Source organism: Conger conger, chromosome 5 (assembly GCF_963514075.1).
Source record: "Conger conger chromosome 5, fConCon1.1, whole genome shotgun sequence".
NCBI classification, from domain to species: domain Eukaryota; kingdom Metazoa; phylum Chordata; class Actinopteri; order Anguilliformes; family Congridae; genus Conger; species Conger conger.
The window spans coordinates 39134059-39278237 of NC_083764.1; the positions used below are offsets into that span (position 1 = coordinate 39134059).

The window sequence follows — 144179 nt, forward strand, 5'->3', positions numbered from 1 at the left end:
AATGGATTGAGGATAGTGCCTGAGATGGCTATTGCAGAACATTGCTTCTGTTGTCACAGAACCCTTTCTGTCTGGATTTTGAGATATGCTGTGGGTCATTGACTTGCTGGGAATCCCACCTACAGCCAAGCCTCAGCCTTGTGATGGGGCAACCGGATTGTCAGTCAAAGTTTCCTGATACTTGGTGGAATCCATTATACCATCGACTGGAATTAAAACTGCCCCGAATCATCACTGACCCTCTCCTTTTATGCATCTCTGTTTCAACGCCAAACACGCCAATGCTGTATCTCACCAAAACATTCCATTTCGGTCTCGTTTGGTCATTTAATGTATGATTGGAATAACGTACAGTGGTCAGATGAGACCAAATTGAATACCTCAATTTATCTTGGTAATCATATTGTTAATTTTTTGCATTGTATCATTTATGCATTTCCAGTTAGGGGTGCCACTAATTCTGTAGCCCACTGTATATGTTTATTATGTGTTGCTTCACAATTTCTATTTAATAGGAGGTTGGGTACAAGGTTCACTGCTGGTATCAAGAGACAGTAGCCTACTTGAAAATGCCTGCCATTTTTTTTCTCTTCCAGGGAGAATACTCGAGTTGAACGAGGATGCATAAGCTTAAAACCTTTCCTGTATAGCAACCAGTTTCTTTGACCTCAGGAGCATCTGGACATTCTACAGGAAACTAGGTCATTCTTCTTGACCTATTGTCACGGTGATCAAGGACAGACAAATCTCTACACATATGTTTTTATAACAAGCCTTGATTTTTTGGGTTTGAACATTAGGCAATGAAGGATATTCACATTAAAACAATCAGGGCAGCTTGTATTTTATTGACCTACCTTTGGGTAATTGAACTTGATTAGATGAGTAACAGCCCATTTTTTTGGTATTGTCTGATATATTTTTTACTTAGGGTACAATAGGTACGATTTTTGTGTTAAAACATTGTTACAAGACCATTGTAAATCCCTTCCTATTATTGAAAAAGGCTCAGTGACATGTTGACTCACCCTCTGCCTGTGTTTATAGTCCTTAAATTCGGGTTTCAAAATATACAGTTGACGGGCCAACACAAAACATTGTATAATTGCACAATAATTCATGCTCATTGGTTGAAAATTGGTTCTAATTGCCACAGCCAATGGCGTGTTTGCAGAGAAGGGGGAGGGATAAACAGTGTTGTGGTTTGCAGGTGTTTGTTGCTGCTATTCCTCTCTGTTAGACTGTTAGATGTCCGAAATTGTACCTTTAAGATTAATACATTATTGGTAATCCCTATCTGACATTTCAAATTCTGAAGAGATGATGCAGTCATCCAGATCACATCTAGAAACAAGTGTTGATTTCAAGAATAAGAGTTTTCCAGCATTCTTTACCAGTGCCCATCCCCCTATCCCAGCTGAAATCTGTGTGGTTGTATTATGTTCTCTCATTTTGCTCATATTTCATTATGAACATTCTGTTCCACACTCATTATGTCAGATTCCCAAACATGAGTGCACCTCTCTTAGGATATTGTGGGTAGCTTGAAAGTAGCAGTGTAATATACAAACCAATGATGATGTCAGCTTGTTATTGACTTTCCCAGTCTGAATGACTGAGCAAAGGATAGGGGGTGGGGTGGAATCAATCTATTGCAGGCAGTGCCCTGCCACGCAAAAATGAGTTCACAAGCCAGCATGGGGGATGGGTGGGATCCTGCGGTGACTAGTATCGGCAGACATAATCTCTTTTAACAGCTGCGTAGCTTTACAGTATTTCATAAAATACTGAGCTGAGCTGAGCCCAATTTGAGAGTTACTAATGAGCAGAATCTGCCATTATCAACACGCATCACCGTTTTTGTGATCATATAACTCTAGACCAAGCTGATGAAGGATTTATCTACATAAAAATCCTCAAGATTATCGAGGCAGCAAATCAGGCTGAATTTCTTCTCTTTCTTTCCTGATCATGCAAGGCACAGGATTAGAAAGAGAACTACATTTCAAAATTGCACATTACGTAAGGGCGGCCTACAGGAAATGCCTTTCCGTTGTTGCCAAAACCCCAGCCCTGACTCAGACAGTAGAATGAGCAGTGGAAGGGGCTCCAGGGGTTTTACCCCTCTCCCCTGTCTAAGCATACTGATGGTACTTATTAAAGTCAGCACAGTGAGACTCCCTCCCTCCCTCCCTCTCTCTCTCCCTCTCTCTCTCCAGTCCATTCCATTCCCCTCCCCCTCTCCCCACTCTCCATTGGCCAGACATACCAGTCAGTGTGCAGCGAATTGTGTTCATCTCCCTGGCAACTACATGTGTTAGTGATGTTACATAAAGGGGCTTGTTTTTTTCAGGAAAGGAGTTGCTTATTATAACACAGCATACTTTCCTTATCGCCTCTTTTTTCTCCAGTCCAAAACTCAATTATGCTTTATTTAGATATACAGTAGACTCTGCACACTGTTTTCCTTGATGTCCCCTAACTCTTACAATTAGTCTCCTTAGTAAAATGCAGTCGTGATCATCTACTGTAAAATACCTTTTTTCACACTATTCTGTTACAGCTCCTCCACACGCAAAACACAGTGAAATAATATTATTATAATTTTTAGTAGTGGTAGTTTATGAAGTATTTTATAAAAATAGTTTATAAAAATATTTTGAATTTTAAACCAGGTTATATAATACACTCCCTGAGCACTTTATTAGGTAGCCCTATACACCTGTTTTTAATGCAAATATTGCATGCAACCATGTGGCAGCAACTAAAGGCATACAAACATGCATATATGGTCAAGAGATTAAGCTGTTTTTCAGACCAAATGTCAGAATGGGGAAGAAATGTGATCTTAGTGACTTTGACTGTGGAATGATTGTTGGTGGTGTAACTTAGAAAATGCTGATCTCCTGGGATTTTCACGCATGGCAAAAAACGGCTTGTTAATGAGAGGTCAGTGGAGAAGAGCCAGACTGGTCAAAGCTGACAGGAAGGTGACAGTAACACAACTAACCACACATTACAACCATGGTATGCAGAAGAGCACAACGCGTCAATCCTCTTAACAGGATCGGCTACAGCAGCAGAAGACCAATTAGTCTAAAAAATAAGTCTAATAAATACCTAATAAAGTGCTCACTGAGTGTATATAACCCCATATGTGCAGCGTGTTTTGTATCCTCCTGTGAAAGGTAGAATAGAAAGGAAATGTAGAAAATGTTCAGTACTATCTCTTTAAAATGTTAAGTGTTATCTCTATACCATAGACATACAGTCGTCTCCTCCCTCCTGCCTCTGTGGGAAATAGGCTTTTTCTGTTACCCACTCAGACTCCTGCACTGGGAGATAACAATGACTGCCATTCTTGACAACACTCTAAGGCAGAGAGGAACTGTAAGTCTCCTAAGCCAAGAAAATGCAATTTTATTTTCTGAGAATTTGCAAATGAGGGCATTGCAAGCGTGCCTGTTACAATATCACAGCTTAGTACTGTCAATTGGAATCAGAGCTGAAATACCATGCAATGTTGAAAACCAGGTGAAGTAGTAAGTGTCATTGGCAAGATCAATGCTATGAATATTTAGCGTCTTTCTAATTTTGTCTAACTTTGTGTTTTTTGTCCTTTTTCACTGAACATCACTTTGGCTGTGCTATGCAAAATTGGTTATATTCCCCTCCCCAAAATAGCTTGAACCAATAAGATTTCAGGATGTATTATGTAAATCAGTGTCTTGCTGCATAAATATAATATTAGATAAAGGGAACCGGAGTATACACAAACACACATTTTATGTAAACACAAAACACAGTTCATGACTCCACAATAAGAAAGATATTGAGCAAAATGGGATTCATGGGAACATAGTGCGGTGGAAACCACTGCTAACCAAATGTCATTGCTTGTGTCACATTTGGTCTAAATGATCCCCAAGATTTTTTGGATAATGTTACATGGACAGATGAGTTAAATGTTTTTGGGTGGGTTCCCATTTTGTCTGGTGTAAAAACAAACATATCATTTCACAATAAGACCGACATACCAAACATGGTAGTGTAATGGTGTGGGGATGCTTTGTTGTTTTGGGACCTCGACGACCATGACTGAAGGAACCATGAATTCTGCTCTCTACCAGGAAATTCTTAAGGAGAATGTCTGATCACTTGTCTGTGAGCTGAAGCTGAAGTGTAATTGGGTTATGCAACAAGAAAAAGTTAAAAACACAATGGCAAGTCCACATCCGAATGGCTGAAAAGATACAGAATTAAGGTTTTGGAGTGGTCCAGTCATAGTCTTGACTTGAACTCTGCTGTGGTAGGACCTGGAATGAGTAGTAGTTCAAAAACCCACCAATTTGTCTGAATTCAATCAGTTCTGCAAATAATAGTGGGCAAAAATATCCATCCATCCATTATCTTAACCCACTTATCCTGAACAGGGTCGCAGGGGGGCTGGAGCCGATCCCAGCATACATTGGGCGAAAGGCAGGAATACACCCTGGACAGGTCGCCAGTCCATCACAGGGCACACACACACCATTCACTCACACACTCATACCTATGGGCAATTTAGACTCTCCAATCAGCCCAACCTGCATGTCTTTGGACTGTGGGAGGAAACCGGAGTACCCGGAGGAAACCCACGAAGACACGGGCAGAACATGCAAAATCCGCACAGAGAGGCCCCAGCCGACGGGGATTCGAACCCAGGACCTCCTTGCTGTGAGGCAGCAGTGCTACCCACTGCACCATCCGTGCCGCCGGGGCTAAAAAAAAAGACTGATAAATTTACAATAAGTGTTTGGTTGCAGTTATAGCTGTCAAAGGTGGTGCAACCAATTAACTTTAAGGTGGCAATTACTTTTTCACAGGGGTGATTTTTTTTCATTACACAAATGAAATAGTCATTTAATGTGTTTTGTGTTTACTTACATTCCCTTTGTCTAATATAACATTTTAATAAAAATCTGAAACTATTCAATGACAAATATGTAATAATAGAGGAAATCAGGAAGGGCCCAAATTCTTTTTCACAGCACTGTAACTTCCCTTTGCAGAATTCAAGAGATTCTAGCAATTGCCTGCTTTTTATGTAACTCAATATGGACTCTGTACTACACAGTAAAGATCCATTAGTTATGTTAATGCTGTTAAAGTTGTATGAACAGAAAATAGGTGTTTTTTTTTTTACAACATGTATGTTCAGTGGAAACCTATTGTTTCAAAATCCTTATTATGGGGCCCTTGACTTGCACAATATTTTCACTTGTTTCAAGCTGACACAAACAATACACGGTTCTCAGTAAAGTAAAGAAAAAAACGAATACTTCCTATTTCACAATAAATTGGAACTTGGCCAAACCATTTTGCAGAAGGACTGAATTAGGCCTCAAACGGCCCCTTTCCCTACTTATATGCACGACATAGAATTTAACTCACTAGGACAGAAATGTTGAAGTTACAATATATAGCATTTACATAAATGACCAGAGCTATAAATGTACATGTAAGCTGTTGGGAGGTTTTTGGAGAAATTGCAAGCCCAACCAGTAATATCACAGCATGCACAATTTTCCTTTAACACGGCAATATACTGGAGATCCACTTTAAAACCCCATTGACCACCCAAATGTCCGTGTTAAAATGGGAAAATTGTTTGTGTATGCGGGTGTGCCTGCGTTGTGTGTCATCTATGTAGTCACATCACTCAGTTTTACGCATTCTCTGAGAAGAAATCTTGGCTGGTCTTCATTGGGTGTGGCTCTTTCTGATGCACAAGTATAACAATAGTGATTGCACAAGAATGATTACCCTTTAAAAATACATATGCAGATAGCATTCTATTACATAACCAAGCATGGCAGGGATTTAATGATAAGCCCCCTCTGCTAAAATAGCTAAAATAAAAAATAAAAACAACAACAACAAATTGGTCAGTTAGACCGATTTGTACTAACACTGGGTTTTAGCAAATAGCATCAAAAATCACATCAAAATGGGGCTCATACATTTTCCATACTGTATGAAGGTCAAATTAATGTGGGTCTTTGAATGACCAAAATATATACATTCAGCTACAACCATTAATTAGATCTGTAAACATGTTTTTACTTCATTTTATGTAAAATAGTGTCTTTAAGCATCTATTAATGTGTGGTTTCTCTTTTCGTGTCTTGCAATCAACATATTGTGTGAGAATTATGGTTTTTAAAGATTTCTACTCCTGCTCAGAGCAAGTAATAACCCCTGGTAATGAAACGAACAGAGTGGTAAATGCATGTGTCCTTTCTGCATTGAATGTGTAAACAGCTGCAGAAGCAATACGTTGCTAAGCTTGCCTCATTTTTGCTTGGAAGGTCACTTCTTCTGTGTTTGAGTGTCTGAAGCCGTTGGCTGCTCCTGAACGGTTTGGCTCTTTTCTCTGCTGACAGCCTTACAATGTTCCTCAATTTCTCTTCAGTATCAGTATTTTCTAGCTCTTATTAAATAAATATAATTGTCTGATCATAACGAGACGCTTGTCTGGGAACTTAACTACCTATCGGTCGCCTTCATTTGGGGCTATAACGCCTTATTACTACCATATTGAGAAAAAAAAAAACACTTGGGAGGAAATTCCACACAAGCGACACCAGCACAGAAGGCACCTCTTGTGTGATCTGGATTTTAAAGTAAGCGCTCTCTTCCTATCGCTTTTTAAGGTGTTTTGCAAAACTGCACGCAAAGACAACGTCATACATTTGTTAAATTGTATCTAACGTGTGATCATTGTGTAATTATAGTCAATATATCCTCTTACTGACAAGGATGTGTGGAGAATAACGTTACAGTATCAGTGACCGAGGAGGGGGATGGGCAGTGTGTGTTTTTCTGAATGCAGAAGTCTTATGTGTAGGCTGGCCTGTGTTAGCTACCTAAGTAGCTAGCTACATTAGTTCCATAAATTCCAACAGCTTAATTACCGATATCCACGTGAAAATAAGGAGTCGGTGTTCTTCGTGAAATTAACTAAGATAGTATGGTGGCCAACATGCAGACTGGGACCAACCTTAGAATCATGTTTTCAAACAGAAAATATGGTCATATTTTTATGAGAGGGAGGTTTATTGACAATTCAATAATGGGACCTATTTTATAAGTCAAATGGGACCGCACTGTGGGGATTTTAGGCCGTTTTAGAAAAGAAAAACGGTGGCATATGACAGCAATGTGGTCCAACTCATGGCGAGTGGGGGAGGGGATGTCACAGTCAAAGCCAAGGCATCTAACTCACTGACACTAGACTTCAGCTGAAAACACACAAATATCAAACAAAATACAAAAATGAGTTATATTTAGATGTACATTAAGATTACCATATAGTTTTTGTTTATTTAACATATATCCACAATTCCACATTTAACTAGCTACATATTTCCAGAAACATCTGATGTTAGCTAGCTGCATCCAACTAAACAAACACAAGCATTTATCATGACTCATATATATTTATGACTCTATATATATGACTCATTTATCATATATATATATATATATATATATATATATATATATATATATATATATACATACATATATACACACACACACATACATTTTCTTTTTTCTTTTTTTTCTTTTTGGTGTCATCTGAGGTGATATGTTACAAGTTGCATTTGTAATTTTGTATTTAAACAGTCGTCCTTTACACTCAGGTGACCATAACATTGTATGGTTCTAAATAAGTATGGAACAGACTTTGAAAATTAAATTGAAACTTGTTGCTAATCAGGTGTAGCCGAAGGTAGTAGCAGAAACCCTCATTTACATAATCTAGCTATTTAGACTGTGGGGAATATTTTCCTTCCAATATGCTAAATTTGTCTGGTGACGTAGACTACATGGGGTAAATTTGAGTTGCTTTACATTACACTACATCACTTAAAAGTGCCTGTATCCAGTTCCAGTTAAACCCTTAATGTCTTAATGGTATTTTCCTGCTGTGTTGGTTGAGGTGATTATTTTCTATTTCATAGAGGAAACTGTCTTGGTACTAAATGATAGATGTTAGTGCTCTACACACACTGAAATTACAGTAGGTACAGTTATGTAATTCTGCTGCTAGATAGCTCAGGGAAGGAAATGATGGGGGAGGGGAAGCCTCTATTTTAGCTGTGGCAATGTCTGATAAACTGAAGGTGGCTGTTCTACTATTGCTTGAATTTTATTCGTCATAGTAGGCCTACTTCTCATGTCTCAATAGAATGCTCAATTTAAAACATATTGAACCATTTCTGGTTAAGCGCCTCTTAAAAGATTGAAATGTTGTTTTTTGGTTTGTTGTCATTTGACCCAGTTAGAAGAGGAAAGCATTTGAATGTAGATATTAATGTTGGAGGGTGATGTGTTGTTTGATGGAAATATTGTTATCTTGGGTATGGGGGGTTGAATGAATTATACCTGCATTTGAAAAAAGAAATCCGTCATGTAGGCCTATGGTATTTTACGCAATGAGAGAACATCACAACAGTGTTTGTGTAAATGCATAGCAGATGTGAACTTATGATGTTAAAAAGCACAAAATTAGTACATCTTTGATCTAATAAAAAAAATCAACAGCATTTCACTCCAAATACTGACAAAGTAGGGAACAAAAGATTAAAACGGCAGCTTACAGCATTCACTATCCATATGCTAACATGGAACTCTTAAGATATCATATCATTATGAAAAGACATTGCAGCATTTCAGCTAGGTTATTGACATAACACAGTAGATAGATCCATTTCTACAAGCTAGTGCTTGGTATGATTTGAAGATAGCTAGCTATGTGCTACGATCAAAAGTCAAAGCGCTTAACTTACATCTGCAGTACGTATATTTTTCTCAAAACAATAATATCCGGTTTTAATTCTTGTTCTGTTCTGCCGAAGATCACTTTCTTTTTAGGCAGACTGTTCTTTTACTTTTCTTCACCAAACAATTCTTCACAAAATCGAGTAAGCTAGTAATTTGCTACACCCTGCAATCTGCTGCCATCTTCCATATTAGAGCTGCCAGACATCATAGATTTGATTAGAGATATGTCTGGTGCTAACATTAGCCATAATGCTCATAAAAATGAATTTAAAAATGAAATGAAAGCAACAGTTAACAAATGTTACAATGGGTTATATGTAACTCTGGTGTTGCACTGAAAAACACCACTTCCTGTGCAGCTTCACTTTTGGCAGGAATGTAGGTGAACTTCAGCAGCCTATCCCAGAGGCTCAAAATAGCTAATACAGAGATTTTTATAAGGTAATTATAATTATAAAGGTTTTTTTAAATTGTTTTTTGTTTTAAATCACGTTTATATTTGCCTTGCTTGTATGCCTGTGCTTGTTTTGCCCTGGCGTCTGACTCTGAGGCTGCATCCTGGAAGGCTTCACCATCACATTTTTTGTTCTCATCATCACAATCCATTGTAAATAAGACCTAGCCTTGTCCAAAGACCAGAATTGTTTGGCCCAAAAATCTCAAACTAACTTTTCCCCTCAGGTAGAACATTTCCTTCCTGTTTACTATTAGTGAAAATTATAGAAGTTATTGAGATAACTGACTTCCTTTATTATTACATTTATTTATTATTTTCTTGCTTTGGACCACAAAACCAAATGCGCCCCTGTAGCCATTGTAACGATGGCAAGTCATCAAAAACATGTAAATTCCTACAATATCATTCATTGCGCACAAAAATTGTTAGGGGTGACAAAGTGACAAAGTGAACTATACCTTTAAAGGTACAATGGGTAATTTCAGACTTCTAATGGTCAGGAGAGGAATTGCAGCAACAAACACCCCAAACCACACTGTTAATCCCTCCCCCTTTTCTGTGAACGTGCTGACGTTGAAACCCCCTCCACGCCATTGGCTGTGGCAATTAGAATCTATTTTCAACCAATGACCTTGAATTATTGTTAAGCTAGCCTATACAATGTTTTGGTACAGAGTGTCGGTCCATCAACTGTGGATTTTGAAAGCCGAATTTAAGTATCAGTGACCTGCATTTACAGTAAGTGGATGTGAGGCTCCCCACAATGTTTGACAGTATAAAATATATTTCATTGTTTGACCTAATGTGGTCCTGACACATTTTATAATTTAGGGTCCATATTCGAATTTATTCAGCTATTGTAAAAAAAAATAAAATAAAAATAAAAAAAATAAAAATACAGATCACGCCATGCACAAAATGTGTACGAACAAATTTGATCATTAACTGTGCTTACGAACGTTTCCACAAATATTCATCATTTTCTTCGCTGATCTGAATTTGTTCTTTCATAAGATCAAAAACAAGTGTTTGAATGCCTAAATGTACACAGAAGATGTTTCTATTTAGAATGCTTTCTTATTCATACTGTCATTTTAAGTAGGCACAGGCCTCATGTTAACAAGTGTTTAGCTATACAATTATTAATATAATAATATATTCATATTAAATATGCTATTTATTTGAACTACATTGACTATCCTGAATAACCATCTGAATAACCTAGAATTTTTCACTAGCTAGCCTATTGATTTCAATCTGAGTTTAGCTTTATTTCGTTTTAAGAGCACGTTTGGTAGTTTTGGTTTAGTCAAACCCTATTTCAGTTGCGATAATGTTTTTTTAAAACATATTTTATATGTATGACAAACTTTTTGGGAACCCATGTAATTGATTTTGTTTATTCATAAAAAATGATTCATGATGATTGATAATGATATATAAAGACCCACAAATGTGCAGCCAAACACCACATTGACATATTTGTTGCTTTTGGATTACTTGGCTAATAATGCCGTGGGGAGTGAGCATGCCTTCAGGGACCACGCATATGTGCCACAGATACGTTTGCTGAGAGAGATGAATGGCTGATGTTTGCACATAAACCTATAGGTGGCATGCCTTTTTATGAGATTGCCAGGGTGTTTTCTTATGCAAATCGACATGGAGAGGCATGTGTATTGAACTGACAAACAATTGGCATTCATCTTCTGATACACCTGGGATACACGCAAAATCATGAATACCAAGTTTGTTTTTTGTTAGAACTTTTATTAAGAAGTAGGAATAATTGAGGAAAAGTTCATTAACTCCTATTGTGTGACGCTCATTTCTGGTGCAGGTGTCTTAGTTTAAAAATGACATTATCTTCTTGCCTCAATATTATTGAGGGAATGCGGGGTGTAGTAGTATTTGATTTTATTTATCTTGGGCAGAGGTCCATTGAACTAACATTAGACTGGCTATGTTTTTGTCTTTGTATTTTAGAATCACCTTAAAAGTCTGTCAGCTGTTTTGATCCCATTGATGCTTCAATAATAGGTTATTGTATTTACTTTCAGTTTTGAATAGTGAATGTTGTTGCACTGCGTCAAGGTTTGTGGCCCATTGGAGACACCCGAATGCCACCTATAGACCAGTCAGTACTAATCTTCAGAATTCTGTGAATCAAGCAAAAATCTCAAATACTCTCAAATTAAGATACTGTGACATATTTTTCCTCATTAAAATGTCGTAATTTTATGTTTTTTTTCATTTGCTCATAACAATGTGCAGTAACAATGTGCTACTAACACCCAGTGGTGTAAAGTTTTAAAATTGTATTTGAACCACATTATTCAATTTTGGGACAAAAACAAGATTTTTCTGAAAATGTACACAAATTTCTATGCTTAGCCTTTTTCTGTAGGTTTCTCCTTAAACCAAATGGGATCTTTTTTTGAAGGTACGGTCCATTTTTTTGTCATTAAGCAATTACACTAATTACGAAATGAAATGTGTATTTCTCCCGTACTGCTACATGTTATTCTTCAGGGGTATCAAGCAAGCAAATTGTGATCCTTTTTAATCACAGGAGATACTCAAACCACCCTGTCTGGCACCGATAATCAGTCCACGGTCAAAGTTACCTAGATCACATTTCTTCCCCATTCTGACCTTAGGCCTGAATAACAGCTGAACCAACACTGACTGATTATGCATTTTAGCATTCAGCATAGCTACTAGCTAGATGGTACTAGATGGAACTATTTTCAGTACCGTGAAAAACCTGCCCCCTTCCTACTTTTGTCTATGATTGTAGGCTATATTTGTCATACTGAATGGTTTCAGATCTTTAGACAAAATGTAGTATTAGACAATGGGAACACGAGTAAGGTTAAAAAACACTTCAAAAACATTTCTGCTAGGTTATTGACATAACACAGTAATAGATCCATTTCTACAAGCTAGTGCTTGGTATGATTTGAAGATAGCTAGCTATGTGCTACGATCAAAAGCCGAAGTGCTTAACTTACATCTGCAGTACGTATATTTTTCTCAAAACAATAATATCTGGTTTTAATTCTTGTTTTAATTAATTTAATGAATAAATAAATCCCATATAATAACTGGTTGCACCACCTATTATTTGATATCAGTTTTCACATCGCTGTGGATAATTTTTTGCCAACTTTTCTTTGAAGAACTGCTTTATTTCATACAAATGAGTAGGCTAGGTTTTTGAGCATTAACTGCTCGTTTCAGGTCCTGCCACAGCATCTTTATTGGGTTTGTGGTTCGCTACATCTTTGGTACAGCAGACATTTTTTGAACATAAACATGTTTTTAATTTATTCTGAAAATGTAAACACTGGCTAACAAGGCGCATTAACACTAAGTCATTGAATTGAAATTCTGTGCAAAAAAAAGTTCATGACATGAAGTAAGCAGTGATACGTTTCTGATTAGATGCCCGTTGGTACTTACAGGTGATGCGGGCTATTATTTTCCTTACCCAGTGTCACAAGTGAGGGAACTGAGTTCCGTTCTCTGGGGAGAACCCTGTACAACTATTAATTCAGTTAAAGATGGGTCCATTTTATGTATTTTTGAATTACAATTTGCCCGTCATTATCAAGATCAACCCAACAGTATTTTTCTGTCTGACCCGACGTTAATTTATTAAATCTTTTCCTGAATATTTGATATCAACAGCACTGAAGATTTAATCGTGATGTAGGCCTATTGAAATGAACATTTTCGTCCTGTTGATATACGTAGGTCACCTTTTAGCCTAATGCTGGTATTCTCGACCACAGCTGCGTAGGTTTGTGAGAAGTGCTTTGATTGTCTTTGGTGCTTTGATTACTGAGACGGCCGGTCACATGTTCGGTGTTCAGGCTAACGCAGCATTTGTACATTATCAGCAGCAATCAGCAGTCCCTGGAGATACTCCCATAAGTGTACATTACTACACTCCCCATCTTTCATCCTGCAGCTTCTCTCATAGCAGTTCTTATATAGGGCAGTTTGTAGGCTTTAAGTATGCTCCCCTTAACATCCCATCCCAGTAGCACCCAAACACTGAAACATAAAAGCATGCTTGAAAACCTCAACTGGGTATCTAATGCGAATAACTTACCGCCCACTCCCATGTTTGGCGGGAATTTATATAGCCTAGTTTAATTTTATTTGTGAGCAAGACCTAATTATTAAAACCGTTAAATCTGTTTGAGGTGTTTTTCTACACGTCTTCACAGTTTGGCTTTGTGATTCATGCCATTTGCAATTTCTTGCTATTTCATGGAGCGAATAGCCAATCTATTTTCCATTTAATTCAAAGAAATGTGTGGAACAGTCGTTTTTGCCGGCTGATACGTGAGGCAAAAAAATGCTTTTGGAAATAGATGACATCCACTTACTGTAAATGCAGGTCTAATGGTGTTGTGCTCTGATGAGTATTTTCATGCTTTCTTACTTCATGTGCCATTTTTTGATACATGTGGCAGATATTGCTGTACATTATTTATGAGTTCCCATACATTTGTGGTGGTATGCAGCCCATCACATTAATAATTCAATTTATGCATGTAATCCACACACCTCTCTGACTATATCTTATTATATTTAGCCTTATTTAATTGTAGAATAGCCTATATGAATAATCCTTTTACCTTAAGACGTGTTAGAAGATATCCTTTTGCTATTAGCTAAGTTTGAACTGCAGAAAGGAGATATTTGCACGACAGCGTATTTAGACAGGTCTAAATTTGGTTTCCTTTGGCAATATTCAAGTAGTTCACCCTGCCCAGACGCTACTTTCTGGTATTTGGAGAAACACGTTTTGCAAGGTTATTTAAGTGAGTTTTGACAACAGTGCAAAACTTGTTGGCTTGACCTTGAGGAAATGCTTATGTAATTCACGGTGGATGATGGCCAAAAACATTTGTTAAATGTTGTTGAAATGGAGAAAAGCCTGTTATTCTGGCTATTATCATGATTTTCATTCTTTTTACCACAGAGCAAAAGTATGTGGCGTTGGCCTGCTTGCACTCAAAACCTCCCCTCCCCCTTCAGTCGTGTCTGTTTTTTTCGAGGGAACTCCTTTCTTTCTTTTCTTTTTTTTTTTTCAACATGCTGGTAGAGAGCAGGCCATATATTCTGAGAAGAGCCAGGGGGTTGCAGTTTTTCCTAGTGAGCAAATTGTGAGAAATGCCTCTCCAGCTATAGACGTGGTTAAAGCCCGAGAGCAGCTTCCTTTTTGGTCTGTTTCACGGATAGCGCTGGGCAGTACTTTTTGCCGTGACGTGTCTATCTTAGCAACTGTTAACCCAGCACAAAAGGGTTCCATGGTCACTGCTGTGAGGCTTAGTGACAATGGCTTAGTGCTAGCTAGAAAACCAGCTGCAGCTCATGTTTTCAGCCTCAACATTCAGGGCTGTTTAAAGCAGTTTCAAGTACTGTGTATTACTTTATATTACTATGATGTTACTTTAATTTATTTATGTCACTTTGCCTAGAAATATTTAACCCATGTGTTATTATTGGTATAGACAGAGGGTTTTACATTAGTTTTATCTGATGTGGACAAATGCTTTGAGTACATTTTGTTGCATATTGATATGGGCAGTGACATCACGATTCTTTTGACAGGGACACTTAATTTAAGCAATATTTTGTTAGCTGTCAGAATGCAACATCTGTCTGTACAACCATAATAAACTGCACGTTGAAATTACCTGTTGAAGGCCAGAGATAGGCAGTGGATAGGAAAGGAGGATCACCAGCCAAGATCACCAGAACTAGCTGTCCAATTCCGGGTCATCCATTGACACAGTGTTTCCCCACAGTGTTCCCTGAGCATGAGGCTGCAATGAATAGAAGGTGTTATTGGCTGAAAGAGGTAAAGTTGGGTAGTTCAGAAAGGAAAAGCCAATGAAGAGACATGCCATTAGGGGTACTTGAGAATTCGGCCGTGATGTAACCACCAGGAATTCAGAAGGAGAAGAAGGAAAATTCAGGAGACCAGGAAGATGGAAGTTTAAAAATGTTCAAAGTGTCTTCTTCCAGCAATGTTGTATGGCCATATAATGCTATTAGGCCTATATGAATTTTGAGAGTCTACACAGGAGCAGAGGGCATTGAAGTAAATTAAAAATTAACCATGCTTCCCCTCACATTGCAAAAGACACTGCAGGCTGAGTATGTAGACAGGAAGCACAATTAGGCGTTCAGATGTCTGAGGAAATATCTCTTTAAGGGGAAAAAGAGAGGAATGCTTTGTGGTTTCCATAAATAGAGTGTGCTGAGAGGAGGAGGGGAGGAAGTAGGAAACGTAAAATTGGCACAAACCGTGAATTCCATCAAAGCAGGCTCAGCAGCTCGTATTGGGCCAGTGCTGCTGGGTCCCCAGGGCCGAAAAGCTGGAGACTGCAAAGCATTCCATTGTTCCCTTTGAATCTAAAGTCAGCTGTGTTCTAGCACCAGCGCGGCCCCCAGTAACACAGTATCCATTTTTTATTATTTTTTTGCATCAGTTGAATTCTAACCGCCAGCCTTAAGAAGGTCTGTATCTCGCCGTGTGCTTACTTTGGCGTCCTTTGACCTGATTTTTCAAGGTCTAATGCGGAAAATGCCACGCCGGTGTGTAAAGCGAATGCTAAAGAGCAAGATCTGTATGAAAATGCAGTCATGTTACACAGCTTACTTGACTGTAGGCTCTCTTAGAGCATATCTTTAGAGAAAATCTTGTCCATGTCCATTTTTTGTTATTGTGAATTTTTTTTTTTTTTCCCACAAACTTGTTGTTTGGCAATATGTAGTAAATGTCTCATAACATTTGATGCATTAAGTTGATGCATAAACCCATGTGACTACGCCATAAGGTTGAGTTTGAAAATGGAATAACAGTATTATTTATTTACTGGAGAACATTTTGTGCACTGCCCCAAGGAATGTGAAACAGTCAGAGGTTTCATTCTCTGTTTGCTACTGAAGTGTTACCAAGGTGTGATTCTGCTGTTCAAAATGTTTCTTTATTGCAGCCAGTATCTTCATTATGCTTAGTTATTATGTCATAGGTTGCAGGCTGCCAAATTAACGATGGCAATCTGGAATGAGGTACCTCTGGAAGGGCATGATGAAGACATATATTTCTGTTCTGTTCATTGTTTGGGCTGATTCAATGCTTGAGACAATTAATTAGTCTATACCACCCATTCTAATGCAGTAAACACTGGTCAGGGAACCCACAGTGTGGGTTTGATTTGGTTGCTAGTTGATTTCTTTATCACAGTTATTGCAGTTATTTGATTGTTGAAAGCAGTAGTTTACTGTTTCAGTTACAGATTACAGTAACCAGTGCATTGTGGGGGCGGACATCTTGAACTGCGAGCAGGTGTTCTGACAAACAAACCCATCTTCACAGGATACTCCGTCTGACACTCAATCAGGCTAGTCTGAAAAGCAGTTCTACCCTTCATATTGTGCTGCCTGCTCTTAAATGAAATATGCACGGCAGAATAATGTGATGTGATGTGTCATATGAAATATGCAATGCTGAAAAATTATGATTGAAAACATTTGCATAACCATTAAAATGTGTATTTTGTATTACTTTACAAAGATATATTTTAAACGTGAAGATGCCATGCAGGTTTTTTTTTTTTGGTTTTTTTTTCACATTATGCTTTTTTGTATAACCAAGTCCAAATCCGAAACAAAAGAGCCCTGCCTTATGGGAAGCTAATGGAAAGATACCTGACTTTATCTAGCTAGCTAGCTCTGCAGATTTTGTGTCTTATGTAAACTAGCTCAGAATTGTGAGCGGGAGTGCACTCTCAGCTTGTGTAAGTAGGTCATCCTGAGGGATAGGCTATAGCTTGTCAGAACACCGGATCTGCAAATACGGAAACCAGTAGCCTGTTATCAGCTCTATAAACTCACAGGCAGACCCATTCATTCAAGTGAATTGAATGTAAGGAAGGAACTCTGATTTGACAAGGGAGCCTTTTGCTTAATTATAGCGTATTAATAGTGTGTTGTTTTATAGCTGGCCATTCATATTTTGGAAGACATTCTACACACCACCTGGCTTTAGACCGTTTTGGCCATCCATCAGTGTACTGATGTTAACATGCAGCCTACATTTGATGATGGAATCTGTGCTTTAGCTATTTTTTTATACTGATTTAACTATTTTCATGGAGTTGGACAACACGGGCAAGATCTGTGAAGTGCGTGTGGGCAATACGTTTACTGTCTATTTGATTGTCCATTCATTTAGAAAAACACAGTGTTCAGAAATTAGGCCAATGCTTATCACATTTACTCATTTTGAAGGCAGGGCCCTTGGGAGGAAAAAAAAATCATAGGGCACCAAGGCTAAAACGTGATCATCAAGGCCAAAAACAACATTGTAAAAGCACCATATGACTTGGGTCATATACTGTACGCAATTGTTTTGGATTCAAATACTTTTCTATGCTTTACTGAGCTTGTCTGGTGTATTGGAACATATGAAGTACTCTAAAAAAACTAAGAAGTGCAAACCCCACCTTCTGGTCCTCTTGGTTGGCACAATTGCACCGGGCAAGATTGAGCAGAGAAAAGTGTTTGAATCCAAAACTATGACATATTTGACCCAGGTCTGAAAAGCACTTAACTCTGTCTCTTGTGAATTTTGAAAATGTATGTGTACCCCTGTTGTGAGTTGTGAGTTGGTTAGATATCCAGTCATATACAGCATTGCCTTTTCCATGAAGGCTTGTTTACAGGTTGATAAAGGCATTCTCCTGAACATAGCAAGAATCCAAGTGAACATTGACTAATTTTGCTGTCACAAAACACACACCACTGCTATTCTTTTTCATTATTTCAACCATCAGCCTATGGACCGTTCTTTGATTGTCCATACAACTCCATGGGCCAGATGCACATATGATGCATTCTGGCCAGGAAACATGCGTCATATGCATCAAACTGGTGCATAGAGGCTAGAACCGCAGTGCGCGTGTGAGTCATCGCAAGATGCGCTTCTGTCCTTAATGCATATGCATTCAAGGGTGGATCACATTAATAAATGGCAGAGATATTATAAGTGTGGCTGATTATGTTTCCTGTTGAATTTACTAAAGTTCACGCAATTAACGAGGGTCGAATTGTGCATGTAATTTCTACTCCTCTAAAGAGCAGGCGTAAATCGAGGCGCAAGACAGAGACACAGGTCAATGCTTCGAAGATGCACTGAAATAATCTTTGCAACTGGAATCACACTATTTCAACCCACAGAGCAAGAAATCAGTAAATATTAATTAATGATTGCAGCCAAGCAATAATTAAGGCTGGATGTTTGTGTTTCTTCAATTGACCAATATCTCATGAGTAGCAGTGGGAAGTAGCTGAAATAACGTGCTCAATCGTAGTGATAGTAACAGAAGTTTAAAAAAAAATGTGTTGCTGCTAGTAAAAAAAATATATATATTAGTAGGCTAAATACATTGATATGTTTTTAATTGCTTTTGTCCATTGTGGACAGAGCGTGTGTTTGTTTTGATTAGTTATCCTCCAGTACAATCACAGAAAATAAATGTGGAATTAAAGGGACTGCCAAAAAATTTAAAATCACCTGCGAGCTCTGAAAAACACCCAGCCATACAAATAATTACGCTTCTGGGAGTAATAAAAGATATACTGGAACCTCCCACACCATGTTCCCATTCTATCCCGGTAGTAGTCAAGCTCATTGCAACGTTGCATCTCACATTTGGATTCATTCAAACGACGATTGCCGCCACAGCTGGAATATCAACCAATTTTGTCCTGCACTGGATATGATTTTACATGGCACCAGAATCATCGGGGAGAGAGACAAGTCATTCTTTCGTTGGCCAAAAATTATTACCCATCAGGGAGAATAAACACAAAGGTTGTCAACAGAAAGAATGGCAGTGTGGATTTGAAATATAAGTAGGCGAGATCTTACACCAGAAAAAATTGAGTTTGTTCAAGTCACTTTGTCACTGGTACTTTTAATGTATTCTATAATATAGCTAACGTCCTCATATTCAAGCTAGCATGTGCGAGGATGTTGCACAGGCGCATATGTTGAGCGCATGCGGGCTACGTTGTTCCAGCTTGTTTGAAGCTTCACTGACCTGCAGTCTCCTTTCAGCCTCCTTGCCATCCTAGTTTTCCATGTTGCAGCAGATGCAGGCTCTGGGCATGGCTTGACACGCTCCTTAGATAAGATCCAAGAATTGAGGCAAGATGTTGGAAGCACCGTGTTTGAGCTTGTTTCTGTTAATGGGGTCAGTCTCAGGCTTTCTTGCTCTCAGGGGAAAGGAATAGACGTGACTAGCAGTGTTAAGAAAGCAATGAATTCACTTTGGGGGGCTACCTATCAATAACTGCAGACTTGCAGTCTTTGAAAGACTGTACACACTCACACTTTGGCTATGTATTTATTGAGCATAATAAAACCAAGTTGTTGTAGTTCCTTATCCTTCTTGAATATTCCTGCATATATATATATGTCTGTCCATTGTCTATCTGTTTCCTGTCCAGGTTTACCTCATTTTGTAGCCAGCTTCATGTAAAGTGTTATGGGGTACCTTGTAGATGTCATGCTGGTTTGGCGGTGGGGGGTGGTAGGTATTTTTGTGATGGACTAACTGGATTTACCAAAATTTCTGCTACCACTATTTCTGCATTTGGCAATTCTAATGATTCAATTATGATTTGTTAGAAAATACCCATAAATACTCATATACATTTTTATTGGCCTAACTTTTAACTCCCATTATGATATCATTGCAGATGTACCCCTACTGTCTCCACATTTGTGGGGTAGGCCTTGCGGCAGACACCATGTTGTGACCTCAAAATAATCTTGCTTTTATAGAACAACCCTGCATCCACTAATCGTATGAAAGGAACAGGGCCATTTCCTCACAAGGACATCCTGTTCAACATGCAGGGGAGATTCTACCTCACTGTTATTGGAATGCTTTAAGCCTCATTCGTTTAGTGTATAAGCCATAGAAAGTCCATCTTGAATGGGGCCTTGCAAATATTTTATAATCATGTGATTTATCTGTGCTCTCTGTAGCGTTCTATCACCACATATGCTTCAAACTGTAAATAAACAGTTTCCATGTGGCTGAATGATTGGAGGTGCATTGGTGCATTTTGTGTAAATCCAGCAGAAGTTTAGCCTGAGGCAAGCAAATGATGTGGCATTGTCAGCCATTGGAATTCTAGCATTTTGCTGAATTGGAAACACTTCTGAATACTTGTTTTGCCATCACTTTGTTTGCAAAACTCATGGTCAAATTGCATTAAAGTATGTAGGTAGCATTGTTTGCTGTAATTTGGTTTTATGTTGGCCTAAATCATTTGATATGTGATCAATTTCAGGAAGGGTATTGACATGTATCGACAACAATGTGCTTTGTGTAGGTAGCTTGCCATTTTTACATTTAATATTGGCTAAATGCTGGTTAAAGTTTGAGGAAAGATGTAACAAAAAACCCCGAACAACCTTTAAATTTCCAGTCCTCTATTTATACTTGCATATTTGTTTGCTTTGTTTTTCAATAATATTCAGCTTCCTTGCCTTATTTCCCTTTGGCTTTTATGAAGAACAATATGGAAATATTGGAATTGTATGCACAAAAATTTTGAATGACAGAACAGACGTGCAATTGTTTTTGCCTTGAAGAAATTTGCTTTGCTTCATCGCACCTAATTTTTTCTCCTATCTGCTAATTGAAAGTAAAGGTGCTGGTCAAGATTCTAAGTGACCCAGTAAATGTGAAATTAAATACAAAACCCCCGCTAATTAGCTCTCACAACAATGCCTTGGGAACGCATCCAGCTGTCTGTCTCTGTCAAGTATGGAGAGGTTGCACATCTGTCAACACTGATATGATACCTCTCTAGACCTGCTTTGTATAAAATAGCTTGATGGGGTAATCGGCAATGATTCAGTGATGGAGATGCATTTGAATATTTTCACTTTGTGGACAATATGCAAGAGATTTATGCATGCTTCCAATGAATGTATATCTGTAAAATGTGTGTTTCTGGCACCGTAAATTAAAAATTCATTTTGAGACCATGAATATTTTGATGAATATGGTTAATCAAAATAATAGGTTACATTTGATCAATTAGTTATTTGATGAATATCAATTATTTGATTTGGTTTGGCTTCAGTACGTACAAAATTCTGAACATTCTGGCTCGATAAAATTTTTTTGTCAAGCAAGCTAGGAAAACAAGTTTTTCATAATGAAGGATAGAACAGCTTGTCGTACCTTCATTCTGGATGGATCCAGTAGCTTTCAGAGGAATTAATTTACAGGAATTTACCGTAATTTAGTTATTTGTATGTGTAACATGGCCGTTGATGTCTGGTTTACATCATGGCCAATCAAGAGCACAGCTGTCACTCCTCCCTCTTGGCCAGAAAGAAGCATGCTCGCTGTCTCCTTTGTGAAGGATCATTTTTGCTAGGGGCCTCTCTTTATTTTTTAAGGTTAGAAAAACTATGGTTATTTTAATGCACAGTTCTCATTATTGTGCGCGTTCCTTCATCTGCCAGCAGAAGCTGTTTGCACATATTACTAACAAATTGGGGATTACCAGCACGCGTAAAAATATTGAAAGGTTGAAAGCTTGTCTGTAAAGCTATAGGCTGAAAAAGTGATACACTTTGAACTAGACTCTCGTGGATAAGGAAAACTGCATCGGTTGTCTGCTGATATCGTGGCAATCGATGGCAATGCCATTGGTGTGTCATATAATGTGATGGAGTCTTTTAATTTATGGTAGAAACCTTAGTAGCAGCGGAGTTGAATGTCGCTGTAAGGGAATGATGAATGGCATTAGGAGAGAGGGACCAGGGAACATGATTACATTGCAAAACACACCAGCTGTTTATTTGTTTATGACAGAAGTGTGATCCATAGGGAGGATGAACCGGAAAGTAGCTGATTCATTTCACACCAGGGAGTAACGCAATCCGCCGTCCTTTATGAGCTATACGGAGAGTCAAAACCAAGGTCTACAGTAGTACATTTGTAGGAAATGCTTCCAAACGATTAAGTTATTAAAAATAAACTTTCACCAAAACTTCCCAATTCCCCGGGTGTAAGTTTATTGGGGGGCCAAGCATTGAAAGTGTGAAGGCACCCTATTGTTTTTGTTGGTTTCAGTATTATTATTATTATTTTATTCTGCAATGGGAGTCTATGGTAGCACCTATAACCGACTAGTTGCTTTTTATGAAACTTTGCACCAAGGTAGAGGGTAATGACAATGAATTTTACATTGACTGGCCAAAAGGAGCGCTATAGCAATTGATTGAGATTTCTAACTTTAAACAGTCCCGTTTCACCTACAGTCATGACATTGTGTGTGCATACTGAGCACTTTATTAGGCCTCCCTTTGCTCTCAAAACAGTCTCAATTCTTTGTGGCATGGATTCCACACGATGTTGAAAACATTCCTTTGAGGTTCTGTTCCATGTTGACATGATTGCATCACACTATTTCTACAGATTTGTCATCTGCACATTCATGCTGCAAATCTCCCGTTCTACCACATCCCAAAGGTCTTCTATTTGATTCAGATCCGGTGACTGGGAAGGCCACTGAAGAACATTAAACTCATTGTCATGTTCATGAAACCAGTTTGAGACAACTTTTGCTTTGTGACATGGTGCATTATCATGCTGGAAGTAGCCATTAGAAGATGCACATGGTCAGCAACAATACTCAAATATGATGTGGCATTCAAGCAGTGATTGATTGGTATTAACGGGCCTAAAGTGTGAAAACATTCTCCGCACCATTACACTAGCGCCACCAGCCTGGTTGGGTCTATAGATTGGCTGGTTGGGTCTATAGATTCATGCTGTTGGCGCCCAAAGTCTGACCATACCAAAGTATGCCTCAGCAGAAATCGAGATTCATCAGAGCCGGCACCTATTAGTTGATTTTGACTAAACTTTGCACAGTGATTGAAGGTAGTTCAAATGTAGCAATGGTGTGTTGGCTTGCTGCTTGACCCCCAGGATTTCTGCTTGCAGCTATATTTCTTATTTGTTTTTGCTTTTCTAGAGTATTTATACATTTTCACTGCAACAAATGTACCGCCATGCTGTCATATGTGAAATTGGTTTGGAATGCACAGAGAATTCTGGTCCCAGTTGGCGTATCTGCTCAGAAGCTCCAGTAATCTGTGACCTTGAGGTCAAGTTTGATTTGAGGCTCTGCTTAAGAGTAGTCTGCAAACTGCTCCCTGGTGCAGACAATTGAAGCACTATTCAGACACCATGATTTGCTAGTGAGTTTCTATTTAATGTAAAGTGCTTCGTGCAAACCTAAAGAAACACTGCTTACTCTGGGAAGGCTGAGAATATTTTAAATATATTATTTAAAACAATTTGTATGACAATTCCGCAATAGAAATTGCTAACATTTGAAATGGAAGTTTCTGGAGAAATGTAGGCTTTCATTACTGCCAGTTTCCAAATAGCCAAACTTTTAACCTACTTTCTACCCTATTCTGATCTACCACTCGACAAAGTACAATTTTTGGTGATGACTAGCTATTAGCTATTTGAAACCACTACATTTGTACTTAACATTTTTACATTATACTTATGATAAAACTTATTTTTGGCTGTGTTTCAATTGTTTTCTACTAGTCACAACATAAAGTCTTCAAAGTCACGACAGTGCTAGCTACTAGTCAGTTCCATTCCCCTGCCCCCCCTCCCCTTTAAAAAAAATGAAAATGAAATTCAAACGTGAAAGCTTCAGGACTCAGTTGACAAAGCTCTGATGTTCTTTTTCAGAATGTGTATTAATCTCTATGGAACAGAAATTCTGCTATGTCCCACATGAGCTTTTATCCTAATGAAACAATTTGACTAGCTAATTCTACCATTCACAAAATAGACTTGCCAGACTGCTTGTGCATTTATTTTTAAGGTTGGGACTTGCATTCATTATCATAACTGCTGTAAAGTAGAATTAATGAGATTTGAAGGGAAAAGCAGATGGGATTGGTAGGTTTTTGGAACGGTGTTGGTAGTGTGTTGCTGGGGAAACCAGCTGGCAACTAGGATACTATTCAGGTTTAAAGTACTCGAAGGCAGCTCAGTGCCACCTCTCGTACCAATGGGAGTGGTTGAGGTGGCATAAATGAGGTGTGTTTACAAGGCCTCTGCTATTGCAGGATATTCCCTTAGTGTATGTGGCTCTTGCCTGCAATCCCCCTCCCCCATACTCCTCACCCACACTCTAGAGGATTTTGGTGGTGTGTGCTGAAGCGATATTAACAGGAATGAAATAGTACTCTTAAGGAACAGGGGCTGCCAATACAGAGTGGTTACGGTTACCAGTCTGCGTCAGTGTAGTTGGAATGCCTAAGAGTAGGTCTATATAACTGACTAATAACAAAACATTTTTATCCTTAAGAAAAAGAAGAATAATGACTGTGATTATTACATTGTTTTGTGCTTGGAGAAAGCACAGACGAGAGACTTCTAGTAAGTAAACTTCTGCTTATGTAAGTAACCCACTATTTGCAGGGGATGCTCACCATGGAAACATACTAAGGCCTCTCTAAGTGTTGCAATGTTCTTTTCCATCTACCGCAGCTTATGAGTACAGACCAGCTGGGAAGCAGTAACAGTACATCAGGCTTGCAAGTGCAGGCTCAGGGTTTTCAGGGTCTTAACTCTAAGGGTGCTGATACTTGCCCATAGACAGTGACAATCGGATCCAAACACTTGAGCATTTCAACCCAAGATGTATATTTTCAGTGCTTTGAGATCCATTCATCCCTTTCTTTCTTTAAATTTTGCTAGTTGTGTGATGACTTGGAAGGTAGTTCACTTCTTGGGGGTTTTGGTATTATTTTATATTTTTTACATTGATATTATCACAGGCTTTTTGGCAGAGACAGGTTCATACATAGAAGAAACTTCCTTACAGTGGCTGGTTTAGGGGAATTGGGGGTTTGCATTCTTAATCAAGGAAGTGGGTCAAGCAACTCCAAAGCAGTGTGTGCACCACTTGCACCAGCTAACAGGCTTTCAGGAACTAAAATATCCTTCATTGCACACAAGAACTGTTTGCCAATTGAAACCATACAATAATACTGATATATAATGGCCACAGAATGTCAAGTTTTAAAATGACGCCATCTAGTCAAACAGGTAGTATTCAGAGGGGTGAGGGGTGTTTTCCAAACTGTTGACTCTGGTGTGTTGTACTACTGACACACACCATGCATCTGCCTGCGGGAAATGACAAATGTCTTAAAATGTGTGGTTTGTTGTGCATGCCAAATTACCATAGTTTCATTTCCCGTTAAATGCACACTTTTCTGCGAATCTCATTTTCAAGATTTCTTCAGAATATCTTTGCTCAACATCAGGAAGAAAAGCGATCAGAATAAAACATATTAACTGCATATTTCCAAATACTGTATTTGAGGTTCGATTTACTTTCAGTATGTATTCATTTACTAGAGCGTGGGTTTGTTACCCATGCAGTTTCAGCTTCATTCCCATCCGCATCACAGCCTATAAACACTTTATGGATCTGGATCTATTAATGTACAATGGTGGTATATTTATCATTGTTATTAGGGGCCAAGCACCAATGGTAATTGCTCGTTTTTTCATGATTATTGTTTCTGCAAAGGGAGTCTATGGCAGTCCATGGAACTGCTTGGTGGATTTCTGTGAAATTTGGCACATTGATAGAGGACAGTCGAAACTATACAAACACCACATTTGGGGTCAGTCCATCCACCCCTCTAGCGCCACCATCTGGCCAAATTTCACATTTTCACAACTGTTTGAACTGTTTGGCCTGATTCCTTCTTTCCTCATGATCCTTGGGTCAAGTGAAGCACATACAAAAGCAAAAGACCTGCTTTTGTGAATTAGTAGTATTTTGCAAACTATGCCGTTTGACTGTTCGCCACAAAATTTATCATGTGTCATCCTGAGAGTACATTGAGCTAAAGTTTTTTAGGTGATGGGTCAAACAAAATGGGTGCTGTACACAACCACATTTGAAGCAGAAGGTGCCAAACAGGCATTCTGAAACCCCTATTGTATTGACTTTTCTTCATCAGGGGGCCTAAGGGGTGTGCAGCAAGTTGCATGAAATTGGGCCACTATTATAGTTGAAAAGTTAAGGATGTGGTGCTGTTCATATATGTATTAGGCCTAGTCTGTGGCCTTTGGCCCCTTCATTGCAGCTTTCCATTTTCTCTTATTGTTTTTTGCATCTCATTAAATGAAATGATTTATGGGGATCTAATGTTATTGTTTCACAGGCTATTGTTTTAACTAACTCAAAAGATTAGGATGTGGTGCAGTTCATATACGAGTCTACAGAGCATGTTGTCAAGAGTAATGAAAGTATACTGCATGAAAAATTATTGACAATGAATAGGGCCATTTGGGCAATTTTAGTCAGGAAGACAATGCTGCCAAGTCAGTATTCTGACTATAACTCATGGTATCACAATAATAGGGCAAAGGGAATGGAAAAGAAGAATGACTTTCTTGATCGTGGAAAGTCTGACTGCAATAACTAAGATTGCAGTGTCATTTCCCCAGCCCTGTGACAGAGCTCACGGCACATTCTCTTACCTATGCACTTGCATACACACACAGACACGCGCACACACACACACACACACACTGTAGGCACACACACCCACACACACACACACACTGTAGGCACACACACCCACACACACACACACACACACACACACACACACACATACTGTAGGCACACACACCACACAGACATGCACACACCCACACACACACACACCACACACACAGACCCACACACATGCACGCACACACCCACACACACACACACAGAACCACACACACACAGACCCGCACAGACCCACACACACACATACCTGCACACATACTGTAGGCACACACACACACACACACACACACACACACACATACTGTAGGCACACACACCACACAGACACACACACATGCTCACAAGCTCATGAATGCATAAATACAGACACACTTGAGTACATTGTCCCTCACACACACGCACACACACACACACATACACACATACACTCACACAGCAGCGCATGCACGCACATTCTCTGACGGATGTGCACACAATCATGGGTTGTAAGAATTTCTTAATACTGCACACACTCACACACACAGTCTGCTTCTCATGCATACACCGGTCATGCACAGGCACACACACACACACACACACACACACATTCATGCAGAGGGCATGGAACAGCTCTGTGCATGGGGGTTGGGGAGGCTCTGCTGGCACAGATTTACACACCCTGCTCCACAGGGCAGTGCCTGTGAAAGGCAACCATTCCGGCTCCTGCGCAGGCCTTCAGCGGGTTATCTGCCATCACTTTCCATTATCCAGCACCCAAAAGAACAAAATAATACTTTATTGTATTAATGTCCAGAGCCGAGCACTGTCTGTTCAGCGAGACGTCGTTATATGACTGATACCCACTCTAAAAGCATTCGATCTCCTTTGATTTCGAGACGAGAAGCACGCAGTAATAAAAGGATCAGCTGAAGGCCCCATCACCCAGATGCATCTCTGTTACCCAACCAGCGTGCAGGAAATTTGATGCGGTGAACAGGCCTGCCGCATAAATTGATGGTGAAAAGAAAATCCTGCTCAGACATCAAGTGCTGACAACGATGAAGAAAAAATAAGAAGAAGCTTGGACTAAAAGAGGCAGCTGTTTTCTGATTTAAACTGCAGACAGCAGGAAAGGAAGCGTTAGGCTGCAGTGAAGATGAAAAAAAAAAAAGTTTAATAAGATGAAGCAGTTTTGCATTGAAGGTCATGTTTACTATGTTTTAGGGTGACTGTGTTTCGTGTGGTAAAATCGTTAAATGTGTCATTCGCTGCTTTTGTGGACACCTACGGTTTCACCACCATTGCACTCCCAGCCTGCTCACCAAATGGGAGCTAAAAAAATTACTAACACTGTTCAATGCAATCCATAGCTAATTATAGAAAATTGTTTTGCCTCTTGAAAACACCCCAAATATGTCTGAATGAATTATTCTAGACAATTCTCCACAAGTCAACTGAACTGGATTTCCATGTGTGAACACAAGCAGATTTAATGGACAAAAAAACATTGATTTCAGAAGATGGTATTGATTCCAGCATTGTGTCATTTTCAACATAGATGTAAGTGTTCATCAGTTGTCCCCATTCAGGTTTGAACAGAAATGTTTTAAAGTATAAGAGAGGAAAAAAACATGCATCGCATTAAAACCCAACGTTTGCTCTGCGCTTGTGACACGAGCAATCCTCAACATATCACGCAACACAAACTGTACAAATAACCTATGCATTTTTCGTGCCGTGTTGTCGTTGGTGGTTTCCTGGGCGCTTGTAGTAAAACCACCACAGGCTGTGGAACTGCAGAACTGCTGACCCAGTTTCGGTGCGAGATAGCACCGCCTCCTGACACCCTTCTAGGCGGCCCGCTCACACTTAACACTTTCCGCTCCCCGCCCCGGCCTACCTGCAGGAACAGGGCCTGCAGCTGCCAACCTGCCCTGCTCGGAATTCCTCCCTTCATTTGTATCAAAGTCCAACCTGCGTAAGCGTTTCCTCTCATTTTCTTCAGCTAGCAGTTGATAGGCTAATTTATCACCGCGGCGTTTGGGCTGACTACTTGGGTTTTGAAGAAACTTGTGATTTAAATGCAAGGAATAAGCTAATTATATAGGGTTGAAATTGTTATTTTTCTTGTATGGTTTTAATTCCCGTGTGCATACATTTGTGGGTGTATTGCAGGCGTAGGCTGTTATTGGGAGCTAAAGGAATTGTGTTGATTTTGTAGGCCTGGGTTTTGAATTGGCTCCAGAACACCTTTTTCTAAAAAGGAGAGATGGAAGCTTGGATGGAAGCAGGCGGCATTTGAAGATTTATGTAATATTCTGGGGACATATTTGGATACAATGACCCCCCAATGTTCAAATGTGTATCTTAACTGCAGTCCTCATGAGTTTTTCTGAAGTTGCATCATACCATAAACCTTACTAGAATTAACAGATGGATTAAAATATTGTGAATAGATATACTTGTTATGGGTTTCAGCTATTGGTTTCATCCAGACTTGCATGTAGTTAGTTAATCCATCAGAATGAAAACAGGTACGCCAGTATTTTCATTTATGTTCACATGTTGTAGCACTTCAGTTGAGCACTAGACTGTTTCCTTGAGCCACTATGTATTGCCTAAAATGGTCGCCAAGTCTGAATATTTGTTCATTACTGGGTGTCCTTAGATGGTCCCTTTTCCAATATAAATTACTCAGTAATGGAGGTTCATAATCAAACCTAAGCTACTTTCAAAAGGCATTTCCCTACCTAAAAAAGATGTGATTTTCTTCATTCTGTTTTTTTTGTTGTTGTTAATAGCAATGCATAGTTTGAGCCGAGGAATTATATAACGGCCTAGTAAAAATAAAACTGCCTTCATTTTCTAGATCTAAAGTAGCTTACTCTGAAAGTTCCAACTGAAATGGCTTATTAGCTGTATCTTCATTGGAAATTGATATTACCGCACAGTGAACATCTGGATATAAGGTTATTTGTAACTAACAAGTAAAATGTCACTTTCTGTTGGCATTTTCTGTTCATGGTCAGGACTACTTTCAGTACCTTCTTCTCTGAAACCAGGGTAGCGTCAGTTGGAGCCAAGTACTTGCTGACGCAGTACATCTCGATTGCTATCCCATTTTATTGCCCGTAACCAGAGCTGTTGCGCATGACGTCATGCCAAACGTTGGCATCTGCCCAGTTTGACATGCCTGGACTTTGTCTGCAGTCCAATGCTGAGGTTATCCTGAGAGAAATGAAAGGAACTACATATCATATCAGGATCTGGTTGTGTGCTGAGGTGCCACATTGCTTTCTCCCTCCCTCAGACATTTTTATAGCCATTCAGCTTAGCAGTTCTGTCCGCAGCTTGCTCTAAGTTCCAGCGCTCGTAACACTAGCAGGCTAAGCTGGCAGGAGTCCTCAGGGGGCGAGAATTAAAATGGAAAGATAATGGAAAACCTGAAATAAGGCAGCCGTTCTGGTGCCAGTTGTGAAATGGAAAAATAGAGAAATGAATGCCCACAACCAGGGTGCATTCTCTACCTGTGATGGAGAAAAGGTAGAGTGCAACTTTAGATTTGAGGTAAGGAAATGTAATGAAGAGTCGGGAGTCAGAGCAGGTAACGGTGCCAGAGTAAATCCTCTTACAGACGACCGTAACCCTCGGGAAGGATTAGTTCTGAAACCGAAAAGACGAATAGAGTTAATTAATTAAAAAACATCTCAAATTCACGGCCTTTTCTCAGTTCAAACGAGGAGGTAGCCTATATGTGGCAGGGAGCCAATGCATTTAATGTGCCACTTATGGTGTAAATTAAGTGAAAAAGACCTGCTCAAAAGTAGTCTAATCATTGTTATCTGTTGCTTTTATTCAGAATCTTTTTTTAATGAATCACTTACTAGCCATGTTCACAAGCAAAGCTATACAGGGACGAGACTCAATAGACTAATGATCTCTGCTTTGTACTGAAGTAAGCAAGTTGAAATATTTACTGTTGTGTTGACGCCTGTGCTCATCTGCTCCTCCCATCAGTGTGTGCTCTTGGTTGAAGCTTGCATTTGTGTTACCATGACATAAAAATAGGTTCCAGCCAAACCTGGGTCAAATACGTAATTGTTTTTGATTCAAATGCTTTTCTATCGGTACCTATGAAATACTCTCAAAAGGACCGTCTGGCCCTCTTGGTTGGCTTAGTTGCACCAGGCAAGATCAATCAAGCACAGAAACGTATTAGTCCAAAACAATGACGTATTTCTGGTATCAGTGCTGGCCAATACTGACAGTCTAATAATATTGGTTAGTTCCATATTATAAAACCATAATTTCATCACTTTATTGATTCAATCTCCTCTGTATTTTGTGGCCTGCAGCTGGCAATCCAACTGCCAAAGCTCAAGAGGTGTGCTTTTCGCCTCACTGTGTCCCACAGAATGCATCATAGCTTCCCTTCTTGTGTTGTTATAAGCCTTGTGCTTGCCTGACAGCTCAGCGGTCAGGGTTCAGTCACCTTCTTCAGCAGTTTTACTGAAACCTGGCTGCAGTTCTTCTGTCTAGCTTCAAATAGTTTTTTTCTTTTTTTGTCAAGCCACATGAGGACTACCCAGGACCATATCGCATTAGAATTTAACATTATTTTATAGGTGTAATTACAGTCAGACCACAGTTAGTGTAGAAAGCTACATATTGTTATAGCATTAATGAGTGGTGAATCAGTGGGGAAAGAGTAAATAAGAACTTTCAGCGAATAATTCTGTAAGATGTAGCTGGCTGTTCAAATTGCTTGGTTACGCAAAATAAATGTAGTGAATGATTGCAATAACTAGGTACAGCTAACCAGATATATGTATGTTTCTGATACCTAGCTAATATTTATTTTGGCTCAGGTGTTCAGGGCTATGAAATTATGAATATATATTATATATATTTTTTTTTTTTCTTGAGAATTGATACCCACTCAGCTTTTTAAAAAATTATTATGATTTTTATATAGTATATACATATATATATATATATATATATATATATATATATATATATATATATATATAGCTATTCCTGAACATCACCTTGTCATATCAGCATCATCAACCTTGAATATACACAGAATTCAGTATTTTGCCTTGCTACTTTTATTTGTAGTCATTTCTTCCATGTGGCTTGTATCTTGGCTCATCGTCTCTCCACATCTTCAACTAAGACACTGGCTACAACAGCCTGTGCTGAAACCTGGAATAGGGAGACTAATTGAATCACTGAGCATGACTCACGGGATAGCTTTTCCCACTTACAGTCTGACTGCAACATGCTCCGAATGTATAGTAAGCCTTGAGACAAAGCTGGCTGTTATTTTGCATGCCAAAATGATATGGATTATTAGATGAGAGGTTTCTATTTTAAAAGCCACTAAGAATGTAGGAGGAACAAAATAACATTAAGCTATGCCTCTTACCGACTAGTCAAGCCTTTTCCACTTACCTGATTTGAAGCCGCATTTAATTAGATTGCAACCAGGTGTGTAATTGGCTGTGCCAATCAGATCTTCCTGTTACCTCAAACAATGACATCACCAAGGCAATTAGCTTGTCTAAGGAGGACTTGACAATATGGTATACTGCTAGCTGATACAACGTTTGTTTTTTGACAATATTTTAAGAGTACTCCATTTAATGGCAATTATTTTGTCCTCTTGGTGAAAGTGAAACAGGCCTCTGCGTAAGCTGTAATGTCTATTTTTTCTTTGCCCTAATTAGAAACCGTGGTGAGACAAACAAATGCGTCCAATGCAAGTACATTACCTGCTGTAAGACACTTTTACCAACATTTAGTGGCTGTGTGAATGTAAATATCTACAACAAAGCACTCTCTCTTCCCTCCCTTCAAATTTGTGTCAGTTCAAGCACGGCAGCCAGAGTACTGAATTAGCTCCTGGTAGGCTTCTTGGGGGCATGGCATGATTCCATCTGTGGAAAAGGTGTACAGTTAACTGTATTTTTTTTATTTATTTTTTTATTTAATACATTTTTTTTTAAACCTGCCCCTACAGCTTTAGAGATAAAATCAAGTGTTAATAATGAAAGGTAAATGTGCTCTCAGGAATTCGGGTGCAGCCGTACATTAATTCTGGTTTTCCGTTGAGACAACAGGACTTGGTTTGATTTTCAGTCAAGCTTTATGGCTGCTGCCTCTTGAGGAGGTGATTGTGTGCTGGGATTTTTTTGGCTCGGACTTCTGCCAGAGGGAGCAAGCTGCAAATATCAGGCCTACTTGCTTTATTCATTATGTCATTGTTCAGGTTCAGTTTCTGTAAAATGGATTGACTTAATTGTGTTAATAGAGTGGAAGAAACATATCAGAGACAAGTGCCATTAAGCTTAATGAAGACGCATTTTCTGCTGAGCTCTGCTGCATGAGTTTGGCGTTTTAGTAACGGAGATAGCCTACTTTCTTCTTTTTATTATGGCCTGCGAGTTGTGCAAGGATACATCTTTCATTTTAGAAGTACCTAGTGTGGTGTACGATATGACTCATCTTTGGAGTCTACACTGTGATATTCCATTTTGTGTTCTGTATGCCATTGACATTGAGGTATGAATGTACTTGGTTTATTATTGATCTTATTGTTTGGTATTTATTCATTCAGATATTATATTATTACTGAATTATTACAAAATTAGTATTAGGCCTTCATATTTAGATTCTACTACTTTCTCGTGATAAATATGATGATTGTGTGGATGTGTTGCATTATATGATGCTGCAACGACAGATTACAACTATCATTTATGCTGTTTTGACAAATTACAAATTGTAATTGTAAAAATAGGCTATGAATAAAAAGTGCAGAAATGTCTGCATAGTGAAACCAAAATATAGCCTATGAAAATACCCTTTAATAAAAGTTGAGAATCTGAACTTCAATCGCATACAAATTGTTTGATTACAATTTTAGAGGCAAATCAAGAAAAAATATTTGTCACGAATATTACGGAACACACTGTGGCCGTCTGTAGCTCAGCTTAAACATCTACAAACTGTAACAAAGATCTAAAAAGATGTTTATTTCCTTGTTCAGTACTTCGATGTTTTTAAGAGAAGTTTTTCTTAAAAATTATCTGTCAATCAGTTCTCCCAAAATTAAAAATGTTTTCTTCAATACGATCAAAGGGGATAATATCAACTACACCAGGTAAACAATCGGTTTTCCCGAATATAGCTGGCTGGTTGACTGCACTACTGCTCGAAATCAGCAATCTCGCAGTGTAAGGCGAGATCGCTATTCATGGGGAACTCCATGCCACAGAATGATACGGACAGCTTGATACGCATGTCCCACGATGCAGAGGATATCACGTTGATGACTTGGGACCAGTATTTCAAATGTTTTTTGGATAGGATTTCAGTAATCGGATAGGATTAAATCTCAAAATTGGCTGTTTGAAAACTAGAAGCTGTGATCCTGAGCTTACAAATTGGCATAATGATTTTGTATCCTATTCTAGGATTCTAATCCTACCCAGAATCGAGGTGAAATGTTGGTTTTGGGTATTTCAAAATTGTAAGGTGAAGATTTGGATTGTTTTCAGGATAATCTTGATCCCACTGAAAGGGTTGATTCAGGATGGATTCAAGGTTGATGTAGGGACATGCGGGACACAGTTGTTTTATCCAGTGATTGCGCATTAATTACCACAAACCCTTCCAAAACTATATCTATTCTAAACAGACAATAAAATGTTTTCAAGAACAACCCACAACAATAAAAGTGGTCTATAGAAAGCCTGAAAAATTGTGAATGCTTTGGGATGTTATTTGAAAATATATTATGTTATCTATTCTAAAATAATCACCTCATGGGTAGGTGCAAAGACAAGAATATTTTAGTTCTTCCTCAGAAAATGTTATGCCAGAATCCAGATTTCTAAAGTCAGAGACACACTATTTTTAACTAAAAAAAAGTATTTTAACTAGGGTTGATTGATCAGTAAGAACATTATGCTCTCAAAACTGTTTTGGGACAGTGTTTGGAAGTTATTTTTTATTTGTTTTTAAATTAAAGTGTCTTGCATTATTTTTATTATTCAGTGGGACATTGGATTTTGAAATTAGAATTACTTTGGACCATGTATTGTGTACTAAAGCAGATGAATAGGACTAATATGCAAATTGAATTACACATTTTCCAACATATTTGGAAAAATGTTTATCTTAATGAGATATTGCATTATTTTGACCTTTAGATTCATACACATATCCATATCCAAAGACTGCAAATCTAAATTCTGTAATTCTGGTCTTGTCCTGAATGATCTTATCTCAAGATTCTTTAAAAAACCGGGACAAATCCTACAGGATTTATTTCATCTGGCATAGCAAAAAAAAGGGATTTCAAAATCCGGATAATTCTAGATTAGATTAAAAGTTTTGAAATACCAGGTCTCTAATCCTATTGCACTTATCACTTCGAGTTCAAGTGCAGTAGGAATATTTTTATGTTCGCACAGTACATTTTTAATAGCAAATGTGACAATATTGGCATACTTTACATCCCTTCTGAGTCTAAGGTTTTATTGATTTTTCTTGTGAACCCAATGCAATGCCTCTGCTATTAATGTCTGGGGGAAGCCATGGAATATAAATATCTTTCAGTCTTGTGGTTCAACAAAATTCACACTTCCATTTTAGGTATTTAGTGGATTCAGCTTATCCAGAGTGACTTACAATTGGTACACCCGGAGAATTATTAATTTCACATGCTTCCTAGTTTTTCTTTTTTGTACTAAATACCTAACTGGTACGCCTTCGAAGGCTGTGAACAACTTAATGTGGTGTTTCACTTTAAATTAACTTGCAGTTGTGAAATGTGCAAAGTGCAGTCTGGTTTTAGTAGTTTTAAAATAGAGCCAGACATTAAAGGACTCTGCTGTTCCTCTTGGCATTAGTGCAAGTTAAGTGTGTGTGTGTGTGTGTGTGTGTGTGTGTAGGCAGACCCTCACTGTATTTGCTTAGTCAGCATTCGTAGTGCCGCAGTGCATGCTTTGCTTCCACTATGAGGGCACTGGCTAAGGTGAAACCTGAGTCCCAGCGCCAGACCAAGACGATAACAAGCTTTTGCTTGCATTATTTTTACTTTTAGGCCTATGCCGCTGACTATTCTTGACTACACGTTTAGTTGTCGGTGAACATGGTGAACTTTGTCCCCTGGGTTGAGACAGGGTTTTGAACTCATTATAAAAAGTAGACTTAAAAGTAAAATAGGTAAGATTTTTGGGTTAAAACATTGTTACAAGACATGATGACTCCCCCTCTGCCTGTGCTTATAGTCCTTAAATTCGGGTCTCAAATATGCAGTTGACGGACTGACACTCTGTACCAAAACATTGTATAGCTGTACGATAATTCAAGCTCATTGATTGAAAATTGGTTCTAATTGCCACAGCCAATGGCGTGGAGGGGTTTCAACCCCAGCGCGATGTGGTTTGAGGGTGCTTGTTGCTGCAATTCCTTGTTGCTCTTGACCGTTAGAAGTACAAAATTACCTATTGTACCTTTAAATCTCCTGACAAGTATTTTCTTTTTTCTTTTTTCTTTTTTTGGAAAGAGTGGCAAAATGTAAAAATGTATGGAGCAGTGTGTCACGGGATTGCTGGCTCTCTGGTTCAGTCTCCCTTTTTGAAGGGGCAGTTGACTGTTCCCAGTATCCGTGGGTGTGGTTTTAACAGTCACTGATTTGACTTTAAACCAAGGCATTCAGTTGCATGCAAATACATTGATGCAAATCAGGGAATGTGGAAACACAGATTATTTTGCACGTTGATAAAGTATTGCCAGTTGCTCTTAAGGCCCGCTATTGTAAAGAAGAGCACGTGCACTCTACAATCAGGACATATTATATCAGTAGACAGAAGGTTCCAGGGAATGTATTCCTTTCGCACACTGAGAATTTGACTATTCTGAATGAGTTCATTTCCATTTTATTGAATGAAATTTTTTTCATAAATTATATAAATAGATCCATGGCAGGGCAATGAAGTAACTGACAAATGTACTGGGCAAATATGCACTATTTTTCTGTGCAATTTTCAATTCTATTCTTTCGGGTGTGTAGAATGGTGTTAAATTGTTGCCACACATTAAGCGGCCAATCCACATCCTAAGAAGGGACTATAGTAACCTCATAGTTCTTGGAGGAGGGATCTGCAGGTCACAAAACAGTCGGTCATTTTTCTTAATCTTATTTTAAAGGATTGTAGATCCTGCCATTTTTTTGTCCAGGACATGACCGATGTATCCATGAAGAACGTCAGGAGAGAAACAAAATGTGGTAATTTATTTGTTCATTCGTACAAATAAATTTGTACGCTCATTTGCCCCCCAGTAAGCTGTCTCCACTAGCTATTCGTTGTTACAATCTGGTTCACGTGCAGCTCATAACACATTTCATCCACATCTTAATTATTAGAAATCATACCGCATTAACTTGCTGCTTGGAAAGTGTGTAGCTTATTTGCATTTTTTATTTATTTTATTTTATCTTATTTTAACTGTTCCTGGCTGTTTCCTGAGGCAAGCACTGATCGGACAGGCTCACAGACCGAGAAGGACCATAATCGATTGGCCGTCGTCTCACAAGATGACAACGGCGGAAAAAACAGGGTTTTTCCAGGGGCAGCGAGACCAGGGCCGGCCCCAAGCGCTCTGCCCCTGGGATTCACGCTAGTAAAGACAGGGTCTGTTATGTCTGCTCGCGTGAAAACGCACAAACGTGATGCAAATTCTCTGTGACAGGTGCTGTTTTGAGAAGGCTTTAGCGCACCGCCGCCCCATCCCCCCCCAAACCCCCATCCGATCTTTGTTTTGTCTCCCGGCTCTGGGTGAGGCGGTCGGACAGGGTCCTCCACTGATTGTGCTAAACTCGTACTCACTCTTCTCAGTTCAAAACCCATCCGTCTCTTCGGTACATGGAATCTAATGAGACAGGCAGAGCGATGGTCTTGTCACATTTCCTGCGCTCTGAGGTCTTCCCAAACCTGCCTGCGTGTAATGAAAAGCAGATCGCGGCTGTAACCTTTCAGATGAAATTAAATAAAGCACCCCCTCGGTGCTAGCCGATTAAAGAGCTGAATGCAGTCCAAAAAAAAAACTAAACAAAATTGTCCGACCAATCACGTGGCGGGATTTTAGGGGGAACCCTAAACTGTAACTTCCCTTTCCAGACGCTCTGGAGATATGGGGGTTGAGACTTGAATTCCAGCCGTGGGTGGAATTCAAGAGGACGAATGAAAAAGCTCACTCGGCCCTTGTAGGGTTAATGAAACGCTGGCCCCGTGTCTGCGCTGTGCAGGCAGGGTGTTGGTGCCATTACGGCTCACATGAGCGGTGGTGTGACACGGCCGTCTGTTTACTGTTGCATCCTCTCTAAAAGCCACTGACCGTATCATCCTTGAGCAGCAGGGAATTAAGCTGTATACGGTGACATAATTTGTTTTACAAAGTCACAAGAACATTTTGTGAAGGTACTAAAAATATAAATTAAGTGTGTTTGTTGTGTGTGAATGTGCATACACATACACATTGGCATATTGGTGAATCAGCTTGGTGTTCTGTTACAGAAACAGGCTTCTAAGATGGTCTGCTTTAGTTTGATTTTCATGGTATATTTTGACCAGCGTCTAACCTTTTTTTTCTTCTTTTCTCCATAGACTGAAGAAGGGTACAGTTTCATACTGTGAGATTGTCAATGAACATCTGAAAACCTGGTCACATGGTAAGTGTCAGCTTTTGCACAGTCTAATTGGAGGACAATCGTAGGAGGCCGAGGAATTTAGGCCGAGGCCTGAAAGCTTCATAATTTCTCAGGGGGCATTAGCATTGTATCGTTAGCATTGTGTGGATCTTTGTGTGGTTCAGAGTTGGAGTCGTGTGCAAATTGGTCAAATTTTTCAGCATTTCAAATGATTGCCTTAAGAGGGTGGCCAATCCAAGATGGCTGACTCCCTAGGATCGCACTTGTAGTTATTGACAGTGTACACCAGTAAATAAGTTTGTAACCTCTGCAATTGGAAGAATATTTTAAGTGTTTTTCAGAAAATAGTAGTGGATAGGTTTAATTAAATCTGCCTCCCCAACCCTGAAACCACTGAAAGGCAATTAGACTTAGACTGAATGAATGGCATGTTGTGCAACAAGGAGAGTCGTTCCTACGAACTGTGCAGGCCTTCTAGGAATGTCCTAAGCACCTTTACAGTGGTTTCCTGTTTTATTTGACGTTTTGCCTCTGCGGCAAGAATGCCCCCGGCTGGGAAAAAAATATTTGCGAGGTTCCAACAGTAGGGGGCAGCTGCGTTGTATTTCAGCCTGTAACAGACAGATCAATCATTTGTAACAAGATTACCCATAATCCATAGTGGTTTAGGGTTTGTTTTTTGCACTACCGACACCAGGTGGCAAAGTGAGCACTCTGCTCCCTTGCCAGCAATTATGTGGAATGTACAAGTATGATATTGTTCTCGTCTGTCCTTGGTAACATTGTTTGTGCATTTGTGTTTCACTTCCTCCACATTTCTCTGTAACTGAGTCATTCTAATGTTTTGCACTGAAGAACTCATAATTAGTCTCTAATTGTCCTAGCCTTGGCTTTGCTGATTATTTCTGTGGGTCCCAGTAATAAAAATAATTTTATTTTTTCTGCTGTGGTTTTTGCTATCATAAGATGATAATAAATATATCATAAGATGATGATAAATCATAAAAAAAACCCCACAAAAAAACCCCTTGAAGAATATAGGAGATGGTAATTACCCGTCGTTATGGATTTTTTTAGCAAGCAGTGATGGATTCATGCATAATTTATATTTCTCCCAGAAACTCATCTAAAGGGAATGCATCACTGAGAAGAATGCCAGCTTTTAGCTAAAGTGTAAAAAACCCAAACACACAAGAGAGACAAATCACAACTGTCGTGAAAATCTCCTCTTCCTGAATGTCATTATTGGTATCTTTTAATTGAGAAAAAATATTTTGCTGCTGTGCTGTAGGTTAACTTTTCATTGACTGTGTGTTTAAGTGATTCAAGCGATTCAAGTGAGTCATCTGTCACTCTAGCCTGCCTAGTACCAGTGAATAACAGTGAAGGAAGCAGGTCAGATCTTGTAATTTAGGCTACCACTAATGCTGTTACTGATCCTGCTAGCAACAAAGACCCAGCTGTGTGTGTGTGTGTGTGTGTGTGTGTTTGTTTTTGTGCGTGTGCTTGTGCTTGTGTGTGCATACATGTCTTGTAAGTACACATCTTACAGTACATGTATTATTCTGTAGAGAGAGAGAGAGAGAGAGAGAGAGAGAGAGGGACTCGGATCCCTGGGCAGTGAATGAAAGTGAATGTCACACACTCTGTCAGCCCAGGTGACCTCCCAGGAGGCAGAAGCGATAAATCACAGACGCTCAATTCACACTGCAGCCAATGCTATCTTATCTGTCACAGCTGCCTTAACTTTAGTGTGAAGGCCTCTAGCCTACATCTGCCACTTTTTGAAACTGAGGCAGGTGTCTTCTTCAAATCTGAAAGTGCATCCTTTTGCTAGCAGGCTTGTCGTCATGTACATTAAGCTGATTTCTCAAGTTCTATTTTCAACCTGAGATTATCTCTAGATCACTTGGAATGGGAAGTTACTGTACAGATTGAACTGTACAGGCTGACATTGCATTGGCTTGGTTCGATCCTGCCCTGGGTGTCAAAGTGTCCCTGAGCAGGACACCTAACCCCCAAAAGTGAGAAGATTCAATTGTACAGGGCTTTGGATAAAGGTGCCATATAAATGTCAATCTTTTACCATTTACCATTGAGAAATTGGTTCATGCATTTAATGGTTTGAATCACCACCACCAAAGTAAAATAAAGGACAAAGCACATTGCACTTGCCTTGAAGGTACAATAGGTATTTTCAGACTAACGGTCACGAGATGAATCGCAGCAACAAACACCTTCAAACCACAACACTGTTTATCCACACACACACACACACACACACACACACACACACACACACACACACACACACACACACACACACCATTGGCTGTGGCAGTTAGAACCAATTTTCAACCAATGAGCTTGAATAATATCGTACAGCTATACAATGTTTTGGTACAGTCTGTCTGTCCGTCAAGGGTATATTTTTAAACCCAAATTTAACTATAAAGGGTGAGTCAACATGTCAGTGAGCCTATTTCAATGATAGGAAGGGATTTACAATGGTCTTGTAACAATGTTTTAACACAAAAATCTTACCTATTGTACCTTTGAATTTGGCCCAGGCCATTGAAAGCTCCAAGGTAATGAGGTAATGGGGATTCGAGCTGGAAAGACAGCTCAAAGAGGTCTAGCATTGTTCTCTTCACATCTTTGCCCTTTCAGTGACTGATGTAAATGGCTCTTGTGCAATGTCACTGGGAGATGTCCTTCGGAAGGAGTATTGTTGAGAATATCATGGGATGCTCACCTTTCAGGCAAAATTCAGTAACAGAATGTCTTCATCCGGTTTTGTGTTTTTGAAGGTATTCATTTTGAATAGTTTTTAAATAACCTTTCATGCTTTCTAACAGAGGTTAGGCAGTTCAGAGGTCTCTGTGAATAATGTATGTAGAGGAATCCTGTAGGCTAACAAAGAACTTGTCATAAATGTGTACCATTGCTGAGATATGTTTGTTTTTTAAATGGAAATAATGAAAAAAAAAAAAAAATGTCAGAGGGATATCTAGTTTTTGATATATGTTCCATTGTATGTCGAATAGAGAAAGGGAAGCTGCCATTCCGTGCAATTGGATATCGTTGCGATTGTAATACAAACCCATTTTTTGGCATGATGTTGTGTCGGCCATTAGGTAGCTGACCTGCTCTCTCAGGGGGCTTCACAATGGTTATGCAACCAGCACTTGTCCTTTTTCTCTCCTAGCATGACGGTCACCTTTCATCAATGCCAGTGCTGAGCCTCCCCGTCTTTCTTCTCTGGCATATCAGCTCCTCTCATCTCCCCCCGGCTCAGACTCGCTGAAAGAGGATGCCTTGTGTTTTGTAACAGCCTTTTTTTTTTCCTAAAGGTGACATGAGCCAGCTCACCTTTTAAAATCTTTTCTCTACCGGGAAGGGTAAAGTGTTTACCGTCTGTACCATAGCAAACATTGTTTGCTTATTTCACAAATTTGGTTTGAGTTTGGTTTAAAGGTAAGGTCAGGTTTTTGTGAAATGCGCTCTTGGAGTTTTTTAGAGTCAAAGGAATTGGCTGCCTGACTGAAGAGGAAGTTTTGTCCTTTTAAAAAGAATTAGTTGGCAAGCCTACATCCTACAGTTTTAAGACCCACGCAAGAAATTTTATGTCCATATACTTCTGTATGCCTATAACTATAAAGCTTTTGTTTCAAGTCTCCAAAGACTTAACATAAGTGTCCTGCTTCAGTTTAAACTAAGCTCTCTACAATGATAAGTGAGAATTTGGGCTGTAAGCCTTATGAATGAACATGGTGTACAGATATTTCTTAGTAGCTAGCTAACATTAATACATTTGACACATTGGTTTAAGTGCTGCATTAGATATGTAAATAATAGTATTGCAGGAAATAAAACGTAAACACGTAGGGGAGAGCAGGGTCTTGGGGCAAAATGTAATCCAAACTCCTTAGGTGGTTGAACATGCAGCATTATCTTTTCTTACCTTCTCTTCCAAGAAATGGCGGGAGATTTAAATCTATAAATCTATAAATATTTTTAGAGATATTGCCAAAAGTAGCCAAAAATATTGCCAAAAGTAGCCAATACAGTAGCCAAAAGTTTCTTTTTGGCTACTGTATCGTATGTGTTTCAAGGAATCCAAATGTATGCAATTGTCAACAAATTGTATAGTTAGCTTAATTGTATGCTAGCTTGCTGAGATTGCTACACAGTCAAAAGTGCAGACCCCCCAGACTGGTTAAACCTAACAGTGTTTCATGTATGCCGCCAATGATAGTACTAGTAGTAGCGGTACTTGCAAGTGGTACTTGCATGCCGCCTATGACAGAATGTAGTTGGCCTATACTAGAGAGTTTTTAATAGACAGGGAGGTCTTTGTTGGAAAAAAATCAACAATTGATTCACCTGTTGATTGATTTGTTCAGCTCATACCTCATATTCGTAAATATAGCCTGCTTAACTCAATTTAACATCAATGAAAAATAGCTTAGCTTGTCTTTATGTAGTGACGTGACATTGACTGATAATAGCTGTTTGGATATTGGATATATTCACTGGGAGCTGGGGAATGAGGTAGGCCTACAGTTTTCCACATAGATTTTCACATATGCAGTTAGGATATGAAAAACAAATAAATGTAATCAATAAATGAACTAGACTGCGCTTGTACCATATGACATTGGATTGTTTTGAATTACCTTACTTTGTGTGAACTTTCAGAACTATTAAGACTGTTACGTCTACCCCTGCCATGTTAAATGCAACGTTTCACTCCTGGTACTTTCGGGCCAGATTGTTAATGAGCAGTATGTCCCAGAAATTTCTTTATGGAATATAATCAGAGAGGCGAGGGATGTAGAGGTTTTATTCAAAATGCAGGCATCCACTCTCTGAAGGTCCAGGAGTCTCCAGGAATTTGTCACCACCTGATACCTGCAAGTGGTCATAAATCTCTTGCAAATCAGCAGTCTGAAGTTTAGAAACTGGGATGGGATGTCTGAAAATGATTAATCCAGCTCTAATAATAGCTTCGTAATTTTGTAAATACGAAAAATGGCAGTTTTTCCCCCGATCTCCTAAAGCTTCTATAAAATCTATGATTTTTGTGTGTGCAATTCAATGTTTTGTATAGTTCCTCCAAACATCATCAGAGCCTTACTGATGGCAAACCGTAATTAAACTTAGTTGCCTACAGTTCATTCGTCAAAGTTTTTAACTATGATTATCTTTAGTTCAATTTTAGAAGTAGGGAGGGCTTAGCATGTTGTTGGAAGCAAATTGTTGCATTTCACAAGTGTGCAAAATGATTTTACAGTATTACATTAATTATCGGGTTTTATTCAAAATTTCTATCACACTCATGGCAGAGTAGCAAAAGCTGAATATGTGAGTTCATACATGAATGGGTGTCAATTGTCTAATTTGTCAAATATCATTGAAATGTGCGCTTTTCTGGCTTCGAATGGAACAAATGATTCTATTGGCACCCTTGTGAATTTCGTCACCGGTAACTGCCACCCCATATTGCATATGCAAATAGACATGAAGTTCTTTGTTTTTGCCTTGCTCTGATGTCCAGATGATGGGTTTAATTTGGGTGAAAGTTGGAGGTCGCTCCATCTGATGCATTACCAGCCATAGGCTTCAAAGAGATCTTTGTCCTTGCGGTCAGGTCAGGGGAAGTCTGACACAGCAGGTGCTGTGGCGGTTGTAAAATGAACCCCTCCCCCCTTCCTTGTAGAAGGAAGAGAGGCCAGTTCCTTTTTGTTGTAGACCCTGTTTTCAAAATAACAATAGAGTAAGAACACTTTTGGGAAAAGGGTTTATTGAAACTTCAAGCTTTTTTTGCTTCTGCCATGACCAGGAGTCCCTGGAAGAAGAGATATTGTATCTCAGTGGAACCTTCCAGGCTAAATAAGGGATATGGATATTCAATCAAGCATAATTTTCATCTGTAGCCCTTGGTCTAATTTGAGCAATACTATGGACAGGTCTAAAAGTCAAAGGAAAAAGCTTTTTTTTTTCTTGTTCATTGTTGTTTTACAGACAGAATAAGTGCTTGAGATGTCTTATTAGTATCTGATTTGAGTTAACAAGGGAGAAGTCCTTCCCAATGAAAGTCCCAGGAGCAGGGCTTACATCTTTTGTGTAATTAAAATGAAGATATAAATACAATCTACGAAATATATTTTTATGATAGAAATTATGCTTTACGGTACAATATGTAGCGATATGTACTGCGATACGCTTGTTTAATGATAATTAGTAGTCATATACTTGTTTATTCATATTATTTCACTGTGGAATTTCTCTTGTATGTATTTACAGTGAGGGATGGAACTCACAAAAATTAAATGATAAAAATAGAGTTGATAAATTATGAAAAAAGAGTAATTGAATTATGTTTGTTTTTCAATTTGAACTGGTTTTAATAAAGATTTATTAAAAACACTCGATTTGATAAAACTGGCTTGATTTGGTAATTATCTTTATTGTTCATCACCACTCCATTTATCATTCAATGTGTTTACTCATGTTGTGAGCTTTTATCGTTTAACATGTGCACTGACCAATGTGTCAATCGAAACTAATACACATAGCTGTCTACGGGAAAATTTTTACATTTGAGAAACATATAGTATATAGCATAGTATATATCTTAAAAATAAAAAAATTATGTCATTCTTCAGTTTCAAGACTAGGCTTGGGCTATATGACCAATATGACAAATATTCATCAAAACTATGCAAGATTAAGAATGCCAGAATTAAGTTCAATACACACAATTATATGCAGTGTACATTGATGCATTTTTCACAATGATGGCTATATTTCTTTTCCTTCTTGAGAGCAATGCTTTTCTATTATTTTTTTAATCACACATTGAATTAGAATCCACATCTTGGAAGCAATACATAGGTTTATTGTGTTACCATCTCATTAGGTGGTGCATTCAGTGTGACCAATCTATTGTATTTCTAACCAGTCCGACTTCAATTGGCATTGATTAATGCAATGAAATTCAGTCCACAGGGTGGGCTGAGAAGCAAGGCTGAGTCACAGTTAGCCCATCTATATACAATGTCCATTTAAGACTGTCAAAGTCAGGCAAACTTTATTCATAAACACACCAATAATTTATTCAGACTTGGTTTCATTGTGAGCCAAACTAAGTCATTTGAGCGTGGTATGCACTATACCGCTTTCTGTTTGTGATCTAATTTCTATGAAGGTAAATGTGACGGAATTTTAATAATGGGTATGCATATTTAATGCACTGCCTGTTTTGACCCTGTGATGTGCCTATTTGATAACAGCACATCTAGGTGCGAAGAGGTAGTGATCAATGGCAAGGAACATACTCTCTTGTAGTGAGGCAGCAAAACTCCTTTTTAATGGCAAAACAGCAGGTACCTGTGTATCTGTGCCACTGAAACACTTACCAGAGTTTTTAGCACAGCAGGGAAAGTTTTCGTTCCTTTACAGTCACACATTAAGCTGTAGAAAGTGGTTTAGACTATTTATGGAAACCTTTAGTTATGCGCAAGTGAGAAATGTGTGGCAGAAGTGAGAAGCGTGTGTGTGTGGGTGTGTGCGTGTGTTCGGGGTAGATTCAAACCTGAATGCCCTTTTCTAACATGCACAGATGATGTATTGTGTAGCCTACAGGTTTTTCTTTCCCCCAGAATTTGACTGATAGTAGGCAAATCTGAAAACTTTTTCTTTGTGGTAAATCATGAAAATTCCCATGTTAGCCAAGAATGAGTGGTAGCAAGGTAGCAAGAACACAATACCGTTTCTTTCTTAGTTAGCAGTGGACTCTGAACTAGGGATGTGGCAAATCATCAGTGCTGATAAATAGCTACCATCCAATTTTGAAAACTGTTTACCATGTAACCGATACTGCTTATGACTGCTAATCGCCAAATTACGGATTTACACTTACATTGACATCGTGCTCACAGATGACCAGCATTCTGTAGTTCATGCCGCTTAGGCTATGTGCAGGCCTAAAATACATAGGTTAAAGTTATAATTCTTCGTGTTCTCGTCCCTCTTCCCTATGGATTCTGCCCGGCAGACTTGATTGGCATGATATGTGCCCAATCTGCTGCTATTGAAAACTTTGTTACAGACAGGGTTGTGGACTCAAAATTCTGTGGTCACATTCAGGCCCAATATTTACGTGATATACAGTAACATGATAACACCGTATCGTGGTGGCTACACAATAAATCAAGTCTATTTTAGGCAGGGAATCCGACTGAAACGGTGTAAATATAAAAATGAGATTTTGTACAGATACGTTTGGGACAAATGGCTTTCCAGGTGTTTCTGATTAGTCGGGTATGATCATTTCTTCCTTAGTGCAGGTATAAGAATGCTTTCAGTATCTCATCTTGATTCTGGGATTTGGTTGCCTTTGGAGTCGGTTATTGCCATTTGTCAACATGAGGATCAGTGCTGTACCAATAAAAGTCCAGGAAGACATTGTGAAGCTGAGAAATAAGAGGGGAAAACAGTCAGAGATATAGGCCCGACCCTTAGGCTTCCCAAAATAAACTATTTGGAACCTCACGAAGAGGAATGTGAGGCCTGGTGAGCACAGTAATCGCAATAATGAAGAGAAGCCCCCAGACACCTGTCTTACAGATGAAAAAGACTCTTCAGGAGGCAAGCATGGATGTGCCAGTCACTACTGTCCACAGAAGGACATTACTACAGGGGTTAAAAGAGCCTGGAGAGTTCTGGAAAAAAATGACAAATGAGACCAAGATTCACTTGTATCAGAGTGATTGCAAGAGCAAAGTATAGAGCCCCCCCCCCCCCCCCCCCACCTCATCTGAGAAACATGGTGGTGGGAATGTTATGGATTTGGCATGTTTGACTGCTACAGGTACTCAAGGCTCATTTGTCTTCATTGATGGTGCCAGCAGAATGCATTGATAGCAGCAGAATGAATTCTGAAGTGTGCAGAAGCATCATACCTGCTCAAGTTCAAGTAAACACATTGGATGGCGAGTCATTCTAGAAATACATGAAAGCTAGAAATGAGATAACTAGAAAGATAATGATCTCTAACTTATTGCTAAAGCAACAAAAAGTTGAAGAAGCTTCAGAGCTAAAAATGTGATATGCTCAAGGGAGAACCTAAGGCAGTTAGCCCCAAAAACTAGCAGAAACTGAAGATGGGTACAGAACAGGAGATTAGCGCTAAACCTGACTACTGCAATTTACATAACATTAATATGCCCCAAATAATATAGTGCACTGAAATGGCTCTGCACAAAATGCACAAAAATACCTAAAAGCTGAGTATTCTGTCTAGTTTTACTTAAGTATATGGTGCAATATCCCTCTACTTTATAGTCAAAGACTAGTGCTGGCAAGGTAGAGTTCTCATTTCTCATCCACGCAGATGCAAGATTTTGGTCAGGAAAGAATTTCCAATCGCCCCGGACATCCGGGCCAGAAATGTCTTGGCCAACTTCAAGAATAAGGTGGAAGAAAACAAATCAGTACATAGAAATCTGAGTCAATGTGTTTAATTCTGTCCAAAACGGATACTAGCAATGATACCCACCAAGCAGGTGCAGTCTCACAAAAGCCTTCTTAGATCGGGTAGGAGAGACTCCGTTTGTGAAAGAAGTGGCTGGAGTCCCAGGAGCCGATTTACATACCGCACAAAACAAGAGGCCACTGAGGCTAGCTGTACCCTTGGGATGTTTTTCAGCCAGTTCACTTCGCTTTTACCGTTTTTGTGCCAATGTACAGTTGAGCATATGATGAGTACAGTGCACTGACTGAGATGATATGAATGCCCTCAATTTTGGATTGAGTATGATATAACAACAATGGCCTCTTGTCCCAAAAACATGTCTCTTTCCGTTTGTTCATCTGAAATATTGAAATTAAGATATGCTTTTGGATTGTCAATACCGTCAATTCCAAACTGGCATTGATGGTCTCTGAAAAGATGCATCAGGGCATCACATTAATTGGGACGTCTGTCCTTTTAGCTAACACTTTTGGACGTTTGTCCTTTTAGCATTTATTTTACAGCATTCTAGTAAGTTGCTGAAGTTATAAAAACACTATTTGGTAATGTTATTGTTCTAAATGCATCACAGTCCCTCATTGACAGTCTCAACAGTCTTGTGAATCTTAATAGGTTCTAACTTTCTGGAATCTGAACTCGGAATAATGATTTTTTTCCTCTCTCTCTCTTTCTCTATTTGGTCTTTGCAGGTGCTCAGACTCTGGGGCAGTACTCTTGTAAAACCTTTTTGTTGTGGAAACCTCAGAGTTAATACTGTGGTAAGTCTTACTACGTTTCAAAAAATTGTCGACGAAGTAATAGACACGTAGAAGTAAATGAATAAATTATTCTTTCAGGTCTTATTCTTCTATTCTTTTTTTTATATATTTTGGACAAATATTGCTCAAAGTACCTGTTTTAAGACAGGTTTTAAGCTTGAACATGTTAAGCAAATTCCCTGCTTCAGGAAATCTGTTTTGGTAGATGAGGAGTGTTAGTAGCTAAGGAATATGTTCAGGGTATAGACCATGTAATTCTTTGTAGGTAGTTTTTCAAATCTTACATTTTTGTGAAAAGCGATTTCTCAAAGGAACAATATCCAGTTTAAGCCGATCGGAGAGATGTAACACGTTTCCTCTTTGTTTTATTTGAGTCTTCAAAGAAAATATTAGGATTGTTCAGAATACGATATTCAAATTTCTTCAGTAATATTTGTTTTCGGAAGCCTATCAATATAGCTACAATCGTGAGGAAAAAATAGTTTGTTAACTTGTTGACAGCTATATCAAGACTGAATAAACAGAATTGACTCAATCGAGACGCATTGTGGAGCTATGCACCAAATATCTTAAAATATTAAAATATTCACTTAAAATAGCTATTTTTCAGATTTCAAACCTGCTTGAGTAACTATTTGCCACATCAGGGATTGCATTTATCGTCATTAACCTTTATTTAACCAGATAGTCTCATTGAGATCCGGAATCTCTTTTTCAAGAGAGACCTGACCAAGCTAGCAGCTGACAGTGTCAGTATAAAACAATAGGATACATATAACACATAAAACGTACAGTAAAAAAAACATGAATAAAAAATGACAAAATAAATGTACTTGTATATATTCATGCAAAGAGTGCTTCATTATTCAGTCATTATGTATGTGTGAGAAGGGCAAAAGGGCAAGTCTCCGATGTCATTCTGAGGGCCAAACATCAGCCTGCTAACGAGGAGACGTGTTCTTCCCTGATGGGCTCTGACTGCTGGGGATTAAAACAAATTTATTATTGATCCCTCTGTCAGAGCGTTGGCCAGCAAGGCCTCATTACTTCCCATCCAGTCGCCACCCCCGTTTGTCACATACAGTTTTTAACCTTCAGCTCACTGCTTACCAAAATCTGTAACGGCTAATGTCTGATGACATCAAATCTATAGCCATGCCGTGGTCTGCTGATTCCTTCCAGGGCGTCAAGTTTTGTTTGATAGCCCTCTTTGTAATTTTTTGCAACAAATCTTTGTCCAGGTACGGTTGACGCGTGCCGTGTTTGTATTTTCCTTTTCGGAGTGCTTTTCCGCTTGTTTTGGGTAAAGAGCTTTTGTTTTGTGGTGGTGCGTTTCATTTGCGCTGACCCAGTAGGCGTAGTATTGAGCTGAAGCAGTCAAAAGAACTATAACTATTTATACAATTAAAGACTAATTGAAGAGCTTGTTGTGGAAAGTGTGTAAGTGTCTAAACCAGGGGTGTCAGAAAAGGGATGATGGGGTTGCATGTTTTCCAAAAAAATTTAATCACCTGATTATTTAATCAACCTACCATTGACTGAATTATACCTTTAGGGAGAAAACAAATGAAAATAGTTTTAGTTTTAGTCTTAGGGCTGATGAAGGTTCATTGCTGTAGCATTGCTGCATGTGTTTGTGTTGACATCAACATAAAATTATTTATGTAGCCTTTTTAACATTATAATTGTTTTCCATTGCATCAATCAATACTCTCTGCCAACCCACCCTGTATAAATTAATGATCACAGGCATTGAGTTTCTGGCCACTGTGGCCACAGGCATGGTCCAGATTCAAAACCTGCCTGAGGAGCCTGCCTGAGTAGCCTGCCCGCAGATTAGAACAGCAGCTCAGCAGAACGAGCAATCCAGCGACTCCTGTGTTTATCCATTTTAACCCAGCTTGATAGTGCCGCGATACTAGCTTAGCATTTCGCAGACACGCACAGAAGGGCACAGCTCAGACGTGGAAACAGGGGGGGACATGCTTCACGTCATGAGAGGAGATGAGAGGAGAACAAAGCCACCCACGGCTATGATACATGCCGCATCCTGCATACATACTGCCCAGGCACCACGACACATAAAGGCAGGGGCCACGGTGCAGTGCAAGCTCACGAATACTGGACAATCCCAATGCTTTCTCATTCGCCAGCCCTCACCACAAGGGACCAATTGCAGACTCTGCTCAGTGACATTTACAAACCCTCACTCCCTCCTGAGGCCCTTCTGGTTTTGTTCCTCGTTCTGTCAAAGTGCCATTCCCTACACTGACATTGTATAATTGGGTCATTCAGAGGATTAATAAGTGAGACAGATATCAGATGTGCTGCACGTTATGGTGCGTATGTGTGTGTGCATGTATCTAGGGTTTGTCCTTGCACGTGGCCTGGCGTTCACCTCATTTGAATTTGAGATCAGAAACACAATTCAAAGAACAGGTCAATATTTGAGTCTTTGTATTGGAAAGTGGCCAGTGTTTTGCTCATTAATGCACCTACTACCTTTTAAAATTTGTGTTAAACATTTTAAAATACACGTGCATTTTAGGCTGCATAGTGTATCATTCATTAAACTGGATGACTCTTAGGAGTTTATTTAATTTACTGACACATTGCTCAGGGACAAAAGAGTTTAATTTGCCAAAATATTCTCCACCTCATTGCACAACAGCGACCCCTCTGGACGATTGGGTGCCTGCGGGCTGTTGGCTCAATCGGCTAGAGATTACCAGTAAAACAACCAGTATCTGGCTGCAGTAATGTCAGTGTACGCTAGTCTGTGCCATCCCCATAAGAAAAGGATGCTGCAGCTGTGGAAAAGGCTTACTGTTGCTATGGGGCGTTCCAAACCACAGGAAAAACCAACACTGTTTACGCCAGGCATGGCGCCACCCTATAACATTTTGAGTCTGGGCTCTGGCCCAGTTATTTTCCTATTGGCCCAGTTTTTTTTTTACCTTGAAAAACATAAAAACATACGCTCTGTGAAAACATAAGATGTGAGTCATGTATTTAAAATTCGTAACTAATTAGTATTCACCAAAAAAACGACAGCAAAAAACATATTGACCAAACAAAAGCTGCTGGATCATTTGAATTTGCCAATTGCTGCTCACTCCTGCAGTGTGCACATTTTTCTGATCTTATTAATGATTTTGGTCAATTGTAGTCCGCACACGCAATGGCTAAACAAATGTTTTTTCTTAAATTGATACATGATCCACCAGCTGAAGCATTTGATTTGGATTAGCCGCAGGTAGGCTTCTAATAACATTGCTATCTCCTATAGTTTGCTAGGTGGAGATAACATTTGCCAGCAAATTAGTTAGCAGGTAGCCTTGCAGCAAGCTTGCAAAGGCAATGTTAGCTAGTTCTGTCCGCTATCTAACAAAGATTGCTAGATAGGTTGCTAAACTGGCAGCTCTGTTGAAGGCATAGTTGAGTAGTAATACTGGTTCAGTTAAACTTAATAAGCTATATTTCTTGCCTTGGAATTCTTCTACTTCTAAGTAATGGGTGAGTCACAATACAAATTATTTACTGGCTCACAGCCAATCTTGCTCTTTTTCAACTGATTTGTACTGTGACAGTAGATCATGCAGGTCTGGTTAATAATATGCTCCTTTTCGGATTTACCTTGGCGTGGTGTCAGTAGCCTAGCACGATGACCAATCACACGTGGCTACTGGGCTGTGCCGATGTCTTTTGTGTATCGGGTTATTTGGCCAGCTGATTGAGCTTGGTCTCAAGCGGTGACTGTGTAGAGCAGTGAAATCAGAGAGAAATGTGCTCTTAAATCACGGCATTTATTGGACTGCAGTGGGTGTGTGGCAACTTGGGCTATTCAAAATTGAATACAGAATTGTTCTCGAGGACAATTTCCTGGTCTGTTTGCCTTCGGAGATCTGTGAAATGGGTTAGCATTCGGTTAGGCACATACCTAGCCAGAACCTACAGCACACTGAGGGAATAAACAAAACTTGCCTTTCCTCCAGACCCCACTACTGTCGCTACTGGCTCATTTTGAAGTGAAACCGGCTCTATACTGTATTTTAACATTCGATCGTGACAGGTAATTAATGGTGGTTTTTCAAAATGTATATTAAATGGGCCCACCAAAAAAATCGCAGGCTTATAAATATTGAAATTCTGGTGCTGATACTGCCTTCCCATCCAAAAAACTGAGAGACATCTTGAGTGATGCAGGGTGAAATCAGTGAAGGGAGTCTTCTGGAGCTAAAGACTGCGAGGCATAAATCAAACCAGCGATCATTAGTCTAATCTTATCTGATCTCTCTCTCTCTCCCTTGGCCCATTCACTTCCTGTAGAATTTTATTTTAACAGCACACACATTAAGTCTTTTTTAATTACAGTGCATACCGTATGACTGAACAGTCTGAATGTTTAGTGTACAGTATAGGTTAATTGTTAGTGTGCATGTGTGCAAGTACTGTATTTCTTGGATTGTCTTTGTATCTAATAATGCAAGAAAGGCATTACATTTTGTGTTGCTACATTATATGCCACATAAAGAATATTGTTTGCATGTACCATGTGTTGTGTTGTCAAGTAGAAGCCATTAAAATCCAGCAGTTTGTCAATAGAAAAACCTGGGAATTGATTGTCCTACGCTGCCAGGCAGGTCGTTTTGGGATAAGGGCCCCCACATAGCAGTTCATTGCCTGTAAAATGCGAACACTGCTATTAACAGACACATGGTACCAGGATTGCTTTTGCCTCGACTTCTGCTGATGGGAGGAAATGACAGGGTTTGGACTGGGGGTACCAGGCATTTTGATTTGTAGCACGCAAGATCTACATTGGGTGAGCACTTTAGAGTGACTTCTTTTTTTTAGACTTAATGGTCTCTGCTACTGTAGCCTATCCACTTAGAAGTTTGACACATTGTGTGCTCTGAGACGCTCTTCTGCATACCGCTGTTGTAATGCGTGGTTATTTGCGTTATTGTCACCTTCCTGTCCGCTTTGACCAGTCTGGCCCTTTTCCACTGACACCTCTCATTAACAAGGCGTTTCCGCCTGCAGAACTGCTGCTCACTGGATGCAAACTCTAGAGACTGTTGTGCTTGGAAATACCAGGAGATCAGCAGTTTCTGAGATAATCAAACCACCCTGTCTGGCACCAACAATCATTCTATCACTTAGATCACATTTCTTCCCCATTCTGACATTTGGTCTAAAAAACATCTGAACCTCTTGACCACATCTGCATGCTTTGATGCATTTAGTTGCTGCCACATGATTGACTGCTTAAATATTTGCAATAACAAATACAGGTCTCCCTAATAAAGTGATCACAGAGAGTATAAACATGCTATTATAGATGTGACAAACTTCTCAGTGCGGTTTTTTTTGGACTGCTTTTAAAATTGACTGAAGGCTTAATGGGAACATGAACAGGCGACTTCTATGCAGTATTGATACATCATGGTGTATAGCACTCTGAAATGAATTTACTCTCAGTCAGCACTGAATCAAAGGATCCATTCTCTGGTGCCATTAATTTTCAGTTGAGTGCCTCTTATTTAAAAATCCATTTTGTTCGGTCTGGATTTTATTTGGAGTATGGTCCGCTAAAAAGCCACCATTAGAAAAGCTGTCTCTTACATTTATTTTGAATCGTCTTTTCACAAGAAGCACCGCACAAAGAAGCATATTGTGCATCAGGCCTGTTCATTTTTTGTTTTCACAGAAAGTGGCAGGCTTCATTTTTGAGGGTTCTCTAATGTGGACTTGAGGCTCATGATAGAATCCAGCAGTATGAATTTCATCTTTGGTGGGTCTATGAGCAAATACGCCTGGCCCTGTGTAAACATTTAGTTGGATGTGCCAAGCTCCCCATAACCTGGGAAATGTGGAATTAATGTCACAGTGTACAAAGACATTTGGGTCAGCGACGTGACACTTAAACATTGTGTCCAAGTTCATTATTTTGTTCAAAAAAGAACAATTATGACATAAGTATTGTTATGTAACTGTCCTCATTTATTGAATCGCAAAAGTGTTTGTGGCAACACATTATAAATTCATGGACTTTTACCATTTTAAGTGCTGTTTAACTGTCCCAAGATGGAAACGAATAACAAAAGTGTTACTGTTCAGTATATTTTTTTGTGGATTGGTAGTATAGGAGCCAATTTTTTAGTTTGAGACCTCAAACACCTCACACATTTGTGCTACTTTTGAGAGGTAAAATAATCATCAGTTTTCCCAACCATAAAAGCCTCCCCTTCTCAATCTCCTATTAATAATTAATGCAGCTGGTTCCTTGATTATTTGCAGTGGGCTCCAGAATTATTGGCGCCTTTGATAAATATGCACAAAAATGTTGTAAAGAAAATAATAATGCAGTTATTGACAAAAGCTTTATTTTATAACGTGTGACGTACTGCACTTTCTTAACGATTCAGTGGAATCAATCAAGATGTCTCTCAGTTGGAAACTGAGATGGCCATTTCAGAACATGGTTGTTGTTTTAACTAAACCATATCTGTATGGATTTTATATATATGCATTGTCCTGCTGGACAATCTACCTATGACCAAGACTCAGCTTCCTAGCAGAGGCAACCAGATTTTCTGGCAAGATTTCCTAGTGCTTTGTAGAATTCATTGTGCCCTTCATTTTAAATCTTGCCACTGGCAGCAAAACATCAATGACCCACCACCATATTTGGCAATAGGTATGAGGTGCTTCTCCTTGCATTCCATTTTGCCACCAAGCTTTTTGACTGTGTGTATGGCCAAAATGTTCCATTTTGGTCTCATCTGACCATAGCACTATTGTCCAGTCATAATTCCTATGAGGTTTGGCAAACTGAAGATGCTTTATTTTGAACTCCCTTCCATGTCCTTTACCTTGCTACTGACCCATAAGTCTCCTGAAACACAATAGCCTTTTTGAGCATAATGTGATGAAACCTTATATTAAAAAAACAGGTTGCTATGAGCTGGGTGACTTTTACATCATTTACATGCAAAGTTATTCTCTGAGATGAAAGTTTGATGGGCTTAGCAACTGTAACTAAGGCCTATGGGGGGGGGGTGCTTGGCAATGAGTCAGGTAGAGGTAGCGCTTCATCTCAAAAGACAAGGAAATCCACTTAGAACTAAAACTCATTGATTTCTGGCCAACCTAATCAGATTCAAACATTTTCAAAAACTGTAATTTCAAGAGCATCTTCGGATAGGGCTAGGTGCAATAATAAGGTGCACAGCCTGCAGTGCCATTTAGTGAATTTGGCGGTGGCCTCAGGGTGATTTCTGAAGTGCTTTCTGCCCAGTCGATGCATTGTAATTTATTTGCGAGTGCGTGTACTCTATGTATGGATGTTCTTTTTCTAAAATGCAGAAGTGGACTGGAATTATTTCACACGGTGTGATTCAGTCCAGATGGCGCTGCTACAGCGGATTATTTATGCATTCAGAAACAGAGATAAAAGCAGCAGGCTGCAATGTTCCCATTAAAACCAATTCAGTATTCACCCCCTAAGATAACAGCGCTCTTAAGACCAAAGACAAAGAGACCTGTGCACGCTCCTGTTAAAGTCACGTTTCACTACTTCCCTTAAATCAGATTCTATCGTCAATGACTTTTCAGCATTATTTCTGTCACTGAGATGTTTGTTGATTGGGTTCCATTAGCTTTCCAATCAGTACTAGGGGGAGGGGGGGGGGTTACTGTGCATCACTACACATTAATTTAAAAACCTTCCTGCCCGGACGCTAAGCAACACAGCTCTCATTGTGTTGTCTACAGGAGCCGTAAACCCACATGATTAAGACAGCATCTGTTGTAGAGCGCCGACTTGCTTTTCCAAGAGCATTCCGAAAAGGCTTTCCTGTCCTTTAAGGAATTAGGATGGATACAGTCTCCAGGTGGAGGTGAAATTGATGGGCGGCCATCTTGTATTCCGCTGGATTTAGAGGCTGCTGATTTGTGTCCCAGGATTCCTGTGAGAACCTAAATTTATTTTTCAGAGTTCCTTCAACAAATATCCAGCGGAATAAATTGCCAAAAAAATAGCTTGAAGGGATGCTGGATAAGTGCATCTGCTTAGCATACATAACTAAATAAAATAAAAAATACAATGCTTTAAATAAGCAAATGGTAGCTGTTGCTCTGTAGCCTACATAGCATTTGCTCGAAGGACACAAACATCTAAGTATTTTCAGGGAATCACAGATGCCCATCTTAGAAGACCTACTGGTATGCGCTATTTCAGTGCCTGTGATGCATCCATTTAAGATATATCGCTGTTATTTCTGATAAATCACACCATGGTGCTGTTTATACACAGTTTGGATCAGAAGTTAGAGGAGATTTTGTGACTGAGGTAAAAGCTTCTAACTTTGTAAGGGCAGGGAACCATGCATCTGGCTCTCTGCAGGAATGTTCCTTGCCATGTATGGAAGGTCTCATCAGCTCCAAGCCATCGCTGAGTTTGTATAAGGGACTTCATATCCTGATAGTAGCTGTGTTTCGCTTTCAGGAGCGTTCACACAGCCTTCACGCACATTAACTTCTGCCTCACTCGAAACAAGTTCCCGAAAGTGGCTTTCTGATCCATGATCTAAGCCTTGAGTAAAATGGCTGTTTCCTAGAAGTCCCTATAATTATTTCCAGTTTTAAAGGGTGGGGATCTGTTGGCCCACTGAGAGCCAGTGGGGGATTTGAAAATGAACCCAGAGAGGGAGGGGGGAGGCACACTCTCCTGCTGCCGAAATGTTCCCTCTGTCGTGATTTTCGCATCAATGCATGCAGGCTCAAAATAGGTTGAGCAAGGTTATGCATTAATTATACTCTGCAGGTACATCACAACACAGATAATTCACGTTTAGGATACCACTTTCAACAGAGATAAAAAAACACGTTCTTGTGTTACTTTTGGATATTCTTTAGTATTCAACCAGATTTTAGCTTTGATAACCCTTCTCAATGCATTTAACTGTGAGGTGTAAAATGGATTTTTTAAATCCAATGCGATGGCTAGGCCCAAGGCTAAGCACTGTGAAAAGCCTTCCCCTTGTCACCAACTTATGTTCAAACGTCCTTTTTTCTCCTTTGGGAATTAGACAAATAAGCTTTGTCTGCCTGTCACAGCGCAACAGAAAAGTGTCGTTTGCTCACACGCTAGTGGCTAACGCACACACTCGACAGCAATTCCTGTCATTTTAGCCTCCTGCCCTAAATATTTATCACGTACGACCGAGCCAACTAAGAAACGAGCAGAGGCGAAATGGCATGTCCTCCCCTTCATCTTAAACACCCGATTCACAGCAGGTCCCTTGGGAGTACCCCTTAGGTTTAAATTAAAAAACGGTCGTCTGTCGATGCTCTGCACTTGCTGTAAAATGGCTCTTGAGCTGAGACGAGGCAAGCGGTGCTGTGTGGGGTGTTACGCAATCACAGGTTTGTTTCACTGAAGATCAGTGCATCCGGTATGACATCTATTTTTGCAGCACCTTGTCAGTAGTGTTTGTTCTCCCCAGAGGATTTGCAGTGCGCAGTAAACCGGCTGATACCATGCTGGCTGATTAAAGGAGCTTGTGTTGTGTGGTGTATATGTGTGTGTTGTGTGTGTGTTTGTGTGTGTGTGTGTAGAGGTTTTGCAGTGCTGATACCATGCTGGCTGATTAAAGGTGGAGCTCGTGTTTGTGTGTTTGTGTGTTTGTGTGTGTGTGTGTGTGTGTGTGTGTGTGTGTGTAGAGGTTTGGCAATGCACTTTGCAGTAAACCGGATGATACCACATTGGCTGATTAAAGGTGTAGCTCGTGTTGTGTGTGTTGTGTGGTGTGTGTTGTGTGTGTGTGTGCGTGTGTATGTAGAGGTTTGGCACTGCGCAGTAAACTGGATGATACCACATTGGCTGATTAAAGTTGTAGCTCGTGTTGTGTGTGTGTGTGTGTGTGTGTGTGTGTGTGTGTAGAGGTTTTGCAGTGTGCTGCGCATTAAACCTGATGATACCACCTTCTAATAAATAAATGTAAAAAAAAAAAAACAACTGGTTTTGTTTGAATTCTATGTGTAGTTAAATTGGCTACATGCTTTTGATGAAGTCTGAGGGATTTATTGGCTACCAAACATTACAACATGTCTGGTAGCTCATTAACGTCTCTATAGATTTGTTCTGGAAGCAGTTGACACGTATATAAAATTCTGGTCCCTTGATTCTCTGTAGACTACTTTGCTTTTTTTTTTTTAGATGAAGGGCACACACCTCATAATTATCACCAGTATATTCCATGGGTAATTTGGAAATGGAAGTCCATTTACATTTTTAATTAGTCACGGCTCAGAATGCTTTTTCACAATACTTGGTGAAATGTATGTCACGCTGATGAGAAGTGGCTTGTTTTGCTGCCATGGTTGTGCTCTCAAAATAGAAGCAACCATCAACACTGACTAATAAAAACGAAACAGAAATGAGATTGGCTCTCACTGTGGATATCAGCACCTGGGATGCTACGAACAGAGTTATCACAAGGCAGCCTGTTTATACGCCGCCCGATGACGAGCACAATCCCAGCGAAAACGTTCTCACAATGTTGCCGCAACGTATCGGCTACGTTCTAACATTGACAAAACGTCCACGTAACGTTGTGAGTACATTTTTTTGGTTTTAGCGGGCATGGGCCGCAAGGGTGGAAAAGGGGGAAGAGAATGCATTTGTCACACCGTGTTGTGCCAAGGGGGGTGGGGACAATACATCAAAGATGGAATTTTGAACTTGGGCTGAAAACTATGATTCCCAGAATCATTTCTCTATGTCCCGTGGACGGGGTAATTACTCCTGCCCTTTGAGAGCCACAGGGTGGCTGGCTTTTCATTTTAAACCTTAACATCAGCAGCCAGTTCAGACCCTAGAGCCCAGGTGAGTTCAGTTAACGGAGTGAACCACTGCTTTCCTCAGTGGATAAACTGCTGCAGCAACTGCCGCCAGAGTAAATGCCTACATTCGATGCGGCCTCCTTATTTTTCGGCTTCCAACGTGTAATTGAAGACGTAATCGTTTTGGATTCGAATACTTTTCTGTGCCCGTCTGATCTTGCCTGGTGCAATTGAGCCAACCAACAGGACCAGGAGGCGGGGTTTGTACTTTTTGAGAATATTTCATAGGTTCCAACACACCACACAACCTCAGAAAAGCGTAGAAAAATATTTGAATCCAAAACAATTCAACAGCAGGTCTGGTACAATTTAAAACGGCTTTTGGTGAGTCCCGTACGTTTAGCTACCCATCAGCATCACCCCGGCGTAAACCGACCTCTTCTAGCGGAAACCGTTTTGGAAAACTTGGGACGCACGTTCGCTGGGCTCCCCCGTAAACGCGCAGACTTCAACTGTACACTCGCCCCCTTTTCAAAGCTGCGCGTGGCCCGTCGTGTTTTAGTGCTTTTTCCGCGTAGCCGCGCTGCGGTTATGCAATGTTTTGACAGGGGTGGAAAAAGCGCTCCACAGTGGCGCATTGTGTTGCCTTCCAGCTGCACACGCTTTACTGGGCAGCTTTACGGCGCGGGCCCAAACCAGCACAGCGAGGTTGGCAGAGGGAGCCTGGGTGGGATGGGGCTTTAAGGGCAAATTAAAGGCTGTGCGGTTTGGGTTATGCCGGGGAGCAGGCAGCAGGGTTGGTAAAGAATTTTTTTTTTTGTCTCGTAGGGCTGGTCTGCCTTTCTGGGCCGAAATCTCCCTTGTCTGTTCTCCAACACGATGGAGTCATTTTTTCCTGGCTTTTTGCAGCAAATTAGATTTCGCGTTTCTTTCGAAAATGTGTGTAATTGAATTAGTATTTTTTTTGGTGGTGGTGGTGGGGGGGGATTGTTAGAGAGTGAACTGTTTGATTACATGATTACAGTAACTATTAAACTGAAACGAATGAGAATCTGTGGTCGTTTTGTAATTTCTCTGGGAGACCCTGAAAACTGCCCTACCTTGGCAGATTATATATCGGGCGTCCAAGATTATGTTCTGCAAGTAAACAAATGGATTCTCTCAATATAAAATATAATATTATATAAACTTCAGTTGTCTGTCTATGTGTCATCTTCATATCCATAGTTTTATGTACCGCAGCAGTCATAGCGGTATTTTACAATGTGATAAAAAATGATATGTCATAAAAAATATTTGGTTATTATTTCATGTTTTTCCGTCCTACACCACCAAGGGGTAGATGTAATCTCAGTTTTAAGTTATGAGTCAAATACTAATTTAATGAACCGCAACAGCCGTCTCAGTTAAACATTCAATTAGCGCTTAATCAGGTGCATGAGAATAATGGCTAATGCAAATGTTCGTCGACAGTAGTGTGAGGCAATGTACCAATACATTAGAATGTCCATGAGAAATGTATTCTCAGCCATATCCCAGAATTGATCCAAAGACTCCATGGTAGTTTCCATAACATGCCGTTTGTAGTTCAGAGTGGTGGTCCCCTTCAAGAGTGGGAGGTTTTCTGCTACCAGACTGGTAGGACTCTCGGATGCCTGGATGAGGTCATTCTCACTCTTCAAGTGCTGCGCAAGGAGAGTGAGCTTTTCCTGGAAGTGTTTTACCATGTCAGAACAATAAATATCAATAATCTACTGCATGAACATTTTTCCATGCCTTCATTTGTAGTGGATATTTTGTAAAGGCCAAAATCTATGTTACTTTCATTGTTAGATGTGATCTAGCAGAGGTTTGACGTGTTGCAGATGCTCTTCTGCATTCCACCGTTATAATGCGTGGTTATTTGACTTGCTGTCCGCTTGAAGCAGTCTGACCATCCTCCTCTGACCTATCTCATTAACGTGTTCACCCAGAGAACTGCCACTCACTGGATATTTTTTTGTTTTTCACACCATTCTCTGTGTGTGCATGAAAAACCCAGCAGATCAGCAGCTTGTGAGATACTCAAACTACCCCATATCGCACCAATAATCATTCCACGGTCACACTCTGTTACATTTTTTCCCCATTCTGATGTTTGGTTTGAACAACAGCTGAACCTCTTGACTATGCATTATGCAGTGAGTTGCTGCCACATGATTGGCTGATTAGATATTTGCATTAATGAGCTGGAGTACAGGTCTACCTAATAAAGTGGTCACTGATTGTATACAGTTTACATAGTAAGGAATTGATAAAAATCAAGGTTATCTTTGCATACATTTTATTTCTGTACCACTTTAAAATCCCAGTAATGTCCTTAGTTCAGTCACATGTGCTAACAAGTAAACAGATTAAGTGGTGGTCTGTTTTGGTCTTTGTCTGAACCTGTGGTCGAAAGGAAATATGCAAGATGTGCAAAATAGATTAAATATGTTAGTATGCAGTGTTCCTGTAGGATACGGTTTTAATCTGTCGCTGTTCTCGACATTGTTTGTGCCCTAGCATTACACTTCCTTCACACTTATCCATAACAGCATCTTTTTATTGTTTGCACTGATGAGCGGCTCTTAATTAGTCCCTAATTGTAAAATTAGTCATGTCTCTGTGCTTATTGCCAAACGGTTGCTCCTGCACAGATACCCGGAAGAAAGCCAGTGAAATTCAGATTGTTGGCTCAGATGGTCACACGCTTGATTTTCTCTAGGCCACAATTATAATGCAGCCATTTCTAAATATAACATCACCTATTTTAAACGGTAAGTTAAAAAACAGGGATTATCAGTTTGGGGCTGTGTCTGTATGGAAGTTCAAATTGACGGGCAGGCTTTACCAACCTCAGTAGTAGGCTAAATGCGAACCAAAGGCTCTTCATAGAAAATGAGAATCCATGGCCTCTCTTCTCCAAACAAAGAACAAGTTCTTTTGAGTGATGTACGGCATGCTCTAGAATCAAACCTTGGTGTTATTGTGGTGAGAAAGTCCCCCAGGGGACAAGGCATGACTGGACGTAGTGTCACCTCGGAGGGAGTCCATTTCTGAAGCCCACGGGGGCGTTCCCACCTCACCTCGCATTCGTGACTCATATGTTCTCTTCCCCGAGAACCGGAACGTACCATCCCAGTAACCCCCCACAAGCCATCCTTCTTCATTACAGCAGATCAGGCACTCCCATAAGCTAAGTCCTGAACTGTGTTCCTGGACTGTCAGGCCTTAATTGCCGGAGAGAATCGTAAGTCTGTATTAGTGCGCGAACGGGGCATGTAACGTCCACTAAGAGCAGCCGGGCTCGGAGGGAGGGAAGGCAGAGCCGTGGAGCGTCCGGTGGCGCAACGCTGCCGCGGTGGACGTCAGCGGTACTGCGGCTTGTTTTTTGATTCGGTGCCTGAGAAAGAGGGCTATTGTTGTCCACTGTTAAGCGCTGGCAGCACAGAGCACGCCCACAGTTCTCCCGGCAGAGGATACCGGTGCCCCGATGTGAACTGCCGCCGAGGAGCGGGAAACACATGCCGCGCACAGCAATGGCCTTCAAGTGCCGGAGTTTCTCCCGAAAGAATGAACCTGCACCCCGGCCCTCCGTCGATCGATGAGCCCCGCCGTAGAAGCGTTTTCATCATTCGGCTCTGCCGTGTGTCAGTCCAGTGCTATAGCCCTTTCATACCTGGGGCAAAATATGTCATTGTTTTGTTTCTGTGCTCGATTGATACCTGGTGCTTTTTGAGAGTGTTTCGTTGTTTCCAAATCACCGAACAAGCTCAGCATAGGATAGGAAAGTATTTGAATCCAGAACAATTAGGAATTTGACCCAGGTCTGAGCCCTGAACCAGGATCCGCAAGCGTCAACGTACTAACGTGCTAAGCCCCCCCCTTTCCTCCTACCCCTCTCCCTGCAGGCTTCTGACCCGTGTGCTGACCTCATGGTGTAACCAAGAATAAAGATGAGCATAAGCAGCGATGAAGTCAACTTCTTGGTATACAGATACCTGCAAGAGTCAGGTAGGTTCCACGTCACCTACGGAAAAACACAGTTTTCAGCCACCCTTCCGTTCACATCCCTGCCTTTGTGTGAAGGAATAAATAGCACTCGGTGACCAGATCCGCAGAAATGCTCCCGGAGTCCGGATGTCGGTACGGGCGCGGGGGTTGCGACCCGTGTCGCACACCGTGACGTGGGCTTCGATTCTCGGTCGTTTGACGGCTGGCGTGTGCGGTGTGTGTCTGTAGGGTTCTCCCACTCGGCCTTCACTTTCGGCATAGAGAGCCACATCAGCCAGTCCAACATCAACGGTGCCCTGGTGCCCCCTGCTGCTCTCATCTCCATCATCCAGAAGGGCCTGCAGTATGTGGAGGCTGAAGTCAGCATCAACGAGGTGAGCCGCACGCTGAGGCCCCTGTGTGTCATTAATAATAATTATAACAACATCATTATTATAGTAATTATGATAATAATAATAATTATGTGTGCGCATGCGCATGTGTGCATGTGTACGTGTGCGTGTATGCATGTGTATGTGTGCAGGTGTGCATGCCCACTGCTTCTAATGACTAGGAAGGGTACAAATGCAGAGGACAAATTACCCTATGGGGTTCAATAAAAAAGTATATATATGTGTATGTATATGTATGCTTGTATGTGTGTGCGTGCATGTCTGCGTGTGCGTCTGTGTCTGTGTGTGCATATGTCCTGTTTGTGTGTGTGTCTGTGTGATGTAAGGGACGTTGTAAAGTGATAAATCAAAAGAGGCAGGAGTAGTAGGAGATAAAACCTGAATGAGCAGGGCTCCTGTTTAAGGGCTAATAATGACAGTCATACTGGAGTCCATGAGAGTAGACACATCCCTGCTTTGTGGGAACTTTTGCCAGGAAAAGCCTGAATCTAGCCTTAGACATTAGCCAGGAAAAGCCTGACATTAGCCCAGGGGTGCACAAGGTCCAATCCGTTTCAGGATTTTGTGCTAACTTTTGGTCCCAATTATTTAATTGACTCAATAATATGTTATCTGACATGTGTTTAAGTACCAGCTACAGCTGCAGACTGCAGACAGATACCTGCAGATATGATCCTAATGATTTTACTGTGCCCAAGTACAGGCTTGAACCACGGTAATTTATAGAGCTGTCAGCAAATTAAAAACAGGGCAATTGGTTGGAACACCAGTATGCAGACCGGCCCTCGAAGGACCGGAGTTGTGCACCCCTGCATTAGCCTAAGATGTTAGCCAGAAAAAGCCTGAGGTTAGCCAGAGATATTAGCCTGGAAAAACCAGATGTTTGCCTGAGACGCTAGTCAGGAGAAGCTTGACATTAGCCTGAGATATTAGCCTGGAAAAGCCTGACATTAGCCTGAGAAACTAGTGAGGAACAGCTTTACTTTAGCCTGAGAAATTAGCCCGGTAAAGCCTGACATTAGCCTGAGAAATTAGCCCGGTAAAGCCTGACGTTAGCCTGAGACATTAGCCAGGTAAAGCCTGACGTTAGCCTGTGACATTAGCCAGGTAAAGCCTGACCCCGCATCTCATGCCCGCAGGACGGCACGCTGTTCGACGGGCGGCCGATCGAGTCCCTGTCGCTGATCGACGCGGTGATGCCGGACGTGGTGCAGACACGGCAGCAGGCCTACCGCGACAAGCTGGCCCAGCAGCAAGCAGCCGCCGCAGCGGCGGCCCCCGTCGCTGCGAGCAACATACCGGGCAACGCCAAGAACGGAGAGAACACTGCCAACGGAGAGGAGAACGGAGCGCACGCCTTAGCCAGTGAGCGCCTCCTTCCGGCCCAACACTGGGGATGCGGGACATGCATTTAAACATTTTAACACTTTCGGTCCGAAGCCCAATATTAACTGGCTCTACCCAGCTATGGTTGAGGAAGTTGAGAAAATGGCTTTATAGCTTTTACGGTAGTTTCTGTTTTACATTTTAGTTTGGAAAAAAACAATTCCCCTGCAAGAAATTAGTGTTTTCTATGCATTTCATCCAAACATCACCCCCTATATCCAAAAACATTTCAGATTACCCAAACTTCCCCTTTTGTCCCTCCTTCCATATTTCTTCCCACTCTTTAGACAAGGAAAGCAGAGAGAGTTGCAGATAATGATGGAATCACAGTACAGAAAGTGTCAAGGCCAGGAATCAATCGGATTGATTCCAGTTTTAGCCTCGTAGCTCAGGTGACTGACTAGATTCAGGCCCCTGCGTGCAGCTGTTGGACCCTTCAGCAAGGCTCTTAACCCCATATTGGTCCAGGGGGATTAGCCCCTGCTTAGTCCCTGTAATATAACACACTGCCCAGTATGTGGCAGTGAAAGGTGATCAGGACCCACGTAATAGCGGGAGACGTCGTGTCGCTTATCACAGCTGTCCCCCCTGTCCTCCACAGACAACCACACGGACATGATGGAGGTTGACGGAGACGTGGAGATCCCCCCAAACAAAGCTATGGTGCTGCGCGGCCATGAGTCGGAGGTGTTCATCTGCGCCTGGAACCCCGTCAGCGACCTCCTCGCCTCGGGGTGAGTCTCCGCTCGCGCTGGCAACCCGGCGCACCCCCGCCGGGAAACTGTTAGCAGGGCCGCAGCTGTGAATTCTCAGAACCGGGACAAAATACTTTGGGAGGGCCCCCATTCTGAAATATATGGTAGAAAATGTGTAATGCACCCCATATCCTGGGGCCCCCTGTGTCCCAGTTGTCCCCCCCTATTTGTGGTCCTGAGGGTCAGTGTACAGGTGCTAACAACAATAATGACATATACCACATTTCACAATCTCAAAGTGATTAACAGATCTGGGCATGTTGATCTGTGCTCAGTTGATCTTGATTGTTGCTATTGAGCCAACCAAGAGGGCCAGAAGGTGGGCACTTTTTGAGAGTGTTTCATAGATTTCGAAAACCAGACTAGCTCAGTAAAGCGTAGGAAAGTATTTGAATCCAGGACAATTACATAATTGAGCCAGGTCTGACCGGGTGGGAAAAGTCATGTTATCCACCTGCGACATACGTATACAATTTTGGACATATATGACTTGTGTGGCCTTAACACTACAAAAAAGAAACTGATGCCTGCATGTGAAAACTACTGAAAACATGTGTAGAATGTCGGTGAATGCAAAGCTACGGAGTAATACTTGCACAGTGCTGTTAGTGCTCCCTGGTTTTTTACTTATTAAAGTGAGCAAGACAATATTTTTGACTAGTTTGGTATCCGTCAGGTCAACGTCGGTGAAACCCACGGTTTGTCCATATATCATGTAGAAAAGCAGTGAGCAAACGACCAATAAATCACCAATAGTCATTCATTCAACGTTATACTTATACTTATCTCTGTAACCTTTTTGTATTTTTGAGCAGTAATAACATAAACCCTTCCTAAGGACTGCTGTCCCAGGTGGTTCTCGTATTCACCCCAGAGCCAAGACTCAATCAACATTTTTGAAGGATATCTATTTTCAATTTAAATTGAAGTCTATTCCTTATTACCAGTGGTTTGACTAATTCTGAGCAATTAGCTAAAACGCTCGTCAACTGAGGTTACCGAACTGCACTGGCAAAGATGACTTAATGCTTGCGTTAATTAAGATTGACATATCAATTAAGGGAGAGAATTTGGGCCAGTATCACACAATGTGAAGAGGAATCCTTAGACAGTACGTTGACTGTGGGAAAAGCACCGAGGGATTTCGGGCGTGGTGTGTTGACCCCCTCCCCCCTTTCGTCGACAGGTCCGGGGACTCGACGGCGCGTATCTGGAACCTGAGCGAGAACAGCACCAGCAGCTCCACGCAGCTCGTCCTACGCCACTGTATACGAGAGGGGGGGCAGGACGTCCCCAGCAACAAAGATGTCACCTCGTTAGACTGGAACGTGAGTGCCAGCGTTGCCATTTTAGATGTGATTTTCAACAGATAACTCTTCAAATATCACCCACCTACAATTGACTCCCAAACAGATTTATGCAACTCCCACCCACCCACCATACCAATCAAGATTTACGGTTAGAGATAATATAAATGCCTCTGTTGAAATGAACGTTGTGGCTTTCTGTGACAGAGTGAAGGTACACTACTAGCAACAGGTTCCTATGATGGATTTGCAAGAATATGGACTAAAGATGGTAAGCTTCATTATTTCATCTTCTGCTTTTTAAGCACACCATGACTAATAAAACTGAAAACCGTTATTGTTTGCTGTAATATTTCTTTTAAATAAAACTGATCCTATTTGTAGGTAACCTTGCCAGCACCTTGGGTCAGCACAAAGGTCCTATTTTTGCTTTAAAATGGAATAAAAAAGGAAATTTCATCCTCAGTGCTGGAGTTGATAAGGTAGGCTAATTATAGAATATGCTGTAACACGCACAGCAAATGTTTGTTTTGTATTTATCGGTTCTGAACCATCAATTGTGTTTTGTTGTTGTTTGGTTCATTTTGATTTCTTTTGCTCTTGTACGTTCCTCAAGTTCTAGCAAATTGGTCTCTTATACAACCCTACCCGAGAACGAGAATAGAATAAAACTATTCAGTGTGGATTTTGCGAGAAATCTTTCTCAGTGAGACGCATACAGTGAATATTAATGCAGAAAATAATTTCCTCTTCCATTCAGACTACAATCATTTGGGATGCGCATACAGGAGAGGCCAAACAGCAATTCCCTTTCCACTCAGGTGAGTTGGAGATAAAACGGCTGTGTCATTCGTATTAGGGGTGCAGCGGTATACCGATTTCGCGGTAATCATGGTATTTAAGAAATGAAAACGGTCATACCATGTAAATAATCCAGCCACACTATACCATATTTAAGCATAATAGCAGCTTTACAAAAGTTTCTTTAGTAAACTGTTGGCGAGTTGCTTTTAAAAAGAAAATAACATCCATCAGGCTTTCGCTTTCATGTCTTCCTCTCCTGAAATCACATCAGAAGTCTCACATTTGGCTACAGCCAAACAAACACACAGAAAGTTAGTGTGGGAGAGACCGCAAGTGCCAGGGGCCTTACTTACTATGTAGAACACATCAGTCGTGGGCAGGATTCTTTATCCCCCTTCTAAAAAAGTAGCCACAGTGTGGGATTCTTTTGCTTTCGCAAGAGGGATAGAGTCATTGTTGATAGTCCAGTGTGCAGAGAATGTGGTGCTACAGTATTTGCCATAGGAAAGAGAACTTTCTACGCATGTTTGCCTTCATCATCCCATACAATTTGCTAATGTTACCGTAGAGAGAGTAAGTTCTGCCCTCAGTTGAGTTAACTTGCATGTTAGCGTAGCTTTCAGTTCTGTGAAAAAGTCATTGTCATAAGTTGTTTTTAAAGTGAAAAACAAACATTCAGGACCAAATACATTTAAAACCAAATGCTGGTAACTTGTCTACCAGATGTTTCAAAACATAGCTTGAGCTGATCAAACCAAGCTGGTATGAACAAGCTGCCAGGATATTAGTACTAGACATTTACACAACACTGAATGAAAATGAAAAGAATAAAAATAACTGAATGTGAGATGAACTTGGATGGAGATGAACTTGGAAGACTGACTTTCTTTTACCCCGTCCCCAGCTCCTGCGCTCGACGTCGACTGGCAGAGCAACAACACGTTTGCCTCCTGCAGCACGGACATGTGCATCCACGTGTGCAAGCTGGGTCAGGACCGGCCCGTCAAGACATTCCAGGGGCACACGGTAAGCCCCTGTCCCCTGTCCCTGGCCCCTGTCCCTGTCCCTGTCCGTCTCCCTGTCCCTGTCCGTCTCCCTGTCCGTCTCCCTGTCCCTGTCCCTGTCCGTCTCCCTGTCCCTGTCCCTGTCCGTCTCCCTGTCCCTGTCCCTGTCCGTCTCCCTGTCCCTGTCCCTCTCCGTCTCCCTGTCCCTGTCCGTCTCCCTGTCCCTGTCCCTCTCCGTCTCCCTGTCCCTGTCCCTGTCCGTCTCCCTGTCCCTGTCGCTGTCCGTCTCCCTGTCCCTGTCCCTGTCCCTGTTCGTCTCCCTGTCCCTGTCCCTGTCCGTCTCCCTGTCCCTGTCCCTGTCCGTCTCCCTGTCCCTGTCCCTGTCCCTGTCCGTCTCCCTGTCCCTGGCCCCTGCCCCTGTCCCTGGCCCCTGCCCCTGTCCCTGCGAGCCACTCTGAAGCTGGCCCTCCTTCCTCCGCTCATGCTCTCCTCCTCTCCTTCGGCAGAATGAAGTGAACGCAATCAAATGGGACCCGACGGGCAACCTGCTGGCCTCCTGCTCCGATGACATGACTCTGAAGGTCGGTCCGAGGCTCTTTCCGCTGTACAAGTGATCACATTAAACCAAGCCCTTTCCCAGACACGCGAGGGATAACTTGGGATAGTAGTGTAGTGTAGCTGGAGTTTTGGAATTATAATAATAATCTTTTGTTATTTGGCTGACACTTTTATCCAGTGCGACTTAGTTGATTAGATGAAGCAGGGGACGATCCCCCCTGGAGCAATGTGGGGTTAAGGGCCTTGCTCAAGGGCCCAGCAGCTGTGTGGATATTATTGTGGCTACACTGGGGATTGAACCACCAACCTTTAAGTCTCAGTTATGTACCTTAGCCATGAGGCTACAGGCTGTTTTGTGTTAAATCTTTTCTTAGGCAATTCAAGCATACCCCGGTTTCCGATTAGCAAAGAAACTACTCTGTGATTTAGCATCATACGGTTGTGAACGAAAAGACTGAATGATACCAAGAAACCCCCAAAAAAGTTTTGGTTTTGTCCACTTCTGGTTCAACAACAACAACAGATAACTATAACAGACTTTTTATTATCAGTGCTTTACAGTAAAAGGAAATTCACTTGAACTATCAACAGTTGCAGCCAAAGTACCAAAATAATTTCCCCCTTGAAAATAACAAAGACAAAATAGTCAAAAGAAATGGTCCCACACCATTATGCTAAGTACCGAAAAGATGTTTAATATGCACATCTTTCACTATTGTTGCATATCTTCTGAAATAATATTTGGTTTCTTGGCAGATCTGGAGTATGAAACAAGACACCTGTGTTCACGACTTGCAAGCGCACAGCAAAGAAATCTACACCATCAAGTGGAGCCCGACTGGGCCTGGAACCAACAACCCCAATGCCAATCTCATGCTGGCAAGGTAAGGGCGGTCCTGCCGTACACACACACGGCTAGTGAAAGAAACATTAAACCACGATGTCTTGTCAAGCTTCCTGACAGGAGACCACGTGTGGCGCTCAAGTGACAACACATCTGTTCATAAATTTCTTCTCTGACGTTCAGCATTTTACTTAACATTCGCATATTTTTATGGCTAATGACACCAAGTGTAAACACATAGGATAATTGCAAGTACTGATCAGACTTGTCGAGCATAAGTGCTTGCCTAAAAACTACTCAGAATTGCTAACTGAGCCGACAGAACTTATCGGGTGCCTACTGCAGCGTTTTGCTCGTATCGCATACAGTTTCAAGCTTGTACTGTGGCCACATGCAAACGCCCTATAACTACATTTTTTCCATATATTTACAACTAACTGCAACTTAATCTGTTTTAGCGGAATTCCTTTGGATTCAAATACCTATCTACACTTAACTGAGCTTGTCTGGTCTATTGGTGGATTGGTGTATGTAATACTCTCCAAAAGTGCAAACCCCGCCTTATGGTCTTGTTGGTTGGCTCAGTTACCAGGCAAGATCAATCGAGCGCATAAAAGTATTTGAATCCAAAACAAAGACGACCCAGCTAAGCATTGAGAACTGTGGCGTTCTCTCACCGTCCCTGCTCTCCGCAGCGCTTCGTTCGACTCCACCGTGCGGCTATGGGACGTGGACCGAGGAATCTGCATCCACACGCTAACCAAACACCAAGAGCCCGTGTACAGCGTGGCCTTCAGCCCCGACGGCCGATACCTGTCCAGCGGCTCCTTCGACAAATGCGTCCACATCTGGAACACGCAGGTATGGCAGAGGAAGGCAGCGAAGACCATTTTAAACCGGTGCTAACCGACCCAACAAATGGTCTTCCGACCAACTTGTAGGTTTTCACTCCAACCCTAACAAAGCACACCTCATTCAACAGCTAACTATTAGCTGCTAAATAGTAGTCAGGTGTGCCAAATTAGGGTTAATATGAAATCCTACAGTACATAGGTAGAGCTCCAGGAACATTGTTGGTTACCACTGGTTTAAACTAAGGGGATCTAAAACATTTTGATCCCAAGAGCCACATAATGGGTGAGCATACTCTCTGTGATCAGCCCGTTATGAAAGGGCCTGTCTTAAGGGCCTAGATTCAGTCAACATTGACTGGCATATTAATGCATGCATTATTGTTTCTTCACACATGCATTTCTGGCAGTTATTTTTGGCGGTACTAAAACTTACCATTTTGATTGACAAATGATGATCGAATCAAAGCCAAGGTCAAATGAGGAATTACAAAGCATGTTTTGAAAATATATATTACAAATGTTTTAAAATATATATTTTTTATATTGCAATAAGAAATGCAGTGCGTGGTAATGCATTAGTTCAACTCTTCAGTTAACTGCTGTGTATTCAGTAATTACTTAATTTATCTCCCAACCCATCTCACTGGGAGCCACCATTTTAGATCCATTCTGTTACACAAGATTTGATTTTGGATCGTAAACGGAGAAGGCGGATTATGAATCGCACTGCAGGGTGCTAATCTTCCCCTTCTACTTCTTTGATGAGTTGCCTTTGTCCTGTGCTTACAGACAGGAACTTTAGTCCATAGCTACAGGGGAACGGGAGGCATCTTTGAAGTATGCTGGAATGCAGCAGGTGACAAAGTGGGAGCGAGCGCATCAGATGGATCTGTAAGTTTCAAAGAGCTACTTCTTTGGTTCCCCGGTGCCTGGTTTTAGCCCTCTTGTTTGATCAATTACAGCTCCCCTTGTTTCTGCAGCCATACAACCCTATACTCTTGGGCCACACACGGAAAATCAGAAACACATCCGTTTCTGATTTTCAGGCCAACTTTTGGTCTTATTTCCTTAATTAGCCCTAACATTTGCACCAAAACAAAGGCTGCTGTTGTGTCCCTATATGAAACTTGTTACTGTGATCTAATTAACCAGTGATGACGTATATAGCCAATTAGCTAATTTATTGGTGTAATTAATAACTGGCTTACACACCGCCCCTCCAGGACTGGAATTGCATTTGAATTTTTATTTTATCACATGAAACTAAAGTACAGATGCACAGCTACGCAACGAGGTGTCACTTACCAAGATTCACCACATACTTTGGCCGGAATGTTAAATAGAATATTTAGAATACATTCTCAGCGCAAAATCCTTTAAAAAAGGAATCGGTGCTTTAAAATGATACATTTTGGATGCTACAAAATCCCTCAGGTCATCAGTCCAAATTGATCTACCTGGCTAACGAAAGTTAGCATTTGATTTGCTAATATTTAAAACAAAACGATTTCAGGTCACAAGCTAAGTGCACATATGTATTATGCCAGAATACTTCATGAAACTTTATCAAACGTCTTGTGTTTTTTCAGGTTTGTGTACTAGATCTGCGGAAATAACACTGCTAGTTGGAAGCCATGGACCGACTATGAATGTGTACATAGCCAAAATGACTGTCCCTGCCCCGCATACTGCTACAGTCCCTTGTGAAACCCATGGCCAGCCACTACAGCCAAACCAAGCATCCTGAAAGCAGTGAAGGAGAGCACAGACCCAGGGCCCCGGTCTGGATCCTCCCAGAGACTCCCGGACGTGAAACGGGAGAAACCGAGAAAAAAAAAAAACAGACTAGACAAAGGACCCGTACGCGTACCAAAATTTTACGAGTTTTTCTTTCTGTTCTTAAAACCAGAATCAACATTTAAAGAAAAGAAAAAAAAAAAGATTTTTATGTTTGTTGGTAGATCAGTTTGTGTGTGCAGACATATCGGCTTCCTTAACCCAGCGGCAGATATTTGTTGTCGTCCCCCCCCCCCCCCCCACTCCCCCCGTTTATAAATGTTTAACAGATACCTTAGGTTTCGGCTGCATGAAGCAGAGGAGCCAGTCGACTTGAACTGTTGCTTTTATACCTGGACAGAAATGCATTCTGGGGGGAAAAAAAATGTCTTTGGTACTGTATGTTTTGTGGTTCAAAAAAATGCATTGCGGGGGACCGTGTTTAAATTTTCTTTTTTACAATTTCAGTTTCACTTTTCTGCATTCTTCAGTTGTAGTTTTGATGCTATGGTTTTACTGGTGATCAAAATGCAGTAGTTTTTTCCTCTCGAAGTGGATGTTGATTCTGCGGAATTTTAAGGATTACGATTGTAAGCTGGGCACAAAAATAAGAAACGATGCACCACGCATCATTTTGCTTTAAAACCATAATTATGGTTGTATTGTGCACTATTGACGGAGAAACATTAGTAATACGACATTTTGATTCATAAAACTTTCTGGACAATGGTTAACTGCTGTAGCTGTTACAAGAAACAACATTCTTTAGTAAACTGCAGATGGACTTTTTAGCCAACAAAATAACTAGGCTCCAGTATTAATGACTGATACTCTTTGTAGCTTCTCAAAAATGTCCATAGGACAAAGTTAAGTCAATGTAATTCTACCATGAAACAGACTGACGTCCCTTGTGAATAAATCACTCATTAAAGTCAAGACTTGCTTTAATTTCCTTTTTTTTTTTTTTAACCAACATGTGCATTTCATACCAGTGTTGGGAGTTTGTTTTTCAGGTCTGGGTTTGTGTAACATATTTATTTTTCCTCTGAAATTTTTTTTTTTGGCAAATTTTAAGCGTGGAAATGTATACTAAAAGGTGATCTAGAATGTAAATGCTAGTTGACTCTTTGGCACAGAAGTGTTTCTCACTTCTTTTCCTGGTCAGTCCCCCCTGAATCAAATCCTTTCCGAATCAGAAATTAATTGACGGCCATGTAATGCAAGGTGTTGCTGTTCTATTATTAAGAAACTGAAGCTAAAGCAAGTCCGGGTGTTGGGCAGGGAAAGGAAAAGGTGAATTGTTAAATATGAAAAGGTGTAACATTGTAACTATATATGTCTGTGTTAACACAGAGAATTATTTTATATACTACTCATATGCAAGGGTAGTTTTTAATTAAATCCATTTTAGCTTTTAAAACGCACTTGACTGCGCGATATAATTATGCATTGTATGAACAGGTTTTATTTTTACTTTTTGTTTATCATGCAATGGCATCCTCCTTTATAAAATACCATTAGACAGTCATACAGTAGCAAAAAAAGCCTCTGTTTTATTTAGGAAATTCAGCAGTTCTCCAGTGATATTAATGCCCGTATTTGTCTATGAAACAGACCAGTGAATTGTTATTGGGAGAGCAGCTGAGCAGATTGACATTCCAAGTAGTATAGCATAGTTTAATCAATACAGTTTAACTAAAGAAAATACACCTCACTTCATGCTGTCTTACAGTAGACTTTTTTCCAAATGAATCACTTAATTTACCACCTTTTATATCAAGTGTAGTATTTTGAATTGTGCTTACCGGTAAATCATCTACTAAACAAACCCCCCTGGAAGCTATTTATTGTGTAGTATATGACAGTGGAATGGTATTTTATAATGTCTTTGTTTTTAAAGAAACATGCTTTTTACACTGCAAATTTAGTCAGTTTCCTGCTGGTCCCTAGTCTAATTCCTTATCTTACCCAAACACCCTTGTGTGGCCCTTGAACGTTTTTGTACTCTTTGAAAATTTTTATAATTCTGATTTTTATTTGTAGCTGTTAAAAGCAAGAGGAGCAAACATAAATTGGATGTAATATAACATCATGGACCATGTAAATACCACAGATTAAAAATTTGGGTTCAGCATTGTTTTGTCATTGCCCACACTCACCCTTAATTTTCTCAACTAAGTCTTTTTTGTTGCAGATGCCCTTTGCATTGTATTGATCTGACTGTTGTAATTTGATTCAGATCTGAAAAAGAAGTCCAGAATAAAATATATTTTGATATTAGTTGCGTGTCCTTCTTTTGATTGTCAAAATCATGCGGCTCATTTACAACCCTTTTCACTGAAAATGAGTTGTGATTCTCATTAATGTATTATTAGGGAACCATTTGTCTATAACCAGTTCGGTCATATTCATTTCTTTTACATTATTACAATACGAATGTAAATCTTTTGGAAAAAAATAGAATATATGACTATATTTTTAATAACTTTACAGTGGCACACCGAGTAACCAACAGTACAGCTTAACTAGCTGCTGTCCATAGCCTCTATAGATGAGGTGACATCATAAAAGCTGAACGGACAGTTTTTAGATGGAAGAAAAGGAACAACACACCAATATAAATTGCCTTTCAGATTTAATACACTAGTGTGCTCATCCTATGGAAAAGGCACAACTTGCCATGGATGTGCCCAAGTACGATGCCCATTTAATTCTTTCATTTGTTAGCACACTGTTTGGCTGAGTGCCAAAATTTTTGTGTGTCTAAAAACATAAAATCTGAGTGGTAATTTGTACTGGTGTCTGCCCCTTTCATTCTGTCTAGTTTACCATTCTTCGGGGATTTAACATCCCTGAATCAGAGTTTATGGGAGTGTTTGTTACATTCCCTATTAATCCACCATCCTCCATTTTGATGTATGGGGGCTTACGTGGGCCACAGCCACTATATTTGCCTTTTCACTACCCGTCTGAATTCCATTTGCTCAAGTGCCTTTGCAATCCGCAAATGACTTGGCGGAATCGTATTCCGTTTCTCTGAAGCAGCTTTACGGGAAAGACACGAGGGCACTTCAACATGGGAGAGTGCCCGTGCAATACCAGCACGACGAGCTCATTCCTTGTGGATTTAGGATTACCACCGAGCACTGTAGTGATTCCCTCGGTACCAACGAGCACCTGGCGGTTGAGCTGCACATTCACGCCTGTTTTCTGTTCTAGTTCCTCAGTGGTGGACTTGAACAGAAAACAGGCGTGAACGTGTACCTTAGTCCTCCCTCCTGATTCCTCCTGGCACCCCCCCCTTTCTGATATCCCTCTTGTCTAACCCAAAAAAACAAATGATGACTATTTTTTGTTTAGAACAGCACTTAATGTGTATTTTACTAGTTATGGATGTGATGCTTTAACTTGTGGAAGAACCTATGCACGTGTAAGTCACTTTGGAGCGTCTGCCAAATGACTAAAATGTAAAATGTAACCAAGGGACTCTGGAACTGGAGAACGGCAAACGGCAGAGACAGCTATGCGACACGAGTACCATCGTCAGCACTGTGGGTGGTCTGCTAAGGAATCCCTGTAGCCTAGCGGCTAAGGTACATGACTGGGACCTGGAAGGTTGGTTTTTCAAGCCCCAGGTGGAGCCACAATAGGATCCGCCCAGCTGCTGGGCCCTTGAGCAAGGCCCTTATCCCCGCATTACTCCAGGGGGCTTTTTCCCCACTTAAGCCTGATTTATACTTCTGTGTCGAGTAGCCTCCGCGTAGCCCCCTACGCCGTTGAGAGCCTTTATACTTGTGCGTTGGGGTGTCTGCGTCACCCTGCAATTACACCGCCAAAACACTAGTTTTTGTTGTCATTATATCCCATAATCATTTGCGATTAACTGTATGGATCTTACGTCCATTAAATTAATGGCGGCTGAAAACAGCGAGTTCACAAAGAGCTGTAAAAGAGCTTGTCCACAAGTGCAAGTACACAAGGAGCTCGACATTTTGTTTTAGTTATACTTTATAAACAACTTTTTAATTGCTTAACACAAATAGCGGATGTAACGTTTTAAGCCTCCGTGAGCTAGCCAGCTAAATTGCTTGTAATTACGCATCACATAATCACTTAACTTTCACTCTGACAACTTTCTGCCTTCAAAGTGCGTCTCAACCACGTGCTGCGAACACACCTCCGAAGTCGCCTTTTTTTGAAGGACAGATTACTAATCGGGCAACGAGGCATCAGGTCAACTGGTTTCGGTTTCGGACACAGCACAGGCAACTGAAACTGATCAATGGCGGAGCTGCTGGAAATGCATAATGCAATGCTACCAAGCGGACCAATCACAGTGCTTACGGCCCGTGTAGCCGCAACGCGTAGTTACATTTCTGGGAATGCAGAAGTATAAATCAAGCTTTACTCTTATCAACTGTAAGCTGTTTTGGATAATAGTGTCAGCTAAATAACAAATTATTATTACTCCATCACTGTTGTGTGGTCGGAGAACAGGACCAGTGCCAAGTTCCCTTTGATAAGCCATCACGTTAGCGCCTACTCCTCAATCCCAAAAGTGGCTGGCTCCCTGGTGGGTGGATCCAGCAGTGCCTGGCGAGCATCTCCCTCCAAGCCAGACATCCGGTTGGATGGCTCGGTGGCCTCTGGCCACCCACGGGTTGAGGCCTCCAGCCACAGCTGGGCGTGGAAGGCCACCAGCTGCTAGTATTGAGGTACCGACCTGGCCTGGGGACCCTCTTTGATGGAGGAGTCTCTCCCACCCTCTGTCCCTGGTGGCTGTAGCCCATGCCATCTGGTTTTGGGGCTGGCAGAGAGAGGGTGGTTTTGTCCTGCCAGGCACTGTTGTCTGGGTCGTTTCCTCTCCTTCCCTCTGTCACATCTCGCCAAGCCCATCTGCCATCCACTGGTCTGGCCTCCTTCTGTGGGCAGCTCTGTCTGCAACCAAACCTGCTGGATTCACACAATCCAGCCCACCCTACGTCTCGCATACAACACTGGAAAACTCACTAGGGACGCAACAGTCATTCTGAAGTAAAGTATTCTGTTATATTCTCTTAGGTGATGGATTGTTTGGCCTTTTTTGGGAGCTTTTTGGCATGTCCACCAGCACCAAGACTGCATTCATTAAGAAGGTGACATGTATGATCTGATTGGCCATTCTATAATCAACCCCCTCGTCCACCCACTGATAATAAGCTACTAATTCACAATTGCACTACCACTCTCCCCACCATAGAAATGGCTACATGCAATTTTGACCTGAGGTAGAATAATAGCAAGTGTTTTTGTTTAGCTCACTTTGTGAAAAAGCATTTGGCATTAATTAAAACATTTAAAGAAAATTAAGTTAAATACTAAAATAAAGAACAACAAAAAAATGGCATTTATAATGAATCACACACACCATTAAAATATATTGGAAAATGTATACATTTATACATGCACTCACTGAGCACTGAGCTATTTTTTAGACTTATTGGTCTTCTGCTGTGTGTTCAGCGATGCTCTTCTGCACTGTTGTAATGTGTGGTTATTTGCATTGTTGTCACCTTCCTGTCAGCTTTGACCAGTCTGGCTCTTCTCCTCTGACCTCTCTCATTAACAAGGCGTTTCTGTCTGCAGAACTGCTGCTCACTGAAGTTTTTTGTTTCTCGCACCATTCTCTGCAAACTCAAAAACTGTCTGGTAGCAACAATCATTCCATGGTCAGTCAGATCATATTCCCTCCCTATTCTGAAAAACAGCTGAACCTCTTGACCACATCGGTATGCTTTTATGCATTTAGTTGCTGCCATATGATTGATGATTAAATATTTGCATTAACAAGCTGGTGTACAGATCTACCTAATAAAGTGGTCACTGAGTGTATATAGGACATACTGTATACACTGAACCTGTACCACCTGATAAAAACTGGAGAATAAAATTGCAAAATGATCAGCCAAAGCCCTGTATCTTGTTTCTCATACAAGCTGGGAAGGGATATCAAGACATTTTTGAAAATGTAATGCTAGTGTTTGGGTTCACAAGCAGTGGGGGACTGACTGAAAAATAACCAGAATAGCATAATGTGCCGAAAGATACAACTGTTTTCTCTAAGCTGTTAATGCTTCCCAAGGAACCACAGCAGAAAGCCAAAAAGTAGTGGAAGTAAGGCATATACAGGAGTGCCAATACAGACAAAAAAAACTGACAGAAGGTGATGTATTTATCGAGCGGTTGGAATGGAATGAGGTTTTTATTCTATCCACAAAATGCCTGAGCAGCTACAAACAACCGAAGCAAGGTTGGTGGAGACAAAGACCTGGGCAGCCCTATAGAAACAGGTGAATTTGTGCCCACGGGGGAAGGGGGGGGGGGGGTATATTTTTTATAGAGCGAACTGCTGCCCATATTGTACATTCAAATTCAATGCTACGTGTCAGTCAAGCCTTTATAATAGATACCTAGTTTCTGTGTGGGTCTTATCACCAGAAATTCAAAAGTTCAGGCACGTGGGTGTTTTCATTGAGTACCCTCCACAAGAATAGCTGAATAGAATAACTGTTGAGTACAGATTTCATTGACCTCCGAACAAATGTTTTGTTGCTTAATGTTTTGTTTGGATGCACCGGGTGAAGGACTTGGTGATTGTTAATTCAATGAAAAGTGTAATAAATTAGATGCATTATTATTTTTCTTTTTTAATTATTTTATTATTATTATAAAGGGAGAGACAAAAAGTGCTTTGCCCTCTGCTTTATCCTGGCACAATTGTGTTTAGCCTAATACCATGTGTATTTGTGGTCTGTGGTTTATGAACTTTTGCACATCTGTGCTTAATGTGGTAATAATACAGATTTAAAGTGGGGAACGTAAAATAAATTGCTGCTACTTTGGTGACTATTTGGGGACTATTTGTTTTCTTCTGCAATATGTACGCCGATTCACAGGATACGCAGTTATTAGTTATGATGTAGGAGCTACTAAAATCTAGCCAGTCTGAAGAGGATCTGCAGACTGCAGGTACAGGAATCCTATGGTGATGGCTGCTCAGCTATCTGCAGAAATCCTCGGTTGTCTGCAGCAGATTAGCCATCGTAAAATCCCCCTGCTGGGGCTCCAGGTTTACTAACACAGATAACCTGTGGAGTTTGACTCTTTTTTGTTGTTATTCTTGGCTTGCTTTTCTGGGGGGTTTTGCCTGAGGTGTGCTGTGATGCAATGTGTTCATTTATATAAGCTAATTTTAAGAAGCTTCATTTGAGGTTTCAGCCATCAAATTAGCCTTCCTGATGTACAGTAAATGACCTGCAGTATATGAATTTCTATCCGTTCATAATATATTTATGCCTTAGTTTACATATAGCACTATGTTTTGACTTAGTGGTGTGAACACAAAGCAAGTGGTACTTTAGCAGTTTTTGCATCTCGATTCCTGGAACTGATCAATTTCTAGTGAATTACTTTTATTAAATTAACTGGTTATTGGTTATTGAAGTTGCCTACACACACCATTTGTCATTTTAAACCTGAAAATAAATCCTGAACTGACTTTGGGGAAACCTGGATGGACATTAGACCAAATAGATATGACTTTAAATCAAAAGATGTGGAACTGTTTACTCTTTCCTGTAATGTAAAATGTTAACCACCGGAGGGCACTCAAGATCTTTCATAGCTCAAGTTATACACAGGTTTGATGTGTTGTGTGTTCAGAGATACACACCACTGTTGTAATGTGTGGTTATTTGCGTTACTATCACCTTCCAGTCAGCTTCAGACTGGCCCTTCTCTGATCTCTCTCATAAACAAGGCATTTTTGCCCACAGAACTGCTGCTCACTGGGTGTTTTTTTAACCATTTTCTGCAAACTCTAGAGACTGTTGCGCAGGAAAATTCAAGGTGATCAACAGTTTACCGGTCAGAGAAGCTTGTACGTGGGCTCATTGTGTTCCAGAGAACCAATTCAAAACATAACGTTCTGCAGGAAGGAATGGTCAAAAATCTCTCCAAATGTGTTCTCTAACCTTATCACAAATTATCGGAAAAGACTTGTGGCTGTCATCTTTGCCAGGGGTGTTTGCATGAAGCATTAAACCAGGGATGCCAATAATTGTGGAACCTGTTTTTTGGGGAATTTCTTTTTTTTAATTGAAAAATGTAAGTCATTAGTTGATTCCATTGAATCATTAATAGAGAGCACTACGCATTTTGGAAAATAAAGCTTATGTCAATAACTGTGTTATTTTTATGCCAATAATTCTGGAGCCCACTGTTAACGGCAAGGGATCAAATACATACAATATAAACAAAGAACATAATAAAATAAATAAATATGAATGTACCATTTTGTTCTAAAGATGCTCAAATGTGCCACTGATACAAATGGAGGATTTCACAAATTAATTTCACAAATCCAAATTACCTATCTATACTATACTATACTATACTATACTTTACTATGCACATTAATAAAGAGCAGCCATTGTAGTTAGGCAAGGTATGCATAACCAGAAGAAAGTAAATGCACATCCTGTTTGTGATTTACGAATCTCAATCCTTCATTTTGATATTTTATGCTGTCCAAATGATTCTATTGATACGACTTCCTCTTTAATGCATGGTTTAATCGTAATGATTATAGAGACAGACCTATTCTCCCATATTAATAATTCACATTTGCACATCAGCACTTACCCTAACCCCATGGATGAGTAATATTGGCATGTTCTTTTCATAAATCTTTATCAGATGAGGCAAAAGTAGGCGTAGTAGAATGAAATATGTATGCCTTTTTTTTATTGTATCAAGCATTATGTATAATGCCAAAAGTAGAAACTAAACACAAACATTGATTGAACTCTGAATGGGGTAATTTAGGTTTTGGAAGAATTTAGCCTTGATTTTCAAAACGATTATGATTTTTAAAATGTATTGTAAAAAATTCTGATCTGAAATAAATTTTAATTTGAATTATACTATACTTCAGCCTATACTTCTTTGATCCATTCAAGATTAGAATATGACATTCCAAATATGGGCGACATTGGCTCAGGCGGTCCAAGCAGTTGTCTGGCTGTTTGATATCCCGCCCGGGCTGTGTTGAAGTGTCCCTGAGCAAGACACCTAACCTCTAAATGCTCCTAATGAGCTGGTTGGTGCCTTGCATGGCAGCCAAATGCCATGTGTGTGTGTGAATGGGTGAATGAGAAGCATCAATTGTACAGCGCTTTGGATAAAGGTGCTACATAAATGCCAGCCATTTACCATTCAGAAGAACAGACTGACTGGGGAACCTGTAGCCTAGTGGCTAAGGTACTGGGACCTGGAAGATTGGTGGTTCAAGCCCCAGTATAGCCACGATAAGATTGACACAGCTTTTGGGCCCTTGACACACCATTGCCCCAGGTGGGCATTGTCCCCTGCTTAGTCGAATCAACTGTAAGTCATTTTGGATAAAAAGCTAAGCTAAATAACAAATATATTTATTTAAATGTGCTTAAATTCATCTCCTGATTTTCAAATTAGTGAAAAATATCCACATACAATTGGCCTTTGTCCACTATGTCTGTACTGCTGCCACCATACTACAAAAATTTTGGCCAAGTTCACCTTGAACAGTGAGGTGGAATTACAGTTGTGGGTATCCTCCATGTTGTCAGCTGTACAATTATTATCCACTTAAAAATGAATCATAAAAATCTGATTGATTCTTGGAATGTAATTCATTCCAATATCCTGGACAAATGAGGAAGCACAGAACTATTAGAGTTAATAGGTGGAAGCACATTATGAATGGAAAAAGATATTAGGAATATGGAACCATCCATGCAAGTTGGTCTGTACAATTTCAAGCATAATATCATGCTAGCTGGGGTTGTAGGTGGCCAGGTGGGAAAATGTTCTTCACTAAAATATTTCAAAATACTATCATAACAATTGAGTTATACAGTATCTTTCATCTTCACATTTGAAGGCAATGAGGCAGATTGGTAATGAGCCAGTTAATATCCAAGACTTGATAATCATCATCAACTCTTCAAGGCCCACCATATCTGTCACACAGCCTTAAAATTGACATCTTACATTGTTATTACATCATGACAGATATAAAACAAGTTGAGTAGCATACCCACAAGGCCTTCTGGGAAGTGTGATCCATGTTTGAGGTGTTACGCGACAAAGGAAATGTTCTTCTCTGTTCTAGTCACTGTCATTCCACACTGCAGCTCCAGATCTTGTTCTTGTCCTATTTGAACTCACTTTGATAACCAAAACAGTTTTGGCTTAGAAAACACAGAAATACATGTCAATTTAGCCTTTTCATTTTTGAATAATGTTTTAATTATGTCAATGTATATTACATATACAGTGGCCTCCAGAATTATTCATAACAATCTTCATAACAATGAAGAAAAAAGACACAATACAGATAATCTGTTCAAAATATAGGAAAGCTATGTACATGTTTATTTCAATACATTTATTCTCATGCTTCAATGTTTTTTTATTAAGCAATTCCATTTTTTTTCATAAAAACATAGGTGCCAAAAGTATTGGCACCCCTAGTACTTTGTGCAAGTACCCCAGGCAAAGATCAATCAATCAATCAATATTTATTTGTATAGCGCTTTTATCAAAGGGGCTTTGTCACAAAGCAGCTTTACAGAGAAACCGGTCCCCAAGAGTAAGCCAAGGGCAACAGTGGCAAGAAAAACCTCCTTGGCTAATAGGAAGAAACCTTGAGCAGAACCTGACTCAGTGGGGGAACCCATCTGCCTCTGGTTGACACCGGTTTGTTATAAAAACGGTTGTAAATATAAACAGATGAATTGTAGTACATAAATGTCACATCTGAATTCATTAAGTCCAAGCAGAGATGACTCCGGTGACATGGAGGGTTGGCAGGAAGACCAATGGCGCTGTCAGGCAAGGGGACAGGCGTGGTGCTACAGCTGAATCAGCAGTGGCAAGAAGGAGGTGCACAGCTGGTCTTGAGCTGGAGCTCCGGGCCAGGAGGGGGTTCTCAGGAAAAGTTTGGCTAGAGCTCCAGGCAGGTGCCCAGAGCGGGGAAGAGGAAAGTAAAAGATGACAGCCGTCAGTATTTTCCTATAATTCATGATAAGTTTAGAGAACACATTTTTGATCATTCCTCCATACAGAACTTTCCAGAAGCATTGGTATCCCAGGGTTTGCGCTTATGGGCCCCACTTCAGTTCAGACCGCAGGTTTTTGATGGGATTTAAAAGCTGGGGTAGGCGATCTTTGGGCGTGAGCAGTATCTGGGCAGAAGAAAGATTTTGAATGTATACTGCAGCGAAAAACCCTCCCTCATCACCCACACTGCTTCAAAGTTCAATTTTGATAGGCAGGTAAGCCCGCCTCCTGGCTGAGAGCTGCCCTCATTGGATGTTAGCTACAGGAAGTGATGAAAAACATAAGTCCCTGAATATATCAGATATCATATTCTTTTTTCCCCCAGAGCAGTTTGTTTTTTGCTAGCTGTCCGAACATGAAGATAATTTCACCAAAAATTACCAAAAAAATTTGCCTACCCCTGCTTTAAGTCTGGAGACTGAGATGGCCATTGCAGAACATGGATACTGTCTTCACATAATCATTTGTGAGTGGAACTTAGTGTATGTGTGTATTGTCAACCAGATTTTCTGCCAAAATTTTGTTGAATTCATTGTGCCATTTCTCTGAAACAGTGCCCCATGACAGGCAGTGTATATTATCATTTTCTCACAGCTAAGGAGTGTTGTTCAGCCTGACACACAGCAGAGGGTCACAACCCAATTACAATATACCGCAGCCTGGAGTTATTGCTTTTACAAAACGGTTACCAAATTTGATAATATTGACACAATCCAATTAAAAGTGTTTATTGACAATTCCATTACAAGAATAATTTACAATAAATTGATATTGATGTTTATTTGTATTTTCCCATTGTGCATGTTGGATAGGTCTACTCGTTTTATTATTAGAAGTCGTCGCATTGTCCAGTGCCCAAGTTTCTGTTGCCGGGGAGAGCTCACGTACTTCTGCCTGCTGACAGACACAAATCTCTCTCGCCTCAAGACTGTAGTTTCTGCATCATGGGGAAGTGAAGGCAGGCGCTCCACATTCCTGCTTGCTTGCCAATCCTGGGCAGCACAGTTGCAAGCTGATGGAAGTGCATTGGCTAGTGGTTTTTCATTTTGACTTGGATGACTTAGCCATCGTATAGCGTTACTTTAGTATCACTGCTATTAACCAATCACATTGCATTGCTGTTTTATGAATACAATTATATGATGGCTTGGCTGAATTCTCGATTCTGATTGGCTGGTAGTTGTACGCCATTCTTCCATGAATGTCAGGATATGAAGCAGCACCAAGCTTACTCATGGTTCGAATTGAGTGTGCATCAATGACTTGACAAAAGAAACGTGGACAATGTTGATTTTTGTGTTTTATTGTAACAGTTGGCTAGTAAGATCTTTACCTGTTGCTGTCTGAGGAGAGCACCAGGAGAGTTTAGGTTGAGACATACAGGAGGTGTCTGAGGATACAGGCACCAAGGCCACGAGGGGAAAAGTTGTCATATTTAGTTGCATACTTGGTTGCAAATTCTGTGACCCATAGACATCACCAGATGCTGGAGGTGCTCATTGTTCTCCAGCATGGGGTACAGAAGCCCTGTCGATAGAGATTTTGCACTTATCTGGTCAAGGTTATTCTGAATTTACTCAATAAACAGTCTGGAATCTCTAGGATTTGTCCAAGCTTCCCTAAGCATTGACATGCTTTAGAATCTCTCGTCTGTTCATATATGAAGTGATACCTCATTTTTTTTGTTAGGCCCGTTAAGACAGCTGGGACATAAGTGTCTGTCCAGGTGAATGGCTGCAGGGAGATTGGCAGTTTGAGTTTCATTGAACGCACTGTAAATCAGCGGTTGATATCATTACTGTATAAAAAACATGCTGGCATCCTTAACATTTTTAACGAGTCTCTTTTAATGACTGACAAATGGCTGATAAGCAAGCGTGCTGCCTGGGGGGTGAAACAAAGCATCTAGCTTGGCTCCGGTACAAATACTTGCGAAGACATCGTGCCAAACCCTCGAGAGCTCATATTGTAGCACAGGTCAGCCATTAATCATGTATACCCTTGTATACCCCTGATATTTTAGTTTATACATGTCATTAAAAATGTTCTGCCTATTTGTTTATTATTAATTTAAAAAACATATTAAATATGTTTCATAACATTCATATCAGATATCGTCTTTACAATTTGCTTGTTTTGCTGACACACAAAAGCAGAGAATCATATTTTCAGACAAATCGATACAGCAGGATATATACTTAGGCAAGTTCCAGTGAAGTAACTTGCAGTCATTAATACCATAGCAGCAATTCACCTGAGATCTTAACCTACAACCGACCAGCAATTAATGCAATTAATTTGTTTGTACTTTTTCAGTGCGTGTTCAATGCCTGTCCTTTTACGTTCAATTAATTTGAGTACTGTATTTACTTCTCATGATTTTATAATTACAATTTCTCAAATGCCACTGCACAATAATTGCAACATCTTTACATTTTACCTACAGGAATGTGCTAATAAATCGCTACTTCATGTGAGCTGTTGCAGTGTAATGGACTGGAAACTTGTCCACAGCGTATCAAACCAGGATATTACCGATATGATTCCTCATCTCACTTGTTCTGGCTCAGTGCATTTAGCAAATTCAAACAATAAAATAATCAGGGAAAACAACATGCAGAGGGTCCCTCATTTGCTAACTGCATAGCAAATTTCATAGTTACTGTGAGATTAAATTTACCTTGATTTGGTTTCAGAAGCAATATGTCCAGTATTTAATTAACATTTCTTAAAGGGTACAGTGGTTTGTGCCAGACTCATGCAAGCACATTGAATTTGTACAGTGATCTAACCTTAACCTCAGCCTCCAAAGAGCAACCCACTGTCTTCCATGAGAAGTAGCCTAATTTGACTTCTATATAAGAATGAAATAATAAGAAATAAGAATGCTGTATTTTTTCTCTAATGAAATTCTGACAGTTCTCAAAATGGGTAGTAATAAAAGGAAAATTGTGGTATTCTCTCCATAGACAATTACATTTCTGAAGTGCTATAAACTAGAATTAAACACTAAACCCTTAAAAGCTCCTTTGGAGAATGAGGGATACAGCTACACATCAGCAGTTAGAATGGAAGCATTCTGGGCAAAAAGTATTGCCAGGAGCACAGCTACACAAACTGTGGGGCCACCCTCTGCATATTGGTTCTCATTTGAACTTAAAACAATTTCATTTAAATTCCCCCTATGTGTAACTGACCAGTAATCTTAATTTTTTATCAAGGCCATTTCCAATTTAATTAAAGTCTGCCTTGGACCTGAAATTAGGAATCACATTTAGTCTGAATTGGTCTAAATATTATTCACACTATTCATTGAAATAAAGTAAAAGTAATTAACATAGACTAATGCATTAATGTACCTGAATGGCCCATGTGCTGTAAATAAGTGGGTTGCTATTAAATCCTCTGACACCAAGGAGTTGATACAGACTTTGTTTCAAGCCAAGAATCAATAATTTAATAATTGCACCAGTCATCTTGCTTCACCATTCTACTACACATGAAGCACAAAAGAAGAATGACAGCATTTTTATGTCTGTTGACACATTGCATGTTGGAATCAATGGAGTTTATTGGACTCTGCAGCAATGACTTCAAGTGCCCTCTAAGAAATGACCTCCAAGAATTGTCAGAGAGGATTAAAAAAGAGAAAATAATTCTCATTTTTTTAACAACACATATTTTATGTTGGTTTACTGTCTCTTTCTAATGGATTGATCTTGCTGCATGAAATCCTGTCCGCAGGAAAACACTTTGTAACAACTCAGGAGTAGGATTAGACCTTCAGTGCCAAACTATTACAAATATTTTTTCAGTAGTATGCCAGAGTGGATCCAAAGATATGTTGGTGTTTTCCCTAACATAGAGTTTGTCATGTTTTCTACATCTAGTCAGAATTTCATTTGACACAAAATGAAAAATTATATACAGTATACAGTTGTAAACAAAGCTATCACAGGTGTTACTGAACATCTAAACACATCAGCAAGTTTATATGTACACAAAAATGTACTTGCAAATCTGTAAATAATGTATGTGTAAATAAAATAAGAACACTTACACTTAACCATGGGTCAAAGTTAGGAACAAAGGTTGATCAATCCAGTTCACTTTATTTAGTGTACTGTAGGAAAGGGAGATCGTACGTTTATTTTGTTACATGACATTGTCTTGGAAGCCCTTGTGCATCAATTATAATTTCAGTTCATCTTAAGCACATATTGACTGTCAAACTGAATGTATGCAGGTCCACAGTGTATGCCCTCCAAGTTCAGCAGTAATTCTGAAATAAATGAAAATACATGACTAATTATCCGATTAGTTACTAATTATGAGGTCTGATGAAATTTGAATGGTATAAATGTCTGTTCAGACCAGAAGGAAGAAGTCACACAACAAACAATAACCTCAAGCAGCTTATGACTGCATATTCTGTAAAACACTGTAGTGGTCCACAGTATGGACAGAACAACAAACCATCAATGTATTACAACTTTCCATTCAATTTACTGTTGTCCTGAACAATGATGAACAGTAAATGTTTATATTTCATTCACAGTTGGTGAGTTCAATGTTCACCCAAGCTAACATGTCAAACTGTGATCCTGAAGGAAGAAGAACATCAGTAGAAATGTAATGAATGGAAGTTGTAACTGAACTGCCCTGAGGTAAAAAAAATAAAAAAATAAAACCTGCATGCAGGGTTGAGGGGGCCAAGCAGTCCAGCAGTTTCATGTCAATACATCAAAGCGTTGCTGAAATATGACCTCAGATCCTGTTTGGCGGATTCACCGCCAATTTCGATGGACTGTAATAGACGAATGCATTCAAAAATCTGAAATCAATCTTTAACTTTCGTGAAGCTTGGTCCGAAGATAATCTGTACAAAATTTTGTGAAGATTGGGCAAACGTTGTGGCCTGTGAACATTTTTTAAACCGCTCAATAAAATCCATACCCATGGTATCACAAGACATGAGACGCAAAAAACGTACCTCCAACTTTGACCCGTTGGTGGAACTAGAGGTGGAGACATTAATCTTGAACATGACTGTCCCCAATCAGTGTGCCACATTTTACAACTTTTTACCATACGGCTTTAGGGCCTGCCATAGACACCCTCGGTAGAAGAAAAAGATGAATAATAAAAGTAATAAGAAAAGGTAGAAACACAGTGTGCCTACACAGTTTGGCTGCTTGGCCCCCCAAAATAAATAAATGAATAAACGATTGGTTAAAATGAGTGATTTATTGCTAGCGGGTGATGTGGTGCTCAACAATTTAGTGGTGCTGAACCTTCACTTTGCCCTCACAGTGCTACTTTGCTCGACTTGTAAAAACATCCAGTGATATTCGGTTGCTTCACAACACAGCAGACATGCTTGACGATTCGCAGAGAGCCCAAGGTAGACACAAGGTATTATCTGAGATGCCATTTTCTGCACTCGGCAGGATGGGGGTTAAGTGAGAGCATCATCTGGAAAGAGAGCAAGATGGACAGGTGTAGTGCTTTTCTCAGGGCATGTTAAGGTTATGGTACTGCTAGAAAACAGGGTATACTGTATATACAGTACCAGTCAAAAGTTTGAACACAGTGTGTCTTTTTCTGTTTTTTTCTCATTTCATTCATGTTGTATTTCCTCTGGTGCAAATTCTAAGCTTTTATTAAAGCATATTTTTGTTTCACTATGTAGTAATTACAGCACTTTTTAAACGTAGCCCCCCATTTCAATGTTTGAGAATAATAAATAATTAAATAGTCATATTTTGTATTTGGTTGCATATCCTTTGCATGCCATGACTTCCTGAATCTGTGACCCATCAACATCAGCAGAGTCTGTATATCTTCATTTCAGGTTGTCTTAAAAGCAATACTAAAACCTCTTTGCATTTGAATGGGAATTGGGGAGTGTGACTACATTTAGTTGTAAATTACACTGTTACAGCATAGAACATTTGTTGGCAAAATGGCTGTAAATCAAGGGACCAGGCTATCAAATGAGCCTCAAACCATTGTTGTGCTGCCAGTTTTTAGCTAACAAATGTGTTCCATACAGTATCAATATAATTTACAACTCAGTCTAGTCACACCTCACAATTCCCGTAGAAATCTATTAAAATGCACAAAATAGGTTTTAGTATTGTTTGTAGGACAACCTGAACATAAGACATCCAGATCATGTCACTCAAAACTTGATCAGTCACTTGAAGAGTGTTTTTCCTTACATATTGCACTAATGCATTACAGCAATTGAATGTGCGCTTTCAACCACATTTTCTAACCCTATTTCCATGCAGTTGTCACTTTAGTCACCATTTCTATTGAAACAATACCAAGTTGAGCAGCCTTTTGACTGAAGCTCCTGCTGTCCGTGCCCCAATAATGAACCTTCTTTCAAAGTCATTTAGATATTTTCCTTGCCAGCTCTAAAATCAAGATCATATAATATATACTTAACTCCACTTTATCAGGTATTTATTAGACTATTCACCCCTTAAGTATCACCCCTTTTGTTGATACAAGCTTGAAAATGACATACCCAAAATAAAATGGCTGCCTTTCTTGAACCCTTTTGACTACAGGCATAATCCTAGTCTCTTTTGAAAGGTAAACATTGGGGTTTAATTACTCTCAATATTACTAAAGCAAAGATACAGAAGCCCAAACATAGTGAAAGAGGAAGCTTTTATTCTCACTGAAAAGATTTTCTGTTTTTGCAGAAGGTCCCCCCACGCTTGTTTTGCCACCCACATGATACAAAATAAGGTACTGTTGTCGATAATGCAATGGCATCTCTTGGTTACTCAGATGGAACCGTGAGTTAACGCTTTCAATTGATATATCCCGTTACCATAGTGATTGAAAATTTCACCATGAAAAAAACCCCAACCCTAGGCTGGTGAGACTAAAGGGGTTAAAATGTCTGAATAGATATTTCATTAATGAGCGGGTATACAGGTGTACCTAATACAGGCATATAAAGTAAATGCTCCAGGACCTGTAGAATTTTTCATATTTAACAAAAATAAAGACCATATTTAAAAATGCATGGCATCTAATCCTATATCAGTTTCACCCTTCTTCCCCCCATTGGAATTACAAGGTACTGCATGTGGTGAAACTTATGTAGGAATAGATGGTAAATGGTTGGCATTTATATAGCGCCTTTATCCAAAGTGCTGTACAATTGATGCTTTTCATTCACCCATTCATACACACACACACACACACACACACACCGACGGCGACGGCGACGATTGGCGGCGACGATTGGCGGCCATGCAAGACACCGACCAACTCATCGGGAGCATTTGGGGGTTAGGTGTCTTGCTCAGGGACACTTCGACACAGCCTGGGCGGAGAATCGAACCGGCAACCCTCTGACTGCCAGACGACTGCTCTTACTGCCTGAGCCATGTCACCCCACATAGATCCCATGCATTTTGAAATATGGCAAGTGGTCTTTTTGGCAGACACTCTTATCCAGAACGACGTACAGTTGATTAGACTAAGCAGGCGACAATCCTTCCCTGGAGCAATGTAGGGTTAAGGGCCTTGCTCAAGGTGGCTACACCAGGGATTGAATCACTGACCTTGCAGGTCCCAGTCATGTACCTTAACCACTACAGGCCGCCCTTAACGATAAGACGTGTTAAATAATATTTAATAGTTAAATAAGTTTGACAGGTTTGTACAATTTACAGCATTTGTAATCATGAAACAATTGGTTTAAGCAGGTGGTTATAATGTTGTATGCTTCAGTGACTCCCATGCTTCTCTTCTCAATCTTTTTCCCGCTTTTGATTGTTGAAAATGTAACATTACACAGAATGAGACTTGGAATCAACTTCATTAAAATGACCTGTGTCGTTGACCTTGAATATCAAATTTAATTGAGCATATTCGTTTACAATATTTTCATGAAAAAAATTTTTTTTTCATGATGGTGTCCTGTGAGAGTATTGTAAAAACATAAAATTCCTGCTGCAACTATACCTTAACGATATTGATCTTGCAAAATTTCATTTATTTACTGTCCTTGGTGTCCCACACAAAATGCAATTATGTTCTTATTAAATTTATTATTAAATCATGGTCAAACTAAATTAAAAAAAATGATGGATTTAGCAATCCCAATTAATCAAAAAAATGTATATTATTTTTCAGATTACTCAGTCATGTATTGTAGCAAAGATTGTTGTAAATATTGCCCCGTTTCATGATAATTGCATCGAATATTAACATTCCTGCTTCATAAGGGACTTCAATTTCAGCCAAATGCTGGCATCCTGCTTTGTCTGAATTACTCATGATGCCTGCAGGTGGCACTGTTGCTCTGTTGAAGTATGGAGAAGAACGTTTCATGCCTTATCGTGGCATTAGTCTCAGATGTAATAATTGCAGTGCTAAAGAGATCCCTGTCACTACCACTTTGTAATGGCATGCATAAAACATGCAGAATTGCAGCATGAACGACAAGGCAATATAACAGAGTTCAATAGCATTCCTCTGTCACATTTCAAAAATTCAACAGCCTAATGATGTTTTTGGACTATTGTTTTGTGAACTTAGCAACTATGCTAATGTATTCTGCACTATGTGAATTATGATATAAGTATAGCCGTATGTAATCTGTTAACTCAACTGCAACAGCAATGCTCAATTCAGTATTACAATGTTTAATACCTTTCTCATACAATTATATTGTTCAAATAAAATATTAAATAACACCCTTTCATTTGAAAACATAAAATGGCTGACAACATGTCATGTCAAAATCTGAGTAAAATTTGATTTTTGAATTTGGACACAAGAACAAGATGGCTGTCGGCCAAACTAGTTTACTATTTGACATATACTCATACTCACTCATACTCATACTCACACACCAACTTAGCTCACTGTGTTCTGAACAGTGCAACTTTCATGAAAAATAACTGAAAAATGACTTCCAGATCAGCTTTGGTTTTTTGTGAGTGTAAAGTATATTTCCTTCTGTTTTCATAAAAAACTTGGTATGAGTCATATAGACCCATTTTAGTATACAGATGCATGGTAGTAGCATTGTGGTGGGCACACTGTTGCTAACGAGACACTACCGATCGGACAGGCATATATGGCGGTGTTCAGACCATTGTGAGCTCACACATTCTTCTATGCACTGGGATGTTTTGCAGTTATTTGTAGTTTTTTCGATAATTATCGGTCCAATTCACATCATTCAAGCGTTTTAGTGTCTGGGATAGTCAATAAGCAACCATAATCATAAACCACATTCCTCAGGAGAAAAATTACCATTGAACCATCTTTGCCAGATGTACAATAATTATCGTATTTGTACAATAGTTTGGCCCTTTGTACAATGTGTGATCAATAATTCTAAAAACCCAAGAATGTATGATAATTTTCAAATTTTCAAATTTCAATAGTTTCAGTTTTTTTCATAATAGTGAAATGGTACCGAGCTGATTTGGATCAAGCCTGATTATTCATCTTACGTTTTCGACGTCAATAATGCATTTGTGAAAACTGACCCTGGATCTGTCGCAAATTAGTCGGGTGTGTTCAATCGCTTCTTTAATGCATGTATAAGAGAGCTCTCGGTATTTAGTCTTGATTCTAGGCTTTGTGTTACTGGTATTTGTCACGATGCGGACCAGAGTTTGGCCAATGGAAGTCAAGGAAGCCTGGATCGGAATATTCCAGCGAATGAAAGGAATCATTCACCTGCAAGTATGCTTCCCAGGAAAGACATTTGAAGGTGATCCACTTCTATGACAAAGCACCGCATGCATATGCAGTGGAACATCTTTTTTGTTTCCCTAGCGGTCACCTTTCTGTCCCATGCTTTTTAAAAATAGCAACATTTCATTTTTCAATGAGAAATGAAATCATTGCATTCACTCAAAACTCACTTTATGGACAAATGTACTATAAAATGGATATCATTCACTTATACCAGCTGTGTGAGATTTATTTTTCAAAGTTCTTGTTTTAAAATGGTTACAGATAACATTGTCTTGATTATATTACCCGGACAGTAAAAGGTTGTTTTGAAGCATTTCTCTTTTGCATCGTAATATCTCAGTACTGCTGTGCTAATTGGTTGTAAATTTTGAAAAGACATCCCACATGGGAACAGCGCAGCTTGATTGCTGAGCATTTTATTATGTTTAATCCCAAACAGCCAGTTCAAGTATGTTTACAACTGCAATTCCGATGAAATAAAACCTACAATATTATGGTAATCGCTCTGAAAAAATAATATTCATTAGTTGTAACAACTTTGATACAATTTAAAAGCAAATGTTTATTTTTGCCTTTACAAACAGTTACACAAAAACAAGATATACCTGAATTTGTTTTGCATGTCTGTCAATAAAACTCCAGGCCATGGTGCCAGACTAATCCAGGAAGGCTTGTTTTAGTTTGGAGTAAAGCCAGGCCAATATTTCCCTTAATTATTATTGCCATTGACCTGTATTTTATTTCTATCACATACATCTGCCCCACCACAGAGCCCATAAGGTTGCTATACCCTTCGTTGGAACTCTTATGCCAACATCCAGTGTGGATAACAGTCTACCCAGACATCCTGGTTTAAAGCAGACAAAAAGCTGGTCTGTCTGCCTGTGTGGGCGCTTGAGTTTGATGTACACCGTCAATGCCCTTACAGGACAGAGCAGAGACCATTGTTGATCAACACCATCTTGCTTGCGGCAGACGAATGCTCATAGCTTGATGGATTGTTGTAAATTGGAGTCTGGAAAAACGTCTTTAAGGAGGCAGTCTTTAAGGAAACCCACTTCAAGTCTGCTGACTCTAGTGGCCCAAAGGGAGCCTGCTGCAGTGTTCCTAGGAACTTGTCCAACAGTCTCTAGAGGGAACTGCGGGTATCCTAGCATGGGTGTGCAGTCCAAGAGTACCCTTAAGAAAGTGTGTAGCCCTGATGCACCACACCTCACCACAGCCCTTTAAAGATGTATCTGTAGATATCACCTGGCAAAGGATTACTGGACCCAGAGTGTTCCCTCTTGCCATATTGCTGGGGTCTTCTCACAAGCAGAGAGCCAACCACAACCTCTGAGTGACTGGTACTCTGACAGTTTCCAGCTGGCCCTGGCCCGGGCTAGAAACGGGAGAGCCACCATGTTTGACTTTCGGTGTTCTTACTGTGAAATGCTGTATTTGACAGACATACTGAATATAGATCAAAAAGTTCCCGTTTTGACTCATCTGTCCCAAATTGCTTGGGGATCATCTACCCGCTTTTTTTGCAATTATGAGACAAGCTTTAAGTTTCTCTTGGTTGGCACTGAGCTACTCTCTCATGAATCCCTTTTTTGCCCAATCTGTTTCTTATTATAGAGTCATGAACACTGACATTAGCTGAGGCTAGAGAGGCCTGCAGGTTTTGGGATATTCTTCCATTGTTTCCCCTACATTCAAACAGCAGCGGCCGGCCTGTGCTACAAGATTCTCCACCGCTGCAATCAAGTACATAAAATTATCAAATTTCTCATCAATAATCTGTGTCATCCTTACCGCACGCATTACAGCTCTAACAAGCACGCTGTAGCACACTCCCCAATGCACAGCCTGTCCGAAGCTGGGCTGACGTAAGCACACTTACCCTAAGTTCAGATGGTGAGCTGATGCCAAATCGAAATTTGGTGCGGCAAAGAGCGACTGGAGTCACATCAGATGAGCTCATTTCTTTCATACAGTGGCCTCATTTTGTTTATCATGTGCATGCTCGTATTTTGTGGGCCTGCTAGTGAAGTCAATCGTCATCTCCTAGGCAACAGTATAGTAAACATTCTATTTTGGGGAGCACTGGAGACAAGCACACACAGAGTAAATGAAGACTTCAATTATTTTAATTAAAAATGTAATTGCCAAATAAAAGCAAAATGTTTTGCGGTGAAACTCATAGGGGGTTATTGTTGCTTTTTTTACACAAGATACACAATGTATCTTTCAAAATGTAGGCTATTATGAAAATATTTTAGTTGTTTTATAATCTTTCAAGACTATATTATATTAAGTTATAGTTAGCAAAAAGACAGTAATCTGTGCTGTACATGGACTTCTGTTTATTTTTTATGGAGAAGGAGTGTTATGTTTCGCATCAATAAGCCATGTCTAATGTTCCTAATAATAAATAATGTAATTGCAGTACTAGAAATAAATGTATAACAGGGACATTCATAATTAAGTCACATAGTGGTGATAATGATACGACACACATTGGGCGCCTTCATCCATAATGGGTAAATAAGTGAAAGTAAATAATGCTTAATATTTGGTAGCATATCCCTTGCTTGCAATAACTGCATCAAGCCTGTGACCCATTGACATCACCAAACTGTTGCATTCTTCTTTTGTGATGCTTTTCCAGGCTTTTACTGCAGCCTCTTTCAGTTTGTTTCAGGGTTGTTTTTTTTTACCAACTGCTGTTGTTTGTTGTTGCTTGTTTCAGGTGGGTTTTCCCATCAATCTCCTCTTCAGGAGGTTAAATACATGCCCAACTGGGTTGAGGTCTGGTGATTGGCTTGGCCAGTCTAAAGCCTTCCACTTTTTCTACCTAATGAAGTCCCTTTTTGTGTTGGCAGTGTTTTGGGCCATTGTCTTGCTGCATGATGAAGTTCCTCCCAAGTCTGGCACGTTGGCAGACAGAATGTTTTTGTAGAATTCTGAATTCATCCTGCTGCTACCATCATGAGTTACCGCATCAATAAAGATTATTTAGTCCACTCCAGAAGCAGCCATGCAAGCCCAGTCCATGACACTTCTTGACACTTCACAGATTATGTTTTGGATCATGAGCGAATACCTTCTTTTGCCACACTTGGGCCTTTCCATCACATTAGTAGAGGTTCATCTTGGTCTAATCAGTCCATTAAACTTTGTTCCAGAACGTTTGTGGCTCATCTCTGTACTTCTTTGAAAATTGTAATCTCACCTTCCGATTCTAACTACTGATGAGCGGTTTGCATCTCATGATATAGCTTCTATATTGCTGCTCTCCAAGTCTCCTTCAAACAGTTGATTAAGATACCTTCACCCCTGCCCTGTGGCTATTGTTTGTGATGTCACTGACTGATGTTTTGGGGTTTTTCTTCACAGCTCTCACAATGTTTCTGTCATCAACTGCTGCTGTTTTCCTAGGTCGACCTGTTTGATGTCTACTGCTCAGTACACCAGGGGTTTCTTTCTTTTTCAGGACATTCCAAGTTGTACAAGCTATCCCCAATGCTTGTGCAATGGCTCTGATTGATTTCCCCTCTTTTCTAAACTTCAAAATGGCTTGTTTTTCTCCCAAAGACAGCTATATGGTCTTCATGTTGGTTTCTCTCTTCTAGACTTCACAGACAAACCCCAAGGTTAAAAACCAAGAGTAGACAGAGCTATTTATTGTTTAGCCAATCAATCTATCAGGACACATCTGGGCAACAACGAACATCTGTCACATGTTCCAATACTTTTTCTCACCCGAAAATTGGGTGGTCTGATACAAAAGGTGATATGTTTGAAGTTGTTTAATAAATCTCGATTAAAAATTCCAGGAAATAAAAGCTGAAATTCGGATCTGTCCTACATATCTTTTGACCTCAAACTCAATTGTCATTAGTGTATAGCAAAAACAAAAGAATTGACCTTGCTGTTCCAATACGTTTAGAGGGGACTGTAAACCATTCTCTGTTCTTTCTTGGTCAAAAGTCCTTTGGCACCAAATTCCACCTTAATTTGTAGAATTGTTTATCAAAGAAATAAGTTAAGAGCCTTTTCTCTCTGTGAGTTATTACCTAATTAATTCATTGAGCCAGCTGCCACAAACCAGCTGTTCATTTTTTTACTGATATGAAAGAGTTGGCAATTCTAGTTCTGTCTATATGATTTCTATTAGAACCTCTGTCACCCTGTTAGTCCCTAGGGAGAAGCAGTCGAGTCAGGAGTCAGATCCATGACAGTAATGAGTGGACAATTGTTAATTAAAAGATAACTGAAAAAAATGAAAATGGAGGAACAACACAGATGCAAAGCACAACAAATGGCAACGTAACTCAAACAGAATATATAATGTATTTGGCATAACACTGTACATGTACAATTAAGAAAACTGGACTGAAATGGGTCAACATTATATATGTTACACTATATTACAATGTGTTACATTACAATCATCGGGGGGATGCATGTTGCATTTTATTAGTTCTGTACTTTGAAGTGGGCGTGGCTTAAACTGGGAGTGGGTGGAGCTTGGTCCAGTAGCTTTATGAATAGTCAACATTCAACATTAAATTCAGGTGATTTTTTTGTGGATGTCAGAAAGTTTTAATAGTAGAAAATTATGCAAATAAGGTGGTAAGTACAGCCAAAAGGCCCAAATACATTAAAAAAAAAAAAAATACATATGAAAGTCAAAAGGTGAAAGGCATTGGCCAAAACTGGCACTGCTGAACAACATGCCTTACTGTTTGTTTATCTGATCACAGGCCCGCCTATTGTTTGGACTATTTGGTCTTTTTCTTACTGTATTTCACAGCCTCATAATAACTTCATTGACTTTCATTGGCACAACTCGTGTTGACAAACACCAATAATGGATTCAAATCTTACGTGCTGGACTACAGAGCCAAAAGAACAGACATTTTACTACTGTCCAAATTCTTATGGATTGCACCATTTAGCTCAAGAATTATTGGCACCGTTGATAAACATGAAAGAAAAAGGTTTCCTATAATAAACAACACAGATTCGAATCTATATTGTATTGTTCAATAAAAGAGATAAGGAGCTGAAGTGTTCTTTTTACCAATGCACAATAAAGGAAGAAGGGAAAGAGCATGCCACATGCTGTGTGACTCCCCTGGGACGGAGATATGGCACTTCCGGAATTTTCCCCGATGTTTGCTGCATGAAGAGAGAAAGAGAGCCCACACCAACCCCAAAAATCTTTTCCCTTCCTCCTCATGGCTTCCGGTCAAAAATAATAAACAAGCACAATAATTTTAACTAAAAAAGGCAAAAGAAGACAGCTTTTCAGCTCTGCTTGGAGTGGGCCGCTTGTCAGCCGAGCGGCTCCTCTGCTTTTCAGCGGCGTCTTCCACTCAAATGCTGAACTGAAGCGTAAACAAACTAGAAAGCACCACACAAAACTGCCTGTCTCGGAGCGGTCTCCCGGTGTCGGCCCCAAGAGAAATCCTGTTCGTCTAAAGTACCTTGCTTGCTGAAATGAGTTGAAGGGACACACTGGGTTATTCATTAGTAAAGTAGTTTATCAACTCTAATTTTTCTAAACACAAATTTTTCAGTGTGAGGTAGCTGAGGTAGGCTAATGTTAGTCATTTCTGTTTTGTGCAATGTTGGCCTACTGCCTGATCTGTCCAGGGGACTGCCTGCCTCAGAAATGAATGGTGCTGACAAATTATAACTACCGGTAACTGATAAACAGTGCAGAAAAAAAAAAAAATACATATGATTTATTTCACAAGATTATATCCTTCATCTATAATTGGCAAGAAAGAAGTGGTGAAACGTGTTTCTCTTGTGGGGGAGGAACCAGGGAGGAACTGGCCAATCACGCAACAGTATTTTGTTTGTTATGCAATCATCACTGATGTACAGCTAATGCAGCCAGTGAAAATAAATAAATAAAAGAAGCATGCCAATTCTCTGATCATCATGGATATTGATCCATTTACTCATGCAACATTTGTGCTGGGAAAAATCTAATTAATTGCACCGGATACTCGTTTTGGCGGGGTATTTGGCATATTTTGGCTGGGTATTTGGCATACCCCCACCAATCAGAATCAAACAAATTTGAGGACCAAAGAGGGGGGGGGGGGTCACATGAGCATGGCCCAGTATGGATGGAAGGTCTTACAACACCGGCACAGTCTGGTTGGAAAATAGTATGAAGGATATTTTTTACATACTGCCCATCCTGTACTAAAACACACTAAACAGTATGCAGTACTGTTTCCTAGACAGTATATATTTTGAGGACACAGCCTTTACTTCCGACTGTGGTGGAGATTGCTGATTCGCCAGAGTTGTCTGACCTTTTGCTTGTATCAGGGAGGCAAATGAATCTGGGACAATCCTACCAGGAAAGGTGGGATGTATGCAACGTCGAGAGCTGTCAAAAGAGGATACACGAATAAATAGTTGAGTGCAGTACGCTGCAATTCAGAAAGCAATGATTCTGATCGTATTTTTCAAAATCATTGGACAGAAAGGTGACTGCAAGGGCAAGAAAAATATTCCAATCCATATGCATGTGGCGCTTTGTTATAGAAGTGGATCACCTTGAAATGCCTTTCCTGTGAAACAATTTCAGGTGCATGATTCTTTTCATGTTTCTCTGAAAGATCCTTCTGCAGGCTGCACACTGATTTACTGCACAAGTGGTGTTGTTTCCAAATGCACAATTCAGATGCTACACTTTGTCATATTTTTGGAATACATTTTGGCTACATTTTTGCAAATGATGAATAGGAATGACTGTGAAGTAAGCTGCGATTACAGTGATGGCTCTTTCTTGACCATGTGTATATACATAAAATCAAGATAATCCAGAAATTATGAAACTCAGAAATTATGTTGCATTTAATTAATGTTTTTATTCAAGTGTAGTGTCTTTTTTTATTAATGTAGTAATATTCAAAACATATAATATATAAAAAGATATTGAATGTGTTGGCATACTGAATTAAGATCATTGCTGTTGCAGCTGAGTTTGGGTAATATGTCAATACGGACTCTAATGAAGCTGTTATACGTACTCTGTATACTAAAATATTAAGAAGAATCATTTGACTGTTGAAATGGAACTGAGGGAACACTACTGGACTCTGTTCTTTTTACCTTGTGTGATTACACTGATAGCTCTTTTTTGATCATGTGATATACTAGAAAGAAAGTGTGTTTGTAAATTTGATGTTGCAGTAAATTGTTTGGCAACGGTTGTCATTCAAATTTATTGCAGCACGGCTTTTAACCACTCATGAGAAATCAGAGTGATTAGTGATGGAGTTGGCTAAAGCTAGTTTTATTTTGCCTAATGCAGCTTAAGTTTTCAGCCAGTTTTTCAAGCTCCAAGTCTAGCATATTAATAAAGAGCGTTTAAATAGCAAAATACATACATTACGTTATTTATCTGACTTTTTCATCTAAAGTGACTTACAGTTGATTAGACTAAGCAGGGGGCAATCCCCCCTGGAGCAACTATGGTTAAGGGCCTTGCTCAAGGGCCCAACAGCTGCACGGATCTTAATGTGGCTTGAATCACTGACCTCCCATGTCCCAGTCAAGCACCTTAGCCACTAGGCTACTTGTTAGGGTGCAGTTACCTCCTGTAACACTTAAAACTCCGTATGAGCTAGGCAGAATTTACATAAGTATATGCCAAACAGTTCTTAACTGTCTGTACAGTTACTAGACTTTAGAGTCAGTTTTCGGAAAACAAATGAATGATTATTTTCCTCTGTTCAAGTAACACGAGATGAAATCGCCAAACATAGCCAAGTAGACTCTAACCAGATCAGAAACATTCAGTCGTGGCAATGACTCACAAACATAATACAACATTATAAATAACATATTAACATTATTAGGTAAAGACTAAAATTATACAAATTATATTAATTCAGTCTGCCTCTGGTTGTTAGTCTGCCTCTGGCTGTAGCGTAGTGGTTAAGGTAAATGACTGGGACACGCACGGTTGGTGGTTCTAATCCCGGTGTAGCCAAAATAAACAGCTGTTGGGCCCTTGAGCAAGGCCCTTAACCCTGCATTGCTCCAGGGGTGGATTGCCTTCTGCTTAGTCTAATCAACTGTACGTTGCTCTGGATAAGAGCGTATGCCAATAATTTAATGTAATGTTAGACTGTTAGACTAACTGTTTGGTGAAGCTGCTCAGCTCGAGGCACCGGAACGGGAGGAAGAATGACCAAGTCGCTGGCCTCCGGACAACCCAGCCACAGAGTAAGGGCAATTATTTTGGCAAAATCAACATTAATTTACCCAGCTAACTAACTCAAACAACCCAGAATTATAGCCCAGCATGTCAACCCAGCAATGTGTTTATAGAAACCACCCAGCATTTTTTAAGCTTTGCTTAAGTGGAATCAAGAGATATCAATACTATTCTAATCAGACACAATATGTTTTATTCCCTGATGTTTCTGATGGCTAACCTGTCAATTATCATGGAATCACTTCTCTCGGGTGAGTATAGCTCCATTATTTAACATCACGGTAGTATATTTTAGAACACACGAGGTGAGACTTCATCACATCCACACAAAAACTGAGTTGTGCTAGCAACTCATAACTCGCACTTTATAGCTGCTATAGGCAGTACCGCCCATAGAATTTAGACTCATCATTATCCACTATTTAGTAAAACAAAGCCAACAAGCACACTCCGAGACTTCAGGAGACTTATCTAGACCTAGCAACACTGTTTTTATTCCTTAACCTCAGGGCGATAAAGCAAATGCCTCACTGGCATTGTAATATAAATTTGGGGCCTTTCCAGGATTTCATGAATTAATTGTTCCCACTGTTGAATAATGTGGCTGGTGATTAACTATATCCCTTTACTTTTCTGTGACTTTTTATGCAAATCCAGCTTGTCCTGAATCCTGCATTTGAAATTGCCTGAAATGTCATTTGATAGCAGACTACTAAGGTCTCCAGGTATTGGGATCTTGGAGGTCTTTGGTTAGATGGGACAACATTGGTTCAGGCGGTAACAGCTGGCAGTCGGACGGTTGCCGATTCGATCCCGCCCTGGGTGTGTCGAAGTGTACCTGAGCAAGACACCAAACCCCTGGCTAGCTGGTTGGTGCCTTGCATGGCAGCCAATCGCCGTTGGTGTGTGAGTGTGTATGAATGGGTGAATGAGAAGCATCAATTGTACAGCACTTTGGATAAAGGCACTATATAAATGCCAGCCATTTACTATTTATTATGTTGGAGGACAACTTGATGATCAAAGTACTTGTGGTGTCTGTGTAGCCTGAAGCTAGTACCCCAGAGGAGGTGCCTGCAGTTCTCCGTTCAGTTCTTGCATGTTCTCCAGTGTTCCAGGGGGAGCAACACATGCCACAGGTTATCCTGGGCGCTGATGCCAAGGATGAGGTGAAACAGGAGTCTGCCTCCAATGGTATAAACGTGAGGGTGCTAAAAGAGAAGTTTAAGCCAAGCAGGCATTAGATTGCCCCTAAACGCAGCATATTCTAAACCAAGCAAAAACTCCCCAATGATTTTTTAAATGAATAGCTCTTTCCCACTATAGCCCTTTCAAGGATGGGACGTATTGCACTGTGTGCATTTTGTTCTCACAAGGGGACTTTGTCCTAAAAACAAAACACTTAGAAGATAAGAGAAAAGCAAAAAAAATAAAATAGTGTCCAAACACTTGTCAAAACAACACATTAATACTCAGAAACATGCTGCAGATTTTTCACTGGTATGTGAGGGTAGTAAGGAATCTAGGGGTCTACCAGCCATGAATCAAAACTGGACAGCTTTCACTCTAAACATGCAATTGGTGACCTGTTTTCCAGCTGTACATCAGGAATATCAGAAAAAGACCATGTGCACACGGCATTGTAATGCTGTTGTCACCTTTCCCAAAATGTCAGTTGTCTGTTAACACAAAATGTGTGAAGAGGAATTTTTGTTTTCATACTATTTTAAATTATTCCAATAAGTTCTGATAGTATTTTAACCCCTTAAGGATCAGTTTGAAATTGACAAACCCAAAATAAAATGGCTACTCCTCTTGAACCCTTTTGACTACAGGCACAATCCTGGTCTGAAATGTAACCCTTGGCGCTTTGTTTTCCAAAAGAAAATATTTCTCACTGAACATCTCACTGCAAATGTTTTATGTATTTGAGTGGATACACATGCACAATGGATAGAAATATAATGGAATCACAGCAAAAATGCTGGACAAATCTCTTTCAAATTTGACGACAATATCACCAAAAATGAACATTCTGCATTGCTTTCTCAAGGCTATATCTCAAGAGGTTTCTAAAAAGGACATTTGAAGACTCCAAAAGGACACATGTGAAGTAAATGATATTGTGGGTTGTGAGGTGTAAAATACTATAGATTGCATACTAAAGGATAAAAAAAAGTAAAAAAAGAAAAATGTCTGTCCCTTCCCCTACCTCTCCCTCTCAACATCCCTCTCTGCATCTGGTAGCAGCAGGTCCAGAAGATTATAAAAAATAAGTACAATAATTACAATAATAACAACTTGTATATCAATATATTGATTGAGGTCCATTGATTGAAGATCAAATACCCAAATTCCCATAATTTCACATGCCATTACTATTCAAAAGCAGGCCTGCTTGTTTATAAACGTACAGAATAATAATAAACCATTTTGAGAATGTATTTAGATGATCACTGGAGTAAAATGGGGCCACATCACTGGATTCCAAAAATGCAGAGAAGGTGAGGTCTCCCACATGTTACAAAATAAAGAACTTTTGTCAATAAGGAAGCAATGGAATTGTAAAACAGAATACAGATAGAACCGTGAGTTTTAAGGCTTTCAAACTATATGCTGTTGCCATATTGATTTAAAATTGCGTTTTGAAAAAAAGAATGAATGCTAAAATAACTGTTTTTGAAATTCTAAAAGATCTCTAAAAGCTCAGTAAATAAATACAGGCAGTTTGTCCCATTTGCATCACAAAGATCCCCATGCCAACCAATAGGAAGCAGGTACTGGTAACCAGGTGTGAATATGTCGCTCTCCTCCAACACGCTAGTCAGTAACAATGATCAATGCTTTGATGAAAATGGCTCAATCAAGAGCTATCGAAACTGATTTTGAGTGAATGACCAGGAAAGCAAACACGAAAACAAGACAGGAAACAGAAAACGCTAAGACAGAAGCATGGAGTGTGAAGTAAATAAATTAATAGTTTGACCTGCTGATTAGGATGATACCTGTTTTGTTCCTTGTCAGAAAAGCATTGTAATAAAACAAAAATTTCTCACAAGTTCGGGAAAATAAGTATATATTGTTTCGGGGCAATTCCAGCATTAGAGATGTGATATTTAGACAGAAAATGTCAAACAAAATCCCTCAGAAAAATGGCTCTTTTTACATGCCAAAAATGTACATGCATATTTTCATATCACTCACTTGACTGAGTGGAGGAAAAAAGAAAGAAATGAAGTCAGGAAAGATATGACAGATAACTTGCGTTATGGATGAGATTAAGAAAAACTGGTATTCTGGGGGACTGTTCTAGAAAGTTTTGAGAAAGTGTATGAAGTTTAATGCAGAATGTTAGATACCCACGTAATGAAAGAGATTTGGCTTGAGCTTGGCTGACTATTTTACAAAACCTTAATATGTCCCAAAAATTATGGTGTCCTGAAATGGTGGACGACAGTGCAGTACGTACGTTTTTGGAGAGTGATTCCCTGGCACTGTGGATTTGGTTCTCTTCTCTGGCACATTGGATTTGAAATTAAACAATGAATATACATTTTAAGCGCAGACTGCCCTCTTTAATTTGAGGGCATTTACAGCCATTATGAGGCAGAAAAATAATAAAAAAATTGTACTTTTGAACATTTGTACTTAAAGTACAGAGTCTCAGAACGGGTATTTTTACCATTTTGGTTTCACCTCGGAGAAATGGTTTCAGTTTTTATACTCCATAATAATTTGTAATCAAATAATTCTGTGAGATGCGTCCCATTGGTTACCAGATTGTTTGCAGGCTTTGAGTGTTATACTGTGGAGTGCTTCTGTTCTTGTGGCACCAGATCTTGGGCTACCGTTTAAGTTGGCTTGATGCTAGTGCTGTTCTGCTGCAGGAAGATGTCAATGGAGTTGATCACCCCGTGTGTTACCTCTCAGAACTTCAACAAACACCATCTGAATTATTCCACAATAATGTTGCTTGCATTACAACATTTTGATGCCTATGTTGAATCCAGTTCTGTGTCTATGGTGGTCTACATCTGTTAGTATTCGACAAACAACTGAATTACTCCAGTATTGAGAAGGAAGCCTAGAGCTGCATGCAAGATTCACCTTCTACAGTTGTACCATATCCACTGTTTTGTGTTAAATATAGCGACATTTGGGTGTGTTCTTACAAGCCTAACAGTTCCTTAAATTTACAGTATGCCAACCATGTGCTGCTGTGTGTTTGGAGGTTGGAGGAGTACACTATGTTATATTTCCCCTACACATAGGAGATGAAGTGTTCGAGCATTAAGGGATGTACGGACCGGGCATTTTTACCATGTTCAGAAATATGTACTGTAAGTTGCTACATGTATTTTAAAGGTACAATAGGTAAGGTTTTTGTGTTAAAACATTGTTACTAGACCATTGTAAATCCCTTCCTATCACTGAAAAAGGCTAACTGACATGTTGACTCACCCTCTGCCTGTGTTTAATGTCCTTAAATTCGGGTTTCAAAATATACAGTTGACGGCCCGACACTCTGTACCAAAGCATTCAATAACTGTGCAATAATTCAAGCTCATTGGTTGAAAATTGGTTCTAATTACCACAGCCAAAGGCGTTTCAATGTCAGCACGTTTACAGAGAAGGGGGAGGGATAAACAATGTTGTGGTTTTAAGGTGTTTGTTGCTGCTATTCCTCTCTTGACTGTTAAAAGTCCAAAATGACCTATTGTACCTTTAAAGCTTTCTGAGCTGTACATGTGAAGGAAGAAACCTTAATTTGCATTCAACTGCATTTAAAACTTGAGAAATGCTGATTTAAACCAAGCAGATGAAAATTTCCATTCACACTGACAGACGCCGTTGTTAAGAACCCAAGCAATTTGTTTCAAAGTTTCCAGATCTACTTTACACACAGACAATTAGTTAGCTCTTCTACAGTGACAATACACTGTAACCTGCAGACTGTGCAATGTTTCCTTAATCGGAAATGTACTGTATTCTCTATGCACGAGGCTGGCTATTAGCCATGGATTTCACGCCTTACACAGTAAGAGTGAAAAAAATAAATCTGCAGTCAGCCTCTGGGGAAATGCCATTATAGATAAATTTGTAGACTGGTGAAGAGTAAAGATGAGTTGTTACTTGAGATGTCATCATCTAGGACTGATATCTGGGGAGCACTTCCCAGCATTACCCGGCCTGTGCGAAGGAAGACAAGACAAATAATTGATGGACTGCAACGGCCTGACCCTGCAGTTTATATTTGGCCCCCTGGGTTCATTTTGGAAATTTGCTTTCCAATAAAACGACATTCAAGACACACAATGCTCCGTTTCTGCAAACAATGCGGAGCGGAAAACTGAGGCGCATAAGTATTGCTGGGTTGACATTTTTCACAAATTGGACATACAAATGATTTTTTTCATTACAGATAGTGGTGATTCTGGCGATTTCTGTGATTTCCAAGCTGTGTTTGCGTGGGATTAATGGAATACATTTACTCCTTAGTGAAAGATAAGAAAATGTGTTGATTGAGTTGAGGCAAAATATTTATGAGTGAGTGAAAAAGATGGGCTCAAAAGAATATAAAGGAGTATACTTACCCCATTATTTCCAAACACATACATTAACCGGGAAAATAATGCTGTGCGCAAAAAGGTCAAATTGCGTTTAGAAACATTCCACTATCATATTTATGGAACATGCGCTGATATAAGAAAAATGTAATGCAATGTATAATTACCATGCATTTAGCATTCTTTTTCCATGTTTTTGTATCAAAGTTTACCTGAGTAGCACATTTACTGTATGCTAATTTCTTTTATTATTCATTAATTTATATATTTTGTTATTTTGGACCAGCAGCTTAGGGGAAAACGTATCTTCCTTTCCAAGAAATGGCAACATACCGTAATGGCAGGACGTTGCCATTTCTACACCTTCGCCCAGACAGATCAGAGGTATTTTTGAGGCTCTTGCCTATGATACCCGGGCTTAGCTCCCTAAGCGGATTATTGCCATATCTACATCTTATTATCAAATTTTGAGATTCAAATAAAAAAATGGGCCAGTGCAGGGCACTAGCTTGCAACAGCAGTGCAGTCGATCTGAAGCCCGTCGGTGATAGAGGAGAGCATGAGTGAAGGACTCACTGTCTTTGAAATGAAATGTTAAAGATCCAGGAGAGTGTGGCACAGTTCCCACTGCGAATCAGGGAGATTACTGCAAAGTAAGTGACCATGGCCAATATATATTTTATGGCACATCATTTTAATGCTGCTTTTATGGAACATACAAGTTATGAGGATGATAGTGCCATTTTCATCCACTTACACACAGAAGAAAAGCACAGACATATTTCTCTTCCTAATTATCTGCATAGGAGCGGCTGACCTAGAGCATGATATGTCAAAATACCGCAAGGCTATAACGGCTTGCCAGGATAGAAATAAAACCCACATGCTGTTATTATAGAAAAACTCATCAAATATCCCATTAGCTATTGACCGCAAAACAGCGGGTGGATCTTTTTGACATTTTATGAAATTACTTATTGAAATGTAAAAGTGAGGCTTTTCTGAAGGTAATCGTGGCAACCACAATACTTAAAAAGAAAATCCCTGGTATCCAATGTTCATGAATCACAAAATGTTCATTAAGGATGATGTACTACATAAAATAATTAGAATCACAAACCCCAGTTGGATTTATAGTTTCATTTTGAGTATCAGTTGTATGAAACGTCTCACCTCCTCAGTACACAACATGTCTCAGATCTCTTGACCAATCAAATGCAGAAATGAGAATACCTTGTTTGAATAGAATTTAGATTCTAAAGAGTAAAGGTTAAAAAAAAGATCCCTATTGGTTCCTTAATGAACCTTAAAGTTAATTTAAGAACCCTAACTTTGTCACCAGTTAATATTTTTGTAAGTTCAAAAATTATCCCCTCTTTAAAAATGGTTCTCCTAAGCATCTGATGGTTGTGTTCGCATATTGTTCATTTGTTAACTGAGATTTTCATTGATTTTCTTTCCTTTTTTTTTTTGCTATTTTAAATTATTTATGACTGTTCCTGCCTTATGGTCCCTGGGGTATTGTAGCCTATTTCGTTATTTTTCTTACACCTGGCTGTAACGAGAAGAATGACAATAAATGCAATTTGAAAAATCGTTTTATTTTAATTGACTGCAGTATCGGGATCTGTGTTTTTCGTTGTCTAGTCTCAGCGTTTCCGTGTTTTGTTACCCACTGTGCACACCGTAGTCACTCTGTCAGCTCATTCATTCCCTGTTATTCATGTGTTATATAAACCCCTTTGTTTGTCTAGTTTGTTGCTAAATTGTTATGTGTCCCGACCATACTCTCCAGCGTTTATTTATGATTGATACCCATTACGACCGGTTTTGTTTTCGACTTCCGCATTTAGCTTATCCCGTCTGTCTAGTTTTGATCCACTGTTTATCAACCTGTTTTTGTTTTTCAACCTCTGTCTTTGGATTCTATTTTATGTTCTGCCCGCTTTGAGCCTTTGCTGGGGACTACGACTTTGATTTGGATTATCCTTGTTATATCCGTTTGGTGGAGTAGTGACCCTTTTTCTGGACACTTGATAACAAACTGCCTATTCCCTGCTATTCCCATTTGCTGGCTATCGAAGCCCCCCTGTCTGACCTGCCTTCCTTTCAATAAAGATGAAAAGCTACGCCTTGATCTCACTTCTGGGCCTGGTGTTCTACGTGCCTGACATGCAGTTACTGTGATTGCTACAGTACAGTACTGCCACAAAAGATGTACTGCTGAGATTGCTGATTAATAGAACAATGTAATAATCCCTCTTTTTGGCATAATCAATGTAGTCTAATTGTATGTTAAACTAATTGTGTGTTAAGCTATTTAGCTACAGGTTTAATAGGAAATTAATACCAGCCCATAATAAACCTTAAGGTGATGTGTTCTTACAATCTTTACCAATGCATTTCTCTTATTTATGAGATTCGATTGAACTCCATTTTTGAACCTCAAATTCTGCACCTCCTACCAAAGAAGGTCTTGGGAGAAACATCTGCCTCATCCCAATCTCCCATTGCAATCAATTGCAAATACGGAAATTGGCAATACTCCCTGCAGAGTACTCCCTGTAGGGAGAGGCCGCACGGCTGAATTGTAGCAGGCTTGTTCTTTTTGGGATTGCTGTTCTCAGCTCACAGAGAAAAGAGAAGACGATGTCTGACAGATTAACTCCAACGTTACAGAATGATCAACACTGACTGCAAAAATCCCATCTGCAAGTGTGTCAACACAATACAAGGCTACGTGTGATTACGCAACAATCTAAAATATACTTCTGTTATCAAATAGCCACAAAAATACTAAGCAGTACCGCTTATAGCTTTTCAATGCCTGAAGAGATCTGAGAGATCACACTGAAATCAATCATCTTGACTGAGAGCAAAAGGGGAGCAATGTTCTAATGCTACCTTGAACACGTAAAGACCTCTAAACAATGCATCATGTCCTGTAGCTACAAGATTTGTGACAGACCACCCCAAGGTTAATTCAGTGATGACTGGTAGCAGGTCACCTTAATAAAATGATTACAACTGTGATTTTTTTTACCCAACAGGTTGTCATATGCTGGGTTTTGCTTTCTTTTGCTCAACACAAAGGCAGTTCCAAGAAAAAAAAAATTTCATAGTATATTCTAATCACAACATTCCTTCAACTTCTGTCATCTTTCATTATTTTTCATAAAAATTCAATGCCGAACTCTCTAAGGAAACATCATTTTCAAACACCGTGGATTTATGGACACATTTAATAGATTACAACTCCCACTTTTCGAAAATGGAGCCTATTTGTCACTGTTTATCACTTCATAAACAGTCTGTGACTGTGATGTGCTCTGTGTAAAAAGGCCCTTGGCCTCATTTTAGTGACAGATTTCATATCTTATGGGTTTTCTGCAATAGCTCATCTGCAGAAGAGGTTGCAGTCTGTGTTCCCATATGATCAATGTTCCATGCTTTTACTCTGAAGTATTTGCCACCATTGTTCCAACATTACTGTGGTGTGCTGTGATTGGAAACCTCTGCTAATGTTTGCGAAATGAGAAGCTACAGTATCTTTGACCCCTAATCCAAACTGGGAAGCACTGCCTGCATGGGTGTTTGAGCAATATGAGGTGGCTATGTTCACGGCATAAGTCAAGTTTACCTGGAAAAAAGTTTTTTGAGGGCTTTGTAAAAAAAATAATGTTCACAGAAATGCTAAATTATAAAACTTTATAATGTCTCAATTGTATCTTAATGAATGTCTTAAAGCATTTTGGAAAACAGTTCACAAATGGGATGCCTGTCATTTTATGAGACACCAGCTCCACAGGTTGTGGTCCTTTTGGGTTAATGTCCAGTTGAACCTGAATGTGTTTGCTTTCATCGAACCTGAACCAATTGTTACAGCTGTGATTTTTCTTAAAGTAAAGGATAATACCCTATGAATGAGTCAGTTACAAGTAAATAATTGCCCGACAGGGTGGTGCTGTCAAAATCAGCTGGCATGTCTCATTCTTGCAGCCAGTCCCACAAAACAACATATTAAATTATTACGGACTTCACGCTATATGGACTTTACAGAGAATATCAGTGTACTCGAGGTGTTAGGTGTCTAAGTATATTCCTCTATGCTTGCGGCACTGTCTGTTGTTTTACAAAGTAAATTACAGACAATAAGTTTGATCATTCTCTCCTCACTCACTCGAGTTATGTTATTATTACTGTTGTTTCAAACATACTTACATTATGTTTGAAACATCTCCCATGGTTATCTTTCTGACAACGTAAAGGGTAACTCAACAGTTTTTACATATTTTTGTCACCAGGTCGGATATATCCAGACTACTTGCATGAATTAGAAATGTATTCTGCATGATGTTGTGGAGCATGATATTTTAGCAGTAAAACAATTGTACACACCTGTTCGATTAGCAAGGTTGTATGAAATTAATGCAAACCCATGTGACACAATCAGAATGCCGTATTTTTCCTAGGTGGTCAGTTATTTTTCTGTGCCGTGGTATAAAGTATGTTAACATGCAAGTTACAACCAAAAAACCCTCAAAGGCATCCCTGCTTCAAAGAGAGATAAAAATGACTTATTTTTAAGTACATGAAATTCATACTGTACATGCACTTATACATAGTATGTAAGCAAACATTACTAACTGGGAATTAAATCATAGATATGATAACTATTGGTATTCTGTAGGTAATATAAACTTGTATATACTTTCCCTGTAAAAATTCGAACTTCATTTTGTAAATATACATTCCCCTATTGGTATTGGAACAGCAAAGTCAATTCCTTTGTTTTTGCTATACACGGAAGACAAAAACATACAAGCTCATCGGTGAAGCATGGTAGAGGAAGTGTGAAGGCTTGGGCTTGCATGGCTGCTTCTGGAGTGGGCTCACTAATCTTTATTGATGATGTAACTCATGATGGAAGCAGCAGGATTAATTCAGAAGTCTACAAAAGCATTCTTTCTGCCAACATACGGAGAAATGCGTCCAAACTAATTGGGAGGAACTTCATCATGCAGCAAGGCAAGACTGGCCAAGTCAATCATCAGACCTTAACTCAATTGAGCATGCATTTCACCTCCTGAAGAGGAGACTGAAGGGGAAACAAGCAACTGAAAGAGTCTACAGTAAAAGGCCGGAAATGCATCACATCATATATATATATATATATATATATATATATATATATATATATATATATATATATATATATATACATACACAGTAGCTGCAAAACACACAGTGCAAAGCCGTGTGGTTATGTGATGTATGAACATGGCCGGTATCCACTGATGCAGGGCCAGTTTGGCAGTTTCCACACTAATGGGTAAGGTTATTGTTATTATTAATTATTATTAGTATTACTATGATTTATATTTATATTATTATTATTATAGTACACTGCAAATAGTTCTGTGCTTGGCAAGATTTCAAATCTTAAATGTAGACATGAACTTAATTGTCTTGTTTTTTAAATGATTTACTCATTTCTATCTTTGTATTAATAATATAATAATACTACTACTACTACTACTACTACTACTACTACTACTACTAATAATAATAATAATAATAATAATAATAATAATAATAATAATAATAATAAATAAATAATAATATAATATATATATTTTATGCCTTGACTCATCAGCATGTCTTAAAATTTGATATTTTACTGATAAAACAAGCTGCATTACATTCAGTGAAGCCACCTACCATTCTCTTTCACTGAACAACAACTTGTTTCAAGGTTTAATGACAGACTCTGCCAAGTTGAATTGCTTGATTTAAGAAACACACAAGTTTTTAAAAAACATTTAAAAGTTTTATTGATTGGCAACATGTACAACACATCTACATTATCCTCCTGAGACTCATTTACACTAAGTGAGCACTTTATTAGGTATTAATTAGACTTATTCTTTTGACTTATTGGTCTTCTGCTGCTGCCTATACACTTTGCCCCCTTGTGGGCTCAGAGATGCTCTTCTGCATACCACTGTTGTAATGTGCTGTTATTTGCATTACTGTCACCTTCCTGTCAGCTTTGACCAGTCTGACCATTCTCCTCTGACCTCTCTCATTAACAACAAATTTCTGCCCACAGAACTGCTGCACACTGGATGTTTTTTTGTTTGTTTTTCGTACAATTCTCTGCAAACACTAGAGACTGCTGTGCATGAAAATCCTAGGAGAGCAGCAGTTTCTGAGATATTCAGACCACCTTATCTGGCACCAACAATCATTACATGGTAAAATTTACTTAGATCATATTTCTTCCCCATTTGCATTAACAACCTGGTGTACAGATCTACCTAATAAAGTGCTCGGTGAGTGTACATCAGACATACTTGCAAAATGTATTTATCATGTAGAAAGTGTTCATAAATGAGTTTGGGTGAGGGGAAGATTACAATGAAAGCCGAGAGGCATTACTTAGAATGAATCAGACCCCCGAAAACACTGCCATTGTGTGCTGTGAATACTGAATATGAGTGCAAAAAGCATTGCCTGCCAGATTGTTGGAGAAATGGCAGACAATGATAGATGGTGGTTTAAAAGTGAACAGTCAACAGGATGCACTCAGGAGTATCAATACACATTTTCAGCAGAACTGATGGAAGATTTCTTGTCCTAAATGAAACCCAATTCTCTTTCATTGCTTCCAACATAATTGCTTTTGCTCTCTTGAGTGGCGCGCTACTGATTGCCAACTCAATAGATTCCTTACAGATAATAATATACAACAGAGCCGGCTGAGAATATTGTCACATTTTTACAAGTGAGACATAAAGTAAACAAAACGTTTGGAACTGGTGTAGTCCACTCACAGGTGACACCAGAGATGTGTCTACTTAAACCGAGGAAATATTATTTAAAATATGACATAGCTGAGGCAAAGCTCAGTCTCAAATCTAGAATTGATTGAAGAAATATGTATGTACGAGGGGCAAGGGCATCCGTGTGATCAAAACTTGGAGCTTACACTACAAGACAGCACTGAGCCAGTGTAAGAGCTGAAGCTCTCAAAATGAATCATTCAAAAGGCTTCACACAAGCTGTTTCACGATGATGCTTATTGTTATTTTAAAACAGGTGGGTGAACAGTTGCATTGTGCTTATGTATATGGCCCTGTAACTTCCATGTGGGAGACCAGAAATGGATTTGACAACTGACATGCCAAATTCCTATATAGTTAGGTGTTTGCTCCAATATTGTACACGGCCTGAGAAAAGTGCATTTGTTCTCAGCTTCTTTCCTGTTTTAAAGACTTTATTGAGTTTCACTGAATTTTAATTAAAACTTTTATTTGAATTTTTAAGAAAATTAATCCTTATGAGGTACATGATATTGATTGTAATGGGTATTATTGCTTATAAAATAGTTTGAGGGTGACAGGTATACTCACAGACATGCATGTACAGACACACACATTACAATTTGATTTTCCGTTTTTGTGCAGATTTTCATCAACAAAATACCTTAAAGGCATTCCTCAATGTACAGCTTGTAAAACGTTCCAGTTTCTATAAGTACAGATATTCATTAATGATACAACTATCTTTGCTCACCTATACAATGTGTTCCAGAAACTCATATTATGAAATCTCTAATCACTTGACTAAAACAGATAGAACAAGTTTCACAGTTTAATTGTCACTAACCTAATTAAACACAAAGACTGAACTATAGCTGAACCGTGTTAAATAACTAGACTTAATGAAAGGGATCAGTGTCTCTGACTCAAATGTGAGCTGCTTCTCCAAACAGAGAAGTTAGTGAAATAAATCCTTGGCTTTCTCTAACCAATAGGCTTTACTTACCCTTTGCCAAGGCTCCTAGTGGCCCTAACGTTGCAGAAGTCACAGCTCCCTACATATGTAGCCACTTGGTAAGAAGTGGGGCTTCACAATACCCAGGAGTCTAATAGTATTCAGCAGCACACCTGCCATCCAGATACAGTGGGCTCCAGAATTATTGTACCCCTGACTAGCAATGCACAGAAAAAAACAATATAATTTTTGAGAAACTCAAAATGAGAAAAAACTGTACTTTATTAATGTTTTAATGGAACCAACCAAAATGAAACATTAATTTAATAAACAATAGATTTAACCAAAATCAAGGTTTCATCATCATTACTGGCACTGGTGCATCCACCTCTGGCAAGGAAAAACTTTGAATCTTTTCCTTTAATGCTTGGCAAGGTTAAAGGTACAATAGGTAAGATTTTTGTATTGAAACATTGTTACGTGACCATTGTAAATCCCTTCCGATCACCGTCTTCAGAATGCAGGGGTGAAGATGTCATAAACACACTGTATGCAGATGACTTTAACTCCAGAATTATCGAGCCTACAATGTAAAAAGCAAACCTCTCATCAGCAGCAAGAATGGAAAGGCCAGATTATATTTCACAAAAAAAGATGGACTGATCAGACCAAAATAAACTTTTACCAAAGCATTGTGAAGCCAAAAGTGTGGAGAAAAGAAGGCACAGCCCATGATACAAAGCATACCACCTCATCTGTAAAATATGGAGGTGGTATTGTCATGGCTTGGGCATGTATGGCTGCTTCAGGAACAGGCTCATTTTTCTTTATTGTTCATGTAATGGAGGATGGCAGCAGTTGGATGAATTCATTTGGAAGTGTACGGACAGATTTTGTCTGGCAGTGGACAAAGAACCTCATCAGCCAGTGCTTGATCCTGCAGCAAGACAATTAGGGCCTCATGGAAGAACCATTAATAAGAACAGATTTGTTCTCAAATAGCTCAAAGCTCTTAAAATTCACCATTCACCAATTTTCTGTTATTTAGAATTCTTTCCGAGGTAGGAACAACATTTATGACTTATGACTGTTTAGGAGAAAAAGTACAAAGTTTATGTAACTCCTATTAAAAATGCATTTCCTGTCAGCCTATTGTTTGGCCTATGCCTCTGCCTGTATTTTATTATTTCACAGCCTCATAATGGCTTCCTTGACTTTCATTGGCACAGCTCTGGTCCTCATGTTGACAAACACCATCAACCTCCAAAGGCAATCAAAAGCCTAGAATAAACTGAAGACGAGATACTGATTGCTGTATTATACCCATTGCTGCCCTATACCCAGCACTATGGAAGCAATTGAACCCTCTTGCCCAATCAGACATACCTGTGAAGCTATTTGTTCCATATATTATGCACCCCCCCCCCAAAAAAAAAAAATACTGTCATTTATACATGGTGAAACCAAAATGTATCAACATTGTGCCATACAGAGTCTTTGTCCCAAGCCTCGCTATATATACACACTCAGTGAGTACTTCATTAGGAACACCTGTACACCTACTTATTTATGAATATCTAATCAGCCAATCATGTGGCAGCAGTGCAATGCATACAATCATGTAGATAAGGGTCAGAAGCTTCAGTTAATGTTCACATCAACCATCAGAATGGGGAAAAAATTTGATCCAAGTGACTTTGACCATGGAATAATTGATTGTGCCAGACAGGGTGGTTTGAATATCTCAGGAATGGCTGATCTCCTAGCATTTTCACGCACAACAGTCTCTACAGTTCACAGAGAATGGTGTGAAAAACTAAACACATCCAGTGAGCAGCAGTTCTGCGGACAAAAATTCCTTGTTAATGAGAAAGGTCAGAGGAGAATGGCCAGACTGGTCAAAGCTGACGGGAATGTGAAAATAACACAAACAACCGCACATTACAACAGTGGTATGCAGCAGAGCATCTCTGAACACACAACGCATCAAACCTGGATTGGCTACAGCAGCAGAAGATCAATAAGTCTAAAAAATAAGTCTAATAAATACCTAATAAAGTGCTCAATGACTGTAGTTAATGACAGTTCTGTCTGAGCCCTGGGTGTTCATTCCATGAGGAATCGCCACATTTTAATGAAAGAAAAAGTGCTCCATTTAAATGTGCACAGTGCTATGTATGCCTTTATTTAACATTTTTGAAATAAAGCAGATCAGCAGAATTGCTCACTGGATGATGGAATATTTAGGGCACAACCACTAAATGTACTAAGTATAATTCCATATCTGACCTGCTCATATGATGTACTGGATTATCCCAATTCATTTGGAGAGCAGCACATTCTACCTACTACAAAATAAGAAAGCCACATCATTCGAAAACCTGTTTCTTCAGCCAGCTTGCTTCATGAAATAGCTTCAGTCAGCTTGCTTCATACAAGACAATCCATGCTCTCCTCTGTTTTATCTGCGCCCAGAATGAAATTTCAGTTCCTGCAGTCTGACCTTGATCTCAAGGGGAGAATTTATGAAGATGCCTGCTAGAGGCTGAGGGGTAGCTCATCCTGTTAAGGCACTGTTCCAATGTGTTGATGGGCCACACAGTCAGAAATCAAATGTGATGCAATATTTGGTGACACTTCACAGTAAGAGTACATGTATTGGCATTAACTAATATAGTTGTTAACATTTATCAATTAATGTACAAATACATTATTAAGTATGACATTACATTTTCATTAGTTAATAGATTTGTAAACTACCAACTACTGTATTAGAATAGGAAGAATAATATTTTTACTTTAGTAAAACATAGGATAAGGAAGGAATAATTAGTATATAATGTGTTTGTGCATATCATTTCATATTACTATAACAGTTGTTCATACTATCACCACTTACTAGAGTAAAATGTTATCACCGCAGGCTCTTTTTCTTTGTTTCACACGCACGGAACAGCAGCCATTATATCAGGATCATTATTGATGATGATTCATTAGAGTTGCCCATTCCAAGTTGCTACCGATCAAATTTTCTGGATAAAAACTTGAAGTTGCCCGTCCCCTGTAATTATCAAGGCAAGTAGTTGCCAGCAACTGTTGGCCAGAAAGTTGCCTGTGTAGCATCACCTTAACTTTTAACAGTTAATTTTGTCTTTTCTTCTCCTTCCATACTGTCCTCAGACCAACTCTTTCTGTTCAGAGTACCTTATCACCTAAATTACCGAAGCCTGTTATCTTTTTACCCACTGTTTCTTCTATGAGTCTTATATTGTTCTAATTTGTTTGCACAATGGCATCAGCTTGCTTTCTTCACAATAATTAATGTATCTTTCTTCACGACTAACAAGATTAAAGTAGTCTGTCTACAGACTTCTGTGAGAAATGTTCCTTCTCGATGTGATCTCGCTTTTCCTGAGAATTAATTCAACAATTAATTTTACATGAAAGAAACGTTCTAAGAAAGAGGTTCTGGCTTTTTAGATTGAAAAAAAATGTGTTGTATTTGGCTATCAGCATGCTGTAGATAAACAATAACATCTTGCAGCTAAGTGCTAGTGACTACTTTAAAGCAAAATTGCATGGGTACAAAAGCATCTGAGACCTGTTCCACAGAGCAGGATTATGGAGTTAGTTGGATAACTACCAGGACAACTCTTTTTACTTCAGTCCATGTTCCAAATTTGGGGGGTTCTGGTTTTTACTCAGCGCTGTTATCCGGCTGTTAACTAAGCAATCATGCCTTGTGAGACAGGCAATGTATGATGGAAATGTATCAAATGATGATTTTGTGACACTAGATCATTTGATCAGAGTTAGCAATGTGTTAGCAATGCTACTCCCATATCAATAAATAGGTATTTGAAAGGCGTCACCTTGCCTTTCATTCTTCTCTGACAGAATCCCCATAATATGACTTTTTCTTCCTTGGTCACAATTTGGGGGACCTCTGTCCCACCACAGGGTTCTAATTGTGTTGCAATATCCAAATTTTATTCTCACCACCTGCAGCTGCCCCCAACACAGTAAACCATCGAGAACTATCAGCCCCATGGGATCAGTTTCCCATTGCTGTGCAACATCCTGCAGAAATATATCTTGTTTAGACCACAGCATGAATGCATTTGAATTAATCACAGACATTATATAATGATCGCACCTGTAGAGATCAACACAGGTGCAATCAGCTTCAGGGAAAGGAAAGTTTAACCAGATTTATTGTAATTGTCAAAGTTTAATTTCTGGATTCTCTATTTGCCGACTCATTAGATATTCAAATAAGGTAATTTGAATTATTTGGTTATGCTACCACCTGTGCATGCTTGTTTTTTATTATTTTCGGGGGTTAAAAGATTACAAGTGCTTCATACATTCATCTAATTTACTGTTTTAAGAGTTTAAATACTTTCAGTTCCCTCTGCATATTCGTCATTTTCCCCTCCACTAAGTTTACACCAGTTTTTTTATTAATGCCTAACTGCTTTCAGGGCTTGTGTATAAGATAAATACTTGTTTGGAGTCTCTAGTGAGCAGCTAAGACAGTGTCCAGGTGCAGTGTTGTTTTTGTCATAGTTGGCCTATTTAATAGGCTTGGGGAGGCTTTCCTTCATTTCTAATAAATTCATAGATGAACAGAGTATTCATAGATGAATAATCTTTTGGATGGTCTAGCTGGGTATAAGCTGGTCAACCAGCAAGTGCTGATAGCTTGTCTGAGCTGGTTGCTGGTCAACCAGCTTGAGCTGTTTTTTCATTCAGCAGGGTCAACAAACACAACAAACAGCACCGCTAATAAACTGGGCTTTGTGGAGCATTTGGGGGGTTAGATTATGGGAGTGAAACAAAAGGCTAAGCACTTGCTCTGTCAGCTAGCATTAACAAAATATAAAGATGCCCGTGATCTGCTTCTATATGCATTTCAGAGAGGAGCACATCAAAGCACTTCACTCACCTGTCATGTCTGACACTGAAACAAGTACTTCCTTTGGGGGAGGCACCACCAATAATGACCTGGAGCCGGTGCAAGATGGTGGAGCCTCCTCACAAGCCCTTCACAGAAGCTAGTGTCTTCCTGCAGTGTTATTCATCATTTTCCAACTAACAGCTGTGTGCAGTCCGTGAAGAATGGGGGATCCCTGTCAACCTCGACCTCTCACGTTCGGAATTCATGGAATTTACAGGTTTGTCCTACGTTTCTGGAACCCATGTAATTCCAGCCATAAACCAAGCCGAATCGGAAGATGACATTCCCACGAGTCCTACTGCTCCGTCATCTGCAGGTGTTCAGCCTAACCTACGACCTGCTAACGGAAGAGGGAGGGAAAGAACCGCAAAATCCGTTTCCCAGCTGTAATCTTTCTGTACGATTCCCCACCCCCACTTGCATTTCACCTCATATCCGATCCCAAGTATTGCAAAGTAATACGGATGCGATAAGTGTATTCACTGTGGTGATGTGTCCCTACTCGCCAACAGCATTCACTCACATCTGGAGAAAAGTACCATGGAAGTTCTGCCCCTAATCTTTTCTGATAATTCCACAAATTTGCCCTACAGAACCTCAAACCTGCCCTTACCTATGTAATTGGTCCCTACGTGGACTATGACAACTAGATCCTCGAAGTGAAAACATATTTAAAATTATAACATCGTTCATCTACGTTTTTATTACATATGACGAAACATTATTTATTTAAAAAAATTGTCATCGTTTTTGTCAGCAGTGCTCCAACAACCTGAACAATGAAGGAAGTAATTTGCCATTCTGAGGCAATGCTACTTGACAGGATATTTAAAAATAGGTCCAAAGGGACATTTTCGATGTATATTTTGTAAAGCTTCTTTTCAATGCTGAAGACATACCAGCTGATCGTGTGTTAATCTGTACCGCAACAAACGACCTACTCTATTCAAAGCAAATTGGAGATGCTTCTAGGAATGCTGATGGAGGATCATAATTAGGGGGTTTGTCAACATTTACAAGATAAATTGTATTTTAGAAAATATATTTTTTTAATCCTTTTTGTATAGCTGGTATTACATTTTGCCCTTTATTCCCATCAATTGTCACTGATAAATGCTTAGCTTTCACAGATCAGTAGAGCAATGACTGCGGGTGTAATTAATTGGCATCCCAATGCCAGGAAGGCAGGAATTATGGAAAGGCGGCAAAGCCTTTGAACAAACAAGACTCAGGTGAAATGGCATGACACCTCTGGCCACGCACGCCGTACATCATCCACTGAGTAAGGAGGACAATGCCTCGAAGAAGGAAAACATTGCAGCAGACTTTCATTAGGAATCTAAAATGGCATTCGGCCAGAGCTAGAATGCGTTCCAGCTTTGCCAGGTTCTTCCGCTCCTCCCAATCGTGTGTTGGGCACCCAGAGGCTAACATTCAGGATGATGAAATGTTGATTATGGTTATAAATGAAAATGGTACTTTCAAATAACGAGTTGCAGAGCGCTGATCTTTGAACTCGACAAGCCTTTTTTTGTGAAGATAAAACAAATCTAATTGTAGGTTGAAGTCAACAACAATGATTGATTGATCCCAGGTCAGAAAGCAACCATTAATTAAGTCTGTAATAACTGGGCTGGTAATGAATGCATTACCTTTTAAGCGGAGTGGCATGCCGTTATTACCTCTTGTTAGACAGAATTCAGCAACACCTTTGGCATTAATACACCTCAATGCTTCCGAGTGATTTAGCAGTCGTTCCCTGCTGCGACAGCCCTCTTTCCACAAAAAATATCCAACTCATTGTTTAACCATTACTGAATATCCTTTACTGTGCCAGAAGACAAATGAAACATTCACTTATACACTCAGTGAGCACTTTATTATGTATTTATTAGACTTTTTTTTTAGACTTAAGTCTGCTTCTGTAGCCAATCCACTTAGAGGTTTGACGTGTTGTGTGTTCTTCTGCATACCACTGTTGTAATGTTATTTGCATTACTGTCACCTTCCTGTCAGCTTTGACCTGTCTGTCCATTCTCCTTGGACGACTCTAATTAACAAGACGTTTCTGCCTGCAGAACTGCTGCTCACTGGATTTTTTTTGTGTTTCGCACCATTCTCTGGAAACTCTAGAGACTGTTATGCGTGAAAATCACAGGAGACCAGCAGTTTCCGAGATACTCAAACTACCTGTCTTCCATGATCAAAATCACTGAGATCACATTTTTACCCATCCTGATGGTTGATGTGAACATTAACTGAAACTCCTGACACGTATCTGCATGTTTTTATGCACTGCGGCCACATGATTGACTAATTGAATAATCGCATGAATAAGTAGTTGTGCAGGTGTTCCTAATAAAGTGCTCAGTGAGTGTATGTATACACATACACAGTATGTATTCATTTGCTTAGATATGTACACAAGGTTTGAAATGTAAAAGCATCCAAACCTGTTGGCTGTATTTTAGCTCACACCCCGATCCTTTCAAATAATGGATTAATTTACTGTTCTAATTTGTATGAGAAAGTTCATATATCATCTGTTACAGAAATCAATTCAGCACAAAGCCATTCAACATGTCTGCCTCACTGTATAATGCAGCAAACACCATAATACAGCAATTTAAATGTATTCAGTTGCTTTAAGAGAAATACACTGGCCACACATCATTTTCTACCAAATCACATCTTGGTGAAGGGTGGTCTAATGGTGGAGACAGTTATTCAAACTATAAAATCAAGAGCTTTTTTATATCAACAAGATTTTACATATGAAAGCAGCATATATTGAATAGAAAAGATTCAAATACCATTTCCCTTGTCATAGGTTAGCAAATGAATGCTATTGCTTTACCAGGGAATAATATTGTACGGAACATTTTCTGTGAAGAAAATTAAAGGTGGTTGAATAGCAAAGGAATGATGTCAGAGATGACAGTTCTCTAAGCCTGCCACTCTCCAATTTTTAAATTACATTTTTATTACAACACACAAACGCCTGCGTGCACGCACACATGCACACACACCCACAAGCACAACATAATTAAATGTTCAGAGGTTGCATAAGAAATGGGGAATAATTGCTACTTTACTGTGTTTAAAACATTACCCCAGCCAGTCATCTGGGATTTGAAAATTTCTTTAAAAATACACCACAGCTGTTGTGGAAACTGCTTTCCATTTATAATTTTGGCTGCTGCAGACTTCGGGCAGTAGTATTAATCAGAATGGGTGGCAGTGTGGTTTGTTGGTTAGAGTGAGAGGCTTGAACAAGCAGGTTGCCAACTCTAGTCATGTGGGGAATATGTACTACAGCGAATTATCAGAAAGTATCCAGTACAAGTATCAAGAGTCTCTAGACTCCTGCTGATTGATACTCTGTGATTGGCTGATTTTTCATCCTGCAGGGCCATTGTCAATGTTAAGGAGAATCTTCATGCCCTTGTTTGCCTTATGTCTCCTCAGCCCAAAGCTTACTAGTGCTGGTTATATTGGATTGCCTTTGGCTCAGCCTCCGTCTATCACCCAGCAGAAATCCCTGCCTGCTGGTCACCTTTAGAATGATGCACAGCCAGTGGAGCTATTCATGGCAAAAAAAAAAAAAAAAAAGTTCTTATACACTATTTTTCACTTGTAGCCTGTAAGTAGACCTCAGGGATTGATTGCAAAGTTAAAGTAAGGGTATATAACACATATGAGGTGTGTGTGTGTGTACATGTATGCATGCATGCGTCATGAATAATTGCAATTATCTAGCTTCACCCTTGGTTTAATACAACAAGTAGTGTGTTTACGGTGTAAATATTCCACGTCTTTCCACAGAAAATGCATTACCTGGTAATCCAGCCGGCAGCCCTTCCAGACTCCATGGGGGGGATGGTAGAGGTTTCTGTGGCCTCAGCTGACCTGAAGTACTGAATGGTGGATGGCCCTTGCTCTAGTGCTTCATACCTTATGCTGGCATGATGCTGGCAAGTTTATCCAGTGCAACTTACACAGATTGCAATTTTACATGCAGTCTATTTATGCAGCTGAATATTTTACCAAAGCAATTCAGGTTAAGTACTTTGCTCCAGGGTACAAGAGCTCCCCGGCTGGGAATCGAATTAACAGATTTTGAGTTATATGCCCAGTTGACTCATCATCATACCACATTGCATAAGATTATCTAAAGTTTAAAAGCAAAAATCCCCCAAAAAAACATTCAAATTCCTGTGCTTCTTGTGGGAAACAGGAAAGACACAGTACAGCGGCTTCAGAAAGTGTGTTAAAATGGATAAAATGCACATTTTGCCTATCAATCTACACTAAATAAGCCATAATGACAAAGTGATAACATGTTTTTAGAATTTTTTGCAAATGTATTAAAAAACAAAAACGTAAGTCTTACGTAAGTATTCGGACCCGCTGTGTTTAAAGGCCTAAAGTGGTGGCACCCCCCAAACATGATTGTCCCCCCCAATTCCATTGGGCTAGAGTACTGTCAATCTGTCAATATCCAATGCCATTAGATCAGAGCACTGTCAATCACTGCCTGGTTCACTGCCAATCACTGTCTGTAAATTTGACAATGCTCCACGCCATTTGATCAGAGCGCTGTCAATAGCAGCTTGAGTTACGATGCGGAATCATAGTACCACATTTTTCAAATAGGAGGAGAGACACGACTCGACCACAGACCACGTCTCTGTTCATGGTTTGTACACACTCAATTATACATTTAGAAATATGTGGATTGGGGTGTTGTCATTCTCTGCTGCAATAATATGCACAGGTCAACTCCAGCTAACAGCAACAGTAGTGAGTGATGTAGCCTACTGATGGTGGATGGCTAGTGTTCGAGCACCTATTATCGACCACCTACTGGGAGGATATGTACCGACGCTAATGTTTCTAATTTACTTTATTTGAGAGAAGTGAATGCCATTACCCATTAAAATGTAAGCCCCGTAGAAATACACATTATAGACTGTCTACATGAAAAAATAATGTCATACATATACATTTCGTAATATTAACACGACCTTGTTTACAATATTAACATTACACGCACAACAAGCCTGGAATTCCTTAATCACGACAATTAAATAATACAACATGACAATAAGGCTTCTTAGTTTGCAACCTCACTTTCCTATCAGCTGTTTTGTTTCTAGTCCTTAAAATGCTACAATAATGAAAAATATGCCAGTAAGAGCTAGTATAGGCATGTCGCCATTTTTTGTGGAAAGGCACCACATTATCTCAAGAAGTAACGTTAAAGACAAGTTACATCAGCTCCTATAATGATTATGATCAATGTCTTTTAGTCATTCAATCCATATAATGATGGTAGATGAGAAGAACCATTGGGCTTGGTGTTGTAAATACATTTTGTCATGTAGGTTGCAGCAAGTAGTTGGGATAATTGACATGTTTTTTGAAAGCTAAGATATCATAGTTGAATGCATATCACCTTTTATGGCATAGAGTGGCACCACTTTTAGCAAAATGGAGAAAAAGAAGGACCAAAATAGGCTACAATAAAGAGGTAAACGCTGAAATGTGGGGTTTGAGAATGTTAACTAAGCTGTAGAATGGTGTATACCATTACATTTGTATTGGAACACGTTATTTTGGCGTGTGGTGGGATTAATTAAGCCCCTGAATCTAGCTAGGTAGGTATTCACTCTATTTGCATATCCAAAAAGGCTTCACAATTTAATGATTATGTCATTAATTAGACCAGACCATAGCTATCAAATGTAGCCGTAGGAAGAATTTAGTGTAAAAATAAAAGAATGAAAAGGGCACAGAGTCAGACACAGCAGGCTATCCAAGGTTTCTGTAAGAAGAAACCATGTCAGAGGCTGACAAATGCAGTGCAGTCCAGTGCAGGCCAGAGCCAACCTTCCATCAGACAGGGCCATAAAAACTAGCAACCATGACTATTAGGGCACAGGGCACTGCACAAGAGCCTGAAAATCGTGCCCAATGTTTTCTAAGACAATTTTCAACGCTGTATTTATTTCTGATAGAATTTTATGATTTCCCATGGGCTCCCCCTGACTGGTTCTTGGTCCCCCCTGCACCACCTCATTTAAAAAATCATGGAATCGCCCCTGTTGCTGTGGCATCCTGTTTGATTTAATTATCCTTGAGGTGTGTCTAAAACTTGATTGGAGTCCACCTGTGGCAAATTGGACATAGTGTAGAAATGTCAAAAACCAAGCCATGAAGTCCAAGGAACTCTCTGTAGACAAAATGTAGATAAAATTGTGCTGAGGCATAGGGTATAAAACCATTTCTAAAGCTTTGACTGTTCCCAGGAGCACAGTGGCCTCAATAATTGTGAAATGGAAGAAGTTCAGAACCATAAAATACTGTATCCTAATGAATTAGTCTACCTTGCCTGCTCTGTGATTTTAATATGTGTGCAATATTGTTTCCTATTCCTTATTTAGAAATGCTGTTCCCCTACTATTCTTGCACACAGTTTTGGATGTCTGCAGGGATCATCTCTATGCAAATATAGACAATTTCCACAGGTTTCTTTGTGTTGTTTGAAAGCACTGGTGGGAATAGTTCACTCCTCCTTTATACGCAAATACAAAATAATTTCTTAAAGTAGAAAAAATCCAAAATAAAACTTGTCTGCCTTTATGTCATGTCTTTGAAAGCATTTTTAGAAAATCAGAATGTGAATATTTCCATATGATTAGCTAAGTTCTTACAACAGGATGCAGGGTGTTATTATACATTAACAAAGTTATAATGGAATAAGTCCCATTTAAAATATTTATGAAGACTTGAGTTTTTTTAAGTATTCTCAGTGTTCTTATTATAATATGTTATAGGGTACAGGCCATTTAAAATATTAGTTCTTCCCCCATACAACACAACGGCTTTCAGGCACCAGTGAACAGAACTGCATGGTTGTTATTGTATATGTCTATATGCATCCACGTAAATAAAAAAAGATGACTAGATTTACTAGAAAATTGTGTGGAAACCCGTTGTCTTAAACATTTAGGTTTTTATACATCAATAACAAGACCAATGATCGGTCATAGTATTTATTTTGCCCCAATCATTGGTTGTGTTACAGGTTTTGCATATGCTACAGGTTTTTTACATGATAAAGGCCTTAAGTCACACCCCTAGAGTCTAAATTGAATAGAGTTGACATCCATCCATCCATTATCTTAACCTGCTTATCCTGAACAGGGTCGCAGGGGGGCTGGAGCCTATCCCAGCATACATTGGGCGAAAGGCAGGAATACACCCTGGACAGGTCGCCAGTGCATCGCAGGGCACACACACTATTCACTCACACACTCATACCTACGGGCAATTTAGACTCTCCAATCAGCCCAACCTGCAAGTCTTTGGACTGTGGGAGGAAACCGGAGTACCCGGAGGACACCCACGCGAACACGGGAAGAACATGCAAACTCCACACAGAGAGGCCCCGGCCGACCGGGATTCGAACCCAGGACCTGGGTGAGGCGGCAGTGCTACCCAATGCACCATCCGTGCCGCCCTAGAGTAGACAAGTGCAATATCCTAACAATTAGTAAAGACTACTCAAAATGATTAGTTCACATTTTAACTAGCAACAATTCGGCAGCCTCAGCATATCGCTACACTTCTCCGAAGGTGTCGAGGACCCGGCCCTAGGCCCCCCTGATGAGAGATTGATGGGGGATGGGTTAGGAAGGAATGCATTGTTAACCCCTCGCACACGCCATTGAGGTGGTAGCAAGAACGCCCGTAAGAGGAAAAATATGCGGTTCAGAGATAATGAGCAGCCCTACTTGTCAGTGGAGGAGTCAGAAGTCGGGGGACTTAGATTTAGAGTACTAAGGAGCAAGGTTAAAGTTCTGACTGAGGCCATGCATAGAATGAGTTCCAGCATAACCTTGGAGGAGATTCAACATGCTGAGCGAGCAGTCGGGGAATACCCCAACCCTACAGGGGAGGAGCACAATGCCTGGCTAAAGCAAAAAGATAAGGAAAACGGAAGGGATGTCAATACCGAAAGAATATTAAGAGGCTTTAAGGGCCTTCCTGATTATAATCTGATAATTTACTGGATAGATTCAAAGGACTGACTGTAGAGGAGTTGGGGGATGATTTATACTCAGCTATTAGCTGGATGTCCTTTGTAGATCCCTTAAGGGCAAAAAAAAGGGCACCTGAAGAGTGTATTGAGATGGTGGCAGGCACTAACTTTGCGCTTGCATGAGGTCAAAGTGTGGAGAAAGTCAAGGAGAGACTATGAAATTGAGACAGACACCAGTGATGAATAGGTTCCTTAAAAAAATACAAAAGAGCTAGTGTTTTTCCACTCGTATACTGAGATGGTGGAAACTCCCAACCGGAGGGGCACATGAGATAAAGTATTGGGGAAATTTCCTTTGAGGTATGAGAAAATGACAGTGAGACAAACAAAAGTGATGAATATGATCATTAAAAAAGTTGCATAAGAGATAAATGTCTTTCCACTCGGTATACTGGGGACATTTCTTATCAAAAAAAGGTACACTTTTTCGCTCCCTCTGCGTGCCACTCCAGGATCTGGATATGGAGAACAGAGTGGTGCGGACTTAGCCCAAGAGTTGTGGCAACAGGACTGATGTCGAAAGAGCAACGCAGAACAACTATAATCAAGCTTGAGTGGTAATTATAATCTACATTACTTGTAGAAGTAGGAAAAGTAATACATAGAAGTAATACATTATAAGTTTCCTTTTATTTTTATGTCTTTTATTTCTCATTAAGATACTATATAAGGTAGAAAAATGTAGAGAAGTTTTTAGAGTTTAGATAAACATAATATTCTAGGAATAATTTCTTTTAAACGTCCAGAAGGGGGAGCTATAGGATAAGGGTAAGGCCAAAGAGGATGGGTATTTGAGGGGTGTACCTTGAATTTTAACATCATGGTGGAAAGGTAAATTATAAAGAGCTAAAGGGGTATATGTAACTTGCATGTGATCAGCAAATTGAAAGATGATATATAACCTGTCAGCTGTATAACTATTCTTTTGATTGATTATAATAAAGTATATCTTACTATAATCATATGTGATAAAGGTTCTTTGAGAGGAATACAGTGAATACAGGACATCGTATACCAGATTTGCATCACGCCCTTTACTTCGAGACTGGGCTGGAAGTTCAGTAGAACTTACCAGGGCTCCAGGACGTTCGGAGTACTTAAAGAAAAAGAGAGTTCGTCCCCGAGACACCTCCTGGTGAGGTACTGCTCGTGGGAACGTGAGGTCTGAGCTCGGCAAGGTCAGTGGCTCACGACAAAGGGTGGCCTGTAGCGTAGTGGTTAAGGTAAATGACTGGGACACACAAGGTCGGTGGTTCTAATAATGTAATGTAATGTAATGTACTCCCCACCATTCACAGAGCATTCACATCTATGGGCCACTGGCCCATCCATCAAGGCAATGTGTCCGCTTCTGACACTGCCGAGGCTCAAACTGCACTCAGGTGATCTTTGAAATAAAATGAATTTACAGTAAATGGTTGCTATGTTAACATGAACCTCCCTGCTTTGATATCTGATTGACAAGTGCAAACCATGTGTGAAAAACAAAGTATATTATATTTTATCTCGTTCCCCCTTCTCTTCTCTTCTGTTCATGTTTTCAAGCCAAAACCTGTGAAGAAAAGGGATTGCTTCCTGCAATTTTTGTATGACAATGTGTCCAAGTCCAATGTGTTTATTGATCACAGATCCCAAGTTTACATTTTTCTTCACATATATACAGACTTTATAAAACAAGTGCAAAGTGTAATGTAGGCTTGTGTGCAATGGTTGTATACAATTATTTTCACCCCAGTGTGAACTGTTTAATTTAATTCCCTGTTTTCAAGCAGATGCTCTTTCTTTTTTTGTACCTTCTGTTCACACAGATTCAGCATACACAAACACAATTATTCCTCATTGGCAATTGTAGAAGGGAACAGTGTTCAGTGCTGCTTTTCCAGGATTTATTTATTTTTCAAAACATTGCAGGCATGCCAAGTCTTTGCTCATTTTTATTAAGCCTACCAATTATTCACCCAAAAAGCCCATTGGTATGTACACTTTTGCATTAGTTATGCACACTGTGTGAAAAATGATACAAAAGAGAAACATGAAAAAATGACAGCACAGTATCTAATAACTGTAAGCTGTGTTCGTATCAGGCTCAAATGATTGGAACTGGCTTCTGTTTCTATAAAGTAGGACAGATGGACGTGACATCACATCATTTTGTTGCAGGGCCATCCCCCATTCTGTTAGAGTGAAAACAGTGACCTTCAGTCAAGCAGTGATTGATCTTACCATCCTAATTGTAAAAACTGTCCTTGTTCAAACGTGAGCTGAACGAATTTGACCGTGAATCATTCAGAAATGCATGTATACAAATAATGTTCATCAGAGTTTTCGGATGTCAGTTTTTTAGCAGGATCAGAACGGACTTCACAAGTGCTATCAGCTGTTCAAATTGTCTGCGGAAAGGTAAGCACACTGTTGTAAAGCTTGTTTTGTGCTTCTATTCCATTCATTCATATTCAATTTCTTTGGAGAGGCTCACGAGTCGGTTCCAAACATATACCAAAAAAAATGGTTCCGGCTGCCCAGATATCTCCTTTTTAGTTTATGCAACACACTGGAAATCAGAAGATCCACATGCCATTCCTGTCCAATTCCAGAACGTGTTCAGCTGCTTTCTGTCCTCGGCTTCTTGGCGACTGGCACAGAACAGTGAAAATAAATCGCTGTCACCCTCCTGGGTAATTCCAGACCGCAACTTCTCTCCTATAATTGTATAACTTTTCCTCCAGTTTAATGTCAAACCATTTTTGTTTTCCTGTTCCATAGTACGTGGAACTTGAGTTTACAGAGTTTACAACAACAGCAATATCTTCCCAGGCTTTAGTCTTCTCTGGCCCTGACATTCCACTGCTTATCCTGTCACATACCATGACACACCCCAGGGAGGACAGGACACAGGGTGATATGAAAATTCAGGTTTGCACTGGCGTTTATTTGTGGTTGAGCGGAGAGGAGAGAAAGTGAAAATAAGCAAAAAGTCTTTGCCTGTCCCCATCACGGATTCTGGGCAAAAATAATAAACAAAAATTAGAAAGGAAAAATAAATCAAAACCCGAACGGTAGCTTTTCAGCTTGGCTTTTTTCTCTGACTCCACACACACAGCACCATATTGAATTCTGTGGTCCTCATAAGCTATTTTATGGGCGTCAACTTATGCTAATCATAAGTGCGTGTGCTTTTTGATTACAATTGATTGGTATTTTTCAACATACACGTGGATACGAAAAAAAGCTGTGTCTATGTGTGTCTGTGTCTACAGCGGAATTTCTTAATTCGGTTCCGATCACACAAATTCACACATGGCTTTATGGAAATATTGATAAATGAGGCCCAATGAGTGTAACTATTTGCACTGTTATTATAACAGAGCCATTTTAAAGATATGAATGTTCAAACAAGCGCATCATTAACAATAAAAATAACACTTGTCTGTTGGCGAGATTAAATAATTAACAGACACGCGCATCTTCACAGATCAGAGGTTGGACATTAAACAGGCTTGGATTTTCACGTCACATGAGATCAAATTCTCTGTTCCCTCAGATGGCTGCAGTCAGCCTATGCCACTCAGATGGTGGACTGTGCATCCGTGATGAACAAAAACAGGTCAAGCTAGGTTTTGAAACAGCTGGTAGCTGGTCAACCAAACAAAGACATGGCATGTTGCATAAATAGAGGATAGAAAATGAATACACCCCCCTCAAAAGTTTTGACATGTCGTTATGTCAGCCTTGGGGGCAGACTGTAGTGTAGTGGTTAAGGTGCATGACTGGGACAATAAGCTACAATAAAATCTGCACAGCTGTTGGGCCCTTGACCTAGCCCCTTAGGCCCACATTGTTCCAGGGGAGATTGTCCCAATTAGTCTAATCAACAATTCGTCTAATCCTGCCGGAACATGAATTTCCGACCCATTTCAGTCTTTTTGCAGACCTCTTCAGGTTCTTCTCAAGAATCTCTCTGTATTTGGCTTAATTCATCCTTCCTTCAATTTTGACCGGTTCCCCAGTCCATTTAGATAAGAAACATCCCCACAACATTATTCTGCTACCACCATGCTTCACAGTCAGAATGGTTTTGTTTTGCTGATGAGGAGCGGTAACGTCTGGAATTCATGCCAAAAAGGTCTCTTTTGGTTTCATCTGACAAAACATAAAACTTTCAGCCAGGTTGTTGCAGGATCCTCAAGGTGTTTTTTCAATGTGTGCAATATCTTTGATATTTTTGTGTGACGCACGTTTCCCTTGTTGGCCATAAAACGCTGTAGATCTTCCAAGGTTGCCATTGGATTCCGGGTAGCCTCTCTGACCAATTTTCTTCTCTCCCTGTCATCTAGTTTAGATGGACGCCCTGATTTTGGCTGACTAAGTGGTGCCATGCACTTTTATTTTGACATACATTAAACAATATTTGGTTGGAAAGGAAAGCCATACGTGCCATTTGAACAAAGGTGAACAGAAAATGATAATAAAGAAGAATAATAACAAAATAACAATAGTGATATCATTAACAATACGTTTTATCATATTTCAATAATGTTGACAGTTTCAGTGCTTTTTTAATGCAATTCATCTGACTAAAGGATTTCCTTTCCCTTTTCCTTTTCACCTACTCCTTTTTATTTCTTTCTTCTCTTTGTTTTTTCTCCCCCCAATGTGGCCTAACACCAACCCACAGCCTGTCTGATTGTTTCCCACATTGAACCATACAAACTATATTTAACATTTCCTTGAGATACCAAGTTTTCTACTCTACTGTGATGTTTTACAATTGATTTAAAATGCTCCATTTGTAAATCCTGATCTGAGGTAGACTTGAAAATAAATACTTTACCTCGAAGTATAACAACATTTACAACCGTTAGATTAACATTTTTAAAATCTCCAAGCAGAACAGTCTGTTCATACATTTCAGCCATGATATTATATGGGACAGTACCAAAAAATTTTGAATAGATTCTGTTTCATCATGGCATAGTCTACATACTTGAGAATGTTCAATACCCCATCTACATTGTAACATTTCTTTGGTGGCTAACATTATAGTATACTATACATTATATAGTTTCAACTGGAAGGCTTGCATAAAGGAATCAATAGTTATTTTACAGATACATTTCTTTATTAATATTCCTAGTTTTTTTCCATTTATTATTTTTTATACAGGGTCTGCAGACCATTAATTTCCCAGACAATTCTGTGGTAGGGATGAAAGTAATTGATTATAACTTTACATGGAACCAACCTGTCCATACACTTTAGTAGACTGTGGGAGGAAACCGGAGTACCCGGAGGAAACCCACGCAGACACGGGGAGAACATGCAAACTCCACTCAGAGAGGCCCCGGCCGACGGTGATTCGAACCCAGGACCTCCTTGCTGTGAGGCGACTCTCAAACCATTGTTTCATAAATATAGGTTTATCACCTATTACTATACTTGAATTAAACCATATAATCTGCAAAGATATTTGGTCAACTTTTTCTGGTGGATGATATTGGAATTTTAACCAGCTTTGTATGGATTCTCAGAGAAATTTAGACAAATCGAAATGCCACCCTTAAACAAGGGATGAGTCAGTTCAAGTAACCTTCTACTGAACCTACTACAGGATTTAAGAAAAGTTTCCCAATTAGTAATGATTTCTGTTACATCCCAGTGTATTATAAGGTTAGATCTAGGGATGTAATTTTAAGGGTACTGTTTGGAGTTTTTGGCTGGGTATTGCCGCGTGCTGGTTTTTCCCTATACAGGTAGGAGTGCATCCTGTTGCCGGGTGACCTGCCTTGGTGGATGTCCATGACGACCGTCGCGGAGGAACCACCTGGCCATGCAGATGCTGCGGAGACCAGGATGCCTTTACGTCGCCCGGAGACGAGGGATCGCGGCGCAACGTGGGATTAAAAGATGCACGACTATATAACAGCTGGACGTCGTCATCTCATCAGAATCGCCATTTGAATCACCATACGAATCATCATTTGAATAATCTTCTTGAGACTCATCTACTTTGAGCCATATTCTCTTCTCGCTCTCCCTTTTGGTTGTTTAGGTTTACCACTTTTAGCTATTAATTATCAAGACTATAGAATACTTTATTTAGTCTCACAAGCCCAGCGTTTACGGTTCTTCTTTTGGACTTACAAGAACCGACCATCGGACGACCTTGGACCGCTGTATGGACTGCCTGGTGAGGCTCTGTAAATAGTTTATAGTTTAGAGTTATAGGTTTAAGCTTAGGATTAAGACGATCATTAACTTGTAAATATTAAATGATTATTTAACCGATAAATCCCGTGTTGCGTTTCAGTCACGCCTTTACATATTACTGTGGTTGTGTGTTAAATGTTACGAACTTTTACACCCATTTGTCTTTGTTACATTGTTGGGTTTCCGTTTCGTAACAATTTCTGAGAAGAATATAATATTTTAATAATCAATAATTGTGCCCCTCCACAGTCATATTTATTATACAGGTATGTTCAAATTTTATCTGGAAACCACTTTCCATTTCTTAATGATGCACTGTCTTAACAGTGCTCAATTGCATCTTCAAAGCCTTTTTATATCCCTCACCTAATGTGTACCGCTCCACAACTTTTTCACAGACTTTGAAGTCCATGCTGCTGTCTTTGTGTGAGACTGCATTTCCAAACAGAGGGACCACAGTAAACAACTGTTTTAATTCACGTCATCAAGTTAATTGCTGTGATTCCTCTTGAAGGAAATTGGTTATTCCTGAGATGCTTCAGTAAGGGGGTGGCCTGTAGCGTAGTGGTTAAGGTACATGACTGGGACCTGCAAGGTCAGTGGTTCAATCCCCGGTGTAGTCACAATAAGATCCGCAAAGCCGTTGGGCCCTTGAGCAAGGCCCTTAACCCTGCATTGCTCCAGGGGGGATTGTCTCCTGCTTAATCTAATGAACTGTGAGTCGCTTTGGAAAAAAGCGTCAGCCAAATGACATGACATGACATGTAATGAAATGTGGTATACTAATGAGGTGTATACTTATCAAACCAAGTTATTGCGCTTGTTTATTTTTCATTAATGTTGGAAGATTTGTATAATTCGTTTTTCACAAAGTATTGTGTGTAGATTAGAAGGAAAAATACATAGATTGATTGCATTTTAATTCCAGGCTATAGGTCAAGGGGGTGTATTCATTTTCCATCCACTGTACATGTTGTGTATAAGGCAAACAGAATACGTCCCATCTCTGCAGTTTTCAGGAATTACATTCCTTCCTCATTCCCAAAGGAACATATGCAAAGACAATATGTTTACCTCATATTGTGGAATACCTCTGAGAAAATATACATTCAGTAGTTGGTATCTCATCATTATGGCATAAATAGCATGAGGGATTGATTGAGTAAATATTGGTCCCCAGTCTCATTGAAACAACTCAGAATAAAATATACATTAAACCAAAACATTGCATTTATCCTCAATATTATCTTATTCCCACTGTGTTTAAAGGATACCTGCAATGCATATAATTTATCTTGCAGATGTCCTCAAAGCTAACATCTTTTTTGATAGCTGTGAATGTATTGATGCAGTTCAGGCTTGTTACAGCAGAAACTTCACACATGGGATTCCTTACTTACAGAACATTGTGTATTGTGACTACAGTGAGTGGCAAACATTGAGGTTAGTCAGCTTATAATATAAATTGACTGGGCATTTTGGGTTCCATATATTTGTTTCATGTATTGTCTGTTTACTCAGGAATTTGTTTTCCATCAAAACTGTATTGTGGTAAAAATGGCAAATACATGGTACAGTGCATTGCTATTACCTACTTAACAAATGCATCATTGCCTACTAACAATTATTTAGTCCCCATTATGAAACAATTACACTAATTATTACAGTAATCAATTGAACAGCCTAACAAATATACAGACTCAGCATTTTAAGAGTAGATTTAAAAAAAGGACTATACATTTCAAATATAGAAGCCATTGGCTTAAAAATACAAAAGACTCAAAAAGTGATTTATGGCGTCTGTAGGCTCTATTCATGAATCCATTTGTAATCGGGATTCTGAAGATTAATCTGATGTCAGAATCTATCCAACTATTTAATCAGTTGGGAGTCCATATACTGTACTGTACAAATAATAAGCAAGTTCTAAAACTTTCCAGATCAATGTTAATTTGTTTATTTAGCTCTCATGTTTTCCACCTCATTTCAAATTGCACAAGGGGAGACAGCATACTCACTTGTTCAAACAATACAACACTGTGGAATGTCTATTATGAAAAGAGATGTACATTTTCCTAAAATGCCTGGAGCGAAAGGAAAAAAAATTGGTTCACAAACTGTTTTCCTCAAAAAAACAATTGCAGACAGAAGATGACAGATGAGGTTGTATTAGGCTGCCAAAGAACATCAGAATCCTCAGCATTTTCAGGGACTGTTTCCTGTCTCTTCCTTTGCTGCAACACAATGGGCCTCATGCAAGAACCAATTGTATGAACAGATTTGTTCTTAAATAGCTTAAATCTCTTAAAATTAGAACAGCAACTAGGCATTGCAGATCAAATATGAATCTAGACTCAGCAACTGCATTGCTTATTTCTCCCCTCAAATGTTTTCAGAAACATATTTCAGTGGATTGTTTTGGAGAAAAAAAGACAACGGTTATCAAAGGTCCGCCATTTTTATGTTTTACCAAGAATGAATCAACTGCAGTCTACCCAAGCAGGTATCAGTCGTCCCTTGTTCTTGTTAATCTCATCTATCCGGAACCCACCTACAGTACCGCATATACTGCATTATAATGGAGATCATCATTTAGGACAGTTGTCTGAAGTTACATGTGTTTGTTGAATTCGACATGGCACACTCATGAGGCCCATTGTCCCTCCTCCAAACTTGAGTTCTATATTCCAAACACACAGTGCAAACACTCGCATGTTGACATGACCTGAACAGGGGTGAGTTTCCTGATAGCAACGAGTCTTGAAAATGCACAACATACTTCATACACAATTTCAAGACATCTCTTGAAAATTTCATGTGCGTTTCCCAAAACATGAAGAGGTTGTTCAAGAGTAACTCGAAAGAGTTACTTGAAGATAGACTTCCCTTCAGTTAACTCTAGAGGTGTGGTTACAAGATGTTTGTGCTAGCAAATTGCACTTTCTTCAACATAATTGAAATGAGACAGTAGGCTGCCCCATTTACTGAGGCAGTTTGAATAGGCTTTATTTAAAAATAATAATGAAAATAATTTTGGTAGGGTAGGGAACATAGTTTTAAGTATCCTATCAGAGTGCAGAAGCCAAACTCTAAGTATTCCCTATAAAAGTCTATTGCCAAACTGGCAGGGAAAAAACAGGCAAAGATCAGATGCTGGCAAACAGGAATGTAGAAGGTTACACAGTTCGTAGTAGTCAATAGTCCAGGCCGGGGTTTGATAACAGTGCAAACAGATACAGAAAAGGTCATCCAAAATGTGGTCGTGGTCACAGGCAAAAGTTTGTTTACAAGAAGGTAGTCCAAACAGGCAGATAAACCAAAACAAAATCATAAATTACAAACCAGGAGTCCAAACAAAGCACAGCTGGTCAAACATGGACAGAAGGATAATCCAAAAGGCAGTGGTAGATGTACATAAAACAGTTCAAAATACAGGTAACTCAGACAGCACAACCACAGGAGACAATGGCAGGACTACATTACAATCTGGCACTGAACAGAAGACAGAGGCAGGTTTAAATAGACAGATAACAAGGTGAAATAATAATCAGGTGTGCAAAGATAATCAGGAAACAAGAAACAGATGAAACAAATAACAAGGAAAGAGAACTACAGAAAGCCACAAGGTATATAAAAGGCAACACGCTGGGGACTTAGACAAAACACAGAGACAGAAAAACACAGGCAGGTTTTATAGGTAATTGTGTTGTCCTCTGTCAGTACAAAGCATGCAAGTGATTTAACATGGTGGCACAAGCAATACTTGGAATCTCATGACTAGTCCCATGATGTTGAGGAAAAAAAAATTTCACGTACTACTTCAGTTACGACATGTTTCAGGAAACACTCGTAAAATGAGCGAATGTCTTAAAGAATGTCTTACTGCTACGACATGCTTTGAGAAACTCACTCCAGCTTAGTCAGTGAATCTTGCACATTGTCATGCAAGATAACTATTAAAGACCCTTGGAAACTATATATATGAGACATATATTTTATTTAGAGAATACATTTTATTTAAGGTCATATAAGACATAAGCATCCATAGGAGCCCTGTTAAATGTCACTAATGAAGAATGCTTAAGCATCTGAAGCCTTGGTAGGGAATATAAAATGTGTTGTATACTGTATACCTTTTGAGATGGGTGCGTGGGGGGTTGGACCCAAAATGCACGACTCAGAAATCAGGTGTGGAGGATTGACAAGTTAACGAGGTAATTAGTAATCGTTAGTAATAAACCTATCCTGCCCTAGCGTTAGTCAATTAGTAAATGACATGCACAAGAAACGTAAGGTAACATGAACACATGGTTAGAATGTTAGCATTACCCAATCCTGATCTAAAGTTAGTAGATTAGTAAGAAGACAAGGGAAATTGAAACAATTAGGGTGTGAGTGACAGAAAGGGAGAGAGAGAAAGCAGGAATGCAAGGTTTGCAGACAGACACAAAAAAGTGTATGCTAAACAATGAATGGAACAACATAACATGAAACAACATAAATCGTGACATAACAAGTTTGCGAAATTATGACAATAAACTATATAACATGACAAGGCAAGACTAAGAAATAAATGGTAACAAGTACTAAACATGAAACATAACATGACATGACAATGAATCGTAACAAGAAATAAAACATAAAAACGTGGCGAGACTAGACTAACATAATACGTGACATGACAATAACGTAACTAAGACAATAACTAAATGCATTATAAACATGACATGACAAACATGAAATATGACACCTTTATGGGAGCACAATATCATAATATCATAGTGTATTCTCTTACAGCAGAGGGCTCTTTTGGAGCAGGTTAGCATTTCCATGTAGAATCTTGATTGCTTTTGCAGGGTCCCATTAAAGTGAGTCTTTGTGGTGTGTTCTCAAATCCCTCACCAATTAGGCAGCAAAAATATAGTGATTAAAATAGTGACTTGAATATCAGTTATCTTAGTCCAAATAAATAACATAAAAACCAAGTGATCTTATGATTTTTGGAGCGGACAAGGTATCCATTGTATCGAGTATCGATTGTATCTGACCTAGCCCCCCCAATAACACAAGCATCTGTAGTTATATCATACTACTGAGGCAATACTAAATAATAACTACTACTACTAGTAATAATAATAATAATAATAATAATAATAATAATCCTTTTCCCGACAGGGGATATTGAATATGATGTTTTTTTCTGCATCATAAAAAAGAATATTTAATGAAAAAAGCACTCTGGGAAACAATTCTTAATCAGTGTTGCTAATATTAATGTTAATCTTTTCTCATACATCCTCTCTTATTAGCTCCCAGCGGTCTCCATATCTGTCTCCAAACAGACTTAGAACTGTTGATTGTCTGGCATTATCTCACAGGAGTCAAGCTATTTTCCAATTTGTAAATAAACATACCTGCACCATACCTGAGGTAATGTCAGCAAAATAGTTTTCAGACCATTCTAAGAAGGGGTATATTTAAAGAGATTATACACAATTCCTCTCTCCTATAATATGAAAGGGTTCTGTCTCTAAAGCACTAATTTAGTTCAGGCTTTTACGAAAATGAGAATAAAAATAAAGCATCGGAAAAGTATTTGTGTTTATCAGATATCTTCTGTGTCTACAGGCTGTTGTTCTGAATGCATACCTTTATTACAAATTGTTTGATTTTGTTCCATCAATTCTTTATACAGCGGCACAGATGGTGCAGTGGGTAGCACTGCCGCCTCACAGCAAGGAGGTCCTGGGTTCGAATACCCGTCGGCCGGGGCCTCTCTGTGCGGCGTTTGCATGTTCTCCCCGTGTTTGCGTGGGTTTCCTCCGGGTACTCCGGTTTCCTCCCACAGTCCAAAGACATGCAGTTTAGGCTGATTGGAGAGTCTAAATTGCCCGTAGGTATGAGTGTGTGTGCCCTGTGATGGACTGGCGACCTGTCCAGGGTGTATTCCTGCCTTTCGCCCAATGTATGCTGGGATAGGCTCCAGCCCCCCTGTGACCCTGTTCAGGATAAGCGGGTTAAGATAATGGATGGATGGATGGATGGATGGAATTCTTTATACAAGCCCTTTCTTGAAACCCCCCTCCGGCAAAAAAAAAAATCCACTTTGTATTTTCAGCAATAATGCAAGGTCATGCCCCTTGTCTGATTTGAATAGTACATCTGCCTGTCGATATATTGTCCCCAGGTAACTCACAGTAATTTTACTGTGGAGTTGGCTCCCAAATTCATAAGACATTGCAGTATCATAGATGCCTGTGAAAAATTACTACCTGTCTTGCAAAAACAAAAAGGTTACAAACTGTATGGTGAACGATAAATAATGTATATAAAGTATCACAGAAAAATTGAGACCTATTTACTTATTTATTTATTTACATTTATTTATTTATTTGCTTATAACATGGTTTTGAATAATTTTATGATTCTGACTGCATATTTATCATGTATATCATACTTAAAATCCTTTGACAGTCCCATATTAATACACCCAAACATACTGGCTGTATAAACAAGAGTCAACTTATTTCTGTCAGAACTTCTTCAGATTTGTAAAAAAGTGATTACAAGTAGCTCATCTCCTGATCTGGTTATGGCAGCTGATACCATAAATTACATTTATACAATGTATCAGAAAACCTGTGTAAGACCTTTCAGAAACAGCCAAAAGTATTTCCCTAACTTACACTAAGTGAGCACTTTACTATGTGTTTATTCATCTTATTGTTTAGACTTATTAAGTCTTCCGCTGCTGTGGCCTATCCACTTAGAGGTTTAATTACTTGTGTGTTCAGAGATGCTCTTCTGCATACCACTGTTGTAATGCGGAGTTATTTAGTTACTGTCACCTTCCTGTCAGCTTCAACCAGTCTGGCCCTTCTCCTGTGACCTCTCTCAGTAGCAACTCGTTTCTGCCCACAGAACTGCTGCTGGATTTCTTTTTTTTTTCGCACCATTCTCTGCAAACTCTAGTGACTGTTGTGAGTGAAAATCCCAGGAGATCAGCAGTTTCTGACACCAATAATCATTCCACAGTCAAAGTAACTTAGATCACATTTCTTCCCCATTCTGAAATTTGCTCTGAAAAACAAATTAACCTCTTGACCACATCTATACTATTTTATGCATTTAGTTGCATAAAATCTTTTGGATTGGTTAGCATTTGGTGAAAAGCTACACCCACTGCAAGTTGTTTGCCTTACAATGGCTATGTGTTTCATGTACTGTAGCAACACACTTTACAATACTCTAACAGATCAATGATCTCAAATGGTCTTTGAAACAAATGTGTTTTTAACAAAAGTAAAATAGCTCTTCTACTCTAAAACTCATCCATAGCGTATATCATAGGAACCTGGAATGAAATGCACTGTTAATGGTTTTGTTGCTGGAAAAGCAACATTGTACATTTTGGGATTCCAATGTACGGTGAAAATGATTTCAAATAAACATTTCTGAATAATAGAAAAAAATCCAACCTTGGAGCATTTCCATTCTCCTGCAACCGCTATGGTATATGCATCACAAAAGAAAACTTGGCCAAATAGCTTGTCACAATTGTTCTTGATTAATCTACAAAAAGACTGATCTTTGTGTTTGCTTGTGTGAAATTGTTTTCCTTTTTCAATTCAATACTTTCACTGACTTTGCATTATACTGCCACAATTAATCCACAATAGCCTTTCATGCAGCTAATTATTGCTTTTCCTTTACTGTAAAGATGCTGCATTCTGGATAAGTTGGAGGGGTCTGATGGCGGATGCTGGGACGCCAGCCAAGAGGGAATTGCAGTAGTCCAGGCGGGACAGAACCATCGCTTGGACCAGGAGCTAGTTGCATACTATTTTTAAATATTTAGAATTATCTCAGTCTGTCGTCCAATTTGATGTTTAAAATGCATAGGTAGTTTAAACATAGAAATGTGCTGGCACACTGTATCCTCAGATTTAATTTTAAGTGCAGGAGAGGACATTTGAACCCTTGGCAGCCCACTGCTGTTCAACTCTGCAGTTGAGTCATGAGCACATTTTGCATGAAATTAAACAATGTACAAAACTTTTCCAAATCCAAAAATGTTTGAATGTATCAACTTTTAAAGTCTGCAAATCTGAGGCCTCACTTTACAAGAACAGAGAGAAGGTAATTTGCTATTCCTGTTGAGTAAAAGAAAATGGAGTACTTCTTAACTATGCTAATTTCATTAAGATTGCATGCCTTAAAGCAGAATACATGGCTATGTAATTTTTTATTCTATATATATTTTCACATTTATAATGATACATATTAATTACCCAAGTCCCTTCTATTTTGATTTTATGGAGCGTCAAAATACCCACATTATGAAATAATTGTAACTATTGTAAATTACTATTTTAAGTGAATATGACTGTACGCATTCTTAAAACAACAAAATAATATATTTACGCAGATTAAAGACTATCTTTCTTGCCACTAACAGACATGAAGCTAAATGCGTCCTTAGTTTTGCATTGCAATAATGAATGCAAGAGATGCAATTTGGAAATGACTATGTTAAATACAGAAACATTGAAATGTCATGCTTATTCTGTGTCCTCAGGCACGTATCTAGTGTGCAAAACATGTTTAAGCTTTAATGATGAAACAACTGTGGGAACTTGCAATATCTAGATAGACTCTGATCTTTGGATAAATTGTGCACATCAATCTTGTGCACAGCCTTCCAATACACTATGGCCAGCAATAGTATCTGGGTAACCAAGGAGCAGATCCTGACGCTGTCATGGCACTGCAGAGCAATTTCCGGCTTGTCAGATAAAAATTGCCTCCCAACAAGTCATCATGTTAAATATTAATGTGCAATGAGCACTTGGATTGCTCAAATTAAT

General features: G+C 39.6%; 1 protein-coding gene across 2 annotated transcripts; it reads left to right on the forward strand.

The window, feature by feature from the left end:
* The first annotated feature begins 6392 nt into the window (after positions 1 to 6392).
* Positions 6393 to 75844, forward strand: LOC133129421 (F-box-like/WD repeat-containing protein TBL1XR1). Of its 2 annotated transcripts, XM_061243504.1 has the most exons (17): positions 6393 to 6665; positions 38656 to 38720; positions 48930 to 48998; positions 63782 to 63884; positions 64113 to 64258; positions 65416 to 65641; positions 66264 to 66396; positions 67604 to 67745; positions 67932 to 67995; positions 68109 to 68206; positions 68485 to 68545; positions 69433 to 69554; positions 70039 to 70113; positions 70847 to 70974; positions 71630 to 71795; positions 72578 to 72679; positions 73378 to 75844. In XM_061243504.1, the coding sequence occupies exons 4-17, from the start codon at positions 63827 to 63829 to the stop codon at positions 73402 to 73404; spliced, it is 1548 nt and encodes a 515-aa protein (XP_061099488.1). In that variant the 5' UTR covers positions 6393 to 6665; positions 38656 to 38720; positions 48930 to 48998; positions 63782 to 63826; the 3' UTR covers positions 73405 to 75844. The 2 variants fall into 2 exon arrangements, with proteins under 2 accessions (XP_061099488.1, XP_061099489.1); XM_061243505.1 differs by lacking the exon at positions 48930 to 48998.
* The last annotated feature ends 68335 nt before the right edge of the window (positions 75845 to 144179 follow it).

Bases quoted from the DNA above. Each gene is read 5' to 3' on its own strand.
- LOC133129421 (XM_061243504.1), top strand. From the start codon at position 63,827: ATGAGCATAAGCAGCGATGAAGTCAACTTCTTGGTATACAGATACCTG. The intron at 70,975-71,629 runs GTAAGGGCGGTC...TGCTCTCCGCAG, and splicing joins GCCAATCTCATGCTGGCAAG to CGCTTCGTTCGACTCCACCG. The intron at 72,680-73,377 runs GTAAGTTTCAAA...GTGTTTTTTCAG, and splicing joins CGAGCGCATCAGATGGATCT to GTTTGTGTACTAGATCTGCG.